General features: G+C 34.7%; 3 protein-coding genes across 23 annotated transcripts in view; 1 reads left to right on the forward strand and 2 right to left on the reverse strand.

Annotated features, from left to right (window-relative positions):
* Window positions 1–13,507: 13,507 nt before the first annotated feature.
* LOC145296471 (lysosomal proton-coupled steroid conjugate and bile acid symporter SLC46A3-like) lies at window positions 13,508–52,949 on the reverse strand. 4 transcript variants are annotated; one of them, XM_080142536.1, is made up of 6 exons: window positions 51,886–52,946; window positions 45,170–46,310; window positions 42,236–42,319; window positions 27,792–27,948; window positions 21,981–22,083; window positions 13,514–14,315 (listed from the first exon to the last, which is right to left on the reverse strand). In XM_080142536.1, the coding sequence occupies exons 1-5, from the start codon at window positions 51,937–51,939 to the stop codon at window positions 22,050–22,052; spliced, it is 1,470 nt and encodes a 489-aa protein (XP_079998662.1). In that variant the 5' UTR covers window positions 51,940–52,946; the 3' UTR covers window positions 13,514–14,315; window positions 21,981–22,049. The 4 variants fall into 4 exon arrangements, with proteins under 4 accessions (XP_079998664.1, XP_079998662.1, XP_079998661.1 ...); XM_080142535.1 differs by lacking the exon at window positions 13,514–14,315 and adding an exon at window positions 18,420–18,569 and having other exon boundaries at window positions 51,886–52,945; XM_080142538.1 differs by lacking the exon at window positions 27,792–27,948 and having other exon boundaries at window positions 13,508–14,315; window positions 51,886–52,949.
* On the forward strand, window positions 44,165–98,918 carry LOC145296435 (lysosomal proton-coupled steroid conjugate and bile acid symporter SLC46A3-like). 3 transcript variants are annotated; one of them, XM_080142532.1, is made up of 6 exons: window positions 44,165–44,223; window positions 47,325–47,410; window positions 74,679–75,825; window positions 84,239–84,322; window positions 87,020–87,176; window positions 96,689–98,918. In XM_080142532.1, the coding sequence occupies exons 3-6, from the start codon at window positions 74,826–74,828 to the stop codon at window positions 96,732–96,734; spliced, it is 1,287 nt and encodes a 428-aa protein (XP_079998658.1). In that variant the 5' UTR covers window positions 44,165–44,223; window positions 47,325–47,410; window positions 74,679–74,825; the 3' UTR covers window positions 96,735–98,918. The 3 variants fall into 3 exon arrangements, with proteins under 3 accessions (XP_079998658.1, XP_079998659.1, XP_079998657.1); XM_080142533.1 differs by lacking the exons at window positions 44,165–44,223; window positions 47,325–47,410 and adding an exon at window positions 55,211–55,302; XM_080142531.1 differs by lacking the exons at window positions 44,165–44,223; window positions 47,325–47,410 and adding an exon at window positions 62,893–63,268.
* A 21,104-nt stretch (window positions 98,919–120,022) lies between these two features.
* Window positions 120,023–144,179, reverse strand: part of LOC145296533 (proton-coupled folate transporter-like) — a 134,576-nt gene continuing 110,419 nt past the window's right edge. For 12 of the 16 annotated variants that reach the window (XM_080142551.1, XM_080142544.1, XM_080142547.1 and 9 more), the window contains 6 exons: window positions 138,382–138,498; window positions 131,233–132,388; window positions 127,976–128,059; window positions 126,062–126,218; window positions 124,536–124,627; window positions 120,023–120,185 (listed from right to left, as the gene is read on the reverse strand). In XM_080142551.1, the coding sequence (XP_079998677.1) occupies window positions 124,564–124,627; window positions 126,062–126,218; window positions 127,976–128,059; window positions 131,233–132,388; window positions 138,382–138,399 (1,479 nt within the window). In that variant the 5' untranslated portion in view covers window positions 138,400–138,498 and the 3' untranslated portion in view covers window positions 120,023–120,185; window positions 124,536–124,563. Of the gene's footprint in view, window positions 120,186–124,535; window positions 124,628–126,061; window positions 126,219–127,975; window positions 128,060–131,232; window positions 132,389–138,381; window positions 138,499–138,832; window positions 138,878–144,179 lie in introns of all 16 variants that reach the window. The other 4 variants (XM_080142568.1, XM_080142543.1, XM_080142557.1 and 1 more) reach the window with 2 other exon arrangements.

Here is a 144,179-nt window from a genome sequence, read left to right on the forward strand (position 1 = left end):
AAAAGATTTGATATCTTAAAGTGTAGTATCTGTTCTGATGCTTCACTTAAGTTAATTGGTCCTTGGTCAATATAGGAGAAACCCTTCATATATTTATTTGGACACTGCCAGAGTGCCACCTTTTGGCGGGAGCTGGTTTTCCCCTACATTAAAAACGACCTTGTGTCTAATTTGCTTTCATGGAGAAGCAAATAAATACCTTAGCTGGCTCCTGGCCAGGTTTAAAAGCAGCATTTAATAAAGCGAGAAGCTTATCTGGTCGCTGACCAAGTTCAAAAGCAACGTTCATTTCTGCGCATACATGGCGATTTCTATGATTTTTAAGTTAATGACCAACTCATTGAATTCACTATCCTCTTTGACCTAATGGTTAGCGAGGAAGACTAATTACCCTACGTTTTTGAGTTTGATCCCACCTCTCTCTCAATTTAAAGAAACATTTTTTTTATTTCATCCTTGTGCCAATATCCTCCACCAGGGCAAAAATTAATTACAAACTCATTGAATTCATTATCGTCTTTGGCCTAATGGTTAGTGTGTAAAACTAATTACCCACCTCTCTCTCTATCTTTTTTTTTATTTTAATCACATGGAAGCCATTCTTAACATCGCTTTATCCTTGTGCCAATATCCTCCACCCGGGCAATGCCAGGTATATATATATATATATATATATATATATATATATATATATATATATGCTGAATCTCATGTTCAGTGGTGCATGAATGTGTGTTGATAGATAATGATAACCCAACACGTGTGTTAATTACAATTGTCATAGCGTATATTTTATTGATAATGCACATGCATGTTTGTACTTATAAAAAAATAGATTGACATTTCTGGAATCCAGAACGAAAAGAGTCGGTAATATTGTAGCATCCTCCTTTCTCTGAAAAAAAGATCATAATACTAGGTCTGTAAACAAAACAAACATCTATGATATAAATCTCATCTGTCTGTTTAAATGTATGTATGTATGTATGTATGTATGTATGTATCTCTGCCTAAAACTTTTGACAGAGGTTATGGATTTTTACGAGATTGGTATCATTTTGAAGCTCGATATCTCAGACGACAAATATAAAAAAATTGGCCAAAAAATTAATTACTTCACCCTCAACTGGGCAGTTTGCTACAAGGAGGAGTCGATTTTTTGCGAGACATTTTTGCAAGTCATCATATGGATCACATGGATTGACTTTGCCTAATTTTAACGTTCCGAACTTTCAGTCATGTCATGGAGTAGGGGTAAGACGTCAGATTTTCTTTCACTTTCTTTTCCGCTTTCACGTCACGGGTTCGAGCCTGCCTGCCTACTACCACTTTTTTTTTTTTTTTGCTCAACACACACTTCCAAACACCCCGGGTAATACCGGGCACCCAGACTAGTAACAATTAAACGGAAAAGCTAGTTCAGAGTAGACTGCCTGAATAGTTACAGTGAAGCAGGGGATTATTCTTTCCCATGAGATGCTGAGAGGTTATGATTATGTGTTCATCATCATAAGTTTATCTTTGATGGCAGTCACACCATCCTACCACTATGGGTATGCTTTTGAGGGTCATTTGGCATGTTTGGGACCGCATGCATAGTTGGATCTACAGAGGTCACACATTTCTGCGAAGCCATTTTTGGGAGGTCTTGCGACATTTGTGGGGTACGCGTCATTGGAGTACTCCTTATATGTTGTTGATTTCTTGCAGTACATACCCGTTGACATTTTTCAGGTGACCATCTGCCTGGAATACTACAGTCACTGAGTCCTAGCTTTCTGACACGTCATCAGGATGCTCTCAAACAGACTACCTCAAAGAGTTCTGCTTTAAAAAAGCCAAATTCGTGAAAGTTGGACTTAAAAAAAGTCAAGTGGTTCTAATATGAGGGATCGATTTACCAGAACGTTGTATTAGATTTTTGTTTTGCATTTTTTTTTTATAATCCTGTAGATTAATGTCCATTCGATAAAAATCCACTGCAAAAATTTTTTTTCAAAAAAGACGAAATGAAAAGATATAAAGGCGAGAGGTGTTGTACACGTTCACCTTCATAATTTTTTGAATTTACGCCAATTTCGACTTGACATGTAAGCACGTAATAATGTGTTCACCTGAAATGTGTTGGTTTAGAACAACACACAAGCACCTACAACATTTATATCATTGTAGATTAACACTCTCCTCTAAATCGCCTGAGACAATCTGAAAGGGTACAAAAAGTAGCCCAGAACGGATCCATTGGCATTCCTTGATAGAGGTAACTCATGCGTGGTAATTTAAGCCAATAACTCCTTTCGAAGGAGGTGGAAATGCCTGAGAGGATGGACTACTGACCTAACCGAAGCATACCTAACCCAGACAAAAAAATAGTCCTTATTTTCTTACCTCCCCATGAGCACAGAGTTAGACCCAAGGTCGGTTTTTAATATGGGGTAAAACTTAGTTGACCAAAAAAAATAGCACTTTGGATTGGTATAAAAAATATTTTGCTTCAATCTAGAAGGATTTCTCCTTAACAGAACAAATACTACATCTCGACAGCAGCCCCAAAACTGAAGAATCTTTTGATCTGCTCTTGGGTTTTTTTTGACTGTATTAAAACTTCAGTAGAAGGAAAGGCTTATTATATTTGACCTTTATGTGCATTGTCAGAAATAAGGTCACAGTCTTGTGTGATGCCAAAGTTCAATTCAAACTAAATCGTGAAACATGTAATTTTATATAAGTAAAATTTAAATAAAACTTATTTATTGTTTTATTTTTCATTTTCTTACCTTTTTTTTTGTTTTTGCTGTAAATCAGGCATTCTACCAGATGCTAAACATTTATCCACTATTTCAGAGACTCTAACCGAGAGATCTCTTTTTAGGATTCTAATTATCCCTTTAACCGTAATTGCTTGGACCTCTCTTGCACTTGGTTCGCCAAGTAGGTTTACATTTTTTTTTTTCATGAACCCGGTTGCTTCTATGATTACTGGAATAGTGAAGACCCCCTAATATTCCAGTTTCTTTTCGTGCTGTATACAACACCTTGACATCTGCTTCCCTCCTTGGATTACTTTCCGTGCTTTACTGTATAAAATGTTGAGTTCTGCTTAATAAAGCTTATTTTAGCCAAATTCATTGACAAACATTAACAAAGTGGGTGCTTATTCGGATTGACACTTGTGGCAGCATTTAAAATTAAAGAAAATATAGAAATGTTTATATTATATATACACACACACACATACACACATATATATATATATATATATATATATATATATATATACGAGTCATGGGACGAATATGAAAAGTTCCAAAAATCATGTAATTTGATCAAGTATTTTTTTTATTCAAGAAAATCAAATTGAACTCTGTTTCGATAAGGGTAAAAAAAATGAAATCAGACAACCATAATGGATGTGGAAACTGTCAAAATAATCACTGATTACTTCCCCTTATTATTTCCTCTAGAGAAATATGGCCTCGTCTGTCACTTATTGGTAAAAACACGGTAAATTTGTTTTTCAGAAAAAAAAAAAAAAAAAAGACTGGATCACTTTTTGTGATTTTTGGAATATAAATTTTCTTTTCAATAAGTAGGTGCAATATAAAAGTTTTTCTTTATTTTTGTTTATCGTTATAAGTGCCAATCTGAATAAGCATCGTAAAGTGCAGCAAGTTGAAAGATATGCACGTCTGAATGTTTGTCTAAGGCTTCTTTAAACCTGCATATGGTAGTCGTTGCAAACAACCTTCTCTCATAGGTTGTTCCACAGATTAGAAACACGGATGGAGATTGCTGCTTTTCTATGAGAGAGAGAGAAAAAAAATCATCTACAGCACATTTGCAGAATTTTTATCACCTGAATTCACATATTTTTTTTTTATGTCTTTTTATTCTGTTCAACTGTTACATTTAGCAGAAGACAGTTATCTCTTAGTGATGTAGCTGTTTTAAACACAACATTTATTTTCCCCATTGAAGAACTACGCCTGTGAAGTGGTTAAGCCCAACAGGAACCAATCAGCTTTCACAGCATATTGATTTCATCTGTCCCCTGAAGGACTACTTCAGTCTCTTTAGGAATCACGCACAGTAGGCAGAGTGTTCCTTGGCAACAAAGTCGTTGACCTCTCTTTCTTGCTTCTGTTCGCTAGACCTCCAAGCACCATCTATCTTCGTTTGATGATAAAGTACTTATAGACTTTTGACTTTATACTTTTTTGCATCATTCCTTTATTCATTTTATCTACACTTTTACCAACCTACACCCAATGGTGTAAGTTACTTTAAATAAATACCTTTCACTGTTGTTCATAAAAGGTTTTGTTTTTCTTTCAATTGACTACCGTTTTTGTTGTTAGAAAAATAATATTGTTCTTAGAAAAATAATATTATAGGAGTTCGTTTTATCGCTATTTCCGTGGCAAGTGCTCGTCTGAGCTCCAATCACTGATCCCCTACGCCAATCTTTCATGAAAAACACCCGTCTAGCTGAAACCACTTTGAATAATTTTCCACATTTTTTATCTGTGCCTAAATAAAAATGTAGATTCCATGAACAAAGCTTCTTTCTTAGAAGTGCACGCCTGTGGAACTTCCTTCCGTTTTCCACCTGACTACAATTTGGAAGTCCAACATAAACAAATTCCTGATAAACCGCCCCCTTAAGTAAGACACTTTATCAAATATCCAATACTAAGGATTACTACGATATTATCCCATTGATTACTGTACGCGCAATAACCCTTATCCCCAAGTGGCTTCCGGGCCTTGATAAATGGTGACTACCATGTAAAAAAAAAAAAAAATTAAAAATTAAAAAAAAACAAGAGTTGGTCTTAATAGTGTATTCTAAGATTAACTCTTAATCATCTTTTGTTGGGTCCCGTGGCCACGATCTTTGTAAATTGCCCATTTTACTATAAGCTTGATTGATGCAATGACCAACCCCACCGCCTCTGGAAACTTTGAAAATAATATATTCGCCCCTCCCCCACCGAATCAAAATTGTGTTTTGATAGTCTAAAAACTTAGCATCTAATCGATATCAGGCAATTATAAAAGAAAGAAAAAAATGTTACAAAAAAGGAGGCTGACATTGCTCTAAGTCTGCTTAAACCAGTTTGTAACCAGTTTTGTTGAAGTTGAAGTGATAAGCTGCTTGTAGAAATCAATACAGAATAGAGTCCAGATGTTATGTGGTGGAAGATATATAAACGAGTATTTATAACAGTTCACTTGTATATATATATAAACGTTCACATCTTTATATGTCTATTAAATCAATATAACGTGTATCATCTAGCGTGATCATCTAGTGTTCTCGTGTCAATATATTCACAGATACAGTTCAACGGACATATAAATTTACAACAAAAAGGGACTGATCACAGTTCTCTGGGGATTTACAACAGCCAATAGGCAAACATACCTGGTCCATCTTTGGTTTTTATTTGCTGGAAAGCTATAAAGAAGATTTATCTCAAAGAACCAACAAGTTTCGGGTTTGTCTTTTCAGCAACTTTAATTCGGATGTTTCCCCATTGGAAAACTGCATGCTGGTTCTACGTCCTTACATTTGATAGGCGTTGGACCCCTCGCTCCCCTGAGTGCTCCAGTCTATTACGACTGGTCGGCTAGACTCTCTCTCTGTCTTCTTCAAGCTTGAATCACTAACTGACTAAAACCCTAGGTATACAGGAACATCTTCCTTCTAATGATGTCATCAACATGTATCACTCATGACCATCGGCTGATGTCCGTCACGTGTACTTGTTTATCTAGCTAACATTCCTGTTTGCGTTAGTTATGAAAATTAACATTTCTTTTCATTTCTAACATGAATATTTATATCCTAAAAAACACCTTTCGCTTTGATACATTCTTTCTAACATTCTATTTTATAACATCAATAACGATCATAATAACAATCGTTCAGCTTATTTGACGTCGCTCAGATCAACTATGGAACACAGAAAGAGTAAGCCACACAAGATAATAAGACAATTTGGTTTGTCCGGCTTGCATATACTATAGAAAAAGAAATGAGTTTCTGAGTTCCATCACATTATGCCAATTTTTAAAAACAAAATTACTTAATTGCCACGTCGAAAATAGTAATATATCCAAAAATTACGAAAATTAATCGAGTAGAGCAACTGCTATTGTGTTTTTAGTAAAAAACAAAAAAGTCTGCCACCAGGAATATTGCATGCCATGAACAAGTAATTTAAAATATTTGTTCCAAGTTATGTCCTCTGTAAGTGACCTTTTCACCATGTACTTTATAACGTCTAAATTACTTTTACCTATAAATAACTTTCTACTTGATGAATTTTCATAATTTTTGGATATATTAATATTTTGGAAATGACAATTAAGTATGTAATATTATTTTGCTTAAAACGACCTATTTAAAAAAAAGCGAACTGTTAACTCTGTCTTGACAAGTACCGAAGATGGTCTACAGGGACAGGAGAGGGCGTCATCGTCTCTCTTTGTGGTTCCCTGGAAGTTTTCTCGCTGCCATGTCAATACCTAAAGGACCCAAATGGAGTCCTTAAAAGGTCCAGTCGAAATTACTGTGAGTTTGATTGGTCATAGTGCGACCAAACAACCCCATCAAGGCTGATCTTTGTTACTCAACTCTCAAAATCTCTATAAAATATTAGTCATTCTCAAAACTGGTTTAAGCAAGCTTAGAGTACCCTCCCTTCTCCGGATTAGCTACTTTTCTAGAGAGGAGAATGGGGGGGGGGGGAGGAAGCGATTTCATTTAAACTCCTAAAATAATTGATGGCATTTCTAAATATGGTGGACCTTTAAAAAAAATATTTTTCCTCAGTTTGTAAAGTTATTCTTAATATTTATTTGTACATATGTCTGCTTCTGTCTATGACCGTATTATGGGTGCGTTATGACTGCAGCTGCTGCTGTTATTAATATTTGAGCGGACCTGTACGAGAGTGCCTCCGCACTCCCCCCCCCTCGCCCCCATCCTAAAAATTGTTTTGTTGTCACCTTTTTAACTTTTTTCTGACGATTATCATAGATTACAGACTTGACTATAATAGCAGCAGAAAAAATTGAGAGAAGGGTACAAAGCTGTAGCACTCCTTCTGAAGCCAAGCCTAGGTCTGCCAGTAGCCACCTAATTGCACCAGGGGATCACCAGACTCTTCAGTACTTTGGTGCTGACTTTCAAGCTGACTTCAAAGATGTGAGTTCGCATGATGTGGCCTTTACTTGAAACCACACCAAAGATCATAACCGTGGCTGGAAACTTTGTTTTCATCACCCTGGGCATGTCCTTGCTATTCCTGGCTATCCAGCGATTCATTTTGAGGGTGCTGGCAATGTTCCTGTTGTCATAACTTAGACCTGTACAGAGGATGAGTTGTGCAGTGGCGCATCTCTGATCTCACCTGTTGAACATTGTATCACTTTTAGACATGACAGAAGGCTCCTATCGCTCTTGGGATTTGTACACAACTGGCTAACTGGTATATAGTCTTCAACAAAATAAAAAGAAAACCGGTTTTCATCAAACGGAAATGGAATCATGTCTTTTCTAGGACGATAATTTTATTGTTCGACTCATATTTTGTTGTTGTTGTTGCTTACCAGAATCTATTTGGCTTGTTTGCATGTATATTCTTAAGACTGTCTACTTTTAATACCTTGTGTCATCTCAGTTTGAATGGAGTTGTCTACCCTTTTGCTAACAATTTGAACACATAGTGGCGCTTTTATCATACCATTTTGATTTAGTCACACTACAAAGAAACAACATCGAATATTTTTATAAACCACATGGTTAGAACATTCTTTCAATTGGAAGATGCGTTTGTCTATTAGTAAACAAATATAAAAAACACAAACAGGTCAAATAAATTCTAATAATAGCAATGATTATAACACTGTGATAAGGGGGTGCATTTTAGGACATGCATATACAAAATCAAGTAGATAAATGAATGCATAGGTTTATAAAAAAAAGATTAGAATGGCCTGCCTGTGGAACTCTGTTCCACTGGTCTGCTTTCCAGCTGATTACAATATTGTCATCTTTAAATCCAATGTAATAAAGTTCTTATTGAACCATCTTCGTAAATAATCTAATTATTCCAAATCTCCACCACAAACGATTACTGCGCTACTGTCCCAATGACCACCATAGACACATTAACCCTTATCCTCAAGTAGCCGCAGGGACTTGATATGTGGTGATCCTTTGTAAAAAAAATATGATCTCAATTATTATTACTGCTGCTGCTGTTGTTCATTCATTTCATATGAATTAAATGATTATTGTTGGCATTCGTTTCCCTAACATTTTTCTAATTACAATTCTTCCTAGAAAGACATTGGGTACTTACGTGAAGGTTGCCAACATCCCTACGTGAAAGTGTTTCTGTAAAACGAACTGGCTTCAAACTTGGCACACCCAGGTTTTGTGGTACGAATTGGTGAACATTTATTAAACTGAACAGGTATTGTTAAGGCAGATTTCAAACCTTAGATTTATTAACGAATTGATTTTGTTTTTGATAACAGAATAAGAGATTTTTTAAACAAATCAGATTTAAAACACGTTGCCAAAGGACTGCTTCTTTGCAGATTACAACTTGATAGTCTTCAAAGCATATCTCAACAGATTCCTATCGAGAACAGTCAGCACGGGTATTCAACCTTCCTGACAATAATTCCATCTCATTAACCTTATCCTCGAGTGGCATCTGGCCTCGATATATGATGACCTCTCTTTAGTAAAATTTCTTCTTTTTTTTTCTAAATTAAGAATCATACAATGTTTTAATATGGAATTAGATGAATTCAGAAATAATAATAAAAAGAAAAGAATTAAAAGAACAATTTGGGGAAGTATCGGATGAAATATTTAATAGAATTCGATTTGTATGTTGCTATTTTGTTGATAGTATAAATGGTCTGTGCACTGATTTTTGTAGGGTTGAAATTGTTAAGATGGTTTGAACGGGAAATGATCAAAGAGACATAAACACATTAAATAATAGATAATTGGCTTTTTATGTTTTTAAATGGGCGATGGTGCCGTTCTGTGATGGTGCCGTTCTGTTCTCATATATTTGGGACCTTACGCCAGCAAGTAGCGATTAAGTTAGCTAGTATGAAATTAGATAAGAGTTACATTAGTACATGTCAGGATAACCTAGTTTCCAACAGGATTGTATCCAAAGAGAGACAACATGAGGAAACGGGGCTCATCAGATCAACCTCTCTAAAGAAAGCATAGTTGAACGAGCACAATATAAGATGCCGTCATGTTTTTGAGAGAGAGAAACAAAGATACAAACGAAACATGGCCAGACGATGTAGAAACTGAATCTAAGTTGAATGCTACTGATGCATCTGTCCGTTGCATCGCCCATTTCTTAAGAATAAGTTAATAAACTAAAAAGTAAATAATAATTAAGATACAGCAGTCTCTCTCTCTCTCTCTCTCTCTCTCTCTCTCTCTCTCTCTCTCTCTCTCTCCATAAGTAATTTCTCTTCAATAAAACCTTGAAGAACTCAACAAAGTCTCCTTGTGTTTTTCATGCATGAGTAGTTTATTTCTCCAGTTCACCAGTCAGTCTCTCCATTGGAAATCAAGTGAACAGATAGGTGAATGATGTAGTAATAATATAAAATGAATGTTACCGATGTCTGTCGGTCTAAATGTCACTTATTTTGTTAGAAAGTAAGTTTTAAAAATAAAGCATTGGTCATTAGTCTCTCTCATTTTTTTATGTTCATTCTGTGCAATAAACCTTGAAAATAAACTCATCAAACGTCTTCCTTATGTCTTTCAAGAAACAAATTGTTCAGTCAGTCTCTCCGTTGGAAGTCAAGTGAAAAGATATGTAAATGATGTGGAAATAATCTAAACTAAATGTTACCGATGTCTGTCCGTCTGCACGTAAACCCATTGTGTTTTATTGAAAGTAGTTAAAAAGTAAATAATCAGAAGATGACTTTAGTCTTTCCCTCTCCATAAGTAATTTCTCTCAGATTAGATCTTGAATGACTCAGCAAAGTCTCACAGTGTCAGTTTATTTCACTAAAACCCAAGATCAGGGATGACCAACCTGTGGCACATGCACCATAACTGGCGCATTGGATGCTTACAAATGGCGCATTAGATGCTTTTAATGATGTCAAGAAACTAAGTAATTTCTACTCATTTATTCAGTGATTTATATTTATTTGTGCGTCTTTTGTATCAACCTTATGCTTCTTTTAAACCCCTTTTTTAACTACTGTAAAGCCAGATTGATATGCAGTTTTGAATCAGATCAATTTAGCTTTACAATAGTTAAAATATGCATGATTTTTGCTTGCAAGATTATTTGTTTATATGCTTGTTATATAACAAAGGCATATAATATAACCCATCCAAGTAATGTGTCCCCCTCTCCATCAGAAGTAATGACTATCCCCTCTTGTATTAAAAGATCTGATCATCCTCTCTCATCTCTAATATATGTGTTAAGAAGAAACACTCCAGAACTGTATAAATGTCTTCTCTCCCTCATCACCATCGTATATATGTACTCCGTCTCTCTCCAATATGACCCCGGCTATACAACAAGCATATATTTTTCAAATAAATATACATTATTATAACTTCAAAATATGTCCATATTACGACACATTTTGAAAGACAGAAAGGAAGTGGATGTTTGTGTGACACATCAAAATTGATTGTAAAAACTATGTCGCATGGAAAAATTGGTTACACCTACCCTAGACGATCACAGTCACTCATGAAATGCTACAATGATGAAAGAAGCGACGATGCAGAGAATAAAAGTTGCCACATCTGGGAAGGAGCTGCTCGGAGCACCCTATCTTGCCTCAACAGAGTTCAAAACCGACTTCGTAAACAAGTAGGTGATAACCTTTTCTCTTCTCTACAACCTTTTTTCCCCCACAGAAGAGACGTTGCGAGCCTGTCTCTGCTCTATCGTTATTCTCATGACAAGTGTTCGACTGAGCTCCAAACTATGGTCCCCCTTGCCAATCTTTCATAAGAAACACTCGTCTAGCTAAAATCTCTATCAATAATCTCCCTCATTCTCTATTGGTGTCTAAATCTAAACATTAATTCCATGAACAAAACTTCTTTCCTAGAACTGCCCGTCTGTGAGTGTTCCACTACTCTACTTTCTAGCTGACTACAATATTGTCATCTTCAAGTCCAATGTAAACAAATTCTTATTGAAGTGTCCTCATAAATAATCTAATTACACCAAATTTACATAACAAACAATCACAATACTGCTGTCCTAATGACTACCATATACACATTAACCCTTATCTTTGAGTGGCCTCCGGACTTTGATATGTGATGACCCCTTTGTAAAAAAAACACAAAAAAAAAACGTAAATACCCATGCACGTATGTTTAAAAAAAGACTTCATTTGGTTTTTTGATCGCTCATTGGTGAGAACCAATGAGCGATCAAGAAACCAAATAACATGCAATCTCTGATTGATGAAAATGTAATACTGTGTCTTAGTCTTAGAAAAGTTTTTTGTGGTAAAACTCCACACTCCGTATTCCACCCTCTTCAAAATGGTAACTCTTTGAACTAGATTATGCAGAAATTCAATTGTGCTTGAACTGAGAATTCCTGAAATCTTCTGAGAAGCAGCGGACAATTCATGAATTGAGGTAAAGAGGTATGACAAATAATTCATCGCCTCCGTTTTTTTTTTTTTTTTTTTTTTTTTTTTTTGCATGGAGTTCACCACTTATCAAGGCCCAAGGGCCACTCGGGGATAAGGGTTATTGTGTGTACAGTCTCAAAAGACAATGAATACCCACTGTAAGGGTTGCTGCACATGTAAGTGTGAAGCAAGGGTTGCACAATCTTCAACCACACCTCTCCTGCTTGATTCCAGTGGCGAGGAGAAATCCAGTATGACTGAAAACAATGCCGAGATATGCAGAGTGCACATACAGCACCTGATATTCCAATATGGTTACTCATTTTATTACCAACCAGGTTCAACGTTGCTTAACTTTAGGAATTGGTGTGTCAAACGTGATAATGCCATGCATGACAAATAAATAGTTCAATAAATAACTATAATGTTTCATGAAAATTGCAAAAATCCTGAAAATTCTTATATTATTTCTCTACATATAAAGTTACACATGTGTATCTATATTATATTTCTCTTAGTCTCTCTGTATGTCCATTCCAATTTTTCTCGGAAACTACTGGGGCAATCTGGCTGAAATTTTGTAAGGGCCTTTGTTGTGCAAGGTGCAGTGAATTTTGTATTATAGTATCTGTTCGATGCAAACGCAGCAATTAATAGGCATTATAGGGATTAGTATTTAATGCTAAAAAGCCTACAATATTTACATGTATTTCTATGTGTAGAATTTACTCCTAAATTAATAAACTGATCTTTATGAATTTTGGAATATATATTCTAAGTAATACGGTGAGTAGTGTGAGCAAATTATTTTTTTGTAAATGTTGCCATTTAGGAGGTGTGTTCCTCAAATCTCCTCACCCAAAGTTCAAATAAACACATAAACTTAATAGAGGAAACTTCAAATTTTATGTAATAAAGTTTTAATTGTATTGCTGCGTGTGAGTATGAGCATCAGCAATATGTATATATCGGGCAAACTCCTAAACTAATGAACATCATTATGAATTATTGTATACATATTCTAGGAAACATGGTGAATAATGTAGCCACATTTTTTGTTAGCTTTACCATTTAGGGACTGTGCTGCCAAAAGTGCGCTCCTGGATATGACCTTAAACTATATCCAATGGTGAGATTGTGGGCTTTGGGGAGTGTGGAGCCACCCTTTAATTGCGATTGTTCCAAGGTCAACTTTGACCCGGACTGGTAGTACCCGTTAGGGTCCCAACTATGGGTTAAATAGAAACCGACTTGAAAAAAAAACTATATTCTATTAAAAAAAAATTTCTTCAAAATCATATGATTCGGCATTAAATAACCTGAAAAGGGTTGATATGTCATAAAACAAAAATAACCAACCAGTCAAAAGTGCTCATCTTCAAATAATTTGATTGTCTTTATAAAAAAAAAAAAACTCACTTAAGAGATTTTTTGCACAGTTTTATCTCAATTTTATTCCTAAATTTTATGGGACTGCATGTAAGATATGGTAAAGTCAAGTTTTTGTTCGTCTGCAATAGATTTGTCTTGTTATTGTTTTTTTTTTTATCTTTATTTTATCTTGTTTAGTGTACTTTTATATTTTTTTTTGAAGGTCAGTAGTTTTGAATTTTCAGAATTTTATATGCCGATCATGTTAACTTGATTAGTAAATCGCTTTACAAAGGTTGTCAGAGATAAGGCAGTCATATCAAAGGGAGACAATCCAGAAATGTACTAAAAATGAAACATAAAAACTTTCTTATGTTGTTTACTAAACTAACATTTTAGAAATTAAGTTAATTATGCAAATGTATCTATCTACCTATCTACAGGGTGGAACGATAAAATTGTCGCCCCAAAGAAAACACTACTACAGGTTTATTTTAAAACGTTTATTGAAAAAATAGATTCAGTTAACTTGATTATGTAGTAGAGCTGACATCTATTCAATGTAGATGCCTTCAGCCTCAATCACTGTCTCAATACAGTTCAAAATTGGGAATATGCCTTTTCCACAAATGCTGAAGAGAGCTCAAATATGGCAGCAATCAGGCTGGCTTTGGTGTTGTGGGAGGTCATGTTAGTGATGTTCGCGAGGTATGACCAAACGAAGTAGTCCAGTGGGTTCAGGTCGGAAGAGGAGAGGGGGGGGCAGTGAGAGAAGGATACAAAGTCGGAGCACTCCTTCTGAAGCCAAGCCTGGGTCTTTTTGTACTAGTGGGCTGGCACCGAGTCCTACTGCCACACTCAGGGTTAACCAGTGGCCACCTGATTGCACCAGGGGATCACCACACTCTTCAGCACATCCAGGTACACTTTGGTGCTGACTTTCAAGCCGACTTCTAAGATGTGAAGTGGTATGACGTTGTCCTCATTTGAAACTATACCAAAGACCATAACCATAGCCAGAAACTTTGTTTTCATCACCCTGGGCACATCTCTGTTATTCATGGCAATAGAACGATGCATTTTGAGGGTGCTGGCAATGGTCCTGTTGTCATAACTTGGATCGGTAGGAGAGCATGAGTTGTACAGTGGCGCATCTCCAATCTCGGTCGTTGAACATTGTGTCACTTTCATACATGATAGAAGGCTTCTATCGGTCTTGGGATTTGTACACAACTGGCCAACTGGTAGCTGGTCTGCAACAAAAAAAAAACACCCGTTTTCATCAAACGGAAATGGAATCATGTTGTCTTTTTAGGGGGACAATTTTATCATTTCACCCTGTATCTATCTATGTCTCTCTTTCCTTCTATCTCTTACTCTCTCTCTCTCTCTCTCTCTCTTATATATATATATATATATATATATATATATATATATATATATATATATATATATATATATATATACAGATGTTATTTGTTTTTGTTTTAGCGATACGTTTTGAATGAATTCAATTATTTACGAAAGTGCATTTTTACCTAAATGCGAGTTGGGAATAATTTTCCCTTTAACCAACATGTGGAGCGGCATACATATTGTTTTTTTAAAATATAATTATTCACTGACACGTGTTTCGTCGTCTATGACTCATCAGAGTGGCTGAATCTAGCGTGATTCGAAATCAGGACCCTGCAGTAATTAGCCTAAACCCTTTATCCGCGTGTCCATCCCGCTTGACTGTCTGGATATATCGCGATTTATTTAGATGTTATTTGTTTTTGTTTTTGCGATACATTTTGAATGAATTCAATTATTTACGAAAGTGCTTTTTTACCTAAATGCGAGTTGGAAATAATTTTCCCTTTAATCAACTTGGTACCCCCACATGGGGAGCGGCATACATATTGTTTTTTTAAAATATAATTATCCACTGACATGTGTTTCGTCATCTATGACTCATCAGAGTGGCTGAATCTAGCAAGATTTGAAATCAGGACACTGTGGTAATGAGCCTAAACTATTTATCCGCATGTCAGAGATTAAAAGGGAAGCAGACAAGGATGAATTCATATGTGACAAAAGAAAAAAAGATCGCCATAAAGGGACGATGTTCCGGAAGTATTTTCGCTTTGCGATGAGGTTTTATTATATGGCGAAAGAGTGGTGATTCCCAAATGTCTCCAAAAACGAATCCTCCGGGATTTTCACACAGGACATCCTGGGAAAAATCGTATGAAGAGTTTGATGAGGAGCTATGTCTACTGGCCTATTATGAACAGGATCGTTTTTGGCATCCAAAAATAGGCAAAACATTTTCCTATTTCAATACCTAATCCGCTACCCCAAAAAGTTTTGATTTTTCCAATTCCCATTCTGATTAATTGTCCCACCACTAATATATATATATATATATATATATATATATATATATATATATATCTCAGAACGAAACTGCTAAAGTTCTCATTATGATGATTTCTTCCTAATAATAATAATAGTTCTTTTTTTTTGTATTTTTCATACAGTCTCACTATGGCATTTCATTTCATGATATATTGTGTATTTTATTCTTTTATATATATGTATATATCTGTATGTATGAATTTGTATTCTTGTTTGTTTGTTCAAAATTTGATTAATACATAAGAAAGGTCCATTACTTTCCTATTTCATTTATTTCTATATATAGTATGATTCTTGCAAAATATACGATAAAGAAGTAACCTCATTTGCATATTATATTAAGGAAAATTGATTTTACTAAATAGCTGTATGTTAGTTACTGTTTACAGCAAAATGATTGTTTTTAATGTTCTATTTAAGATTGTCATTTAAAGTTAGTTTATATTGATAATATATTTAATTTAATTTATTTTGAATTATTATTATTGCAGACATAGATTTTTTTTAGAAACCAGTTTAGAGTTATTTCCCCTGACTATTATATAAGTTTTAAATGTCAATTTGTATGTTTGTGTGCGTGTTGGTATATCCGCTAAAAACTTTCATCAGCTGCATTGGACCGGGTTGAAACCGGCACCATCTGAAAGAGTGATTCTTCGGGTCTATAATATCTGAGAATTAAAAAAAAGATTAATTCTGTGGTGGTCAACTGGACCATTTCTTGCAAGTGGGGTCACTTTTCACGACGGCATATTTTGCAAGTCACGTACGCATTTATTTTTTCAGGATCATGACGTCATAAGTTGTCGTAGTATGGTTGGCAAAAGCGTTTGCCACTTACCTTTTTCCCTTCTTTCCCTTTTTCGTGTTTCAGGTTCGAGCCTGCCTACACTACTAATTTTTTCTTTTTTTTTTTTTGCGCTCGTACGAGCACTCACTGCTATTTTTATTGAAACAAAAGTTGTTTTGATTCATTTTTTTTGTGGGCGGGGTCCAGGTTGTCACCTACTTCTTCCGTTCTTTTCAAGGTGAGGGGCGGTTGCTCAATATCCTTAGTATAGCAGCTCTGTCCAACCCAAATTTTATGTCTATCCAGGTAACGTCGGGTATCCATGCTAGTATATATTCATATTGAAGGATATTACATGGCATCATGAAAAAGTTCCTTATATGAGAAATTATGCCCAATGTCATATTTTCTTAATATGCAACAAAGTAAAGAGTAAGTTCAAACGTGTTTGTTAAATGTAATCAGAAGGTGAAGGCAACTTTGAAATGTTAAAATTCAGCTTCAATTATTTTTTTTTTAAAGGTATTAATTATTAGAGGATCTTTTGGAAAAGAAAATTTTAATTTTTACACGTTTCTGACGTTTTGAGATGAGGATTGATTGCTCAATTCCTCAAGCCAGGACTATACTCTAATCAATCATGTCTCTGGCAGCATAGATGTAGCACTCTCCCTTGACACTAGCACCCAAATACATGTATTTGGTGACTTTAATGTTCACTACAGTAATTGGCTTGGCTTCTCTAACTACACAAACACAGGTGGCAGAATTACTTATAACTTTCTACATCTGATTTTCTATATCCGATTTCTTGACACAGACAGTAATGTTCCCGACCCGTCTCCCAGATCGTCTAGACCAGCAAGCTTCACTCTGGACCTATTATTAACGACAGTTCCTGAGGATTGTGTAACAAATGCCCATTGCCCATTCGGAAATGCTGATCACGCTGTGGTAATGATAGACATCACCCTAAACTCTTGATCTCAAGTTGAAGAGCCACTGCGCAAAACAAGGTACTACAATAAGGCTATCTGGGTTGCCATCAGGAATCACATCAGAGATGCTCCATGAGGAAATATCTTTTCTCTTCCTGCAGAACAGTGCGCAAATGAGACTACTGAATGGTTCAAAGTGGCAATTGAAGCACATGTTCCCACATAGAAATTCTATAGCAGACTCTACTCTCCCCAATGATTTACTTATACTTGCGCAGCTGCCATTGCTTAAAGGTAGCATGCATACTGCAGATTTATTCGACATAAGTCCAGTACAAAAGTTCCGCTGGTCTGCTTTCCAGCTGACTACAATATTGTCATCTTCAAGTCCAACATAAACAAATTCTTAGTGAACTGTCCTCTTAAATAATCTAATCATACCAAATTTCAACTTCTAACAATTACTATGATATTGTCCCAATGACTACCGTACACACATTAACTGTTATCCTTGAGTGGCCTCCGGGCCTTGATATGTGGTAAAACAAAAAAAATTAGTGAAATTAGATCTTAAAACATCTTGGCTAATGCATGTAGAATTTAATTTGAATTCTTTTAGGTATGTATGGCTTATCATTTCAGTAGGACCAAATTGGTCTAAAATAATGGTTTTTCCACATTTTTTCTCCGGCATGTTGGTTTAGTTACTTCTTCCCTTGACTTGATGCTTTTCGAAATTGCAGATATATAGCAATCAAAAACTACTCTTAATTTAAAATTTCTGCTTTAGTTATCAAAGTAACAACATTCGTTTGTCCGATTTTTTGATTATTTTAAAGCAAAATTTTAGATAAAAATAAAATTACTTGTTTATTATCGAAATACATCGATTTAAAATTATATATATAGCTAATATATAATTAAAAGTCAGTCGGATTCTCAAAGTGTAAATATCGTTGTATCTGACAAATTTATAGTTGATTTTACCTAGTCAGTGAATTACAGCAAATTTCACTTTGTGCCTTTTACATAAAAATGGGGACATTCCAATCGATTTTATAGATTACATATTCTATCCCATTCACTATTTTTAGTAGATATTTCAATTTGAACTATAAAATAGATAATATGGCCTCTTTGTAAAAAAGCACTCTATCAGTATATCATCTGACATATATAGATTCACTTTTTTTCTATTTTTATCTTAAGTTCATCCAAGCCAGTGATCACCGAAAATCTAACGAATCGTTTATTGAAATTAATAAGATAAAACACTGTTCATACAATCAAATAATGGGAGAATCTCGTCTTGTTGAAAAAATATAACAGTGATCCAGAAAACTTGATATAAAAATGCCTGTTCCATCGCAGAAATCCTGGGGAAAAAACGAGAAAAAACTTTAGGAAAAAAATTATATATATCTAATATATATATAAAAAAAGTCAGTCGAATTTTATTAATTAGACCTTGTATCTGATAAATCAATATTTGATTCTACTTAGGCAGTGAATTATGAAATTTTACAGTCTATTTTCTTTACATCGGTCAAAATCTTACGGATAATATTATTTCTCCTGTATACGATTTTTGTATTTTTCTTTTAAATAAAAACAACACACGTGCTGAGACAACTTTTAAAAAATTGCACAACCATGGAAGGGTTTACAAAGAAAAAATTCTGGATATACTGTTTAAATTATATAGAAAACTTTTTGTTTCAATTCAATAACACGTATTGAGACAACTTCAAAATGAAATTCTTGATGTAAAATTCATGGCGATATATATGATATTAAAGTTTTTATTTTTTTTGTTTTGCGGTTTGGTAAAATGAATCAATGCTTTCAACCTTAACACATGATTTTACTACAAAAAAATACCTTTGGTTCATTTTACAAAAAGATACAATTAAATACAAAATTATAGAAATATGTTTTATTAAGACGATATATAGGATATTAGACTTGTTAATGTTTACCAAAACAGAAACAGAAAAAAACTCAAAATCTATTTGAAGTTAATTTTTTAAATTGACGTGAACACTACGATACTTCAGTTAAAAGTCAGATATGAACAGGTAAAATTATAGAGGAATAAATGGCGAATCAAATGAGGTATAAGTTGTTTAAACAGTTACATTCAATTTTACTTAAATTTGCGGATTTGTAAAAAATGACAAGTGCGGACTTTCTTTTTGGTGCCACTATATATATATATATATATATATATATATATATATATATGCACTCCCAATTTGTTTTGACATAAGCAGTAATGTGTCGCTACACAGTCATGAGCATGTTTTAATCTTCTAGTATTTAGTAACTAGAGACTTCTTCAGGCACAACGACGCTTATATTCAAAAGTGAAATAAGCGTTGTTGCCTGAAGAGGTCCCTAGTTACTAAATGCTAGAAGACTGAAACATACTCATGATTGTGTAGCAATCTGCTTATGTAAAAAAAATTGAAAGTGTAACTTGCTCTACTTTGGTATTGAGCACTCTTGTATTAACCTCGTTATATTCCAGTGAACAACCTCAAATTATATATATATATATATATATATATATATATATATATATAATTTGAGGTTGATATTTTCCAGAGGTAAGGTAACCAGTGAAATGTAACGAGGGTAATACAAGAGTGCTCAATACCGAAGTAGAGCAAGTTACACTTTCAATTTTTTTTTTACATAAGCAGTAATGTGTTGCTATATATATATATATATATATATATATATATATATATATATATAGTCTTTGAAGTTTCTTTAACATTTGAAACTACACAAAAAATTACTTTTTATCATTCGTAAAAAAAAACAAAAAAAAAACACTTAGTCAGTAAGTCATTTAATCACCTGCAATCACTGCATCAACTCTCTCGAATTTACTATAATACCAATTTTTTTTATTTTTCAAGGGATCACCAATTGTTTACCATGAAACACTGTTTCGGGGATTTAAAAACAAAACAGTATATTACTTCATGGCTCCCCAGCAGTGTTGATCAAACACCACCACCCTTAATCTTAGGAAGAAGACATGTTACAAAATTTTTTTTATCCAATTTCCTATTCTTAATTGCAATTACTAACCTTTTCATAGTATAAAAATGAATTTCTTACCTGTGCGATTCATCAATTTCCACATTTAAAATGGATTATATTTATTTGCTGTCCACTCAGCAAAATGTGGCACAAGGCCGGAAAGTGGTAACCCAGCAGGCTCCCCTAAAGGAGGGGCACTCCTGCAATTTTAAAAATTGCCTGAGTAACCCCGTCGGCATTCCCCGGTCGGGGCGCCTCAGGCAGCAAGCAATAAACTTGCCCCACCGGAAAGCCCGGTGGCAAGGCCTGGGAGGGTGGACCTCCTAGGTATTACCCAGGCGGTGTACCTCAGTCCAACAGGTGCTGGGCCGGTCTCCGGCCCCTCACCTGTTGGGCTGAGTGTCAAGTGACGGATCCTTGACTGGTACTATCCATTTAAAATGGATTATATTTATTTGCTGTCCACTCAGCAAAATGTGGCACAAGGCCGGAAAGTGGTAACCTAGCAGGCTCCCCTAAAGGAGGGGCACTCCTGCAATTTTAAAAATTGCCTGAGTAACCCCGTCGGCATTCCCCGGTAGGGGCGCCTCAGGCAACAAGCAATAAACTTGCCACACCGGAAAGCCCGGTGGCAAGGCCTGGGAGGGTGGACCTCCTAGGTATTACCCAGGCGGTGTACCTCAGTCCAACAGGTGCTGGGCCGGTCTCCGGCCCCTCACCTGTTGGGCTGATTGTCAAGTGACGGATCCTTGACTGGTACTATCCATTTGAAATGGATTATATTTATTTGCTGTCCACTCAGCAAAATGTGGCACAAGGCCGGAAAGTGGTAACCTAGCAGGCTCCCCTAAAGGAGGGGCACTCCTGCAATTTTAAAAATTGCCTGAGTAACCCCGTCGGCATTCCCCGGTCGGGGCGCCTCAGGCAACAAGCAATAAACTTGCCCCACCGGAAAGCCCGGTGGCAAGGCCTGGGAGGGTGGACCTCCTAGGTATTACCCAAGCGGTGTACCTCAGTCCAACAGGTGCTGGGCCGGTTCCCGGCCCCTCACCTGTTGAGCTGAGTGTCAAGTGACGGATCCTTGACTGGTACTATCCATTTGAAATGGATTATATTTATTTGCTGTCCACTCAGCAAAATGTGGCACAAGGCCGGAAAGTGGTAACCCAGCAGGCTCCCCTAAAGGAGGGGCACTCCTGCAATTTTAAAAATTGCCTGAGTAACCCCGTCGGCATTCCCCGGTCGGGGCGCCTCAGGCAACAAGCAATAAACTTGCCCCACCGGAAAGCCCGGTGGCAAGGCCTGGGAGGGTGGACCTCCTAGGTATTACCCAGGCGGTGTACCTCAGTCCAACAGGTGCTGGGCCGGTCTCCGGCCCCTCACCTGTTGAGCTGAGTGTCAAGTGACGGATCCTTGACTGGTACTATCCATTTGAAATGGATACATTTAATTTTTCAGTCTTGTATTTATAAGCTTTGGATTAATCCATTTAACTACTTATCACCCCCACTATAATTAGTAGTTTTTATATTTACATTCTTATTTATTTAAAATTAGATATATATATATATATGACTTTTTAAAAGATATATATATATATGACTTTTTAAAAGATATTTTGTATTCCTGTACATTAGCAAATTAATAAAATAAAAAAAAATATAAGATCACATATATTTTTACATTAATTATATATATGAGAGGGAAGGAATATGTAAAAACAAAAAAAATACCTGTTCTTTAATTTTCTTTGTGAGGAGGTCAAAGTTCATTCACCTGCTCAGTAATATATACTCATGTTGTCACATCATCTTCTTTGATATCGCCTTATAAATACTGCAAAAGAAATGTTTTTACTTTTTGAATTACTTTTTAAATAAATTTTGATTATTTTTTATTAAATAATCGAACAAAAATAATGTTTACTTTAAAAGGTACAGAAGTTCAAATTAAACAAAGGAGACAGATTCTAGAGAGAAGTATTTCTTTTTGTTGCATAAGTGTTTTTATAGCAGTGCCTCATATTTCATGAAGTAAACTGTAAGTATGTTAGACACTAGGTGTTGTTCATACTAGTCAATGATACGTCTTCCACAATCAGCCAGTGAGTGGATCTTATTTCTGCTGGCCTCGGGTATATATATATATATATATATATATATATATATATATATATATATATATATATATATATATATATATATATATGAAACACTAGTGTCTGTAGGTATTTAATTATTATAGTAAATAATTATGTCAGCCCTTTAAGAAACTCATTTCTTATCGTTGGGCACTTCCAGTTGAATTAAGTCGGTCAATTAGCTCTTATGCATAGATCATCATATAATGATTAGATCACTCTGACTGACGTAAAAAACATTTAAAAAAAAAATAAAATGTTTAATTTCAACATTATTTCACGTGGTTAACGGTAGCTGTATGGATACGGTCTTTGCTAATCAAGCCAGAGATGGCTTGTGTTGCCGGGTTCGAATCTGCACTGAAGATTCACAAAAGGATAAAACGCGGGTGTCTGTAGATATTTAATTATTGTAGTACCTTGCCAGACTTTACCTTTAATCTTCTCATAATATTTATGATTATTCAGCTGACTCTCTATCTATTTCATTCATACTTATCTTCGAGTGGCTTTTGGCCTTTGTAAGTAGTGACTATTTAGTATAAAACAGTATTTTTGGTTGCTTCCCTGGCGTTATAGCTAAGTTTGAACATGTAAAATATGTTCATGAATCAGACTACTTTGCACGTTCACCCATGTGGCTTCCGCATAACACATGTAGGCAATACATATCAGATACTACGGACTAAATTTAGTACCTTGCACAACTTGAACTGTTTCAGTTCACTGATATAACCACCACATGCAATATGTACAAATATTGCTAACTTTTGATTCACTGTTGTAAAATTTTTCCAGAGATTATCTCTTAACTGACATTGATCAGATATTATTAAATATCTAGTCTGTCATTTGACAGGAGATGTGCATTTGGATCAGACACACCCCTGGCCGGAAGAAAACAACATAACATGATTGATTATCCAAAATAAAATGATCTTTTAACTGATATTTATCAGATATTGTTAAATATCCAGTCTGGTTGTACTAAATAGATCATTTTGACAGGAGTGGTGCACACACACACACGCACACATGCACGCACGCACGCGCGCACACACACACACACACACACACACACACACACACACACACACACACACACACACACACACACACACACCTGGCAAGAAGTAAACAACATAACATGATTGATTCTCCAAAACAAAATAATAATTGGTTGAAGTTAGTCCACCTGGTTGGGAAAGACAAATATGGTGGATTGTTAAAAAATAACATAATTGCTGATTGGAAGCACTTGTAAAAAGTTAATAAAATTTCTTTGCATTTGTGACTATATTTACAATGAAGTCACACTATTAACATTTTTGGTCTCAAATTGTTAAATAATAAAAAAAAAAAAATTGATATCAGCGATTTGGACCAAACAAATTTTTGTGCATGCGTCTTCCTTCCTCGCTAACCCACACTCATTCACCACCACCAACAGTAAAGATATATCATCATATTTTCATATATCAGTGTGTTGTCATTCTTTGAAGCACAGCAGAAAGAACAATAATCTAAATGATATCTATCAAAATTGACATCAAATTATTTAATATATAAAATTATGTCAGCCGAATTTTACAAGTTGGAACTAAGTAGTATTTAAGCCTGGTTAGTACTCAGTGACCACTTGAAAATATTCATTCAACACCTATTTTCTGACACATTTTTTTCCAGAGCCTTGCCAACCAATCCGATTTCTGCAATTCATAAAGATCGCAGCCATAGAAGAATGCAAGAAAACATCTGTTTAGGCATTAAAAGTAGTTTAATATCGTTGTTTTTGTTAAATATTCATTCAATTTATATAATTTTTAATAAATATTATTGAATGACGAATCATTTTGAGTTAAAATTCGAGTTTCGTTGCTAGATAAAAGCGACATCAGTTCAAATTTGGTGGCCATTTTGTTTTGCTCCAGTTTCTTCCACATAACATTGACACTTTTCAAGCCTGTTTTTCTCAACTTTAGATGCATAATACTAACTGGATATTTAATGGACATGATTTCTCATTCAATAATATATAACAAAATCCACAGCATAAAACTACTTTTAATGCATACACAGATTTTTTCTTGCATTTTTTTCCATAGCCGTGACCTTTATAAATTACCCAGATTTTCACGTAATAATCCATCAACACAACTCTAACCCTAACATACCACTGATCCTTAATCCACTGAGTATCCACCTACCATGTTTTTAAACCATTTGCGAATGCTAGAAATTTTCAGCAGATTAAATTTTTCTCAGATGAGAGTGTAAACAAAGAAATTGATGATGCGCTACATGTAATGTCATCTGTTGGCAAGTCAGCAAAGTACGTTGATAGCAGTGGGATAATCAAGTTCCATCTCGTGATTTTGTCTGGATTAAGTGAATCAGTCCACATGTGTAAATCAGTATCAACGACAGCATTCTGTTACTGTTGTGAGTGACATAAGTTGAGTTTCTTAATATTCCTTTGTTGCCAGTGTTGTGGATAATTGTTGTGGGGTACAAATCACCCCTATTTGAGTACGAAGTGGAATCAACCAGTCCTATGAATATCACTAGTTTCAGAAATGAAATTCAATAGAGTTATATTTTTAAGTTAATGTTGTGGAGTACAAATCACACTTATTTCAAAACTAATTGGTTTCAGAGACTAAATGGAGACATTCATACCATGTTTAACCGCATACTACGAACACGTTCCTCTCATACCACTTTAGTGGCTCCTGTATTCTTTATGATAAATACATATTATATTTTATACACTTTACACTACTTGTGGTTTCTTTCATTTGTAACCCCTAGCATGGGTCTACGACAGTAACATAAACTCAAGTTCCTTAATATTACTCGTCGCCAGTGTTGCGGACTGGTAAGGGTCCGGCAAAAGGCACAACTCGGTATTTAATGGAAACTAGTTTGACAGTAGTGGGATAATCGTTTTATCTCGTGATTTTGCCCGGATTTATAAAAAAAGACGTTGGACCATCACTTGTCGGGAAATCAGTGTTACATCTGTACTAGGTACTTTAATCAATCACTCCACCCAAGTGTATAAATTGGTACCAGCAAAAGACCAGGGTCCTGTTACAGGGATGATTCAGGTGATCTGTTTCACTTATCATGATAGGACAGTAGGACAAACACCAGTCTTAGAAGCTCTTAGAAAGATGTTTTTTCTTGCTATGTTTTTTGCTTTTTTTTTTATAAAGGTCGAGGTATTAACAGAAAAGATTGAAATACTATAAAACTGACAAACTAAAATTATTCCTATTATTTGGATTATTCAAACTACTGTTCCTATCTTGAGTTTTATTTTCACAATGTTTCAGCCGATGTAACCACCAACATTCTTCATGTGTATCTTATCAATCTCGGGAATTTTTCTGTCGATCTCGAGAATCTATACGGAATTTTATAATGGAACCCTTTATTTAATCCATGGGAGTAATATGCTCTCGTTTTGTCAGACATGAATGGGTAGAAGACCTAAGTAATTTGTAATTGCATTCCGAGTATCGCTCGCAAAAGTTCAGAAACCTAAAATTATTCTAACAAAAAATCATGCATATAACCACATCAAGTGAATGCTGTACAATCCTACGCCATGGGACCAATTAATGTAACCAGACCATCGCCAGCCCTGAAACACAGGGCTAACCCTAAGTCTCCGTGGCTACACGTTTATCTTTGTCTTGTGATGGACCTTTTAAAATGTGATCAAAGACTCACTGGTCACCGGAAATCTCCACTCTCATACTCAGAGTGCACAAAACATGCACAATCCTAAGTCTGTGTGGCAATATCTATAACATGGTGGTCATTCAGTGACAGTCGTCGAGTTTGAAATCTTCCCTTACAGGTGCACTGATCACCAGACATGGGCCTTTCGCAGCTGCAGTACGGGCGTCACATTTCAGGGTAGATCTGATAATTAACTTTTTTTTCCCCTACATTTTCACCCCAAACAAGGCACATTTGCCACTTTGATGTAGGAGGCAACTACCAGGGACATAAGCATCAGGGGTACCATGTAGGGAGTTGGGTAGTAAGATGTCGATTCATGTTACACTTGAACTTCTGCATATCAGTACAGTATGGCAATCAGGGACCCGGAAGGGAATTCCAAAGTCTAGCGGTTCTGAGGAAGAAACTACTGGAGTAGAAGGCTCTCTTACATCTAGGGATCTCTACTGTGAAGGGGTGGGATTTAGCTGCTTGTTAGGTTTGTCGGGGGTATTTACATCGAGGGGGTACAAGTGCTTGCAGTTCGTCAGAGCATTCACCGTTAAAATACTTGTAAAACAGGCAGAGGGATGTAACATTTTGTTGATGGGACAGAGGCTGAAGCTTAGATGACAGTATGTATCAGATTGGCGACTCTCTTTTGAACCTTGTCTAGGAGCGAGAGACTAGTGGCAGATGCACCAGCCCAAACTGGATTATTCTCCACAATCAAAGATATCAATAATCAATAAAACTGATTAAAGATTACTGTCTTATAAACGAAAATAATTATTGCTTAAAATATTTCACATAAAATCGTGCAAAGAAAAGTTAAACTACTCGTGTACCACTGCACTTAATTCAACATAAACTGTTTAAAGATGCAGGATTTTACAACTTAAATTCTTTCAGATGGTTTCTTGGCTGAAGGAGGAATGAAATACTTTTCCACTTAGCCCTTTTGAGGATCTCCAGCCCTGGGCAAGAGCCTAAAAGCTGATTTGTATTCTTTGACGGCCTGCTAGCAAGTCATCCTTATCTGCTAAACAAAAGGTTTTTTGAAATTTGTAATTTCCCCCTCTTCTGTAGAAGAGATTACTATTCCTCCCTCTTTTTTTACCTCCTCTTTTTTCTGAATTACCTTTTCCCGTTTCTTTTTTCCTCCAAAATTCTTTTCTCTGTCTCCCTTAATCTATACCTCTCTTTAATTTTCTTTTCCCTCCTCTTTTCTTTTGTACTGAAGAAATCTATTTTTCCTCATTTTTCTTTCTTTCCCCTCTGAGCTCAATTTCTCTCTCTCTCTCTCTCTCTCTCTCTCTCTCTCTCTCTCTCTCTCTCTCTCTCTCTCTCTCTTTCGTCATCCAAGTTAATTAGTATCATCTGCAAGGTAGTCTCTTGCTTGACATAAAACATATGGCTTACCGCCGATATTTCGTGTATGTCAATCCAGACCCTGTCGCCCAAATGTCTTTTTTACTTTGTTGAGAAATTAATTTTCCTCTATGATATCTCAACAAAAACATATTCTATCTTTTCCCCCGAAATCTGGGACCTCTTAAATCTGGTGTCAAACATCCCACTTTCACGCCTGGCCCCCAGCCCATAAGCAAGGTGATTTGGTGCTGCCTGGTGCATGAAGATAGTGTTATACGTATATTGATTCCATACTTACATAAAAATAAATATGGCGACGAGTAACATTACTCCTATGAGAAGGAAGACAGTGCCACTCATTCTTGAAATGGTTGCTGAGTAAATCGTGTTGAAGACAATCTCAAAGACTAAGGTACTAATTGCCTCGACAAAGTAAAATCCAGCAAATAAAGAACCTGTTATAAAAAATAAAATAATAAATAAATAAAAAATGAATAAAATACACGCAAACAGATTATCTCAAATATTAACTGGATATGTGTAACAGCAAGAGTAATATATACTCGCGGTAATAGAGAAAGGTAGTTTGCTTGAAGCATTGCTGGTAAATGTATATGGAGGAGTATAAGAAGGGAATGCGGGGAACCAGTTGTTGTATTGGTGTAACATATGAACAAAAAGGGAAAAAATTGTCAGGATGAACTCTTCACCGACGAGAGGCAAAACTCATAAGAAAATGACAACACGTTTCCAAAAATCTACCACAAATTCAATTTTTTCTACGTTTTATGTAAATTTTGAAGCTCGTAGGAAATATATAATTATTGAGATAAACAATAAGCCAATAAAATTTCAATTCGATACTGATTCCGACGTAACTCTGATTTCACAGTCAACATGGGAGTTATTAGGAAAACCAACGCTTAAAAATACTAAGCATGTTACTTGCAGAGCATCTGGAAACAAAATACAACTAACTGGTGAGTTAACATGCAATGTCTCTTTTAAAGAAAAACATTTTTCAGGGGTATGCTATGTTTCTGATTCATCAATCCTGAATCTTCTTGATTTGGATTTCATCGAGGAACTTGACCTTTTCAATGTTCCACTTAATACAATTTTCAATTCTTTCAATGTTAATGCTGCAGCAGATGTTGAAACATATTTTAAGAACATTCTTAAAACAAAGTTCAGCAACATTTTTCAAGAAGGTCTTGGATGCTGTACGAAAGTCAAAGCAACTTTAAAACTAAAGTCTGATGCAAATCCAGTTTTTACACCAAAATGTCCTGTACCATACACAGCTTTAGTTACAGTGGAAAAAGAATTGGACCGCCTTCAACAAGCTGGAGTAATCCAACCTATAAATTACTCATCCTGGGCAAACACCTATTGTTATTGTGAAGAAGGCTAATGGCAAGGTACGCCTGTGTGCGGATTTTTCACATGATTAAACGATGCACTGGAGACACACCAGTATCCACTACCTGTACCAGATGATTTGTTCTCAAAACTAAACGGTGGAGCTTTTTTTGCAAGACTAGACCTTGCAGATGCATATTTACAAATGGAAGTTTAAGAAGATTAAAAAAATCTTCTCACTATCAACACCCACAAGGGATTATTTCGTTTCAATCGTCTTACGTTTGGGGTCAAGTCAGCCCCAGCTATATTCCAACAAACCATGGATGCAATGCTCACAGGATTTCCAGGAGTTTCTGCCTACATTGATGAGATCATCGTTACAGGCACATCTCAAGAGGAACCTCTGCATCACTTGACTTCTGTGCTGAATCACATTTAACAATATGGATTCCATTTAAGATCTGACAAATGCAAATTTTTTTCTAAACTTCTGTGAAAAACCTTGGATTTTTATTTGACAAAAATGGTCGAAAACCAGATCCAGATAACATTCAAGCCATAAAACACATGCCATCCCCAAGGGATGTTTCAACACTATGATCCTTTTTGGGCCTTGTAAGCCATTATGGTTCCTTTTTACCTGAATTGCACAAATTACGCGGACCTCTTAATCATCTTTTACAAAAAAATACTAAATGGAAGTAGTCAAGTACATGCAAAGAATTATGTGAAAAAATAAAATCACTTCTTCACTCAGACCTATTGATTACACACTATAATCCATCATTAGACATTACTGTTGTGACGGATGCTTCAGACTATGGAGCTGGAGCAGTAATATCACATATTTTTCCTGATGGAAGTGAAAAAGCCATTGCACATGCATCAAAATCATTGACACCCACTGAACGAAAATATAGCCAAATTGAGAAAGAGGCTCTAGTGATTATCTGTGCTGTAAAAAGATTTCACAAAATGCTATACGGCCGTCATTTTAATCTCATCATAGACCACATCCCTCTAACAAGTATTTTTGGTTCAAAGAAATGAATTCCTGTTTATACAGCAAACTGCTTACGAAGATGGGCAACTATGCTGTTGGATTATGATTTCTCCAGAAAATACCAACCAAGCAGTAAAATTGGCCAGGCAGATGCGTTATTCAGACTCATCTCTTCTCATCAAAAAGCTGTAGAAGACAGTGTCATCGCTGCTATATCTGTAGAACCTGAAGTTGTCTCTGGACTTGTTTTCACAGTGCGGGCACTACCGGTCACATCGGAGATGATCCAGGAGGCTACAGCCACAGACCCACTACTACAAAATCTTCTGCACTTCCACTCTACCAACTGACCTAATAAGTGCACTGATCAGCAACTTCAACCGTTTTTTCAGCGAAGATCTTCTTTGTCTGAGACTAATGGAATCCTTCTTTTTGCTGAACGTGTTGTTGTTCCATCTAATCTTCAAAATAGAGTCCTCAGACAATTTCACCAGGGACATCAAGGAATAATCGAATGAAAGCCTTGACCCGTGGTTATGTATATTGGCCAAGTATGGACAAATAATTAGAGGAACTTGTCAGGAGTTGCTCCAAATGTCAACTAGTTGCAAAGTCCCCCCCAAAAACTACATTATATTCATGGCCAACTCCAGAAATTCCTTGGTCACGAGTACACATCGATTTTGCAGGACGAATAAATGGACAAAATTATCTCGTGTTAATTGATTCTTACAGCAAATGGCCAGAAGTCTTTCAGATTAGCCACATTTCATCAAAAGAAACTGTAAGAAAACTACAGGGAACATTTAGCAGGTTGGGAGTGCCCAAAGTATTAGTTTCAGATAACGGTACTGCTTTTACTTCGGCAGAATTTGCGGACTTCTGTAAACAGAACAGCATTCAGCACCTGATATCTCCACCTTTCCATCCTCAAGCAAATGGACCTGCAGAACAGTTTGTGGACACATTCAAGAGCGCACTCTTGAAATTAAAAGGGCAAGGAACTACTCAAGAGATAATGAAAATATTTTTAAGTAGCTACAGAGCTACCCCAAATCCAAATTGCCAAAATGGAAAGTCTCCTGCTGAAGCACTTATGAATAGGAAAATACGTTTGCCAATTGATGCTATTCGCCCATCAACAACTAAATTTTACAGAAGAAACAAAATCATGGAAAACCAGTTTAATTGCCATCATGGAGCTAAACCCCGTAAATTCCTTCCAGGACAACCTGTATTCGTTAAGGACTACCGTAATGGTAGAAAAAACTGGACACAAGGTCGCATAATACGCCGTTCTGACAATGTTGTCTATGACGTAGATGTACAATCATCTATTTGAGTTAGTCATGCGAATCAGCTTCGTCAGTCATCCCTTCCAGAGCAACGTCCAAATGATGCAGCCATCCCTTTACATGTGTTACTGGACACATTTGAATTACTCCAAAGTGTTCCAGTTATAAATAATAAACAAAGCAAGTCTCACATCAAAGTCCCAACAAGAAGAACCCAGCGAATTTGTAAGCCAACGCCAACCTTACAAATAGATCCACATAAAAACTCTTACAAGCATCACATTTCAAAGGGGAGGTGTTATAAAGAGAAATAACCGAAAAGCAAAGAGTTATCTCCCCTGGATGGGAAGGGGGAGACTTTTCAAGATGGCTGACACAGCATTTCATATAATCTGTTGCTCTAACGTTTTACTATTTTTCTGTTTAAATGAATAAATAATTTGGTGCCAAAACGATGTCTTCTTGTAATTCCCAAGTTTTAGACGGACATGCAAATATACATACATACATACATACATACATACATATATGCATACATACATACATTTATATATTGGTTGCTCAAATTTTCGACCCAAACCGATTAAAAAGCTTACCCTCTCTCTGAATACCCTTTATGTAAAATTTCAAATGTTTAGACCAGAAATTGTCTGAGTAATTTGGTAGAGACCGCAGCGGTCAATTTAAAAAAAAAACTTTGACCCCTATTATGACCCTTTAACATTTATTGTTTTGGGCTCAAATCAAGTTATTAAGTTAGATCCATGTCCAAGGGACCTATATCTAAAATTTCAAGTGTTTAGACCCAAAATTGGCGGAGGAGTTTGGTAGAGTTCTGAAAGGTCAAATTTCAAAACGGATTACAAAGATTTCCCCAAATCTCAGTACCCTCTATATCAAATTTCGAGTTTGTAGACTGAAAATTGACAGATATATTGTGTAGGGAAATGTACACAGACACACAGACACTTTCACTTTTATAGATATACTAGCCTGGGTGCCCGGCGTTGCCCGAGTATTTGGGTGTGTGTGTTGAGCAAAAACAAAAAGAAGTGGTTGTAGGCAGGCAGGCAGGCAGGCTCGAACCCGTACTGCGAAAGAAGAAAAAAACATGAAAAAAAAACATGACGTCTTTGCTGTTTCGCCCATCGCCAAACCGGAAGTAATGTAGATAATTTAGGTGATGTAGATAAATCAAGGCTAGTCAATCGAAAAGAGAGGATGGCTTTCGAAAACATCGGCGAAAAAGCGCCCAGTTGAGGGTGAAGTGATTAATGTTTTTAGCCAATTTTTTCGTATTTGTCGTCCAAAAGGTCGGCTTCACAACGATACCGATCTCCTGAAAATCCGTCGCCTGTCGAAAGTTTTAGGCAGACAAACATACTCACATATATACATACAGTTAATTAAACAGGTGAGATTTATATTATAGATTATATTGGACGCAATATATAGTAATGATTTAAAAGGTTAAAAAACCAAGACTCGTGCGCCACCACCGAGAATCGAAACCAAAACCTTCAGCTTACGACTTATTTTTGCCTCTGCCTCCAATGACTGGGTCATGAAGACATACTTACTGCAAGGCTAAAAATGAAAACATGAACCAATAGCTACGCCGTTATGCATTCGCAATGCCGGCATTTGACCTTCACCTGGTAAATTTCATTTTTTTTTTTCACACTTTTGCACCGATGTTTCCGGGCTAAAACCCAAATATAAAGTTTCGCATGGACTCAAATACTTTATATATGAACTTTCATGTCTGTCTACCAAAAACTCTAGGAGGAGTTTGGTAGGTAAAATCTTTTAAACAAAAATACATACATATACATAAATACCTATGGAAACAATTTTGTGTTCACTATAAACTTTTTACGCAAATATTATGCAAGTATAAATCATGTAGAATATCTGCATGAATATAATTACACATAATAGTTAACTAAAGATGATCATCCCGTGAGAAAACTGAAGAAACTAATAGGGAATTAATTAAAATGAATGTTTAAAAGGATATGCAAATTAGCTAGATCTTTTGTTGATGAATGCAATTCCACGCCGCATATATAACAAAATTGTATTTTCTTTTTAAACAAATGGAGAAAGGGATTTTAATATGAATATCAATACACACGCTTGAAAAACGAATTTGTAGATAGATTTACGCAAGAAAAGCTGCCCGAGACCGTTAACTGAAAGAAAAGGATGGTTTTAATTATATAATTTTTATGTACTCATTAAACATTATTTAAATATATTGCTCTGTTTCAATTATAGGCCAATGTAAAACAGCTTTAGAAATTGATGAAAATTTTATCTTAAATAAGTCGCCATTTTGAATTTGCCCTTTCGATTTGGAGTCCACAAACAATTTTCAACGTATACGATCTGAATGAAATTATCACATCATCATCAACCCTATTGATTAATCCCAACGAATTGTTCGATTCTCTGCTTTTATGTACATTACTCAAGCTGTTATTCTGTTTGTATCGATAAATGTGTGAAAACATGGGATAGACCTTTCTCAGTCCAACAGACAACAAAAACGCTGGAAACAATCCTACCTATCCCCGATACCTTCACTTCCTTACACATTTATTATGCTATTAACTTTAATGTACTTTAATGCTATTTTAATAAACCTAAATAATAGGCCCATTAATAGAAATTTATATGCTTGTGTAGATTGGTGATCTTTTAAACCAACGCATTTCAGGTGAAAACATTGCGTACTTGCGTGTCATCTCGAAATTATAAATATAAATTCAAAACATACGAAAAATGATTCAGTAGATGTGCTAAATCTAGATTAAAAAAAATCATCCACAACTACGTTCTGTTGAAAAATTAGCGGACCTTCAAATTACGCCAATTTAAGTCAAGGGAGATAAGTTTGCCATACTGAATTGGTTGCACAACAGCTCGTTCTCATCAAGACACACAATAAAACTCAGTAATTTGATAAATTCTATTTTTAGCTGTAATTATTTTTCTACTCCTGGGACTGATATTTTTCTAGTATAATAACGGCCTGGTAAGGCCACAGGAGAGACAACCAAGCAAAAAACAAAAAAACAAACAAAAAAGAAAACCCATAAGCAAAATTCATCCCAAAGCAGTAAAACTAAAGCTGACCTGTCATGACACTATATATACAAATGTAGGCAAATTTGGGCATATTTTATTAGTTTGAAAATATAGGTTCTTTTTACCAATTGTCATAATATTTTAACCATAGAATAGTATTATAATCTTCAAAAAGCCCGCAAATTTGGAAATCTAATTACCTGAATTGTGTAGTGGGGTATGTGATATTTGCTCTTAAGGTCGCATATAGAGGGGATCATCCATCATCCAGAGCCTATTTTTGCATTTTTTTTTTTTTTTTACAGCCATAAAATATTTCGGTAAAGGTGCAGTATATTTCTACCCTCAAGAAATCCTTTAAAATTACCACTATTATAGGTTTTCAAGGGTGCTGAAAAAGAAAATAACCTTTAAAATAACAGAAGAATGTGGCCATAAACTCGGTGGTCATTTTACGTTAAATTAATATAGAAAAGTGATCCTCCACTTTTTGAAATATAATGTCTTCATATTTTGGAAATTACTCGTTTTCTAAAATTTTAAACGTTATTTTCGTTTTAAGCACCCTCGAAAACCTATAGAGTGGTAATTTAAAAAAAAAATTTGTTGGTGGAAAGATACTGCACTTTTACCAATGTTTCAATCATAGTCACTTGTTTTCTTAGTGTTGCATATGAATTACAAAATATCTGATATTTCCCCAAAACCTCTAGGCTTGATGGAGGGGAGAATAAAACTTGCTGCTATGGTTTCAAATGATATGAAATAACAGCAAGGGGAGACTTGATTCCAAATATTTCTCATATGTTATATCTCCCCTCTTTGGTTTTCATACATAAAGTAAATTTCGATTTTTTGATACTGTAGATATTCATAATTGTACCCTATTCTAAAAAAGGAGAGATATAACATATGATAAATATTTGGAATCAAATCTCCTCTTACTGTTATTTCAGATCATTTGAAACCATAGCAGCAAGTTTTAGTCCCCTATCCATGGTCAGAGGTTTTGGGAGACAGAAAGACAAACAGACAACTAAGTTAAAACAAAAAAATTAAATTAAACAAATAAATCAAATTCCAAATAAAATCAAATAAATTAACAATAATAAAAATACTCCTGATGACGATCAGTGATCGAAAATGCCCGAGGAAAAACACGGCAGCGTACATTTATAAAGAATGAACCCTACCTTTTCCCCTCTCCAAAATAAAAATGACAAAAAAAAAAAGAAACGAAAAATACAAGAAATATGGATTACATATTTTGTCTTGTTAAGTATTTTTTAATGTTTTGTAATTGGTTAAAATGTAATCGAGCTAAATATAGGACTCTAAAACCGGATATCATATAAAGAAAGCTACGACGTAATTGTTTTAAATCTAACAATATGTAAATAATGGTAATCCAAGTAATGAGAAATGTCATGTGTAACTTTAAATTGAATAAATAATTTATAACAATGCTCGGCGATTGAACGGTGATTTAAGGCTGCAGTTTTTGTTTTTTGCATGTTTTTGTACAATCCAGAATAATAGAATGTCATGGTTGCAACCAATGAGAATAGGCAGAATGTTATGAGGGAGAAATCACTATTTTCGAATGTAATGGTAGTTGTAAGTGTATGAGTGTGCAATCCCGTTATTAAGGGTGTTAGGGCAATATAGTTATAATGTTTATAGAAGTACCAGGTCCTGTCTGGGAGAGTGGGAGGATTTTTCTGTTAAAGGGGAAAATATGAGCAATTTCGTCTTTAGATATTGGCAATCATGGTGATATCGCTCATAGGAAATAAGATAAGATTTTATTATAACGAATAAATGTGTCTGTAACGGCGTTCAAAAGTTACATAAGATGGTGGGTAAAAGTTTAAACCAAATAAATTTGTATGTGGCATTTGTTATTGCAAACCTATCGTAATTTGGCCCAAAAAAGAATTTCTGCAAATTATTATATAGAATAAAGATAGATTAGCATTATTAGTAAATAATTTTTCTTTATTCCACATGGTAAAAAAAAATAGAAAATTTAACCAACTTGGCCAGTGAATCTCATTATTGGCGTATAGATGCCACTGAATCAATTTTTATCCCTAGTCTAATTTATTCAAAATTTCGGATACAAAAAGAAAAAACACAACTTGTCGTTTTGTTTTTTGTTGAGAAAGGATTTGCTTCCCTTCGTATATAAAAGAAACAAGACGATGTGTTTGTTATAAAATGAATGCATTTATTTATTTATTTTTTTTCATTCAAATTACTTACAAATGAACAAATTGACTTCGGTTCTTTATTGTAGATTCTGAAGCAAAATCGTTTGGAGTGAAAGCGGGCATCCCGTAGGGTTGAAATTTGTGCATCCCTGAGGTAGGATGATATGCCTCAGGTTAGTTCAGGTCGTGTAGATGGGATCTGATGTTGGAAACTGATAGTCGAAAGTTGACATGTGCTAGATCTAGTGGCTAGACGTCAGTTGGAACTGAAACAAGTAGTTGAACGTTGACGAGTATTGGAGTATCTTGACGTCAGTGAGTACTAAAACAGGTAGCTGGATGTCAGTGAGCTCAAACAGGTAACTGAACGTCGATGGGTATTGAAGCTGGAGGCTAAATGTCGACGAGCACTGAAGCCAGAGGCCGTACGTCGAGCGCCGCTGGTGTTGATGACTAAAAGCATTGAAGGCTGCAGGAATGAGCTGGAGCCACTGAAGTTGAAATAGAACCTTCTTCGCTCGTTCCAGTGCACTGAGTAACCGTCTGTCTTGTAAAAACGCCTCCACTCCTCCAAGCGACCTGCTTTATATTACATTCACCCATGTGAATCTCATGAGATCACACAAGACTGTTTCTGTTAAATATCGCAGATGCCATCTTGGTTTTTCTTTTTCCTGTCCAACGTGCATGACAGGCAGATACGTGGGCATTTACAGGTAGGCCATTTGTATGTTCCTTTCTATCCCCCCCCCCGATCTCATGATCACAGAGATGGCAGGGAGGTGGCGCTCTCTTCCGTCGGGTTCTTCTTCGGAGGGGGACTGTGCAGGCTTCTTGTTCATTTACACTCTCATCTGCAGTCAATATAGGATTCGCTGCTTGATGAGGATGAGGATGGTGCAAACCAGAGCGATGACCCCCCTGGCCTCAGACGTAGAGTTGCTCCTGTCGTCCAGTAGTGATTGCAAATGTCTTGCCGGCCTCAGGTCCCTAACATGACGGGACACACCTTGACTAACTGCTGACTCACCACATCGGTCACTCAGTCCTGTGTATATCTGTCAGTGCACCAACTTCCTAGCGGCTTCACCCAGACAGGATCCCCTGGTGCGTACAACCACCGTCCTTCCTTGTTGGCGACTTCTCTGTTGGGGTAGATTCCCTTTTCTCGAACTGAGTATTGGTAGATTGTGTTTGCAGGCACTGTTCCTGGAGAGACGCCATCCTTCGGTGTGATGTTGTACCAATATACGGCTTCTGAGACGTTGCACCGCTTCCTGGCTGCAATTCTTTTGATGCTGTGATGGCTCCTCTCAGCAATACCATTGCCAGATGGCACATAAGCACATCGCAGTCGCAGCCACACTCCCCACTCCTTCAGGAACTTCCTGACCTGCTGGCTGCAGAAGGCTCGATCATTGTCTTTCAGCACCTCTTCGAGTACACCTCTTTTAAAGAACACAGATGACAGCTGGCAAATAATGTAGGAGGAATCCTGGTGCCCGAGTGGTCTCCAGACCGCAAAGCACATAGGTCCACAATCGATGAGGGTGAGGAAGTGATTGCCACCATAATGTGTGATATCCATGCCCACTCTCTGCCATGTGCCACTCACTCTCAATTGCCCTTTTCTCCACTGTATTGGAGCCAGGTCGATTGATTGACATGCCTCGCAACTTTATACTGCTCTCTTGACATCTGCCTTCCTTACTTCTGGGTCAACCATCTTGGCAAAATATAGTGTCCTCTTAGTCCCTGGGTGTCCGCATTGCCGATGAATCTCACTGATATGATCCGCACCCGTATTATACACGATGGCTGCACACGGCTGTTGCAGAATCTCATAACCTTCCCAGGTATCAGCCAGCAGCCACCGTTGTGGTACTCATATCAATGCATCTGCCCTGTTGCTTGCAGACCTAATCAACATTACGTCTACAGTCAGGTTATACTCTTTAATTGTATCAATCAGGGTGGCAAGCCGACTTCGTATCAACATCTCACTCGCTGCCCGTGTGGTTAGTCGTGCTCTTCCAGTCAATGCATCGGTTATCCACCGATGAGTGCATGCAGAGTCTGTGATAATATGGAGTATCCTGGCTAGCCACTGAAGCGCTAGGGTAACTCCTTTCAATGTGGCATCAAGTTCGGCCAGGTTTATCTGCCTAGAATCATTCTCTAGACGAAGCCAACAGGCATCTTCAATAATACCATGATCAACAGCAAAGGCAACTCCAAGGGCTAGTGAACTAGCGTTCACCCAGACCATGAACTCGTTTCCGTTAATGCACCAGTTCCTTTGCACAGGGTCATCGCAAATTACCCTGGCCACATTTTCTGTCAGCATGCTCAGGAGTGTGGTATCATGCACTTTATCGTCCCATCCTAATGATACGAATGTGGCACGATGTTTTATGGCCTCCACTGCTACCCTGACCCAACCACACACAGGGAAGTGGCCCACCAGCTTTCCACAAATAGAAAAAAACGCTCTGCGAGTGATGTTGGATGGGACTTCCAGAACGTCACTACCTCTCCTCCAGTAGAACTCTCCTTGCTACCGCTCTTGCGCAAGCCAAGTACTTTTGACCCATCTCACAGGCGCTCTGCTTCCTTGCATATCAGCCCGAAGTTCTTAAAGTGCTCTTCGACCGACTGGGCAGACATGAGGCTCTTATTTACAAAGATATCGTCGATGTAAGAAGATATTGCCTAGTGCACAGCCTCATCCTGTTGCCGGATCGTGTGCATAATTGCCGACGGAACCCAAGTCTGGTCAGACAATAGCGAGTTCCTTTAACTTCCACAGTTTGAAATGGCCACAGTGTTTTTTCAATGTGTATCTGCAAGTAGGTCCTGTGCAAGTCCAGAATTGCCACATCCGACCCTTGCTGCTGCCACTCCCTTAATTTGAGCGCACAAACACCCCCCCCCCTCCCGTGTACAGGTCGACATGTTCATTAAGCTCACGGTAGTCAATGACAGGTCGGACCTTCTGTTTGCTATCTTGTAAGATGGCCATCAGGGGAATCAGTCCTCTGGGGGGGGGGTGAGTTCATCCTCCGGGTATGGAAGCAGCCAGCCATTGTTGATCCAAGTCCGCAGTTCTTCTTTATACTGCCCCCTGAGCCTCATTGGAGGAGGGTACTCTGATAGTCGGTTCTGTAAGGATATTAGTGGTTGATCGCCAGACCACTTCCAAGATGCCATCCATGTATTGGTTTCCCTGTCATACTTCGCATTAAAGTCAGACTCGTCCAGGATAATCACAGCACAAACACGTTTCTCATGTCAGTGGAACTCTATCTTGTCGTTGCAGTCCACAGTGATTCCACCCAGCTGTGTAATCAAATCCATCCCTAGAATTAGGTCATACCCAAGCAGCTCCCATCCACCACCAGGGCTTGCATGGCTACTGCAGGCCTGTCACCGATGCTTGTGCTTATGACGCTTATCATGCAAGAGGCCAGCAACTCCCCACCCATGGTTAGCACCAAGTGTCGCAACATGCCTTGCACACCAGGGTCTGGGTGCACTCAGTGTCTTTAAGGGTGAGACATTCACATCTGTTAATGCGCACTCTCACTGTGGGCAGCGCCTTGTTCATTGACGATCTGGGGAGAAGACTGGCGCTGTAGCTTCCTCCCCTTACCTGTTTCCCAGACACGCACGGGCTAGGTGTCCTTGGTTTTTACACTTGTAGCACTGAGGCCTGCTAAGCCTTTGAGTCAGTGAGTGCAATGAGAGACAATCACGGGCTAAATGGTTGGCCTACCACATTTGTAACAGCTTGTAACTGTGCCCGGGTCCTGAGATCCACCCTGTGATGGCTGCATGGCTGCTACGTAGTCTACAGTCTCTGAGCTCTTTTTTAGTATCACCTTTGCCCGTGCTAATACTTCCGAGATGTCCATCTCATCTACTTGGAATGAGGCTCGGAGCAGATCTTCCACACTAGCGGGCAATCCTGCAATAAATGCATACACCATGCCTTTGTCTGACATTCCTCCGAACAGGACCGCAAGCTTCTTCAGTTCTGCTAGATAACCATTAACCGTCTCCCCGGAATGTAACTTGCGTGCCATAAATGCCTTCCATGCAGCAACTGGATCTGAAATCTGCCTTCTTTTCGTCCATTAGCTGCTGGTATACAGCATATGCGCCCCCAGCGAGGCGCATTGCGACCATGCATTCCAGACACTTCACACCGCTGAGCTAGCATATCAATTCTGCCTTTTCCACCCATGCCTGTACTGACTGCTGCTAAGCGCCGCTGCTATCAAACAGTGGAATCAGCTTAGGATCAAATCCTGACATCATGCCGAAAATAGCTTGTTGAAATGGAACGTCCTTCACTCGTTCCACTGCAGTGAGTAACCGTCTATCTTGTAAAAACGCCCCCACTCCTCCAAGCGACCTGCCTTATATTACATTCACCCACGTGAATAACGCAAGATCACATAAGACTGTTTCTGTTAAATATCGCAGACACCATCTCGGTTTTTCTTTTTCCTATCCAACGAGCATGACAGGCAGGCATGTGGGCACTTCATAGGTAGAACATTTGTATGTTCGTTTCTATTTTCCCCACAGGAAGTTGCAGGAATGAGCTGGAGGCTACTGGAATGAGCTGGGGCCATTGGACACTGCTGACTGTAAAAGGGAGTCTCATAGAGCAGGCAGCAGTAGAGAGTGAGTTTGATAGTTAGCCCTGGGCTGTTTGAACTATTGCTGCTGAGTCCCTCGGCTGGCCTCAACAATTTGACAAAGTGCGTCAAAGTCGGGACTTGGGAGTCTCCTTGTTCCTAAGTCGTACTGCTGATTTGCTGTGAAGTCACTGGCTTCATGGACAGATGTTCTCGTTACAGAAATTGGATCGTTAAACAAAAAAAAAAAAAAAAAACAAAAAAAAAACAAGAAATAAAAAACAGGTCGAATTTCTTACAGGCAAAATATTCTGATGGGTTTATTGCCTGTGCAAGTATTAACCTTGTTTCAAAATAACAATGTAACTTTTGTGTTTTTTCTAAGTTGTTGAAAAATGTTGTTACTATTTTTAGCATGCATGATCGTGATGTGTTGGTCACATGACTGTCTCTGCCGATAGATGTAGTCGTGATTGATTACCAAAATGAGACGATAACTTGAAACCGTAATACTGGCTTTCTGTCAATCCTTAAACTAGTTGGCTTCTACAAAAGCGATGCCAAAGTGCCTGATGTTTCTTTTTGTAAATGGCAAGTCGCTATACGAGCTGCAACTTGTGTCCACACTTTTACGCCCTCGTAACTAATCGAACATATAGCAATGTCAGCAGAAGACTGCAAACAATCAAATTACGCTAGTCTTATAAACAGATTTGTGCTCTAACCAATCGCTGTAGAGATGAGCGAAACAATAGGTCTTGCCATGTGCTACTTCGTTGGCAGGTTTGTTTTCTTAATTATGTGTCATACAGTTTTTCAAGTACTTCCTCATCGCTGCTATTCATGAAAACGCCTTGAGTCTGCTGTCTATCGATCTAGTATTCCAGCAGGACATCTAATGAGACTTCCTGATGTTTGCATATTGATTTTGAACAGGAGGTTTTATTAAATCACTCTTATTTGTTGATATTTAAATCATTATTATATATTCCACCCGGGCAACGCCGGAACACAGGTCCTGCTAGTATTAAATAAAAAAAAATTTTGTTCAGCATCTAACATGAATAAAAAACGTTATATAGATTAATGCAAAATATAACTGAATAAAATTCCGGTTTCGTACTTACCTATTTCTTCTGGTTCCACTAACTTTGACATTGCTGAACGAATGTTAGGAAGAGCAACGTAAGCAAACAACCCGGCGCAGGCAGCTGAAAGAAATTCAACATATATCAAAGGGATTCGGATTTAACAATATTTATTTTCCTAATTTATTTATTTACTAACGTGATTTATCAGGACAACATTGGTACCGTCGGTTTCAAATCAGGAGGCGATCTTTTGTAACACATATATAAATAGAAATTACGTTCTTATTTTTGAATTTTTTAAATACTCGAGGCCTCTGCTGGGATTTTCTCCTACTGCTTGTATCGTTGACAAGATAGTTCTTACGCGGTTTAACTTTTAAATTCAGATGAACATAGCTCAAAGAAAAATTTATTGATCGAAATAAGCATCATCAGAATCAGTAGACTTATGCCAACGCAAAACAAGTGTTTTATACCAGTAACGTAAAAATCTTGCATTCTGGTGGCGATGAAGTTGCTGAAGGCGTTTTTGATATCACTTAGGTTTTTGAAGCATTTCTCATGCAGAAAGTTGTCGAGATTCTTGAAAAAGTGGTAGTCAGTAGGTGAAAGGCCTGGGGGAGTATGGTGGATGGGGTTGAGTTTCATAGCCCAATTCGTTCAACTTCTGCAGGGTCGGTTTAGGTTTGGAGGAGAATTGGGCCGATTCTGTTGACTAATTTTTGGTATTGTTAAAGTTTATTTCATCCATTTGTTGATAATACTTTTCTGCCGTAATGGTTTCGCTTGCATTCAAAAACTGTAATGGATGAAACCGATCGCAGACCACCAAACAATCAGTATAGTCTTCTTTTTGTGCAACTCTGGCGTCTGGAAGTGTCGTGGAGCTTCGCTGGCGTCTAACCACTAGGCTGAGTGGCGCTGGCTATCATAAAAAAAAAACAACACTTTTCATCGCAAGTCACAAACTAGTTGAGAAACTGGTTGTTTTAGTTACGTAAAAGAAAGGAAGGTGACATTTCTTAACAGCAATTATTTGGTTGTCGTTCAATTTGTGAGGCACACATTTATCAAGTCTTTTTTTGTCTTCCCAATCTCTCTCAAGTGGTTGAAAATCGTCGTATACATTATGTCTAATTCAGACGCAAGTTCTCGAACAATTGTGTGTGAATTAGCTTCGACTAAGGCTCTTAATTGATTGTTGTCAACATACGCTCATCATCTTCAAGACTTTCGTCGCCACCATAAAATTTCATAAACCAGCATAAAATTTCATAAACCAGCATAGTACTGTGCGTTCAGTAGTAATTCCTGGAACAAACATCTTGTTGATATCGCGAGCTGTTTCGACAGCTTTTCGGCGGCTTTTCGGCCTAGCTTTAATTGCAATAAGAAAATTGTACGAATTTGCTTTTTTCCATCCTGTAGTCAACGTTCTGAAAAGAAGACATAATTGTTTTAAAACGATTATAATTTAAACGATTAAAGAGAGAGAGAGAGAGAGAGAGAGAGAGAGAGAGAGACAGCACAGCAGAAAACGTTCTTTAAAATGATATATAAAGTAAAGGTATTATAACGAAAACTTATTTAAAAATACATCATTTGAAATTAAAGAACTTTCTTGTCAACTTAATATATATATATATATATATATATATATATATATATATATATATATATATATATATATATAATCAAATAAGAGGCGTGTTACATTTAACACTTTAAAGCCAAATAACAACGCGAATTTTTTTTTTTAACCTTTAAAAAATAAACGAATGTTTATTTTTAAAGAGAGAGATATATTTCGGAGATATACACTCCTTTTTCAATCTATATATATATATATATATATATATATATATATATATATATATATATATATATATATATATATATATATTCCTCTTATTCTTCGTCATGATGTTTAATAGAAACATTTTAAGTTAAGTCCACTTGATGTTAGCTGTGGTTTTTCTGTAGCCGGATAATTACGCATGGTCGCGCGTGATTTGAAAGTCTGGGTAAGTTTATCCATTAATGGCGTTGAGTGAAATTTGAAAATCAAATAAGAGACGTGTTAAAAAAAAAATCGCGTTGTTATTTGGCTTTAAAGTGTTAAATGTGGGCTTAACTTAAAATTCTTCCATTAAACATCATGACGAAGAATAAGAGGAAAAAATATATATATACAGATTGAAAAAGGAGTGTATATCTCCGAAATATATCTCTCTCTTTATAAAATAAACATTCGTTTATTTTATAAAGGTTAAATTTTTTTTTTAAATTTGCGTTGTTATTTGGCTGTAACACGTCTCTTATTTGATTTTCAAATTTCACTCAACGCCTTTAAAACCTACTTTTTTTCTATTTTAACTTTTAAACCTACCCAGACTATATATATATATATATATATATATATATATATATATATATATATATATATATATATATATATATATATATATATACGGTATCTTTCTCTCATACTATTTCTTACACGATGCAGTTGTATTTCTCACTCATCTCTCTCACGCACATATGCAATACAGTTCTCTTTATCTACTATTTCTCTCTTACTCACTAGTTCCAGCTATCTCTGTAGTTATCTTTCTTTCTTAGATTACAGTTCTGTCTGTCCCTCACTCCGCACCCATCTCTCTCAGACACACACACACACACACACACACACACACACACACACACACACACACACACACACACACACACACAAAACACATACACACACAGATCTCTATATACGTCCGTTCTCTCACCTAGTAAAATTCTATCTATCTATCTATCTATCTATCTATCTGTTTGTCTGTCTATCTATCTGTGTTTCTTACATTGCAGTTCTCCCCATCTCTCTCTCTCTCTGTCTGTTTGTTTGTCTGTCTGTCTGTCTGTCTGTCTGTCTCTCTCTCTCCCCCCTCTCTCTTTCTCTAAAATAAGAATGCTAATACTCACATATGTAGATGACGATATCATCTTTGGCAAAAGCCAAGATGACAATAGCAAGGAAACTTGAGAAATTTCCTAGAATAGCGATATCTATATCCGAAAGGTAACACTGCAGGAATTTAACCAAAACTAATGCAAGCAGCCATCTCGAATAAATCTGCGCAGCCAAGAAATTTCCAATGTGGTCAGAAGTCCAACAGAAAGGTGAATTGAGTACATACAATACTTGGACATCAGAAGTGGCCGTCAGAGCTGGCGCGGTAAAAAATCCACCCAAGAGCGCCAGCAAAAGTCTTGACCTACGCTTGTCTGGCGTGTCCCAAATGTATTGCTCCAAAGACGTCTTCAGAATATTACAACTGATCGATTTTGTGTCTTCGTTGTTACCGGCTAGGTCATAACTTTCCTCGAGAAAGAATATCAGATATGTTAAGCCTACGATGAGCAGAGCCAAGACTGTACAAATAGGGACCAGAAAGTTTGTGTTCGTTACCAAAAACCCTGCTGCAATTGTAGCCGTTCCTGATGTCATCCCAAGCACGCCTTCCAATACCATCATCCGAAAGGCACGATGGTTGCCCGGTAGGGTAACATCGGCGATATAAGTATTAAAAGCCATCATGGCCGCTTCCATTGTACCACTGATACCATCGATCGCAACCCCTATAAACAGTATCTGGATCGGAAGGTCAAAGCTTATAATGCTTGCGATCGTAATTGCGTAAACCAGGCGGCAAGAAAACGTCATATAGAGGGCTACCTTTCGTCCAAGTCGATTGATAAAGGAGCCGAGCAGTAGAAGCGTCGGACAGCAGAGAAGGACTTGGACGATCGTCAGATACATCAGAAATTGCGATGTAGCGCTTTGGGTAGCTTGCTGTATTTTGAAAGCCGGGGACGATTTATTTGTGCTGCACAGTTGCGACAGTTCATCAGCTTGCGATGTATTTGTCTTTTGGTTGCCGAATTCCTCCGCGATCCGCAGGTAGACATATTGCTGTAGAACTGGTTCTAGAATGGCGGCTGAGGCGATGTAAATCACTGGCAGTGGTTCAACAAACTTAAACTTCCATTTTGAATGGTTTTGACCGAGTTGTGTCCGTTTTTCAATCAACGGTGACACCTCGTTGCTCTTGTGTTTCTCATCCTACAAAAGAAAAAAAAAAAAGAAAGAAAATGTGTAGCAGTCACGAATAAAGTTTTGTTTTCTCTCACAAATCAATGTCCCTTTCAAGCGATTCAGCCACACGCTGACTAATATGCTTGTAAGGCGCACTGATTCATCTGTCCCCTAAGGAACTTGTTTAACTTCTTTGGGAATCACGGTCAGCCAGTAGAGAGAACCCGGCAAGTATCGAAGAAAGATCCCCCCTCCCTCTCTCTCTCTCTCTCTCTCTCTCTCTCTCTCTCTCTCTCTCTCTCTCTCTCTCTCCTTGACGCTCCAGTATCGACGATCCGAGAATAACTGGTAGCCAATTTCCAACAGTCCAAGAAACTCTCAACTCTTCATGTTTCTTATTAAGGAACTGCCCAACTTTTTGCTATTTTCATTGTTGTTTGTAAAAGAGGTTTTGTTTTTCATTTCCACTACTTACTACTATTTATAAAGGTGCAATCTTGCTTCTGAAAATGATTTCGTTGAATTAGAAAACATTGAGGCTTCAGGGTGTTTTGGGGTAAGCTGATATATCTATTTCTGGAATAATGGACTTGCTCAGAGATTATAAACGTAGTTACATCGAACACTTCCTTTGGGTAGCGATTCGTGGCATTTATGCCCCAATCAAAACCATGACATGTACTTATTTAATATACATTTGGTTAATATACTTTTTATTAACTATACTATCATGTTTATTTTGATTATTACCGGCCTGCAAGGCTACAATACTGGCAACGAGAAATTCGAAACTTATGCGATATTATCGACGCCCCCTCCCAATTGTTAGATAGTAGGAGAGGAAAGGAAAAGGAAGTAGGTTTATCGGGTAACAAAAGAAATAGGAAATAGGGTTTATCAGTAGACAATGGATTGAAATTTGTCCCTTAACGCAGACAAAAGAGAGCTAAGGTGGGGTGATTATTTAGAGCAAAGGAATTAACAGGGAGTCGGTCAACAGGGCTAACAGGGAGTTAGCATGTGGATGCTTTTTTTTTTTAGGTACGGTTGCAATTAAAAAACAAGAACAAAAGGACCTGAGATATATTTAGGATTGAAAAGTTGTTTTATGACGATGGTTTGCAAAGGTTAGTATTTTACAGCATTTTTACGACAGTCCATTTGACGATTGTCTGGTTGACGACAGTTAAAGCTGAGAGTCTAGTGGGACAAGTGACAACAATTGTGACACAATTGTGGCTTGGACCAGATTGAGATAGCTTGAACAGGCTGAGATAAGCTGACGGCATCTGACGGATACGGCATCAACAGGAAAACTAAAATGTAGAAGTTAGCGTTTAGAGGTTAGTTTTTTAGATGGCGTCACACACGCACTCATTGCTCGACCAACATGTCGGAGTTTGTGTTTTCTTTTGTTTCCTTGTGTTTTATTTTATTTTTATACTTGCGGACCCAAGCTCTCCCCCTCAAGTCTGTAGACCACAGTTTGGCAGAGTAGGTTAGTAGAGACTGTTCCAGAGACGGACAGGCAGATAGACAGAGATTTACTCTAAATGCCATTCCAAATGCTATGAAATTATACACAATATAGAAAACAGGAACAAAAGATGTGCGCAAAAGTGTAATGACACTAATCATCAAAAAAAAAGAAAAGAAAAAAAAAGACAAACAATGAATTAATACAATTTCGTTTTTTAAGAGAATATGTAAATTAGTTATCTTTTTTTAAGTTGCTGGTATATTTACAACTATGTATATAAGGAAGTTGCATTTACTTTTAAAATAGAAAAGTGGGCTTTTAATAGCAATGTTAGTGCGAAATAGCTCAACTTATATATATATATATATATATATATATATATATATATATATATATAAGTGAGAATGTGTGTGAGGCCAATTCTCAACAAATATAGTCTACTGACGAAGGCCAGAGGAAGTTGGCTGAAACGTTGTGAACCAATAAAAAGATCGAAAAACAACAACTAATAAAGATGAGACTAATAGTCCGAAATAAAAATAAATTAATTAAATATAGTCTACGAAGTTTTTATCTACAAACTTGAAATTTAGTATAGGTATTCAGACACGTGGAAAACTTTTAAATCGATTTTCATCCGAAAAAGGCTGCTAAGGATCCAAATTAAAAAAATTGGGATGTGGGAGTCATCGGATGCTCATGCGTGAATGGTTCACATTACAGATTCTTATGTTAAGAATAACTAGAATTGAAAACACTCTAGAAAATCGTGTCAAGCTAGCCTAATGGTTATCGTACTTCATTCATTGTCTTTAGGTTTTGGTTCCGATCTTAGCTAGAGTATTTTATTTTTACTTCCAAGAAGTGAACTGTTTAGAAAAAACATAAGACTCGTATGCACGTTTGTTTCTGTTTTGTTTTTTTTTAACTTCATTTTTTTTTTTTTTTTTTTTTAGAAATTTAACGTTACGTTTAATACTACGTAATTTTTGTTTATAACAAATAAGAATTCTGCATTAATTAAAATATATCTATGCGTATTTTACGACCGGGCAACGCCGAGCGGCTGGCAGTATATATATATATATATATATATATATATATATATATATATATATATATATATATATATATATATATATATATATATACGTTTTATTTTTTATTACCGTATCTTTCTGTTAAGTTACATTATTGTTTCAGCTACTCGGCCGTTTTTTTTTTGCCGTCTGTAGCTTCCTCAGACTTTTACAGAAATGTTCGCTATTTTGGGATGAAAGGGGGTACGAGGAGGGCGGAAGAAAGAGAGGAAGGGAACAAGGGGGGAAGGTGGGAGGGGGCGCTTGGTATGTCAGTAATGTTTCAGTTTTGGGGTTTAAGGAGCTTGTGGGGGAGGGTCTGGGAAGTTCATTTCTGGTGTGGCTGAGGGCATAGGGATACATGGAGGGGAAGGGGAATATGTGGGGGTGGGGGGAAGGGGGTAACTTTTAAATTCGAGTCTTAATGTTAAAGTTTTTATGCGTCTCGTTGGTGAGATGATTTCTTGGTATGTCTTGACCTGTTGGGTGTTCTCTTACGTTTGGGGGCGGGGGGGGGGGCTATGATTAGGTTTATTTATTTTTAGTTTTTATTTTGTTGTTAATTGTTTGGAGAGAGTTAGCTAGCGGTCGCGGAGACTGGTACACACATGCGCACGTACACACATATATACTTAAAAGAAACGGTCACATGTACACATACATCCCCACCCTGACGTGCAAATATATGTGCATATGTGCGTCTGCATGCATAGACACCCGCGTTGCTCTCGCTTACGTCAAATTTTCTTTAAGGTGCTACTGTTGGGTCCCGATTTCGAATCTCGCTAGATACAGCCACTCTGATGAGTCGTAGACGATGAAACACGTGTCAGTGGATAATTACATTTTAAAAATAATATATATACCGCTCCCCATGTGGGGTACCAAATTGGTTAAAAGGGAAAATTATTCCCAACTCACATTTGGGTAAAAATGCACTTTCGTAAATGATTGAATTCATTCAAAACATATCGCTAAAACCAAAACAAAACAACATCTAAGTAAATCGCGATATATCCAGACAGTTGGCGAGATGGTCAGAGTGGATGTATCTAGCGAGATTCGAAATCGGGACCCAACGGTAATGAGCCTAAACCCTTACCCCTGGACCATCTCGCCAACTGTCTGGATATATCGCGATTTACTTAGATGTTGTTTTGTTTTGGTTTTAGCGATATGTTTTAAATGAATTCAATCCTTTACGAAAGTGCATTTTTACCCAAATGTGAGTTGGGAATAATTTTCAGCCAGTAATTTGGCTGTTAAGGGGTCAAAGTTCAAAGATTTGACTTTTGAGAACTCTACCAAACTCCTCCGACAATTTTGGGTCTAAACACTTGAAACTTTAGATATAGGTTCCTTGGACATGGATCTAACTTAATAACTTGATTTGAGCCCAAAACAATATATTATATATTATAGAGGTCAATGTTAAAAAATTGACCATTTTTTTTGCTCAACATACACCTACAAACACACACACACACACACACACACACATATATATATATATATATATATATATATATATATATATGTTTGTAGGTGTATGTTGAGCAAAAAAAAAAAAATGGTCAATTTTTTTAACATTGACCTCTATAATATATAATATATTGTTTTGGGCTCAAATCAAGTTATTAAGTTAGATCCATGTCCAAGGAACCTATATCTAAAGTTTCAAGTGTTTAGACCCCAAATTGTCGGAGGAGTTTGGTAGAGTTCTCAAAAGTCAAATCTTTGAACTTTGACCCCTTAACAGCCAAATTACTGGCCGAAAACGGATCACAAAGATTTTCCCAAATCTCAGTACCTGTATATCAAATTTCAAGTCTTTAGACTTAAAATTGACAGAGTTATTGCGTAGGGAAATGTATACAGACACACATACCCACAGATACACAGAAGACACGTTCACTTTATATATATATATATATATATATATATATATATATATATATACTGTGGAAGCAAAATCAAGACTTCAAACAGGGTGTTGATGGCAACAAATAGTGTATTTCATTTTACGAAAATGTCGCTAATACATAGCCTCATCAGGATCGAAAGTCCGGTTCGTGAATTTCCTTTTCTTTTTCTTCATTTTGGTAAATTCTCGTCTCTTCGCCATAACACCAAAATGAAGAAAAAGAAAAAGAAATTCACGGACCGGACTTTCGACTCTGATGAGGCTATGTATTAGCGAAATATAAGACTTACACAAAAAAAGCATATATATATATAAATGTTATCATAGCCAATAAAATTTACTTTTCAAACTACTTGTATCGTTTTTTCTGTTTTTAAGTATGTTTTAAATGCTTTTTATGACACTACAAAAATCCAATCCCTTTTAAAAGCTGTTGAATTTTCATAGACAATATGGCCGCCGACGACATCTTCTCTTTTGCACTTTTTCATCTTCTCTTCCGAATCTTTTTCTTAAAATATATTTAGAAAGCCATTCTTAACATAGGAGAGGGGTGGCTAACAGCTAATGTATCCAATAACTTTTATAAAAACATCCTTTTTCCAATAAATTATTTTTCAAGACGTTCTTTCTATAAATAAGTTGTATTGTTTTCTTAGTTTTTAGGATTTAGAAAGGGATTGTTGCTGTTCAATTACTTTTTAGCAGCAATTTACTTAACGCAAAGGTTATGCAAGCGAAATGTAGCATTTAAATGCAAAAGAATATTTTAAAAAATATCTTTCTCGATACTGCTTATTTTTTTTTTTAAATATCGAAAATTACGTAACACTGTAATAATAATAGGCAGTAAAAGGAAATAACAAATTAACTGAAAAAAAACTTGTAATGCAAAGCCAACCCTCTTTTTCTTTCAACACTCGAAGAAGGTCGCAGGTTGCAGCGACCGAAACGTTGTGCTAATAACACCCAAGATGAGAATAATAGTCCGATTAATCAGCATAACACAAGCAAAATTACTCCAGTTCAAAGAAAGTTCAAAATGCCGATATTCTTAAGAGAACGCTTTGCCAAAAAGTGACCCCCCCAAAAAAAACAAAAAATGTGTATAATGCTTACCATCGGGAATCGCGAGCCAATATGGCCATTTCTTCTTGAATTGTGAATTATCATTTTCTCTGTGTTTAAATTTATATTGGTCGTTGGATAAATGCTAGAAGCTGCAATCAGTTGACACACTTCAAAAAAGTGAAAAAGAACGGACCCACAAAAGGAGTTGGTTTAGTATTATTAATAATATCCAAATAAAGGAAGAATCAACCACGGAAGAGATTTCTCAGATTGCATTGTTGACCGTGAATTCACCAGAAGACTACAGCGAGGGTTTCACCATTTGCACATTTCAGATAATTTGTGACAATGACATTTTTGTGATGATTTCCAAATTTTGAAAAGGCCGAAAAGAATATAATAACAACAAAAGACAGAAATTAAAAAAAAAAATGAATTCTTTGTTCTAGTTTTTTTTTCTTCTTTTCTACTTTTGTCCTTTCTTGAATTCAAATTGAAAAGAATTATTCTTAATGAATTTTATTTAACACATTTATGATTTTTATACAGGATGACACAATCGCCATTTGTGACAAGACAAAATGGCGTTCATTGTCGTTAACCCTATCTTCGAACAATCGGCTTAATTAAAAATATGAAATGTCAACAAAGGAATAATTAAATGGGTTTAGAATTAAGTGATGGATGTTGGGGTGGTGCCGAATACAGAGAAACGCGCGTCAAACTTTATTATTGAAATGTAGTGGGACAAAAGTAGCGGCTTACAACCTGCATTGTCATCAAGTATAATTGAAAAAAAAAAAATGGCAGATATTTGGCACGACTGGAGATAAAATAAATAGAAGCAAATGCATTTCTTATTAAAGTGCGAATAAGACTTTGTGCATACTTGTTGCGTTTTGTCGGATTTTATTATTTCCCAAATGTACATTTTTATATTTCACAGCTCATATATTAAACATATTTCCCAAACATATATCTCATTAGAACGAAAAGTTAAGATCGAAACTACGGCTAACCCATTTATGTATAGTTGCCAATTTTGAAAGATAAGCAATGTAAAGTATAGAAATAAAAGGATATGTTCTTTTTACTCTACCTTTAATTATGAACATCAATTATATCTCTAACCATAACTTATATACGTTATTTTATTTAATAGTTTATGTATTAAACATATATTCCAAACATATCCATCGTTATTCGTATTATTTGGATTCATCGGACTACTGTTCTCATCTTGAGTGTGATTTTCACAACGTTTTGGTCGATATAACCTCCGACCTTCTTTAGATTTATCGGGAATGTTTCTGTCGAACTCGGGAATTTGAACGGAATTTCGCGATGTAAATAAAGGGTTTCGCTCGAAATTCCGTCCAAATTCCCGAGTTCGACAGAAACATTCCCGAGTTCGACTAGATACACCTAAAGAAGGTCGGAGGTTAAATGTTGTGAAAATTACACCCAAGATGAGAACAGTAGTCCGATGAATTCAAATAATACGAATAACTAATCCTCATCTAAAAAATTCAGAAACGTCATATCCATCATTAACACAAAACGTTAAAACTAAAAGTATCACTAACACATTGATTTTCAATTGACAATAATTATAAAAGGCAAATAACGTACATTATACAAAAAAATTAAATAATTAAATATATTTAGTTCTTACTCTACCTTTATATTGAACATAGATTCCTTGGGGGAGAGTAGCGAATAGGAAGGATTAGATTCTTCATGTTGTGGGAACTCCATGAGAGAAATCCGACAACGATGAATTCTTAATACTCTGGTCCAATCAGTGGTGCTCAGAACCATGTATCACTAGAATCGTCCGCACTTTCTAGAAGCAATCACGTCGCTTCATCAACTCATGTTGCTACTAATTCACTGTTGTCGCGAAATAAGAAGTAACAAGTGAAATAAACAGAATGAAAGAATGAAAAGGAGATAATCGAGGGGATTTTATTGAAAGCAGACGAGTGTCGTACATTGTTATTACATATGTGTATGTTATGTTTATGGGGACAAAAAATAAGACTGAAATTAAACAAAGAACGAGTGAATTTATTGGAAGCCTCGAAAAATCATGGATTAAAATAGAAAAATGCGAGCATAAAAAGTAATATGGTTAAGCTTAAGTGTAAATAAACTCATATTTCGCTGTGTGTTATTAGTTTTACTGTTCCCCAATTTTTTTTGTTTTTTGCTATCCAGAAAAATTTCAGCTTTATCAAAACGTATTTGTTGATGAAATTTCCACAGGCTCTGCTAGTTGATAAATAATCCTATAAACTTGGTGCAGTTTGTGTCCTCTCAATGTAAATACTCCTGATCAACTTAACAATCAGCAAAATCCCCCCCTTTTACTGTAGAGGTCCTTAAATGCTGGAAAATGTCTACTTTAATAGCTTCTTTCCTGAATTGCTAGACTTTGGAATTCCCTCCCTGCTCACTGTTTCTCTGAATATTGCAACTTACAGAAGTTTACATATAATAGGAACAAACGTTTCACTGCACTTGGATGTCCCTATAAATATAGTCTATAATCACTCAGCAGCTTCTTACCTTTCAGTGGCAACGTGTGTGGAATAAATCTAAGTAAAAGAAAAGAAGGGGAAAAATTAAAACTAAATAAATATATACATTTTAGAGAGGGAAGGGGTGGTTTTGTCTGAAATAATTTTCAATTTAAAATGATTCTATTTTTATTCGTTTAAAATAATAATTCTTTTTTTTTCTGTTGGTTGTGGTTGTTATTGACATATTTATAAATCTTATCTAAGTACTGGCGTCACTGACTATTGTTATATAAACAGCCTGGAAGGTCAGCATCGGTGAAGATTTGGTTTTATTATGTCATACAGTGACCTTTGGAATATTTCTTCCATTTTGGCTTTTGTTTTTATCTCCTAAATGTTGAACAGAATTTATTGTTGGTCTTAAATCGCTTTTCGTGTCCCGACACAAAATTCTAACTTATTTTTTAAAGCCAATAAAAAGCAAATTAAGTTCAATTCAATGTTTTACTAACAAGTGGCCATATTGTTTTTCATTTTTTTTTTTAAACAAACATAGTTTTTTATTGTCTTTTTATTGTTTTTTTTATTTTTGTATACAAAAAAAAACAAAAAAACTTTGATGTATAATTTATGTCGGTCAAGTTTTTTTCATTAGAATTTAATTTATAGAAAGTGATTTCTGGCGTTAAAATTCTCAACAAATCCTCATGTATTAAACCCCTGAAAGCTTTGAAAGCTATTTACATTCAATAATTTTATAAATAGAGATTAAAACTTGATAAAGTTAAAAATAGTTTTATAACAATGTTAGTCAAGTAATAAATGAATGACCAAACAATACCATAATAATTAAATATAACTTTCAAAATACTGTTTACAAAAATAATTTGGTTAAAAAAAATAGACGTAACAAAAACGGAAGACTCGCTGATAACACCGGGTATTTACAGCTTTTTTATTTTTATTTATTTATTTATTTATTTATTTTTTTTACAAAATAAATTTATATACTTTGTATTATTCGTATTATTTGGATTACTGTTCTCATCTTGAGTGTTATTTTCATAACGTTTCGGCTGATGTAACCTCTGAACTTATTCAAGTGAACTCAGAAATCTTTCTGTCGAACTCGAAAATCTGCATAGAATTCTAAATAAAACCCTTTATTTAATCCACGGGGGTAACATTATAGAATTGTATGAAAGGGCTCGTGATGTCTATAATATAAATGTCACCTGCCTATTTAAATGTATGTATGTATGTAACTATGTATGTATGTATGTATGTATGTATGTATGCATAAAACTTTCGACAATAGGCGACGGATTTTCACAAGATCGGTATTGTTTTGAAGATCGACCCTTCGGACGACAAACATCGAAAAGTTGGCTAAACACATTAAGTCCTTCACCCTCAACTGGCCACTTCTCTACAGGGAGGGGTCGCTTTTTTTCACCGATATTTTCGAAAGTCATTCCCTCTTTTCGATTGTCTAGCCTTAATTTAAATCTTCATCACTTCCGGTTTGGCGATGAACGTCACTTTTCCATTAAAAACGTCATGGCAAAGACGTCACTTTTTTTTCACGTTCTTTCCCCCCTTCGCGGTACGGGTCCGAGTCTGCCTGCCTACTAACACTTTTTTTTTACTCAACACCCCCTCCCAAACACCCAGGCAACGCCGGGCATCCAAACGAGTATATATATATATATATATATATATATATATATATATATATATATATATATATATATATATATATATATATACTTACCTTACACCTGTAATTGATGTATCACCCTTATTAGAAACAATATATATATATATATATATATATATATATATATATATATATATATATATATATATATATATTAGTACATATTTTTATATTGTCATTGTTTACTTTATTGATACTCTATATAAGCTCCAAGACAATTTGTTGAGCTTTGCATCATTCCAATAAGCCTCCACTTAAAAAATCGATCTTATCTTTTTCTTTATTTCACCTGCTGCTTATTAAGCGATTAAGCGAGGCTCGCTGTCTGTTTGTTTATGCTTGAGCACAGTAAAGCGATGGGCAAACGCACCGATCTATAGTCCTGTGGTTGAAGCTGCCGACTGGCAACGCGATGGTTGTAGGTTCGATCCCTCGCTAGGGAAAGATGCTAGTCTAGCCGAACTGATGACTTGCGATACAACGAAACAGTACTGTATGTGGATGACTATATATATATATATATATATATATATATATATATATATATAGAGAGAGAGAGAGAGAATATAAAGCTGAACGTACGAATAGGCTCCTATAAGGTTGACTATTATAGAAAACTGATCACATATAATGATAGAAGATATATCGAGACACAGGAATGGGCTTGTTTGATCTGGCATAATGATAATTCATTAAAATGGTGGTATCTGCGTACGCGCCTGGTCCACAAAGTATGGAAATAAAAAAATTTAAAATTAATAAAAAAACGTTTACAAGTGGTTTTGATATAGATGTATATAATAATACTTTAATAAGTATTTTTAACTTAAATAGGGATGGTATAATAAAATTGTGGGGGTCTGCGTTCGCGCCTCGCCTCCATAGAATAGAAATAGGCACAAACTTTAATAAAGACTTTTCATATCTATCTGCGTAAGTATACTTTGATAATTATGTTTCAGTTTGAAGAAATATGGTATAATAAAATTATGGGGTGTTCGTTCGCGCATGACCTCCATAGAATGGAAATATGTCACAAAGTTTAACAAGGTTTTTAAATATAGATCCACAGAATACTGTGATAAGTGTTTCAGTGTGAACAGGTATAGTATTATAAATTATGGGGTTTATCTATTTTATTTTTACTTTCATCATATTTTGCTTTGGTTTTGAGACCCCCAAATTCGAAGCTATCTCTTTACAACCCGTCCTTTTCATAACCTATCATACTTTCATAAATCAGAGTCCATTTTCTGTAGGCTGTTTTTGAACCCAGTCAACGACGGGTACTTTTGCTAGTATATATATATATATATATATATATATATATATATATATATATATATATATATATATATATATATGCTAGTATATATATATATGCTAGTATATATATATATGCTAGTATATATATATATATATATATATATATATATATATATAAAATACACATCAAGTGCGCTTGAAAGCCAAATCACAACGTAATATTAGGAAAATAAACAAATATTTTACTTGTTTGAAATTTATAACAAATGTATTTCGGAGTAAAACTCCATCTTCAGGAAAGAAGCTATTAGAGTAGATATTTTCCAGCATTTAAGGACCTCTACAGTAAAGGGGGATTTTCTGATTGTTAAGTTGATCACGAGTATTTACATTGAGAGGACACAAACTGCACCAAGTTTATCGGATTATTTATCAACTAGCAGAGCCTGTGGAAATTTCATCGACAAATACGTTTTGATAAAGCTGATATTTTTCTGGATAGAAAAAAAAAAAAATGGGGAACAGTACAACTAATAACACACAGCAAAATATGAGTTTATTTACACTTCTATGAAAATAGTGTCCATTGTATCTTAAATATAGAACTAACCCATATGAAATAAATTAATAAGTACTAATAAATACTCAGAAAGTAATATTGTACTACATTTTTCAATACAAATAATAAAGTCCAATTGTAAGTGAGAATCTTTGATTTATTTCTTAAGTCTAGCAAATTTTGTCAGACAATGTTCTTCGTTTTTTTTTTACCCTGTTTCTCTCAGATATTTTTTTTTACTTAACGTTTTGCTGACTTTTTTCCTCAGTGCTGCACTAGGTGTATTAGAAAGTGGCCATTAAAAATGATGATCAGAACTTTAATAACTCAACTTATTATTTTTCGAAGCTTATAACTACTTGAAAAATGTAATTCAAACCCTAATTTTTTTCAGTTAAAGGAGCAAAGACCAAATTTTAAAAATATAACAGGTTTAATAACAAATTATGCAATATTTTTTTAAGCGGTTTTCTTTAAAAATATATAAAGAAAATCAACATATTTTTACTTGCTTATAAATATATGTATATATATATATAAATGCCAAAAAATCACTTACCTAAAAAAATACTATTAAATGGGTAGTTCCATTCTTCATTGTTAATAATTTATCCATATTTATATTTTAAATTCCACGTATTTTTTAAATAAAAGGATTTTTTAAAGTGAGGGTCCTATAAAATCGCATTTTCGTAACGTGTTTTGCACGAAGCTTTAAAGAGCTGCTGCTGCTAATATGAAATTTATGAAATATGGATTTGTCCAAGGAACATAAATAATGTCTCTTTTTATTGCGCGTGTTAACCAAAATTAGTATTTTTCATCCTCCGTAGTTAAAAGGAAACGCACATTCACTTATAAGTTTTTCCCCTAGAACAAAAAATCAGCTACATCGATTTTTTTTTATTCTTTTAATGAAATACATGAGGTTTTGATTGATATATTTTAATACTTCTTTATCGACTAATCTTTTTTTTAAATATCTAAAAAAAGAAAACATTCAATGAAATAGAAAAATTTGCCGTCAGCGTCTGGTATTTACTTGATGATGTAAGCATAACATGAGCTTTCATTAAAAAAAAATCAACGTGGTTTTAAAAAAAAGTTTTACACTTTGGACTTTACAGGTAAATTTGCAAAAAAATGTTCTTATTTTTGTTGTTTTTAATAAGAATATTTTCTTTATTGATCTGTTATCTTCAATTTGTGATATATAAAACTTTGGCACATAAATTAATTATTAAAATTTTAATAGACATTTCAAAATGGGGGGGGGTGAATTTGAAAAAAAAAACGTTTGTCTAAAATATTATGTTTGGTTTATTGGAAAGAGCATAAAAGTTCACATTGACCCTGAAAATATCGAAAAAAAATGAACCAATAGAAAAATTTTGATAGATTTTTAAAGTTTAAAAATTGAAAAATATTTAACTCGTAAAATTCAATTGATTTCATTGCATAAAAAATAGCTGCATGAAGGCGCGCAGGCATTTTGTAAACATTTTGTAAACACTGTTTTTCAAAAAATAAAAAATAATATGTCTATTATTTTTTAAACAACTTTAATAGTTTATTTTGGAAGTATATTCCATACAGAAAATAAACAACCCACTTTAAAAAGAGAAATTACGACTTTTTTTAATATTTTATTTGCAGTTTTCTGTTAGGGGTGTCAAAAATTCCTCCAAATTTCTGATAAATCTACTGCTGCACATCAAAGTTAATATGAGTTCCTTTCTCCCACCATTATAACAATGTTCCTATATTATTATAATAATATTCGAAAATGAGGTTATATCAAAGGGAGGTCACTCTTATATCCTTATCCAGGGTTGCCAGATTGGCCTTAACAATAAATGAAAAGGAAATACACTATGAAATAATGTAAAATAGACTTTTTGTTTATTTACGTTAAAAAGAAAGAAATTGCTATCCGCGTTCTCTCTCTCTCTCTCTCTCTCTCTCTCTCTCTCTCTCTCTCTCTCTCTCTCTCTCTCTCTCTCTCTCTCTCTCTCTCTCTCTCTCTCTCTCTCTCTCTCTGCCGAAAGACGTTCTTTTGGGCCTTTTTATATTTTTAAGAGGTTCCAGAAACTGGCAGAAATAAGCTTGTTAATCGAGCCTTGATTGGTCAAAAATTCATATTTTTGGTGAGGAGAGTGTTTTCTACTATGTCAGCTTTTTTTCAAGAGTTTTGCTTTTTGACCCCAAGGGGTTTGGTGTGGGTGAATGTGGTAATGCCCGCACAAATGAATTTTTAGAAACACCCGTGTGTGATTAAATTTTAATGTGTGTATGCATTAGAAAGATAAAATGAGAAACAGCACAGCTTTTTTAATGCCAAATTTCGCACATTTGTCCTATTTTTGTAGCCTTTAAAAGTTGTATTAGTTTTTTTGTTTTTTGAAAGCATAACATATGGACTAAGGAAGGAACATGCAACATGTTATATTGATTGGATTACTAAAGACCAAGCAACAAATTTAAAAAAATAAATATAAAATTATGCATTATGCATTGAATTCTGAACAGAATTCAATCCACGGGAGTAGAATGCTCTTGTTCTGTCATTCATAACTAGGTAGAAGTCCTAAGTAATTTGCAATTGTATTTTGAGTGTTGTCCATACTGAGGATTGAACTTTCAACTTCCAGAAGAGTATCACTTACAAATGGAGGTGCAGATTCTCGAGTTCGACAAAAACATTCCCGAATTTGACAAGATACTCTCGAAGAATGTTGAAGGTTTCAACAACCGAAACGTAAAATAACACTCAAGATGAGAACAACAGTCTAAAGAATCCAAATCAATAATTGTTATCATTCATTCTTTTTACCAGGCAATCTGCACAAACATATATTTAAACATATATCTATACTAGCTGATGTACTAACACTGTTATTTGGTCTTTTTGGCACAGAAAAGTTTCCCAAGCGAATTATACAAAAGTGTTCTAAAATCTTATCATTTCTAGAGAATGTCATGGTTAGGATTGTCCAGAATTGAACCTAATTAAAAAAAAAAAAATCAGAAAAATCTTTATGATGTACGTACTCGTCACGGAACCAAAATATCACATAAATTGGTCAAGTGGTAATTTTCATATAGAAAATCTTTTTTTTTTTTTCGATTTTTGTTGCAATTAATAGTAATTCGTAGGCATTACAAGGCTAAATTTGATCTCTTTTTCTGTTTCTATAGTTCAGATTGAGTTGTCTCCCTTTATTTATTAAATATGGCAGATCAAGACACACCATCCTCGCTTCCTCATAAAATTTGATTTATTTTTCAGTAAAGATAAACTACTTGATCAATTTACTTAATTTTTAGAATAGGACGTTTTCGTTCCGTGACGGTACATTCATGATAAAGACGTTTCTGCATTTTTCTTTTTTAATTAGGTTGAATTCTGGACAATGAACAAAAATTTAGTGAGCCCATAAGCTCCGTTAGTTATTACTCAGAAGCCCAGAATTAATTGCTTACTAAAAAGGCATTCTACTATCAATAGCAAGCGACACTTAGTGAATTGTTACAGATGAATCTATAAGCAAACATGAACTCGCCACCACAATGTATGCTCCATGCAGGCAGAAAATCCATGGCTATTTTTATTTTTAAAAATTGCAATTATACTTGAGGCACCCAGACCATAACCGTGGCTGGAAAATTCGTTGAGCGGTGTCCTCAGTCGTTAACTCGTCCGGATTTGCATTTTGAGGGTGCTAGCAATTGTCCTAGTGTCATAACTGTGATTGGTAGAGAGCATGAGTTATACAGCGGCACATTTCCGATCTCGCTCGCTGAACATTGTGTCACTTTCAGACATGACAGAAGACTCAAGAAGGTTCTGTAGACTGGATCAAAGTAGAATGCAATGGTTGCTCAATATCAAGGTTTGATGACTAACGCTTTTTTTAAGAGGATGAGTGGTCTTAGAAACGACAAGTGCAAGTTGAGAGAAGTATGGATGGTGAGCCACTTGACATCCATTGGTTCTGTTGAGAATGCAACATAATGAAGTGTGTACAGATCGCCACTGGATCATCTGTAAAAAAATTAAATATTCAGCAACAGATCCTGTGGACGTCTGCTACAAAGGAAAGTTGGAAATAAGTCGTACACCATCCACTATGGTTATGCGGCTACGTATCTGGAAAATGGAGATGTAATAGCATGGCATAATGATATGGGACAAGATGGAGAAAGTAGCAACCATAATTGAAGTCAGTGTCCCTAATGATGATGGTTTAAATAGAGCTGAGAGAAAGAGAGAGGGGGAGGAGACAGAGAGAGAAACTGAGAGAGAGAGAGACAAAAAAGAGAGAGATAAACAACAGAGAGAGAAAGAGAGAGGGAGAGAGAGAGAGCGAACTAAATACTAAGGTCTTGTGTACGACATGAAAAAGAATTGGAATCTTAGGAAGATTTCCATTTTTCCCGTTAAAGCAATCAGGCTCATAGAAAAGAATTTCAAAAACTACCTGGCGAATATACTCTGCGGACCAAGTATATGAGAGATACAAATATGTATGCTTAAAGGGGCGGTTAAAATCCTAAAGTATCTAGCAGTTGGAATATGAGATAGTGCATCAATGTCTAACATCGGACAAGACAAACAAAACAAAAGGATGAGAAAATTGAAAAAAAAAACAAAAAAACAAAACAAAAAAAACAAAAAAAAAAAACATGAGAACATGTCAGAGAGTGTGATAATCCTGGCTGCCTTGAAAAGCTAAATTCAGTTTGCTCACCATAATTTGAATGAATAATCTACTGAGAATCGTATCTATCTCAATGTTATTCCTAGTATTGTCAGATATTAACGCATATTTTGCAAAAAAATAAAAAATAAATAAAAATAATTTTCCTTTTAAAATTAATTAAAAAGTAAACAAAAATAACTGATATTAAAGGGAAAATTATGATTCCATTTTGAATTTAAAAAAAAAAACAAAAAAACTTGGTCTAAGTCCATACAATCAAAATTACTCAACATTTGGACCTAAACTAATTGACATGTGTGCGATATTGAAACATTTCTTATGCTATAATTGAACCGACCATTGTCTGCAGTTTTGATTAATGTCATTTGATTACAATTTTTTTACGACTGCTATCGTGTCTAATGTCCGCTGCTTTTATCAACAAACAATAAATAAAACAATGAAAGATAACATTTCCCCAGAAAAAAAATAGTGCACGACAAATTGTCAAATGGACATCTATAGAGGTTGATTGCTGTCCTGCTATATGTTAAACAAATCTCGTTAAACGCAGCAAGAAATGGAGGCTAAACCAAGCGACCAGTCTAGAAATTGGTCGAAAACGATCAGCGTTGGAAACGAGAAAACAAGTGAAAATGTAAGTCTCAGAATTTGAAGTATTTGGGATTTTGTTTTTTAGATGAAGTGTAAAGTGTAATAATTTATATTGTTTGGATTATTCAAACTCTCTCTCTCTCTCTCTCTCTCTCTCTCTCTCTCTCTCTCTATATATATATATATATATATATATATATATATATATATATATATATATATATATATATATATATATATATACTAGAAGGTCGCCCGGAATTGCCCGGTCGTAAAATTACGCTTAAATATGATATTTTGATTAATGCAGATTTCGTATTTGTTAGCATATTATATTGGACCCAATATATAGTAATGATTTAAAAAGTAAAAAAAAAAAAAAAAAAAATTAACTTGTGCGCCACTACGAAAACGTTTAGCTTACGGTTTACTTTTTCCTTTGATGTTAATGCTTGAGCTATGAAGACATGTTTGCTGCAAGGCTAAAAATTAAAACATAGACCAATAGCTATTACGTTACGCATGCATATTCGTAATGCAGTCGTTCGACCTTCGCCTGGCAAATTCAATTTTTTTAATTTGCACACTTTTGCGCGGATTTTCCCCGGTTAAAACCCAAATAGAAAGTTTCGCATAGGTTCGAATACCCTAAATATTAATTTTCATGTCTGTAGACTAAAAGAATTATAGAGGAGTTTAGTAGGCAAACTTATATATATATATATATATATATATATATATATATATATATATATATATATATATATATATATATATACGCATACATAAATATATATATAGAAATAAGTTTTTTACGCAAATATCACGCAATTATAAATCATGTAAAATACCTGGCTGAATATAATTACACGTGATGGTAAACTAAAGATGATCATCCCATAAAAAAAACGAAAAAACTAATAGGGAATTAAATTAAAATGAATGTTTAAAAGAATATGCAAATTAGGTAGATCTTTTGCTAGTGAATGCAATTCTACGACCCATATATAACAAAGTTGGATTTTCTGTTGCCATAAATAGAAAAAAGGTTCGCCTTTTTCTTCTTGGCCTTCGGGCCAAGATCTTTTTCTGTTATCAAAGTGTAGTATCTGTTCTGGCAGATAGTTGCAATCAAAGTAATATGTGGAGGAAACCCTACATATAAGACCATTGCTCTTGAGCAATCAGTTGTGAACAATGCAGGGGAAACCCTTCATACCAATTGTCATTATCTTTTTCCCTCTCGGGGAAGCAGGCCCCTCTCCCCTCACTCTCACTCTCCACATTAAAAAGCGGCCTTGTGCCTAATTTGCGTAGTACGGAAGCAAATAAATAACTAAATAGAAAAAAGAGTTTTTAATAAAAATATCAATACACACACACACACACACACACAAAAAAAAAAAAAAACTATAGGAGTACTAGCATGAATGCCCGGCGTTGCCCGGATGTTTGGAGGTGTGTGTTGAGCAAAAAAAAAGTGGTAGTAGGAAGGTAGGCTCGAACCCGTACCGCGAAGGAGGAAAAGAACGGGGAAAAAACTAACGTCTTTGCTGTTAAGACCACCGCCAAACCGGAAGTGACGTAGGTTTAAATTAAGGCTAGACAATCGAAAAGAGGGATGACTTTCGAAAATATCGGTGAAAAAAGCGACCCCTCCCTGTAGAAAAGTTCCCAGTTGAGGATGAAGATATTAATGTTTTTAGCCACTTTTTCGGTATTTTTCGTCTGAAGGGTCGAGCTTCAAAACGATACTGATCTTGTGAAAATTTGTCGCCTCTGTCGAATTTTTTAGGCATACATGCAAACATACACATACATACATACATTTATATATTGGTAGCTCGAATTTTCGAACCAAACCGATTAAAAAGCTTGCCCTTTCTCTGAATACGCTTTATGTAAAATTTTAAATGTTTAGACCAGAAATTGTCTGAGTAATTTGGTAAAGACAGCAGAGGTCAATTTTTTAAAAACTTTTACCCCTATTATGAGACCTTAAAATTTATTGTTTTGGGCTTAAATCAAGTTATTAAGTTAGATCCATGTCCAAGTAACCTATATCTAAAATTTCAAGTGTTTAGACTAAAAATTGGCGAGGGATTTGGTAGAGTTCTCAAAGGTCAAATCGTTGAACTTTGACCCATTAACAGCCAAATTTCTGGCCAAAAACCGATCACAAAGATTTTCCCAAATCTCAGTACCCTGTATATCAAATTTCGAGTCTGTAGACTTAAAATTGACAGAGTTATTGTGTAGGGAAATGTACACAGATACACACACAGATACACAGACAGACAGACATATTCACTTTTATAGATATACTAGCATTTCAGCTCGGCGTTGCCCGGGTGTTTGTAGGTGTATGTTGAGCAAAAATAAAAAGCGGTCAATTTTTTTTTGGAGATTTGTCCCCTATTATGACCCCTTAACATTTATTGTTTTGGAATCAAATCAAGTTATTAAGTTAGATCCATGTCTAAGAAACCTATATCTAAAATTTTAAGTGTTTAGACCAAAAATTGTCGGAGGAGTTTGGTAGAGTTCTCAAATGTCAAATCGTTTAACTTAGCAGCCAAATTTCTGGCCGAAAACGGATTACAAAGATTTTCCCAAGTCTCAGTACCCGGTATATCAAATTTCATGTCTGTAGACTTAAAATTGATAGAGTTATTGCATAGGGAAATGTACACAGACAGACACACAGACACACACAGACAGACATTTTCACTTTTATAGATAGATAGATAGATAGACACACACACGCACACACACACACACACACACACACATATATATATATGCATATATACATACATACATATATATATATATATATATATATATATATATATATATATATATATATATATATATATATAAAAGTGAACGTGTCTGTGTGTGTCTGTGTGTCTGTGTACATTTCCCTACGCAAAACTCCGTCAATTTTTAGTCTACAGACTCGAAATTTGATATACAGGGTACTGAGATTTGGGAAAACCGATGTGATCGGTTTTTGGCAGAAATTTGCCGATTAAAGGGTCAAAGTTCAACGATTTGCCCTTTGAGAACTCTACCAAACTCCTCCGACAATCTTGGGTCTACGCACTTGAAATTTTAGATATAGGTGCCTTGGACATAGATCTAAGTTAATAACTTGATTTGAGCCCTAAACAATAAATTTTAAGGGGCCATAATAGGGGTGAAAGTTTTAAAAAATTGACCTCTTCGGTCTCTTCCAAATTACTCAGACAATTTCTGGTCTAAATATTTTAAATTTTACATAAAGGGTATTAAGAGATAGGGCAAGCTTTTTCATCAGTTTGGGTCGAAAATTTTTAGTTACCAATATATAAATGTATGTATGTATGTCTGTTTGCATGTGTGCCTTAAACTTTCAATAGAGGCGACGGATTTTACCAAGATCATTATCGTTTTAAAGTTGGACCTTTCATACGACAAATATTGAAAAATTGGCTAAAAACATTAATATCTTCTTCTTCAACTAGGCCCTTTTCTACAGGGGGGACACTTTTTTCGCCGATATTTTTTAAAGTTATCCTCTCCTTTAGATTGTCTAGCCTTAATTTTAAAAAATGTCGCTTCCGGTTTGGCGGTGGTCGTAACAGCATAAACGTTAGGTTTACCCCGTTATTTTCCTCCTTTGCGGTACGGGTTGGAGCCTGCCTTCCTACTACCACTTTTTTTTTATTTTTGCTCAACATACACATCCAAACACCCGGCCAACGCCGGGCTGAAATGCTAGTATATATATATATATTTATATATATATATATTTATATATATATATATATATATATATATATATATATATAATTAAAGCTACATTAGAACTTTATTACATTATCATGTCAATAAGGATGAGGGTGATTACAATAAATGATGTTGGAAGGAACCTCATTCTTATTGACATGATAATGTAATAAATTTATTATATAACTTTAATTAATATCTCCCCATCTTTTCTTATAAATTGCTCGTCTTAATCGGGTAGAGCTTAATCTATCCAGACGGGTAAGTAGCCCTTTCTCCCCGAAAATAATTTTTTTTTTTTTTAAGTTAAGAACAGTCGATGAAAATTAACCTGCATTTCTATGCTAACACTTATCTACGGGGTTAGAAAACAACTGACAATTATGAAGTTTAACTCATTGTTCTGAGGGAGGTAACTATTTTACTAAGAGATTCGTTCATTTTTTTCATACGATAATTTGGGACGCTAAAACTGTATTCAATGTAACAAAGAAAAAATCGACGATGGTGATGTGAATCAGCAGCAAATAGTGTCAGAGAAAAAAAGTACCATATACTCAATCATCTTTTGCATAAGATAATAAATAAAATGTTGTTTTATTGTTTAGAATTTGGTTTTAGTATTATAAAAAATACTACTTCATGAAATATTTATTGATGTTTTTATATTTTTTAGTATTTGAATCTGTTTGTTGCGGACTTCGTGTCGCCTATTCTTCTGCATCACCAAAATTAATGTTTTTTTTTTCTGTTTTTTTTTTTAAATTTTAAAGTTTATATTTTTCTGTTATTATTGTTATAAAATTTTGTTACATTAAATAAAGTAGTTGGAAAAAAACATTTCTTTTACTTGGAAAAAGAAGTCTCATCTTTTACATATATATATATAATAAAATGACTGTAGAAATTCCCTTCTGGACCAAAGTATCGTAGGTTTGTAACAACAGGTGCCACATACAAATTCAGTCGTTAATTAAAATGCTACATTACATCCGACGATCAACACCATCACTATCACATCATCTACAGAGGAAGGAGTTTCTATTTTTCTCTCTAAATATTTAATTCTACCACCGCTACCAGTTTTCGCCAGGACCAATTCTACATTTTCCATTTTCCTACGATACTGTGATTACACCTAGCGTAACTGGTTATTAGAAACATAGATATAACATAACTTTTCCAATTTCCTATTCATAAATAATAAGCTCTTCTTTCTCAAATCTCGTTCATCTGATTGGTCTAGCTCTGAAAATTCTATTATTCCGATATGCATTTTTCCGTTTATGAACAACGTCTTACTAAATTTCATATATGGCGCCACTACATTTTCCCTGCGTGTGTTTGTTTCCGTGTATTTGATTACACATGCGTTTCAAATATTTAATAAAACCCACTTCCGTTGATAAATAATGAAAATGTTACTGACCTGCATTATTTTTTCTAAAAAAAAAAAAAACGTCCGAAAATAGGGGTCCTTTCTTTAGATAAGAAAACAAATTTACCAAACTCTTCGCTTACTTCCCTTGCTTGTTCTTGTGTAAGTGTGTTCGATTTAAAATGCGTCTCAAATAAAAAAAAAACAAACGCCTTTCGCTCAATTTCCGAATTTCATTTAAATAACAGGGAAGGATTTTTTCTTGGTATTTTTTTTTTTTTTTTACATTATTTTCACCTAGACAATTTTCTTGGAAATGACGGGTTTTAGGTTTTTGACTCTCAAATATAAACAAATAACCGCCTTCCACTCGATTTCCAAATTTCGCTACAATAACACAGAGGAACAAAAATGTTTGCAATCTTTCTCAAATATAAAAAAAAAACTCGATTTCTATATTTCGCAACATTAACATGGACGAAAAAATGCTTCCAACTTTTCTCATTAATTAATGAGAAAGGTTGGAAGCAATATTTTCTATCGACAAATACGTTTGAAAATAAGGATCTTTTCCATGGTATTTTTTTTTTTTTTTGCTACATTAGTTCCACCTACACAATTGTCTTTTATATTACGGCTTTTGTAAGTTTTTGCCTATGCTGAATAAGATTATCTCATTTAAATTTTACAGAGATAATATCTGTATTATGCATTGGTAATTCACTGGTCGCTGTCTACCTCTTCATGTTAAGAAAGGCTTTCAAATTAGACAGTCGCAACCTCCCCATGTTAAGAACGGCTTTTGGAATAAAAACCCTATCTGGAGGGGATTACTTGTCCCAAAATGAACTGTGATGTTCGTTGTCAGCATACTCACCTGCAAGTAGTATAAAAAATAAAAATAAAAATAAGGGGGGCAGTGTCAGTTGCAGAAAAGTGGATTTGTTTCCGCTAGGTGGCAGTGTCGGTCGCAGAAAAGAAGCTTTGTTTATTGCGCGTGCGTAAAAACAGGGCGGCCAGTTAATTACAGAGCATAATACAGGTCTTTATATCTCCAAAACTACTTGTCCTTCAGAAATTTAAATTAGATTATCTTATTCAGCATAGTCCTTTTATAATCGTCATTTAAAAATAAAATCGTGGAGGTGGACCTAATGTAAAAATTTACCCCTTTTTTATTTACCAAACTATTTCTTTCTTTTTTTTTAAGGTTTATCCTACAACATTTTTACATTCTTTTCTCGTCAAAATATTGTGTGTCCACAAGTATTGATAACATAAACATATTAACCATACATTTTGTCATTTTTTTTTGTTTTTTGTTGTTGTTTTTTGTTTGTTTGTTTGTTTGTTTGTTTTTCGATTTACACAAACTATATCACAGCAACGCGTAGGTGGGCACAGCTTGCATTAAATAAAGTTCCAGCGTATTAAATTCTTGCATTAAAAAAGGACGAATCGCTGAGTAAAACAGAGTTATCTCCCTTAGAACAATGAGTTATACTTACCATACACACGTACATAGTAATCCGGGTAAATTTACATCCACAAGGTAAAAAATCTAGCAAATCCTTACTGTGTTTATACAAAAGTGTTCAATGATAAATAGAGTTGTTCATTAAGTATTTTTATACAAATATTATTTGGATAAACATCTGCAGACATATTTCAGTCAAAGCTATAAATAGTCCCACCTCTTCGGACTACACTACAGCTGCAGGTAGTAAAATGAAGCTATTTCTAATTGAAACTAAATACAAATTACATAAAATCTTTTATATCTTTACATTAATTTATATATATATATATATATATATATATATATATATATATATATAGAGAGAGAGAGAGAGAGAGAGATAGATAGGTATATGGTAAGTTATGAAAATGTATATGGCAATTAAGCTACACAGAATATAAGCCTGACAAATTCTCACGAGAATGAAACACAGAATATTCTGAGTAGCTTAATTGTTATATATATTTTCATAACTGGCTACCTAGCTCTACCTATTTATTGAGCACGGTTGAAGTAATTACTAAAGATTTGCTCATAAAATTATATCTTCTTATATTTATTTACGTGATTAAATGAAGTAATCATATGTCTGTCTCCATATTTCAAACTCAATCTCTTCCGAAACTAAAAATCGTTAGGGACCTCAAATGATTGGATTTTTATAGATCGTGCTTTTATGAGTCTATAACCGGTTAAAATAGTTTTCAAGGGTTAGGGTTAGGATACAGTTTTGCTTTCAGTTTCGATACTTTCCCTTTTACTTTTGAAATTACGACTTTATATAATAACTAGAGCTATGACAACAGCATATTCTTTTCATTGTTTTGACTCTCGAGTGTGTATCCGTTGATATCTTATATGCTAATATATAGAGTGATATGGTTCTCGGTTGATTAACTGTGTCGGATATATACTCGAGAGTCAAAACAATGAAAAGAATATACTGTTGTCATAGTCATAATAACTATATACAAATTCTGGACAAATTAAAACATCATCTTTAAGCGTATTTCATGGCCGGGCAAAGCCGAGCGCCCCCCCCCCTCCCCGCTATATATATATATATATATATATATATATATATATATATATATATATATATATATATATATATATATATATCGTGAGGAACGATCTCTAACAAACTACTGCGTCAACTTTTGATCTACAGACTTTAAACTTGATATTTATTGAACTGGTGGAACGAATTCGATTTTTATTTTAGCTGGTAAAAATTGCTGCTAAAGAGTAAAAATTGAAAAACAGAACTTTGTATGTGTAAGTCGACTAAAGGTGTTATTTATATACATGCGCAAATATACATTTATACTTTTAACAACATCATTTTTTAAGATTTTTGTTCGTATGGAAAGTGTATCAGATAGAAGCGAATAATACTGGAGAGCTTTATCATTAAAACACCACCATGTTTGAATATATGGTTAAATGGCAGTTTTAGTCATTTAGAACTGTTTAAAGCTTCACCGTTCACTCATTTTTCGACCAAATTCAAACAATTATTACAGTTTATAGATCACCTTCTCAGCTATATTGTGAAAAATTTTCAATTTTCATTCAGTAAAACGAAAGTTATGAATTTTCTGGTGTTCAAAATCGTAAAAATATGACTGGTTTGCATAGCAACCACATCGCTTTAGCGACTACTGTTGCTACTAATTCATAGCTGTCACGAAAAGAGAAGTAACAAGTGAAACAGAGAGAATGAAAGAATGAAAGGGAAATAATTGGAGGGATTTTATTGAAAACAGACGAGTGCCGTATTTTGTTATTACATATGTGTTTATGGGGTAAAAAAAAGACTATAATTAAACAAAGAACAAGTAAATTTATTGGTAGCCTGGAAAAATCATGGATTACAATAGAATAATTCGAGCATGAAAGTACTATGGTTAAGCTTAAACATGGAAAAGTAAAGGGCTAGTTCTTAAAACTGGAAAAGAAAAGGACAAGATATTCTAGTAAAGAATATAATAAATTTATAACTTAAAATATTACAACATTAAGATTTTTTGAATTCAGTTTATAACATTATATAATCAATTCTTAATGCTGCAATACTTTAAGGTATAAATCTTGCTGTTAAGGGGTCAAAGTTCAACGATTTGACCTTTAAGAACTCTACCAAACTCCTCCACCAATTTTGGGAGTAAACACTTGAAATTTTAGATATAGGCTCCTTGGACATGGATCTAACTTAATAACTTGATTTAAGCCCAAAACAATAAATATTAAGGGGTCATAATAGGGATCAAAGTTTAAAAATATTGACCTCTGTGGTCTCTATCAAATTACTCAGACAATTTCTGGTCTAAACTTTTGAAATATTACATAAAGGGTAGGGCAAGCTTTTTAGTCGGTTTAAGTCGAAAATTTTTAGTTACCAATATATAAATATATGTATGTATGTTTGCATGTCTGTCTAAAACTTTCGACGGAGGCTACGGATTTTTACAAGATCAGTATCGTTTTGAAGTTTGACCTTTAAGATGACGAATATCGAACAATTGGCTAAAAAAACATTAATACCTTCTCCTTGAACTGGGCACTTTTCTACAGGAGGGGGGTCGATTTTTTCGCCGATATTTTTGAAAGTCATCCTGTCCTTTCGATTGTCTAGCCTTAATTTAAACATAAGTAACTTCCGGTTTGGCGGTGGTCGTAACAGCAAAGACGTCAGGAACTTTTTCCCCCCTCCCTTTCTTTTCATCCTTCGCTGTACGGGTTCGAGCCTGCCTTCCTACTACCACTTTTTTTTTTTTTTTTTTGCTCAACATATACATCCAAACACCCGAGCAACGCCGGTCTGAAATGCTAGTCTGTCTATATATCTATAAAAGTGAACGTGCCTGTCTGTATGTGTGTCTGTGTACATTTCCCTACGCAATAACTCTGTCAATTTTAAGTCTACAGACTGGAAATTTGATATACAGGGTACTGAGATTTACGAAACTCTATGTGATCGGTTTTCGGCCAGAAAATTGGCTGTTAAGAAGTCAAAGTTCAACGATTTAACCTTTGAGAACTCTATCAAACTTCTCCGACAATTTGGGGTCTAAACACTTGAAATTTTAGATATAGATTTCTTGGACATGGATCTAACTTAATAATTTGATTTGAGCCCAAAACAATAAATTTTAAGGGGTCATAATATCGGTCAAAGTTTAAAAAAATTGACCTCTACGGTTTCTACTAAATTACTCAGACAATGTATGGTCTAAACATTTGAAATTTTACACAAAGGGTATTCAGAGATAAGGCAAGCTTTTTAATCGGGTTGGGTCGAAAGTTTTTAGTTACCAATATATAAATGTATGTATGTATGTATGTTTGCATGCCTGCCTAAAACTTTTGACAGAGGCGACGGATTTTTACAAGATCAGTATCGTTTTGAAGTTCGACCTTTCAGACGACAAATACCGATGAATTGGCTAAAAACATTAATATCTTCACCTTCAACTGAACACTTCTCTACAGGGGGGGGGCGCTTTTTTCCCCGATATTTTCGAAATCATCCCCGCTTTTCGATTGTCTAGCCTTAGTTAAAACCTACGTCACTCTCGGTTTGGCGGTGGTCGTAACAGCAAAAACGTCACGTTTTTCCCCGTTCTTTTCATCCTTCACGGCACGGGTTCGAGCCTGCCTTCCTACTACCACTTTTTTTTTGGCTCAACATACATCTCTAAACACCCGGTCAACGCCGGGTTGAAATGCTAATATATATATATATATATATATATATATATATATATATATATATATATATATATATATATATATATTCTTAAGAATATTTTTTATTTAACAATCAGTTGTTATGGAAACGTGATATTGTAGGTTTACAAAATATTACTGGCAGTAGTATTTTATAAGTTATCCCATCTAATTGCTCGATATGCACGATAGAGCAAATAAATTAAATTGTAATTCAATGAATTTAAAAAAAACTCTCATTGAAATGAAATGAAGTGGTTGAGTTTCATATCAAAGAATTTGTATTATTCTAAGCAAGACAAATAATGCTTTAGAAAATTAATCTCCTTAATCTATAGGGTTTCGATATCTACCATCTCATCAGAGGAGAGAAAATATTAGCAAATACTTATAAAGGTATGCATCCTATTTGCTAAAGTCAGTGAGACATGGAAAGTCGGGTGCATACCTTTATAAGTATTTGCTAATATTTTCTCTCCTCTGATGAGATGGTAGACATCGAAACCCTATAGGTTAAGGAGATTAATTTTCTAAAGCATTCTTTGTCTTGCTTGGAATAATAAAAATTCTTTGATATGAAACTCAACCACTTCATTTAATTTCAATGAGAGTTTTTTTGAAATTCATTGAATTACAATTTAATATATATATATATATATATATATATATATATATAGTTTTTCTTTCTTTTCATTTCTTTGCAATCTTATTTTAAAGATAAATAAATTTGTAAAAGAAACACCAAAGTGTTAACAAGTCTCTTTTTATATAAAATGCACTTAGCTATGTGTGTGCACGTGTGTGTGTGTGTGTATGTGTGTGCGTGCACGTGTGTGTGTGTGTGTGCACGTGTGTGTGTATGTGTGTGCGTGTGTGCACGTGTGTGTGTGTGCACGTGTGTGTGTGCACGTGTGTGTGTGTGCACGTGTGTGTGTGTATGTGTGTGTGTGTGTGTTTGTGTGTGTGTGTGTGTGTGTGTGTGTGTGTGTGTGTGTGTGTGTGTGTGTGTGATCCTCTCATTGTTTCATTTTCATTTTTTTATTTTTCCAGGTTTACGACGATCAATCTGAGCAGACACCGCTAATAAACACAAGAAAAGGCTCACCATCCCCATCGCAGAAGAACTCTCTTTGCCGAGGGAAGAAATTGAAATTTGTCGAACCGATTGCCGCCATTTATCTGTCCGTGGTCGGCGTCATGTCCCAAGTCTCCGAGCAATACGTCTACCTCCGAATCTCCGAAACATTTGGCAACAACTACACGAACACATCGACGAACAGCGGGCTTTCTGAGCTGTGCAACGCCAACAGGAGCTCCACAATGTTCAAAATCCAACAAGAGACACAGAGTGCAACTTCCAGTTTCATGATGTACCTGAACGTCTTGCAGATCTTGCTGTCTGCTATTCCGACCATTATGGCCGGGAACCTTGTTGACCGATTCGGGCGAAGAATTGCACTTTACCTTTGTTTTTGTAGCCGTTTGTTTTACGTTGCCGTCATTGCGACTGTCATTGCATTCAAGCTGCCACTTAATGTCTTGTACGCAGGCGCAATCGTTGATGGCATGTCTGGTTCAACCTTGACGGCCATGATGGCTTTCTCCACTTATATCGCTGACATCACTATGACAAGTAACAATCGCGGCTTTCGAATGACTGTGCTCGAGTGCATCATGGGATTTTCAGCTGCGCTTTGTATATTCGGCGCCGGAATATTGATAGATTATACAAACTTTTTTATCCCTTCAATGATATGTCTGTTTTCAATTAAACTGGGTTTAATTTACATTAGAATTTTTCTGGCAGAAAGTTACGAACCTTCTACCAGAGTAGCAAAATGGCAGTGGAGTACTTTAAAAAGATCTTTTACTATTTTTTCCCAAGACACATCAGAGAAACGTCGATCAAGGCTTCTTTTGGGGCTGGTGGGGATATTCTTTACTGTGCCTTCTGTTTCGTCGTCTGGGGGCGTTTTTATGCTATACGTTCTTAACTTACCATTTTGCTGGACTTCTAAAACCATCGGAATCTTTATATCAGTTCAAATAGCCATTCGTTGTTTTTGTGCTGTGGTATTAGTCAAGCTTATGCAAGGCTATATATCTGATATTGGACTCGCCATCTTGGGGAACGTCTCAAACTTTATATATTACATCTTCATAGCACTTGCGAGGAATAACACATTTATGTATATTGGTACGTATACATTATCGAATTTATTCATTTTATTTTAATGTGTATACGATTTTCTTTTATTTTCTGTGTGGGGGTGGGGGTGAATCCTGTACCTATGAGTTTTTGGTTATTGGATTAAAAAAAAATTCTCTTAATTTGCTAAAACATAGAATTTTGGGACCGCGAGCCTACTTCATCTGCAGCACGCACACACACATACTCGAACACACACTCACACACACACACACACTCACACACGCTCACACACTCACACATACACACACACACACACACACATTAAAACAAAATTTTACGTGATTAATTTATAAATTTATACTTTTTACAAAACGATCACTTATCACACATTGCAATAATGAGTAACAACGTTGGCATATATATATATATATATATATATATATATATATATATATATATATACTAGCAAAAGTACCCGTCGTTGACTGGGTTCAAAAACAGCCTACAGAAAATGGACTCTGATTTATGAAAGTATGATAGGTTATGAAAAGGAAGAGATAGCTTCGAATTTGGGGGTATTAAAACCAAAGCCAAATATGATGAAAGTAAAAATAAAATAGATAAACCCCATAATTTATTATACCATATCTGTTAACACTGAAACACTTATCACAATATTCTGTGGATCTATATTAAAAAACATTGTTAAACTTTGTGACATGTTTCCATTCTATGGAGACCAGGCGCGAACGAACACCCCATAATTTTATTATACCATATTTCTTCAAACTGAAACATAATTATCAAAGTATACTTACGCAGATAGATATGAAATGTCTTTATTAAAGTGTGTACCTATTTCCATTCTATAGAGGTTAAGCGCGAACGCAGACCCCACAATTTTATTATACCATCCCTATTTAAGTTAAAACATACTTATCAAAGTATTATTATGCACGTCTATATCAGAAACACTTGTAAACGTTTTCTTTTTTTTTTTCTATACTTTGTGGACCAGGCGCGTACGCAGGCCCCACAATTTTAATGAATCATCATTATGCCAGACCAAACATACCCATTCCTGTGTCTCGATACATCTCCTATCATTATATGTGATCAGTTTTCTCTAATAGTCAACCATATAGGAGCCTATTCGTGACCAGACAAACACACAGAATATATATATATATAGAGAGAGAGAGAGAGAGAGAGAGAGAGAGAGAGAAAGGAAGAAAGAGAGAGAGAGATGACAAAAAGTCTATATTCCAAATTCCAAGATATTCATTTTACCGTTGATTTCTTTCAGCATGTTAAAATGCTCAATTTTTTATGGCACCTGTTTCATAGCACAGAAATAATCATATAATTATTATGTCAATCTTTTTTTTTTTTTTTTTTTTTTTTTTTTTAATATTTTCCGTCCTTAATCATCAGAGGAATAAGAGCTCATTAACTTTAAAAAGAAAAGAAAAAAGAGTTTAGGCATCATTATTTAAATCCGAAAAAATCCGAAGAGAAGTTGCATTATTTTATGATATTTAAGCCGACTTTCATTTTTCTTTATTTTGAGAAAACTCAAAAGAGAAATCAGACTAGTTTTTATCTAATGAGCAATTACGCTAGGTGACCCGCTGGCCATTTCCTCATGAGAACTCTACTAATGTAGCGAGTACAACAACGAAACAGTACTGTCTGTGGGTGACATATTTGACTCCTTACATTAGTAGAGTTGTCGTAAGGAAACGGCTAACGGGTCACTTAGCGCAAGGCATTGCTCATTGGGTAAAAACTAGTTCGAGCTCTCCAATTCACTGAAAAGATGTTCACGTAGTTGACACTGAGATTTCAATTACATTTCAGCATGTGCTGTATGATAACTAGGGCTATGACAATAGAATATTGTTTTCATTGTTTTGACTCTCGCGTGTGTATCCCACACAGTTAGACCGAGGCCGCTGAGATATAATATCTCGGCGGCCTCGGTTAGACACAGTTAATCAAGCGGAAACCACCACTCCATATAAAAGCATATAAGATATCCACGGATACACACTCGAGAGTCAAAACAATGAAAAGTATATGCTGTTGTTCTAGCACTAATGACAATGCAAGGATAGAGGCGTAGGCTGCCAGTTCGATGGTCAGCTTTCAATCCCGGGTTGAAGCGCTATTGAGATAAAAATAGAAACACGCGATTTGAATTCTTTTATATGCTTCATTTTCCAAATTACACGGTCATGCTTCTTTCTTTATGGGGAAATTTCTGTTTCCTCTGATGAGTATACGTAAATGAAACAGGTCTGTAAATGTACCGAAATTTGATTTATTGAAAGATCGATTGTTAGGATGAATAAAACCTTGGAGCATGGAATACAGCGAAATTGTTATGCATTTACATATGCTGTGTTGTTAGATTTAACAAGCATATATATATATATATATATATATATATATATATATATATATATATATATATATATATATATATATATATATATATCCACAGTCAAACAGCATCGCAACTTACACGAGTCATGAAAGCCAACAAACTGATAGTTTAAGACTCGAGTTTTATGTGTGTGTGTGTGTGTGTGTGTGTGTGTGTGTGTGTGTGTGTGTGTGTGTGTGTGTGTGTGTGTGTGTGTGTGTGTGTGTGCGCGCGCGCCGAGTCGTAGAGATTTCCAGGTTGATATCTGGAGGCACACATTAATTCACTGGGAGAGATGCATTCCCAGTCTTCGTTAAGACATGTATCTAGGAGAAATAAACTCTGATGTAAAAACTTGCGGTCTACTGTATACTCTGTCCCATGCCAATCGTCTGCACCGACAAAAGGTAGCAATAATACCAAAACGTGTGGATGGTTCCACACAAAGCCTTCACAACTATAAACAAATCATCTCTGTGGATTTCCGAGCGGCGGAAGCTTATACGTCGAAACCGACGGGAAAGTCCATGATATATATATATATATATATATATAATAGCTGTACCCTGCCACGCATTACTGTGGCTCAATTTGGTGTAATGGAAAATTCTAATAAAAAGAGAAAATGCATGTTTCTTATATTCTTAGCACAGCAATCCATTCCAAAAAGTAAAATAAAAAAGACGAAAATGAAAAAAAAATGGTACTCTTGCAGAATTGGATCCTGATCCTCGGAATTACCGTCAATCATGGTTTGGGCTCGACCAACAGTCAGTGGATAAAGCTGAACGTAGCAAAAATGTTGAAACGCTAAATGTTTTTTTTTTTTGTTTGTTTGTTTTCTGTATACAAAAATGTGAGTTAGTAATTGATATTTGAGTGATTGGAGGGGGAGGGTTACTATACACAGATTCGAAAAAGTTGTCCAAAAACAAATAAATGAAAGCAAAGGTAAGGTAAGTTATGTTTCTACCTAACTGGATAATTGTTTAGCGTTTTTATGTAATGTAAAATGTTTAATCGGCTCGAAAAACAGAAATGGTTGCAGACTCTGTTGAATACGTTAAGTTTGGGAAAGTAAGTTGAAAACTAAAAACTATAAAATACAGTGTCAAAACCCCACCGAATATATGTTATCATGACATAGGCTGACATAATCGGTGGGTTTGTGACAGTATTTTGTCTAGGTTTTTAGTTTTAACTCACTTTCTCAAACTTAACGTAATCAACAGTGTCCGCCACTATTTGTATCTTTCAAATATACCAATAAACACTGTTTTTCGAGCCGACTAAACATTACATTAAATGAAAAGGGTTTGTGTTACTAAACACAGATACAAAGAAGTTGTCAAAAAATAAATATATAACAAATAAATTTTATCAAAGGCAAGAAAAGTAAATGTTCTACCTAACTGGATAACATTGTAGTGTTTTTATGTAATGTATAATGTTTAATAGGTTCAAAAACATGCAGTGTTTATCGGTATATTTGAAAAATACAAATGGCGGCAGACTGTATCGAACACGTTAAGTTTGGGGAAATGAGTTTAAACTAAAAAACTATACAAAATACTGTTAGGAACTCACTCAATATATGTTACCATGACGTAGGCTGACATATAATCAGTGGTTTTAAACTTTTGCTCGATAAAGATGACGACTTTTAAGAGTCCCTTTTAGTAATTACCTGGTTTGAGGATATTTGTACAACTAAACGGTAAATCTGCCCCAAAAATCCGGTATTATTTTACTTTAAGGCCCGTCTCATGTTCGTATATAACGAAATATTTTATTGTAGATTTCGGTGTACTAAAAACGAATCTGCAAACCGTTTCCGTCGAAAAAAGAAAGTTTTCATCATATGAAGAAATTACTTTTTCGAAAAGTGGCTGATCACTTTTCAATGTAAATTTAACTTAGAATGAGCACCCACTTTCTGACCACCTGAGAGAGGGCATTTTTCTGTGTGCTTCTTGGCTAAAAAGTTTTTTGTTTGATTTCTTTTGCATGGTAATAACCCCTGGACTCTGGGACTATTTCCCATTTCACAGCCGTAGCCTTCGTTTATGCTACGCGCGAGCATAAACGAAAGCTGTTTAGCCAATAAACATGGGAAAAAATACCCCCTCTCTCAGGTGGCTAGAAAGTGGGTGCTTATTTTAAGTTAAATTTACATGGAAAAGTGATCGCCTACTTTTCGAAAAAGTAATCATATCATAAAAACTATTTTTTTTTTTTTTGCTACGGAAACGGTTTGCAGATTCGTTTTTAGCACACCGAAATCTTTAAAAAAATTTTTTTTTTGTTATATACGAACGTGAGACGCACGGCCCTTTATGGAAAATTTTCTCAAAAATCCGGGAGAAAATAGTTTTCAATAAAAACAGCAAATGAATTTGATAGAAAAAAATGGATGCTATTTAAAAAAAAATTTCTGTGTTTCTTGGCTAAAAAGTTTTTTGTTTGATTTCTTTTGCATTTTGCAATTTAAACAGGTAATTTTAAAGGATTTTCCAAGGGTAGAAAGAAAGTCCCCCCCCCAAAAAAAAATTGTGCCTACAAAGTGGGTGATCATTTTACGTTAAATTATTATGGAAAAGTGATCCTCCACTTTTTTAAACTAACATTTCTTCATATCTTGGAAACTACTCGTTTGCCTTAATTATAAACGTTATTTTCGTTTTCAGCGGCCCCAAAAACCTATCAAAGTGGTAATTTTAAAGGAATTTTCGAGGGTGGAGTAATTCTTCATATTTACCTTCTTTTTTTCCCGATAACATAAGAAATTAAGAATTAGACAAATTTATTTTAAGTAGGCTTTTAAAAATAAAAAAATTAAGATAAACAAATGGTGCTAGTGCACTTACCGATCCGCGCTATTTTTTAAATCGTATTTCCAAGTTTAATTAAAGTTTTATATGTTTTTTTAATCAATTATAAGGTTAAATTACAATATATATATATATATATATATATATATATATATATATATATATAAATATATATATATAATTTAAAAAATAGGGAATTTTTTTTTTTACCCATCTATTAATTAGATAGTTAAATGTTGTAATTCGAAAGTCGTCAACGTGTGGTGCACGTAAAAGGCTCATTTCTACCGGAAGTGAAATATGGCGGACAGTCTCGCAGTTACAAAAAATATTTTTATTTTATTTAATATATTTTTATAATTTGCGATCTTAACGATCTTAATTTATTTTAATAACATGCAAACATTCTTTGGCTTTACACATAAATTTTCTGAAAATTTCAATCAAATTGGTAATGTAGAAATATGGTTTTATGGACTTTGAACGAACCAAGAATTACATTTATATATATATATATATATATATATATATATATATATATATATATATATATATATATATATATATATATATATATATATATATATATAAAATAATTTTTGATTGCTACGGTTATGATCGGATTCGTAAAGAACTTTTATATACAGAATTAACTGAAGAGAAACATTCACCACATGTACACAAAAAGATAATGAGGTATAATAACTACATAAACAACGCTTTGTGTTTAATATCTTGTTCGGGAGTATCGAAATGATCATCCGGCAGAAATAGATGTCCGTGACCTAGCAAAAAGAAAAAAAAAATGAGTGATTGTGAGAAATAAAATAATTGTTGGTTGAATTCTAGATTGAGAGAAACAAACACGGTTGATTGTCAGAAATTAAATAATCATTTACTCAAACCACCTGCATATGTTAGCGACAGAAGGAAATACCCCGTCGACGCTATATAAATGCTGTTGAGATGTGGTTACATTGACAGCGAACCCCACGGTGGACGCTTGTAGGTGGAGGAGTAGGTGTCAGAAATGAAAAAGATCTACGCACGAAGTTTTGCATCGTTCGATCAAAATCTATGAGGATTTAAACTGATTTCAGCTGTAATAAATATGGATTTTTTTTGTTTTGAAATGTGCGTACCATTATAGTGATATGGCTGAGTATTTATTCCCAGAACATAATTCAAACATTTGAAAATTATTAGCAATATGTTTTGAACTTTGGAAATGTACACAACATATGAAAGCTCTGATTGATATAAACTATTGATTATTGAAGTTATTTATAATTGCAGCTTTGAAGCATATCCTGTACGCTTAATATGTGTTTTATATAATAATGTATGTATGTATGTATGTATGTATAGATAGATAGAAAGATTGATAGATTAATTTTTACCAGAGTAATTTTAAAATTGTTTTAGTTAAGTAATTTATTATTATTTTGAGGGAGGTGGTGTTTGATCAACATTGGTGGGGTGCCATGATTTTCTGTTTTGTTTTTAAATCTCCAAAACAGCTTTCATGGTAAACAACTGATGATTCATACAATAATATTAAGATCAACGCAAATTATTGGAATCAAATTAATATAGTGACTGCAAGAAATTAATTGTTTGTATCCATGAAACCATGGTCCACCTGTAGAAACTGCTTTGTTTAGGTTTTTAATAAATACTGTTTTAAGTACTTTATTTATTTCGCAAGTTTAGCGTTTTATAAAAGATATATTATTTTGAGGGAGGTGGTCTTTGATCAACACTGGTGGGGTGCCATGGTTTAATAAACAGTTTTGTTTTTAAATCTACAAAACAGTTTTTCATGGTAAATTACTGATGATTCATCCAATAATATTAAGATTAACGTACAACGTTATTAACGTGGAAGCAAACTGCTGTAATTATTTACTCAAACCGCCTGCCTATGTTAGCGACAGAAGGAAATACTTCGTCATCGCAATAATAAATGCCCTTTGGACGTGGTTACATTGACAGCGAATCCCATTTTTTTTATTAAGAGATCAAGGGGCTCCCTCCTGAAGCTAACACTTAATTCTGCTATGATTTAAATTTATATCCGAGGGCTCTTTTAAGAATATATGTCGTTCCCTTTATGGCTGCTATTTGTATTTCGTTACAGCTTTGTCTTTCAGGGATTGCTTCTAAGTATTTTCGAAGGTTCATTTTTATTAAACCAGTTGCTCCTATCACAACCGGTAAATATCTACGCACAAAGTTTTGATCAAAATCTATGAGGGTTTAAACTGATTTTAGCTGAAATAAATATGGAATTTTTTGTTTTGAAATGTGCGTACCATTATAGTGATATGACTGAGTATTTATTCCCAGAACATAATTCAAACATTTGAAAATTATTAGCAATATGTTTTGAACTTTGGAAATGTACACAACATATGAAAGCTCTGATTGATATAAACTATTGATTATTGAAGTTATTTATAACTGCCGCTTTGAAGCATATCCTGTACGCTTAATATGTGTTATAATAATAATAATAATAATAATAATAATAATAATAATAATAATAATAATAATAATAATAATAATAATAATAATATGTATGAACATATATAGAGTGAAACACAGATAGGTGAATCAATTTCCACCACAGTAACTCTTGAAGTGTTTTAGTTCAGTAATTAAAACGGTTTATAAAATATTTGGAGGGAGGTGGTGTTTGATCAACACTGTTGAGGTGTCATGGTTTAATAAACTGTTTTGTTTTTAAATCTCCAAAACAATTTTTCATGGTAAACAACTGTTGATTAATGCAATAATATTAAGATTAACGTAAATTATTGGAAGCAAACTAATGCAGTGACTGCAAGTGGTTAAATGTTTGTATCAGCGAAACCATGGCCCACTTATAGAAGTGTAATGTATAGGTTTTTAATAAATACTTTTTCAAGTACTTTATTGATTTCATAAGTTAACACTGAAAGATAGTTTAAACTAGTCTTAAGTGTACATTAAAAGATAGTAATCGTATAGATTCGGCTTCACATATAGAAATAATTGCATAGTTTCGGTCAAATATTTGTTAATAAGAGAAGCAGTAGTATTTGGTTTTTGCTTCAGACAGATAGATACAAAATCTCCATAGATTTAATCACTATCTATATATTTTTTTCATATATAAATTGTATATGTCTTTCAAAAATATTTGTTATTTTTGCAGCAACTGCATTGGGAATATTGGCATCGACTGTTCTTCCAAATGCTCGTTCAGCCATGTCGAAACTGGTCTCAAAAGAAGAACATGGTAAGTAATAGCATTTATTTCTGTGATTCCATTTTAAATTTACTCTTGTATAGGCAGATAAATTAAAAAATTTGATGCTTCCTAGCATAACAATAACCGACAGTTATCAGCTCCTATATCATTTTTTAAAGAAAAATGAGGGAGATAACCAAAACTTTTGTGAGGATGATTGGTCAGTATAATAACGAAGCAATTTTTTTCCGTTTATATACAATCAAATGTAGTATAAGATATTACTTGCCTTTGTTGATGCGTGTATGAACGGAGGATAAGTATATATCCTTGAAAATATAACGGAATGTTCTGACATAATTTTGAAGTTATTACCAAAATTTGTCTTTGGGCAGGGGTTTGTGGGACAAAATAAAATGGGAAAAAGAAAAACAATGCAACAACAAAGGAGAAATAACCATAAGCAAATAATAACTAGACTCAGAAAGTAATTAAATTTTTATTACTATAAAAAAAATAAAAACTGTTGCTTTTGCTTCCCAAAGCAAGATTAACAAAGTTAACCAAAGTGACAAAGAAATGCATAAAATTAATACATACAAAAGGGAAGTCCTTATAACAACAAAATGGAGGAAAACGGAAACTAAACTCGCTTTAATGCCTCAACACAAAGGAAAACAAAGAATATTGGTCTTACTTGAAGAAAAGGATATGCAATAAAAAAAAATATTAGTTTTATTTGAAGAAAAGGTTGAAAAATAAAAGGACATGCAATAAAAAAATCAATAAAAATTGTTTTTCATAAAACTGTCTTGGAATGTCTTCTTTTCAGTCTTCTCTTTTTGATATCTTTTTCTTCCAAATAAGTCGTTTCAGACTGAATTCTCTTTTTTATATAAACCTTCAAAAGGCTAAATGTTTTTGGGTTTTCCTGGCCAAAAACGTTGAATGAAAAGAACTATTATTTTTTTTTATCTTTTCCGTGAAAAAAAAATGTTGTTTTTTTTTTTCATTTAGGTTTGATTTTTTTTTTTATAGACTTTTTCGTCTTTATCAATAGACTTTTTTCTTTTCATGAAAATATTTTTTTTCTTTCCTTCAAAAAGAAAGTTTCAAATTAACTGCCGGGGACTTTCTTCTTCTAGGCCGAGCTGGTCGAAACTTTTAACGGCTGTATAACATTGCAGACGAAACCAGAAAAACACAACGTTTCGTCTAGGAGGAAATTCTGAATCTTGTTTTAATATTGGCGTCAGAAAGGGTTCAAACACAATTAACGCTCAGCCTATTTCAAACACAATTAACCATCAGCCTTTGACCGACTGCTACAGTACATGTAAAAACAGGAGATGACAATGTTGATGAGTGATGAGTAGGGCTATGACAACAGCATATTCTTTTCCTTGTTTAGATTCTCAGGTATATATCCATTGATATCTTCTATGTTTTATGTAGAGTGATGTGATCCTCGATTGATTAATTGTGTCTGTGTCTGATATATACCCGGGAGTAAAAATAATGAAAAGAATATGCTCTTGTCCTAGCCCTAATGATGAGTTGTGGCAGAAAATGATCGCCACGACCCACATTGGGCTAGAAAAGGTGGCCTCCCTCACCACCACCTGACACTGCTTAATAGGCAAGAAAATAAAATTTCCATCCAATCTTGAAATCAAATGGTTGTTGCCCAAGTGTATTTTGGCACAATTCGCTATAAATATAATCATAAGAAATTGTATTAAAGTAGTTTTTTGTGTGTATTAATTCTTTTACGAACTGTTATCCTCATTTTTATAGTTGTTGTTGTTTCACTCCGTTTCAACCAACTCATCCTCAGGTGAGCATTGTTTGAAGATAGTCGTTTAAATCATACCCAAAGCAGGCCAGAGCCATAGTTGATCAAAACGTGGTGAAACAACAACTATGGAAGGCAGTAATTACTGGGGATACAATTACAAGACTCAGCATTCCTATTCCGTCGTGGTTAACTACCTGAAGAAGGCCAGAAGATGAGTTGGCCTAAAAGTGGTGAAACAATAACTATGAAGATAAGGATAACAGTCTGCAAAAAGAATGGATGCACAAATTATGAAGACTCATTTCAAAGTATTTAAAAAATAAAGATAATGTATCGATTGTGTTTGTCTTATATATGTCCTAGCCTGGATGCCCAGCGTTGCCCCGTGTTTGGAAGTGTGTGTTGAGCAAAAAAAAAAAAAAAAAGTAGTGGTAAGAAGGCAAGCTCGAACCCGTACTACGAAAGAGGAAAACAACATAAAAAAAACGTGACGTCTTTGCTGTTGCGCCCATCGCCAAACTAGAAGTGGCGTATGTTCAAATTAAGGCTAGTCAATCGAAAAGATGGGATGACTTTCGAAAACATCGGCGAAAAATGCGGCCCTTCCCTCTAGAAAAGTGCCCAGTTGAGGGTGAAGGAATTAATGTTTTTAGCCAATTTATCGATATTTGTCGTCCGAAGGGTCGAGCTTCAAAATGATACCGATTTTGTGAAAATCCGTGGCCTCTGTCGAAGGTTGTAGGCAGACATACATACATACATACATACATACATTTAAACAGACAGGTGAGATTTATATTATAGATTATGCTCCCTTCATAGACATAACAGTTACCGATGGTTACTTCATAGACATAACAGTTACCCATGAACAGTTACTGAAGAAGCACCAAAACATGTTATGTTCAAAAAGTTTAACGCATTGATTTTAATTTTACTTTTTTCAGGTCCGCTTTTTGCTAGTGTCTCTTTCATAGAGATGGCTAGTACAACTAGCTTTGTACTTATTTTCAATACAGTCTACTCGGTGACACTTTCTATCATGCCCGGGATCGTTTTCTTTCTTCTGGCCGGAATGATGGCAATCGCTTTGATCTCTTTCATGTAAGTATTCATTTACTGCGTATTTGTAGAATATGTAATACAAAGTCTCGTTCTAACATTTCAAGTAACTTCATTGGTCATCTCCGTTAACGTGTTAATTAGTAATGAGACGATATCAATATTCTTCCTGATTCCGATATAATTACCGATTCTTTTCTAAATTCCAGATTCTGATACAATTACTGATTTCAATTCCGATTCTTTTAAATTTTTAAATATACTAGCCTGGGCGCCCGGCGTTGCCCGGGTGTTTGGAGGTGTGTTGAGCCAAAAGAGAAAAAGAAAAAGAAAGTGGTAGTAGGCAGGCAGGCTCGAACTCGTAACGCGAAGGCGGAAAAGAAAGTGAAAGAAAATCTGACGTCTTACCGCTACTCCATGACGCGACTGGATATTCGGAAGGTTAAAATTAGTCAAAGTCAATCCAACCAATACGATAACTTGCAAAAATGGCTCGCAAAAGAATCGACCCCTCCTTGTAGAAAACTGCCCACTTGAGGATGAAGGAATTGATATTTTTGGCCAATTTTTCGATATTTCTCGTCTGAGGCGTCGAGCTTCAAAATGATACCGATCTCGTGAAAATCCATCGCCTCTGTCGAATGATTTAAGCATACATACATACATACATACATACATGATGATTGCAACGTCTTGTCAGACGAGTGCCACTCCCTCAGACACTTAAAAGTCCATGAGCCCAAAAATGACTTTCATCGCCACAGGACCATTTTAATAGACAAATGTCTGAAGGAGTATCTATACACAGATGATGTTACAGAGTCTTAGCTTTGTACGACAGCTAAGTCTCTCTCTCAGTTCAAAATGTTGAGATCCAGCAACAAGCAAGAGCAAGATAGCCAGCAACAAATTAAACTGCAGACCAGCTTAATGCGGGTACTGGTCTCCCGCTTTATGGTTTTTTAAATCAGAGATTTGCTTCTCCTAGAAAGGTTGTCTTCACCACGGCTTATGGGAGCCCTCTCCATCCCAGCACACACATACATACAAACAAACACATGTTAAGAAATAGAGAGAGGGAGAGAGAAAGAGAGAGAGAGCGAGAGAGAGGGGGGAAGAGGTGAGTTATAGCGTAGACACGTTGGCCAGAAGTAAAATATCAGCTGATTTGATTGCGTGTGAGTCATGTGATCAGGTTAGCTGAATCGTTGAGATTTGATTTGGACACAGAAGACAACGGACGGCTTCCCGTTGTCTCCTCCTCTTCACGGGGGGGGGGGACGAACGCTGACATGTGTAGAAGAAGAACCCACACAGGCCGATTTCACTTCCACCTTCTGCAGGAGAATGTGAAATAAAAACTATAGAACTAATTACTTGTCTTGGAGTGATTGAATCTTCATCCAAAAACAGGTATCAAGTCTCCCTCCAGATCGAGAAATTTCCAGATGATCCAACATCGAAGAAGCAGAGGTAGGTTCTGAAAATACATGTCACTCACACACGATTCCCTTTATGATACAACATAAATATATAATATAACACGTCATCTCTTCTAATCCATTATTAGAGATGACACATCAAACACACAACCCTTTATTATAGAGCAACAATGTAACAAACACATGGTGCTAGTTGGCCGTTGACCCCGAAAAAGAGTTCATTCGCCCTTTGGAAGGTCTTGTTTTTAATCCTTCAGGGAGACTAGCCACCCTCCTCACCAAACAAGTCTGGTGAGGGAACCAGTTTAGTCGCCGGTGACTCGACCATGAGGCAGGTAGTACTGGGTTACATGGTACCAGTAGCATATGACATGACCTGGCATACATACATACATACATTTAAACAGGTGAGATTTATATTATAAATAACTGGGGTGGAGTTACCGAAAAAAAAACACGAAATATAATTTCTTAAACGTAGAAATACACTTATGGAGATGATCTGTAGATTTTAGTTTTACAGATATTTTAAAATCCAGAAATATTTTTATTATTATTTTATCATTAATACGCGTCATGGAAAAGTAAATTTTAATAGAAAACAAACAAATAAAAACAATAAAAAGAATTGTTTTTCGCATCGGAAAATAGACACAATTTTTTTCTGATTCCGATACCGCAAAAAGTTTCGATTTTTTCGATTTCCAATTTCGATTCCGATTAATCGTACCAAACACTAGTGTTAATTAAAAGAGGTATAGAAAAAAATGGATGCTAGTAATAGAATAAGTCCATGAGCATGGACGAATACACACGGTTAGAAACACCACGTGGTGTTAAATGAGTGTCTGTTATAAGGGAAGAGAAAAGTTCATTTAATAACTTTCAATAAAAAGTAATGTTTGTTATCGAGGAGGGAAATTTTGATTACAACTTTTTCTAACCTATGGATGATTCACTGTCATTAAATAATCGACTCAAAGTTCCTAATTATCTCAGGTTTTTTTTATTTATTTATTTTTTTTATTACAGTTTCACCCCAAACAAGGCACATTGCCACTTTGGTGTAGGGGGCTACTATCAGGGGCAACAACTACTGGGGTACTATGTAGGGATTTGGGCAGCAAGATGTCGGTTCACGTTACGCTTGAACTTCTGCACGTCAGTACTGTTGGGGAAGCAGGGACCTGGAATGGAATTCCAAAGTCTAGCGGTTCTGGGGAAGAAACTATTGGAGTAGAAAGATCTTTTACATCTAGGGATCTCTACACTGTGGGGTGGGATTTAGCGGCCTGTCAGGTTTGTCGAGTGTGCTCACGTCGTGGGGGCACAAGTGATTGCAGTTAATGAATCACCTTTATTCCATAAGGGCCCTCAAAATATGAAAAATCATTCTGTCTTCCCATCTATGTAAGCTTACATTTTAAAATATATGCAGGGTGTTTTTTTCTTTCTTTCTTTCTTTCTTTCTTTCTTTCTTTCTTTCTTTCTTAGAGAGAGCGAACTTTAAATTGACAACTGTGTTTTCTTTGATTGCAAATTTGGCAACTATTGATTATTTTGAGTTGGTTTGCCAATTCACCACGAAAAGACTGACAACCCGAGCAGCGTTTGCAAATTGAGCAAATTTATTTTGAAAATTACGGTCCATTTCTAGCAACAAACTATGTTTTTTTATGCTCATAATCGCCCATCAAAACGATTAATTAGAGAAACTGCGAATCGTTATCGCTCAGCGTTCACTGTTAACTATACATACCCATCCTGTAAGATGTTCAATGCGCACACAATAAGTAATTGCTGCTGTACAACGTAGTGTTGATGATGCTGTACAACGTAGTGTTGATGATGCTGTAAAACCTAGTGTTGATGATGCTGTAAAAATACCAATTTGTCACAATGCTCAACAATTAAACTTTTGCCTTCCAACTTTCTGGAAAATTTTGCGTAAAGATCTTGGTTTGCGCACTTACAAAATTTAACTTGTTATAGCGTTGTGAAGAGTATAAGATTTTTTTTGTTTTTGTTTTTTTTTTTTGCCTAGAAATCTTACTCTCTTTCCGACGCTGTATTTATTTATTTTTTTTTTTTTTTAATTTCCAACGACTTTTTCGTTCTGAAATAGAGCTAAGTCATACTTTTCACTACAAATACATTACCAACATTGTACTGGTATTTTATTTTCTTCAATTTATTGTACTGGTATTTTATTTTCTTCAATTTATTTATCCAGAAGAAGTCTAAAAGTCGTACAAGAAACGTTGATAAACAAATAACTTGATTTGTATTTGTTTCTTTATCATCTCTCTCTCTCTCTCTCTCCTTCCCTCACTCACTCACCGAATGAATATATATATATATATATATATATATATATATATATATATATATATATATATATATATATATATATATATATATATATAGTACTGTTTCGCAGCTCATCATTGCGGCTAGACAGGCAACTACCTCAAGCCAGGATTGAAACCCGACCGTCTGTACGGCAGTCAAGGCTCCTAACCATTACGCTATTGGCGGCTGCTGAACGAGTAGTGAATTTAACGATGTTTTGACATCGTCCGAAATACCTCCGCTCGATTTGTTTACACAAAGAACGTCGCTTATATGCTAATGGTAATTCGTGTATCACTTCTCAATATGCTCAACTCAAGGTGAGGAGCATTTATATATATATATATATATATATATATATATATATATATATATATATATATATATATATATATATATATATATATACAGGGTGTCCGTAAAGTTACTATACAGTCTTACAAGTTACTATACAGACACCCTGTAATATATTAACAGTACAATAAATTTGCGCTCTTCCAAAGTTAGCTTGTGTGGCATGCTTGATTAAATAAACCTGTAAAAAAATAAATATTAACTATTAATACAAATATAATACAATAAAACAATAAGACTGTATAGTAACTTTACGGACACCCTGTATATATATATATATATATATATATATATATATATATATATATATATATATATATATATATATATATATATATATATATAAGAACAAAGAATTAATGAAACATATTAAAACACTTTAATAAGAGTTAAAACATATATAATTTTCGAAAAGGAGATACAGATTAAGCGGATTGTCCCTGATCCGCGGAGTTTCGAAAAAAAATACTTTCCTTCTTATCAGAGGGTAGGAATTAGCAAAATGCAGAATCGGATTTTACTTGCAAAATATTTAATGAAACTACGAGTAAGCCATAGATCTTACTTGGTAAAAGTTAAAAACTAGTGAAGCAGAGAGAATGGGGAAAAAGAAAAATAATTTCACTTTTTTCATTTTTCTTAAACTTTTTCTTCTAGGGGGTGGGACATCCAACTAGATGTCTGACATTTACCCCTATTTTAGTGAGTCCAACCAAGAGATCTTTTCAAGATTCTAGCCGTCCCTTTCATTGCAATCGTTTGTATTTCACTTGCACTTGGTTCACCGGGTATGCTTGCTATGTACTTTTTAAAGTTCTTTTTCATAAGCCCAGTTGCTCCTATAATGACTGGTATAATTGAAACGCCTTTTAGTTTCCAATTTCGTTTCATATCATACATAAGTCCTTGATACTTTGTTATCTTTTCTCTCTCAGCTCTGTTAAGCCCTGTATCATTGGGTACACTGACCTCTATTACGGTCGCTTTTTTGTTTGCTCTGTCCCAAATCACTCAAGACCTCACGTGAATGGGTGGTCGAGTGAACAGTAAAATATCCAATAACGTGAATAATAAGTGAAGAGTAGAACATCCAATCCAATATATATATATATATATATATATATATATATATATATATATATATATATATATATATATACATGTTTCATTGGAACCTCAATTCAGAGAGATACCTCATCAAACCGAAAAAAGGGGCAATATTAAAGTCAAAGTCAAGATTCATTCATTTTCTATATAAAAATATATTCTCGGTGTAACTTAAGATAAAAATAAAATGTAATAAGTCCTCCGACATACCTCTCCATCGTACAGTATATTGACACTCTATAACTGACTATCATAACTTTCATACATTTCTATTAGATTTACCTCTGCGTTCCATGTTTAAAAAGAATGTGTCCTCTCTATAGTATCAGACCTGGCGGAATGGTTAATTGTAGGTATAGATCGCGTCATACCCTTCAAAACATTCCAGCAAAAACCAGACGTTGTTCTCTGCAGAATGTGTTGCTACCATTGTGCACAGAAATCACTATTTCCATTGCTTCAAACAGGATAGATGTACTGAGACTAAAGATGCCTTCAGGACTGCCAGCAACCACTGTAAAAGAGTAATAAAGAACGCGAGAGAGTTGTATGCTCAGGCCGTCAAGTCCAAAATAGCTGAGCAGCAGCTTGGTTCCCACCAGTTTTGGCAAATAACAAACAGGATTCTGAATAGAAGTGTGTGCTCTATTCCAATCATCATCAATGGACCTGAGGCAATCTCGTCAGCATCAGACAAAACCAAACTCGTTGCCAAAACTTTGCAGCTAATTCTACCTTATGCGATCGCCCCCCCCCATATTTCTTATGTCTGAAAACACGCTATGTAACATACAAATACAATTGATGTCTCCAAACTAATCAAAAACCTTGATTCCGGTAAAGCAACTGGCCCTGGCAGCATTCCTATTATAGTGTTTAAAAAGCTTCAAACACAACTACCTCCCATACTTACAAAGTTCTTTAAGTGTTGTCTGCAGGATAACTGCTTTCCAACAGCATAGAAAACTTCATCAGTATGTCCCGTATTTAAAAATTCAGGTGATCGTTCTTCTCCCTCTCAATACAGGCCAATCAGTCTCCTGTGCATCATGAGTAATTTGCTGGAATCTGTGTTAAATAGAGAAGTTGTTAGCCACCTCAGCAAAAATAACCTCCTCGGTGATATGCAATATGGTTTCCGTTCTGATAGATCTACCGCAAGTGTGCTAACAGTTATATCTCATAGGATTAGCGAATCTCTCAACATGGGCTGCCTTTCTAGGGTAATTACTCTTGACATGTCAAAGGCCTCTGATAGGGTATGGCATAAATGCCTCCTCCACAAAATCTCCAGCTACGGTATAGCTGGAAATGCCCTTTCAATTATTAAATCATTTCTCTCTGATAGCTCCATAAGAGTAGTGATTGATGGGCAGAAATCAGAAGCTCACAGTGTTAATGCTGAAGTCCCTCAGAGGTCCGTCTTTGGCCCAACTCTCTTCTTGATCTACATCAATGATCCCCCAAGTCACATCCTAGGATCATTCGTAGGCATTTATGCTGATGACATTACCATTTATGGCAACACTTCAAATGCAGTTAATGACCCAGTTCTTTCTGATTCTTTCTTCTCTGACATTGAAAACATCGTGGAATAAAGAGAGAGGTGGCTGGTTAATTTTAATGCATCTAAAACCAAGCTTCTATTTTTACACCAGGCTCCATGTTTTGACAAGCTTCTGGGTCTGATCTTTACTTCTGATCTGAGATGGAATACATACATCAAATCTGTTGCCAAGGCTGCTGGAAAAATGGTGGGATCGTTCTACTACTTCAGTAGATATCTCACTGCTGATGCAATTCTCTACCTGTATAAGAGCCAAGTACGTCCAAGGATGGAGCACTATTACCACATTTGAGCAGGAGCTGCTAGAGGCATCTTATACTGCCTTGACAGAGTTCAAAATAGACTTCATAACCTAATGGGGGATGCTCTGCTACCTCTTTCCTACAGAAGAGATGCTACAAGCCTGTCTCTGCTTTATCGTTATTTTCATAACAAGTGCTCGTCTGAGCTTCAATCTATGGTCCACCCTTGCTTGACTTTTACGAAAAACACTCGTTTAGTTGAAACCACTATCAATAATTTCCCCCGTTCTTTATCTGTTCTTAAACCTAAACGTAGATTCCATGAACAAAGTCTCTTTCTTAGAACTGCACACCTATTGAAGTCTCTTCTGTTTACCTGCCTTCAAACTGACTACAATATGGTCATCCTCAAGTCCAAGATAAACAAGTTCTTGATGAGCCGTTCCCCTGAAGTAATCCAATTTACCAAATTTGCACTTCTAACGATTACTATGATATTGTCCTTTTGATTAATGTACACTCTTTAACCCTTATCCTCGAGTGGCCTCCGGGCCTTGATAAGTGGTTACTCTTTTGTAAAAAAAAAAATCTTAAACCCTGGAAAAGGAAGGGTACAATTCGTGAGAACGAGTAGTTCGGGTTAGAGGGTGAATGAATGAATTTTGACTTTAATATTGCTCCTTCTGTCGGTCTGATGAGGTGGTCTCTCTGAATTGAGATTCCACTGAAGCATGTATGCACATATGTAACCAATAATGTTTGTATAATAAACAGACTATATAATCGCACTGTCCTTCATCGAGCATTCTTTAATAAACACAGGAGTTTCAGTGGATTTACATCTAGGAAATCAAACTATACAACCATTTTATATATATATAAAAGCATGAGTGCTCGGCGTTGCCCGGGTGTTTGGAGGTGTATGCTGAGCAAAAAAAAAAAAAAACGGTCACTTTTTTTAAATCTGACCCCTATCATAACCCCTTAACATTTATTGTTTTGGGCTCAAATCAAGTTATTTACTAAAATCCATGTCCAAGAAACCTATATCTAAAATTTCAAGTGTCTAAACCGAAAATTGTCGGAGGAGTTTGGTAGAGTTCTCAAAGGTCAAATCGTTGAACTTTGACCCCTTAACAGCGAAATTTTTGTCTGAAAACCAACCACATCGATTTTCCCAAATCTCAGTACCCTGTATATCGAATTTCGAGTCAGTAGACTTAAAATTGACAGAGTTATTGCGTAGGGAAATGTACACAGACTGACACGCAGACAGACACACAGACACGTTCACTTTTATAGATAACTAGCATGGGTGCCCGGCGTTGCCCGTGTATTTGGAGATATATGTGGAGCAAAAAAAAAAAGTGGTCAATTTTTTTAACTTGGACCCCTATTATGACCGCTTAAAATTTATTGTTTTGGGCTCAAATCAAGTTATTAACCAATGAACCTATATCTAAAATTCCAAAATTGTCGGAGGAGTTTGGTAGAGTTCTCAAATGTCAAATCGTTGAACTTTGACCCCTTAATCGCCAAATTTCTGGCCAAAAACCGATCACATCGATTTTCCCAAATCTCAGTACCTTGTATATCAAATTTCGAGTCTGTAGACTTAAAATTGGCAGATTTATTGCGTATGGAAATGTACACACACAGACACAGAGATACACAGATACACACGCAGACAGACAGACACTTTCACTTTTATAGATATAATTATATATATCTTGTATTGTCAGAGTTTTCCGTCTCTTGATATATATATATATATATATATATATATATATATATATATATATATATATATATATATATATAGATATATATATCAAGAGACGGAAAACTCTGACAATACAAACCTGTATGCAGTTGCTCATTGATTCTGTGGCATATTTTATAGAAATTAATGAGTGTGAATTGTTCTACACAAGCCATTGTCATCTTAGCAACTCATTGTGTGGGTAATCCATGAATTTGCTCACTTTAGTTTCTGAAAAAAAAAAATGTACTAGGAAACTACAAAAACTAAAAATAATTGTTTCAAATTAAGTTATACAACATTCACCATAACTATAATTCCGACAGCTGCATATCTAGAAAAAATAATGTTTCAACTGAGGATAAGTTATCAAGCCAATCTTCGTAGAGCGTAACTTGTCACTTATTTGGTTTGTAGGTGCAGGGGGGGAGGGGCCTTGTGTTACATATGCGGTACAGACATTGAAAACGGAGTATAGCAGGATGAATTTATGGCCCACATGCGTCGAACCCAACGAGAGAATCCATCATAATGATTTAGCAAATGTTCTAGTTTTTAAATACATTTTTATGCAAGCAAATGTGTCTGTTTGTTTTTTAAAAAAAATACATTGTCTTGATAACAACACTACAGATATTTGTCAGAAGGATTCGTCAGTGAATTTTTATCATCAAAATAATACTGCATGGAACCGTTAACATTTTTTTCGCTTTTTCTTTTATTTGCAGAGTTTATGAAATAATTGGAAGAAAACGACTGTCACACAGAAATTAAACAACTAAAGATAGAAAGTCTGCTCGATGGAAAAAGCCACTCAAGAAATCTTTTATTTTATTCTAATTTTTACTGACGTGTCACCACTTATCAAGGCCAAAAGCCAATCGAGGGTAAGGATTAATCGAAATAGATGGATAGTAAGTCGAACGAATGATGAATAATATTATGAAAGTGCTCCACAAAGGTTGGATGGTTTCTGACAAGCATTTGTTGACAACGGATCTGAAAAAGGACCATGCCGCAGTCTGCAGGGAAGCTGTCTCCTGATAATGTATACCAGAAGCGTGGAGATCTTGGAAACAAACTCTGTTCATAGACATTCTATCTAACGTTATGCATAGAGAGGAAGAAGAAAAAGTTCTTTTCAGTTGTGGTAGTAAGACTAGCTCTTGTCATGAGTGTCTTACAAGATCAAATGGGAAACTATAGACATACCAGTTATGGACTGGTGGGAACTGACGTCATCTTCTAATATAAATGTAAATATATAAGGTTGCAAGGAAAAAGAGCAGAGTTGATGAAGCTACCAGAGTAGAGAAAAAGAGTGGAAGGATTAGGATTAACTACTTTACAAAAAAGAAGCATGAGAGGTGGTTTTATTGGTAATTTCTAAATATGGTGGACATGTTACAAAGGCAAAAAAAAAAAAAAACTATATTTACCAATTGATTTTTTTTTTTTTTGCTAATAGAGTAAGAGATATTATGGTGCACACCAGATTAAACAATAGCATAGACCATTTTCAGATGAAATTGGATAAATTTAGAAATTACGGTAACAAAATTGAAATTAAGATGGCATTTTTGGAAACTAAAATGGAATTTGATGAAAATTCTGATATAATGCTAAAGATAAGGAATTAAAACAACATTTTTGGGAACTAATTGACCAAAGAGTTATATTTGAAAGGTTGCCAGGTCAGATTAAGAACATCAATCGTGTAGAAGATTCGAAAGCAGTGATGTGCAGAGAACTGTTCTAGTGCAGGTGCTGAAGTGAAAAAAACGGTAAAAATATAGTAATGAACACCATTTCGGTTGGGCACAAGCCTATAATAAATTCCAGGAGCAGGTGCTTAGATAACACTAGCACCACCACTTCTGTACGTCCCTGTTCTAAAGTATAATTTGATGAGAATTCTTGGATAGTGATAAAGATACGAAAATAAAACAACATTATTGGGAACTATTTGGATGAAATATTTAAAATATCAACCACCGGACGTTGAATTACATTATAATACGCCACACTTGCTTAAGATATCAATGAATGACTTAAAACCCTTGTCTGCAATTTTAATAATTTTTAAACTGTTTTTCATATGGTAGTTTTTTCTTTTATGGTCTTTTTGAATTTTCATTAACCTGGTTACATCTGCCTATTTCCTTTGACGGCCATTTTTTTTTGTCTACTATCCTGGACTGCAGTCATGCTTCAGTTGTTTCCTTTCCAGCTAAAATACTAAGGACGCTGAAACAAACTCATTGATAGATTTCTCGCTTCAAAAAAAGTGGAGAAAGAATAACACCGTCTCAATGCATTCTTCTGTGTGGAACGGATATTGTGTTTATTACAGGTGTAAGAAAACATTGTTGTGTTTGGTGAGAGAGGGGTGAATATAGCTTGTATTTCTTTTAATCAATTATCTCACGTTATTGACACGTCTGGATAATACCACTTCCATCTTGACTTTATAGCTTAACAACAACAACAAAAAAAAACTTTTCCTTTCTGTGTTCTTACTTCCTATCTCTCGTCTATGCACTTCCGCTATCACGCTTCAAAAAATCTCTGTCATTATTAACCTCTTGATTTGATCAAGCAAATTTGTGTTATTGAATGTTATGTAAAAAAAAAAATTGTGTTATTGAATGGCATGTAAAAAAAAATCATCCGATAAGCTACCTCATCCGCCTGATAATTTTACACTTTGTGCAAAAAATAAACGCATTTTTTTATTTACAGTATTTTCAGAAACATGCAAACCAAATGAAAAAAAAAATGGAGATAGAAAGAATAAAAGTTAATAAAAATAAATAAACATTGTTTTGCTACTAGATGTATACATTTGAGCAGAGCTTGGTTGAAAATCAAATAAGTATATAAGTATGTAAGATATGTGGTGGAGGTCAGAGTAAAAAAAAAAATATGTGGAAACAATAAAAGATATAAATAATCTTCTTCAATAAAACCTTGTTTATTTTTCAATTTATATATATATATATATATATATATATATATATATATATATATATATATATATACAAATAGATTTATGGAAAAGAACGTGCAAAAAACAAAACGTGCCGTCTTTGCCGTTGCGTCCATCTCCAAACCGGAAAGGGTGAAGGTTTAAATTAAGGCTAGTCAATCGAAAATAGGTGATGACTTTCGAAAATATCGGCGAAAAAAGTGACCTCTCCTTGTAAAAATGTGTCCAGTTGAAGAATTAATGTTTTTAGCCAATTTTTCGATATTTGCCGTCCGAAGGGTAGAGCTTCAAAACGATACCAATCTTTGTTTTTTTTTTACATAAGCATCACCACTTATCAAGGCCAAGACGCCACTCGAGGATAAGAGTTAAAGAGAGTACAGTAGAAATTTGACAATATAGTAATCGTTAGTAATGGAAATTCAGTAAATTTATTAACAAGTGGGACGGCTCATCAAGAACTTGTTTACGTTAGACTTGAAGACAACCATATTATAGTCAGCTGGAAAGCAGGAAAAAAGAAGACAATTTCACAGGCCTGCAGTTCTAAGAAAGAAGCTTTGTTCATGGAATCTACGTTTAGGTTTAGGCACAGATAACGAGTGGGGGGAATTATTGATAGTGTTTTCAGCTAGACAAGTGTTTTTTGTGAATGTTTGGCGAGGGGGTACCATAGATTGAAGCTCAGTCGAACACTTTCCATGAAAATAACGATAAAGCAGAGACAAACTTGCTACATCTCTTCTGTGAGATAGAGGTTGCAGGGAAGAGAAAACGATATATCCTACGAGACTACGAAATCTATTTTGAACTCTATCAAGGCAGGACAAGTCCTTTCTAGCAGCTCCTGCCCAGATGTGGCAACAGTATTCCATCCTTTATCTATATAAGAGCCAAGTACGTCCAAGGATGGAATACTGTTGCCATATCTGGGCAGGAGCTGCTAAAAACAGCCTATCCTGCCTTGACTGAGTACAAAATAGACTTTGTGGCTTAGTGGGGGATGCCCTTTTCTCTACCCTGCAACCTCTCTCCCACAGAAGAGACGTTGCGAGCCTATCCTTGTTTTATCGTTATTTCCATGGCATGTGCTCATCTGAACTCCAATCTCTGGTCCCCCCCTTGCCAATCTTTCATGAAAAACACCGTCTAGCTGAATCCACTGTGAAAAATTTCCCCCACTCTATATCTGTGCTTAAATCAAAACGCGGATTCCATGAACAAAGCTTCTTTCTTAGAACTGCACGCCTGTGGAACTCTGTTCCGTCTGCCTGCTTCCCACCAGACTACAACTTGGATGTCTTCAAGTCCAATGTTAACAAATTTCTAATGAACCGCCCCCTGAAGTAAACACTTCATCAAATCTCCACACTAACGTAATGTACTTGCAATAACCCTTATCCCTGAGTGGCTTCCGGGCCTTGATAAGTGGTGATCACTGTGTAAAAAAAAAAAAAAAATCCTTGGACGTACCTGGCTCTTATATAGATAGAGAATTGCATCAGCAGTAAGATATCTACTCGATCGATAGAAGGATCCCACCATTTTTCCAGCAGCCTTGGCAACAGATTTGATGTACCTGTTCCATTTAAGATCAGAAGTAAAGGTCAAGCCCAGAAGCTTGTCAAAATTTGAGGCCTCCTCAAGACAAGAGCCATTCATTTCAATTGATGCCAGATGTGGATCAGAACGTTGATGATGTAAAGAGAGAAGCTTGGTGTTAGATGCATTAAAAGTAACCAGCCACTCCTTTCCCCATTGTACCACGTGCTCAAGATCAGAGGATAGAGAATCGGAGAGAACTTGGTCGTTTATTGACTTAGATGTGCTACCATAAATGGTAGTGTCATCAGCATAAATGTCTACAAATGATGTAAGGATGTGATTTGGAAGATCATTAATGTAGATCAGGAAAAGAGTTGGGCCCAGTATGGACCCCTGAGGGACTCCAGCATTAATACTGTGAGCTTCTGATTTTTGCCCATCAACTATTATTCTTATGAACCTGTCAGAAAGAAATGATTTAATAATTGAGAAGACATTTCCAGCTATACCATAGCTGGAGATCTTGTGAAGTAAACCTTCATGCCATACCCTATCAAAGGCCTTACATATGTCAAGAGCAATTGCCCTAGAAAGGTTGCCTCCATCGAGAGATTCGCTAATACTATGAGATATAACTGTAAGCACATCTGCTGTAGATCTAGCAGAACGGAAACCATATTGTGTGTCACTAAGAAGGTTATTTTTGCTGAGATGGTTGATTACTTCTCTATTTAACACAAATTCCAGCAACTTACTTATGACGTACAGGAGACTTATTGGCCTGTACTGAAATGGGGATGAGCGATCACCTGAATTCTTAAATACAGGGCATACTGATGAGATTTTCCAGGGTGATGGGAAGCAATTCTCCTTAACACAACGTTTAAACAGTTTTGTAAGTATGGGTGCTAGTTCTGGTTGAAGTTTTTTGAGTACTATAATTGGAATACCGTCAGGGCCAGTTGCTTTACTGGAGTCAAGGTTTTTGATTAGCTTGGCAACATCACATACAGATATATGTATATCACATAGCATGTTTTCTGATACAGGAGGAAATATTGGGGGTTGGTGGCCTTGGTCGCAAAGGCTAGAATTAGCTGCAAAGTTCTTGGCAAAGAGTTTGGCTTTGTCTGATGCTGGTGAGATTACCTTAGGTCCATTGATGATAGTTGGGATAGAACACACACTTCTGTTCAGGATTCTGTTTGCTATTTGTCAAAACTGGTGGGAACCAAGCCGCTGCTCAGCTACTTTGGACTTGACAGACTAAGCATACCACTCTCTTGCGTTCTTTATTACTTTCTTACAATGGTTGCTGGTAGTCCTGAAAGCGGCTTTTTTTCTTCTGAAAACCCGTCGCCTCGATCAAAAGTTTTAGGCATACATACATACATACATACATTTAAACAGACAGGTGAGATCTATATTATAGACTAGCCTAGATGTTCGGAGTTGCCCGGGTGTTTGTAGGTGTGTGTTGAGCAAAAAAAAAGTTGTAGTAGGCAGGCAGGCATGAACCCGTACCGTGGAGGAAAAGAATGTGAAAAAACAGAAACTTGACGTCTTTGCTGTTGCGCCCATCGCCAAACTGGAAGTGGCTAAGGTTTAAATTAAAGCTAGACAGTTGAAAAGAGGGCATGATTTTCGAAAATATCTGCGAAAAAAGCGTCCCCTCCCTGTAGAAAAGTGCCCAGTTGAAGGGTGAAGAAATTAATGTTTTTAGCCAATTTTTTGATATTTATCGTCCAAAGGGTCGAGCTTTAAAACGATACTGATCTCGTGAAAATCCAGCGAAAGTTTTAGACCTACATACATACATACATACATACATACATACATACATACATACATACATTTAAACAGACAGGTGGGATTTATATAATAGACGAAAGATGAGGAATTAAAAGTAAATATAATTTTATTATATTATCGTATTAATAAGTAAAGAAGAGGATAATTTAAAAGGAAAAAATCTCTTTAGTTCATGGCATTTCGAAGCTAAACGCTTCTCATCAGAAGATGAGAAGACATAGAAAAATATATAAAATATAAATAAAGGCTGACTTTAGATTAGAAATGAAGAAAGTGTAAATTAAGAAATATTCAAGAATATAAAAATATAAGCCCTAGTGAGTGTGAAAACGATGCAGGATCACACCTCCTATTGATAAGATGACCACCAAAGTGGGCTTCCTACATCATTGGACACTAATGAAAGAAAGACTGTTGGACATTTGTGACTAAAACCTGGTGGACAGATACAAACTACAACTGTATTGTATCGATTTAATATCTTAAATTTGTAAAAGTAGGATTTGCATTAAAAAAGTTTTATTTTGGATTTACTTTTAACAGTTTATAATTCTCACTTCCTCTATTTTCTCCTCTAGTCCTCACATTTCGTTAACAATGTTTCTGACAATGTTTCTGACAAAGAGGAAATAATTGCTGCTTTCTGGGTCATAATCCGTCTATTTATCTAACTCTTATCGCTAACTATTTTTTTTTTTTTTTGCCTTGAAGTAATATTTTCTTTTAGCTCAAGTGGTTTCATGCCTTGTCTGGAGCGATTTCGATGAATGAAAAACAAATGTACAGGTATAGTATAGCAGGATCAATATAATGTGTATATTGTGTTGGGTGTATATAAAACATGTACGTAAAACACAGTATAGCAACTGTGTATTAAACCCAGAGTGTTTCTGGAAATGTGTGTACAATAAAGTCAAATCATTGTCAATGCGTGTGTGTGGATGTGACGTATAAGATATACACAAAAGCCGTTCAATAACAGATTACTAACCTCAGTTTCAAACTAGTTCCATTTATTCTCCGGCAGTTGGCACCAGGCTAAAAACGCTGTAAAAAAAAAAATACTTCCATCCGAAAGGAACACCATGACGTTGGTAATATTTTGTACCTTTATTTCCTGTATTCACGCTTCTCTCGGAGTTTTGCAACATCTCTAAATTTCTGCTAAATGCGCTCTTTGAAGCTCTCCCGAACTAATCTCTTCAATACCTCAAACTCATTTTTTTCCTGATCTGGAAAACTCTAGATATGTTGTTCTTGATTACGTCACTCCTTCCGTTATTGATAATATTATCTTGTTTTGTAAACATCATAGCTGGTTTTAAATTATTTGTAACATTTTATTTTGTTTAACCTACATTCCGAAATCTGTCTGGCCTTCGGGTCAAGATCAAAGTATAGTATCTGTTCTTCAAATGCTGAAATAACCTGTTGTTCTTGGCCTTCGGACCGGGATCAAAGTGTAGTATATGTCCGGCAGATACTGCAAGCAAAGACCATATGTGGGGGCAACCCCACATATAAGACCTTGGTCAATGTAGGGCAACCCTTCATACCAATTGTCACTATCCAGCTCTCCTACTCCCCGGGGAGTTGTTCCCCATTTCCCCTTCACTCCTCACATTAAAAATTGGCCTTGTGCCTAATTTGCTCGGTGGGGGAGCAAATAAATATCCTGTTCTTCAGATGCTGCACTTCAATTTCTTGTTCTCTGTCAGTGGAGGAGAAATCCTTCACGACTGAGACAATTTTTATTTTTGTTCCTTTTCTCCACATTAAAAAACGACCCTGGTATCTAACTCCGTCCTGTGAGGAGGCATTGTAAATAGGAACCTACATTCCGAAATCCATTTTTATATTGTAAAAACTTCTCAATATTGTAAATATCTAGACATCCGACAAGGACAAACTATTTGCCAAAAACTTTGCGGCAAATTCTACCCTGTGTGATGAAGGCCTCCTATAACAGAAACACGCTATACCACATACTAATATCTGTGCGTGAGGTTGCCAAGCTAATCAAGAACCTTGACTCCAGTAAAGCAACTGGTCCCGACGGTATTCCAATTATAGTGTTAAAAAAATTACAACCAGAACTTGCCCCCATACTTTCCAAACTGTTTAAGCGTTGCATTAAGGAGAAGTGCTTTCCAACACCCTGGAAAACCTCATCAGTATGGCCTGTATTTAAGAATTCAGGTGATAAGTCATCCCCCTCTCAGTACAGACCAATAAGTCTCCTGTGTGTCATGAGTAAGTTGCTGGAATCCACAATAAATAGAGAAGTAGTCAACCACCTCAGCAGAAATAACCTTCTTAGCGACACGAAATATGGTTTCCACTCTGCTAGATCTACAGCAGATGTGCTAACGGTTATATCTCATAGGATTAGCGAATCTCTTGACAAAGGCTTCATTTCTAGGGCAATTGCTCTCGACATATCAAAGGCCTTCGATAAGGTTTGGCATAAAGGCCTACTACACAAGATTTCCAGCTACGGTATAACTGGAAATGTTTTCTCTATCATTAAGTCATTTCTCTCAGATAGGCTCATAAGAGTAGTTGTTGATGGGCAGAAATCAGAGGCCCACAGTATTAATGCTGGAGTCCCTCAGGGGTCCATACTGGGCCCAACTCTCTTCCTGATCTACATCAATGATCTCCCAAAACACATACTAAAATCTTTCGTTGACATCTATGCTGATGACACGACCATCTATGGCAACACATCAAAGGTCGTAAATGATGATGTTCTCTCTGATTCTCTCTCCTCTGATCTTGAGCGCATGGTACAGTGGGGAAAGAGGTGGCTGGTTACCTTTAATGCATCTAAGACCAAGTTCCTATCTCTACATCATAAACGCTCTGATCCCCATCTGGCATCAATTGAAATGGATGGCTCTCGTCTAAGGGAGGCCCCGGGCTTTGATAAGCTCCTGGGTTTGACCTTTACACCTGATCTTAAATGGAACACATACATCAAGTCTGTGGCCAAGGTCGCTGGGAAAATGGTGGGATCCTTCTACCGCTCCAGAAGATATCTCACTGCTGATGCAATTCTCTATCTATATAAAAGCCAAGTACGTCCAAAGATGGAGTACTGCTGCCACATCTGGGCGGGGGCTGCTAAAAACAGTCTATCCTGCCTTGACAGAGTACAAAATAGACTCCGTGGCTTGGTAGGGGATGCCCTTTTCTCTACCCTGCAGCCTCTTTCCCACAGAAGAGATGTAGCGAGCCTGTCATTGTTCTATCGTTATTTCCATGGCAGGTGCTCGTCTGAGCTCCATTCTCTGGCCCCTCCTTCACCAATCTTTCTCAAAAAACACCCGACTAGCTGAAACCACCGTCAATAATTTTCCCCACTCCCTATCTGTGCCTAAATCAAAACGTGGATACCATGAACAAAGCTTCTTTCTTAGAACTGCACGCCTGTGGAACTCTGTTCCGCTTGCCTGTTTCCCTCCCGACTTCAACCTGGATGTCTTCAAGTCCAACACAAACAAATTCCTGATGAACCGCCCCCCCCTTATGTAATGACACCTTACCAATTCTCCAATACTATTGCTACACTATCCCTTTGATTACTGTACACACAATAATCCTTATCCCCGAGTGTCCATTGGGCCTTGATAAGTGGTAAACTCCATGTAAAAATATATATATATATATATATTTTATTGCGACATTTCTGCTTACTATATTCCATTCTGTTGTTGTAACCTCTTTTCGTAATGTAAACATTCAACCCTTGTAATTGTAGTATTCCTTTTTTTTTCTTTTCTTTTTTTTTTTTTTTGCTTACAAAATATTTTATATTTCAATTAAATTGTACATTAGTTCGATCGTACATCGACACCTACAGTTTCATGGAAGCACTGGAAATCTAGCCTGTAGGCCTAAAAGACTATCAAATATGACCGTCTTTATCTGCAGGGCCATAATATATCACAGAGATTGAACTCACGGACTTCATATTGTGTTGCTTTTGTGTTTAATACATGTGGCTCATCTATTTCTGTCTTCCCATCACTTCTTGCCCCATTCGCCCTTCATTGTCATCGTGTTCAGTAGTGATCGTGCAAAGGGAAAGCCGTAGACACATAAACACATTATTGATCGATCATATTTACTTGCCTTTCCACGAGATGAGAATGAGTTGGACACATATTCAGTTTTTAATGTGGAGAAAATTCAGCTCTCCAAAATTGGAGATCTGGATTACAACAGAAATAAAGATTGCCTCAATGTAGAAGGGTCCGTCTTTCATTGACTGAGGACAGAAAAAAACCCAGTGCAGCACCAGAGCAGATACTACACTCTGTGCTAGTATATTATGTGAAAATAAAAGGCAATGTGAAAAAACAAAGTGCGTTAGCAAAATAGAAAGCGAGAATATGCGTGGAGTAGAGAGACGGAGAGAGTCAGCTAGAGAGAGGGGGGAGAAAAAGAAAAGAAAAAGAAAAGAAAAAGAAAGAAAAATGCACACACACACGCACACACACACACACACACATATATATATATATATATATATATATATATATATATATATATATATATATATATATATATATATAAAGGGTGACCCCCAAAAAACGGGCCCCAACTCTAATTAGGACTTTGTTTCTTAGTGTTTTGTCCGAATGAAATGACACTTTGGTCATAACTAGTTTATTATATTCAAAACATCACATCTAAACACTAAGGTCTTTAGCCCTTTTTCTCCGTTCTATAGCATATGTTCTGGATGGCCTCCATTTAGCTTTTTTTTTTGGGGGGGGGGGTTACCCTATATATATATATATATATATATATATATATACACACTACACTTTTTCCCTTATATATATATATATATATATATATATATATATATATATATATATATATATATATATATATATATATATATATATATATATATATATAAGGGAAAAAGAAAGAATAAAATAAAACGGAAAAGAGACAGTGTTAAAAATAAGAATAGGGGGATAATATAGACGAGAGGGGGTGAGTAGACAAAGGGAGAGAGAGAGAGAGGGGGAGAAGGAGGACAGAGAAAGTAAAGGGGTTAAGAAGAGAAAGAGAGAGAACGAAAACGAGATGAAGAAAAGAGAATAGAGAGCAATAGAGAGAAAAATAGGAAAAAAAGAGGGGGCAAAACGGAGAAAGAGACTGACGAAAATAAAGAGAGAGAGAGAGAGAGAGAGAGAGAGAGAGAGAGAGAGAGAGAGAGAGAAAAGAGACGGAATAGGAGTGAGAACAAAAAGAACGAAGTGAGAAAGAAAATTCGAGAGAAAAAAAAGAGTGGGGGATGAAAAGAAAGAGAAATGAAGAAATAGAGTGAGAGATAGTGAGAGAGAGAGAGAGTAAGTGAGAGAGAGGATGCAACAGAGAGAGAGAGAGAGAAGGGGGATACATAAACAGAGCTAGTGAGTGACAAAGAAGAGAGAAAAGACATCAAAGAACATTTAAAAAAAAAAAACGGAAACTCGATACTGGAGTTTAAATGTAAAAACCGCAAATGTCAAATTGTTGCAGCACATGACTCTTACCTCTTGTTAATTGTATTCATACACAGAGCTTGCACAATCCCTCCTCCCTCCGGAGTCCTGCACTCAGGAAGGGAGATTTAAATAGTATGCTTTCTCATAGATATGCTTTCAACAGAGTTCATAAATAATGACAGTTGTTTTATGTTACTCTAGTCTATTTCTTAGCCTCATAAAGTAGCTGAAACCGTAGTCTTATCACGTACGAAATAAAAGTTGCAATCAAAAGAAAATATACTAGTTGTTTGTTATTGAAATGCACCGAGATTCTCATTAATCTTTGAATAAATGAGTCTGGTAAAACTGTAGCTCTGCGTCCTTTCCTAAAAATAAAAAAAAAATGAGATTCTACCGAAATCCAGAGGAAAATAGAACTGTCACGAATGTGTCAGAGGTAGGTAGGGGGGGGGGACAAAACGAAGAGTACCCCCCCTCATTCCCATCATCAGTGATATAATTGTTCATGGGGTTTTGAAGACTCTGAGGTCACGTTTCGCTTCCCCTTTTCTATCAAATTCATAGGAATTTCAAGGCGAAAGACTCCTTTCTAGGGTTAGTAGGAAATGGGCAGACCAAGCTGTGGGAATTGCTTATTAGGGACTTTTCCAGTATCATGTTGAAGAAGATGTCATTACTGTTATAGCCGTTAGGAAACGTAAACCTTGAGCGATTAAGGACCGAGTTAAGCCATATAGAAAAGGCGAATCGTAGCTGGACGAGTAAGGTAGACCCTAGGGTAATGACAATAGTGGGAATACATTTCGTTGTTCGACAGTATGTGTAGTGAAAAGATTAGGCAAAATATCCATCCAATGAGAGAATTGGAATTCATGCAATTTATTTTACTAATTTTCAGGTATTTTGATAAAGATGCGATACCTCGAAATATTAAGATTGCACCTAAAACTAAAATTGAGTAAAAATAGTTAGTGATAAAATAAAATGATTACCCACAGGTACCAAAACACCATATACTATCCGTTTTTGTTTTTTCCCCAATTTTCTTTTTTTCTTTTTAGTTTTCCCCGTGCCCTTGTAGTGCCATTCTTGGCTGCACGTGTAATGTATTTTGATGATAGTGTTGCGGTAAGCCTGCGTGTTCGACGACATTGGAGACTTTATTTAATCAAGAAAGAATATTTATACATTTTTTACAAACCATAGCTTTCATGAATGCATAAGACGTATGTGTGCATGCGCACATGCGTATTGTTGATATTTGCCGATCAGGTGTGATCTGAGATTAAGTATTTTATTTAAAGTTTTTACCGAGGTAATTTATGGTTGTAGAGTTTGTTTGTTCATGGTTTACACTGTTTACGCTTACCGCGTTAAAGCTGGGATGTATACGAAAGTTCATTACATTACAGCATTGGTTTGTGTGTGTAAGGCACACTTGGAGCACATGACACACGTGTCCTAGTCGCATGCTATTTGAGAAAAAAGGGAGGAAAAAGGAAAGGAAGAGGAGAGAGAGAGAGAGTAGGGGGAATTAGTGTCGCCAACTCTCTGCCAGAGACAAGGTCAAAAGGGCGATAATCGCCTATTTTTTCCCTTTTATGATTGTGTCTGTGTGTTTGTTTTTGGAAAGCATCAAGAACAGCGCTAACAGTTAATAAGTATGTAGTTGAATTGGCGAATGAAAAGATGACTAAAAATATGAATGGATAACCAGTTAACAAGTGCTAACTCAACAGCGAGATTTTGGGAATAAAATGAGAAAACACGAACTGACAAACAAAATATATTTATATATCAATAAATTTTATAGAAATGTAAAATTTACTTTGAAAGACCAAATTTTGTTGAGAAATTTTTGAAGTTCTTGAATAGAAAATAGACAAAGTTCGTTTCAGTGTTCTCTCGTGTGTGTGTGTGTGTGTGTGTGTGTGTGTGTGTGTGTGTGAGAGAGAGAGAGAGAGAGAGAGAGTTTACCTTTTGGGTGGGATGTGTTCACTTTGAGAGTTTGAGATGAGTAGCGAGTGTCCATGGATTGTTTTATAGGCTTGTAGAATTTCACACATAATTGCTAGGTCTGGATTTTGAAACGATTTTTATCGGTTGGAAAATATTTTCAGTTCACACGTTTCTGTGAAAATTTCTTGCTTTTTGAGGGTGAGGAAGAAAGCGAATCCCAATTAAGCAGAGAAAGAAAAGGGGTAGCAATTAAAGTCATTTGTTTTTAGTATTCATCCAAATCACATATCAATGTAAAAATCCTACGCTTTTATCCAAGAAAGAAGTGAAAATGAAAGAAAAAGAAAGAGTTGAACAAAGAAAGCAAAGGAATAGTTTATTATGTTCGTTCGTTTCGCACATCAATTTCTAATCCACTCCCTTCCTTGTCACGGTCATCTAAAATAAAAACGCTTAATCTCTATACAGTGTTTGCCCCTTAATAAGTTTGATGGCCATGAGATGCGTCTACATGCTATTGTGTGTATGAACATGAAGGACACGTTATTGAAGTATGTATGCAACAAATATTTTCTTCTGAAAATTTTACATAAGAGTATATTTTAGATTTTATGTAGACTCTCTAACCTTGCCTTTTATAGGGAGCACACAAACGTCACACACATACATACATACATACATATATACATACATACATACATACATACAAGCATTGGGTTATATATATATATATATATATATATATATATATATATAGTCATCCACATACAGTATGTTTTCGCTGTATCACAGTTCATCATTGTAGCTAGACAAGTGACTACCTCAGAGAGATTTGACGTTGCCTGGGACTGAAGGATGATCAATGAATGTTTCACACCCCCATATTTTTATTGCCATCGCTCATTTTTCAACCAAATCGATTGGTTGCCTGCTCTTGTTTGGGACCATTCACGATGCACCGGGAGGAAGCTTCACATACCTCCCGCAGTGACTTAGTCCATACTACATTGTAGTCTACATTGCACTGTAGAGAACCTGCTATTGTTTTTCTAAAATAATTTTTGTATATATTGACTTGAATTAAAGTTTAAAATGCAAAAGTCAAGTATCATGATTCAGTTGTGCTGTAAACAGAAACATTCATTTCAAACGTGCCTCTGTCATATCAAAGAACCTGCTGTTGATTTTATATGCCAGGCCTTCTGGCTTGTGTGAGAAGTTTTCTTCTCAAATGCACTTGTCATGTTGGGATGTGTAAGGTGTTAACTTTGGTCAAAATCATCTGTTCCTTCTTTCGTTTGATTATTTTGATTATTGAAGACATTCCATTGCAAAACCTATCTAAGAACACTGCCAGTTACCTTTGTGTGAAATTTTATAAAAATCGACCCAGCTGTTTTCGAGTTCATAACACACACACACACACACACACACACACACACACACACACACACACACACACACACACACATACACACACACACACAAAATTCCTTTTATCTATAACAGTAGAGATAAGTAAATGTTTTATGGTTGTTTTTAAATGTTTTATAAATGTAGTTAATGTGGATGATTGCAGAGGAAGTTATTAATAAACAGCAAAAACACTCTAAAAATTTGATAAGTTTTATTTATTACTTGTCTGTTGTTGCTTTTAATATTAACTAGCGGGAGTGCCCGGCGTTGCCCAGGTGTTTAGGTGGTGTAGTAAGGACCCCGAGGCGGTGGGGGTGGGGGGTTATGGTCAAGACAACAGTAGCGGGGGGGGGACCCGGGTTAGTGTAGTAAGGAATCCGGGGGTTGGGGTGTCAAAAAGTGGTTGTAGCGGGGGGGGGGGGCGGAATCAAAACAACAGTAGGCAGAGGTTTTTTTAAAAAGTGATAGTAGGCAGGCAGGCTCGAACCTGTAACATGATGGAGAAAAGAAAAGGTTAAAAAATGTGACGTCTTAGTCAATGTCTCTATCCCCCGACTGGAAGTTCGGAACGTTGAAATTAAGCATAGGCAATCCAACCGATACAATGACTTGCAAAAATGGCAACGCAAAACCGACCCCCTCCTTGTAGAAAACTGCCCAGTTGAGGATGAAGGAATTAATGTTTTTGGCCAATTTTTTTATATTTGTTGTCCGAAGGATTGAGCTTTATAAAACAATGTTGATCTTGTCAGGATCCGTCGCGTCTGTCAAAAATTTTTGGCACACATACATGCATACATACATTCACACAAACTGATAATTGAGATTTATATTATAGACTAGCGGGGGGGGGGTACCCGGCGTTGCCCGGGTGTTTGTAAGTGTGTGTGTTTTTGGGTAAATGAAAAGAAAAATCGTTGGTTGTTTTAAAACAAAACAAAGCCTTGACGCGCAGTTGGAAAATAGTAAAGTGCAAAAAAACAAAAAAAAAAACACGTGCGACCTGGCAGGTGCCCGTTTGTGACGAGTTAATGACGTGAACTTTGAGAGCGAGACAATGTGTTATTTACCGCGAATCTGTTGGCTTCTTTTCTGCATACAAAAAAGCTTTATGCACATGCGGCGATCGTAAGCAATAGTCATTCAGCAGTTAACATTTTCTGCGGGGAAAGTTTTTAATGAGGTCAATAACCCAGTTTGTTTGTTTTTACCTAACTTTGGGGGAAAACCAGCTCCCCGTTTATTAGGAGGGAGTGTCTCGTCTCGAAATGAAAGCAACCATCTGATATGACGAAGCCGACATTGACCAAGCGTTAAATCGCTTTCTAGAGATCACTAGTGATTCGAATCGAGTTTCGCTTTTATTATACAAAAAAGGCGAATCTACACACGCTGGTCAGAAAATGTTGAATATTTAATGTTTCAAAGTCGGGCAAATTAAATAGAGAGGCGACCCCCTTGTTAAGTCGTAGATATTATCATTTAGATGTGATATAAAAAGTTTTAAAAATGAGCGACGGTCTCGGTCTCGAGAATCCGCCAGAAAAAAAGCCTTTTGAAGACATGCACAAAAAGCGAACATACATACATACACACATTTTCGCTTTTATATATATAGATGAATCACTACTTACTACAGCCAAAAGCCATTCTAGGATAAGTGTTAACGAGATTGTCGTCTGGTTGACAAGCAACATTATAAGGAAAGTAGAAAATGGATTCGGGGTTTACTCTTCGGCAACCTTATAGTCTTGCTCCCCCTTATTTTGTCCTTTAGTCTATGAGTGATTTGTCTGACGAAGGGGGAAGAATTGCTGTTTTCTTGGTCGAAATCTATCCATCTAACACTTGTTGTTAGCTAGTTCTTAAACTTTGAAACAATATAATTTTTTTTTAGCTTCTTACATCAAGTGACTTCATGCCTTGTCTGGAGCAATTTCCATAAAACAAAACAGGATTGAAAAAGACGGGCAGAATGAGCAAAATTTGGTTATTTAAGAACATGCCTCAACAAGTATTTGTTGGTATTAGACTTGAAGATAGACATATTCTAATCTGCTAGGCAACAGTCCCGAAGTAAAGTGTTTTGCAGATTGGAAGTTCTTGGAAAGAAACACAGTTCAGGGAAATATTGGCAAAATAGAGTTTTGCAAAGTCATTCCTTTAGTATTAGTTAATAATGAAAATATTCATGGATTCTCAATAAAGATTCCGGAAGATATTTGTTTGTTTAGCCGTTTCCGTGAATAAAAATGTGTGTGCACATAAGCAAAAGAATAGACACATTTGAGACCAAGTACTCGTCCTCTCGGTCACAATTGCCGACCCCAACATTGTGTGTCGTGGATTTCTTCTCTTTCATCTTTTCTTATTGTGTCATCATCTATCACAGTGACTGCAGCCAAGGGGTGTGCGATGGTTCGCGAGTATAAAACAACTCAAAAAGAAAACATAGAAAACACATTCTGTGGATGTCAGTTGGGCTCTAAGTGCATGGGTGAAATCATCACGGAAAACAACCCTCTGAACACTGTTCCACATCTACATGGGTCGTCGTGGCCTCTTTGTTGTCAGTTAACGTCAGCTCATCTCGATCTGCTCCAAGCCGTGGCCTGTGTTCTACTGTGACAACTGTCTACAACTGTCACAAACTCAAGACTGTCCCTACTGTCGTAAAACTCATTACAGCTTCTAAAACTAACTCTAAATAAAATATCATGATGTCCAGTTTTTGTCCATCACACTTTGATTAACAATCTTATAGTTCTTTTTGTGTGCCTTGGTGAACAACTTCCTATCTCTTTGTTCTGCTGATAAACTTATTTCCTCTTTTTTTGTTATTTTTTCTCATTTTTTTTATGTCCTTATACTTGGCGGAGAGGACGCCGATAGTATCACACATGCCATTATGTGTATGTGTGAATGACATATTATTGAAGTATGCTTGCAACTGTTGGTTGACTATGTGTGTTTGTGTGTGTAGTCATGGGAATATTCAGCTCAGTTAAAGAGTAGTTGTTTGTTCCTGGGACAAGAAGTCTGCCACTGTGTGAGGAATGCGACTTTAAATCCTTCCAACGCTGCATTCTTTCCATGTGACCATATCGGTCCTAGCAACATAGCTAAAATGAAGGCACTAATGATATTTTGGCCTTCTAATAATATGTTATCAATTAATTTTGCTCATCATCTATCGTCTTTTTGGCTAATTATTACTAAATATTGCTTAATTGGATTAAAGTAATAAAGAAAAGATTATATTTGAAATATAAATGGAGAATCGTGAAAAAATCGGTAAGAATCAAATTCGAAAAATTGACCATCCAAATTTTTATTAAAAACCAATGGGATTATAGAAACAAATTTTGGCTTTTTCTCTATCACCCTATCCCCCATTAACTCTCATCAGATATTGACCTGACAAGGATAAGCATTCGGAAAATGATAATTAAAAACAGCTGTGCTTGACTATTAGATGTTGAATGTAAGATTAAAGTTTTCAACATTGTCATGTATGGGTTTAGCTTAAGGTGAAGTAAAGAATAAATTAATGTTTTCCCAAAGTCGAATTAAGTGTTTGAAGTTGTGATATCTAATTGTCACTACAAAAAAAAAAAAAATAAAATAAAATAAAACTAAACAAAACAAGGGAATAGAAGTAAAGAAGGGAAAATAAGTTTGACACAAGAAATTGTAGCCAGCAATAAAAAAAAAAAAAAAAAAAAAAAAGAAAAAAGCTGGTTGTCTGAATTTTATGGGCTTTCCGAGATTCAGGAAACTGCTCAATAACAGAATCATTGGTTGTCAAACGTTTTTAACTGCATTTGCTTACATAAATTTCTCAATTTGAATAGTCCAATTGAATGGAGCTGGCGAAGAGGAGGAGAGGATAAAGTAATTCTTTATATAGGAATGAAAAAGAATCATGCCAACACCGCGTAATGGCGGAAGATGTAAACAAGAGTTACTGAGAGGAATAGAGGAAGAGCTACCCTCTATCTTCACCAAATGAGTGACTTGTGTAAAAGCTCCAAAATGGAAAGCTAAAATGTCAAAAGAGTTGATCAATGAGATCGAATGAGAGGAGCCCTCACAAGTCAAACATTGGTTAAATTACAGAAAACGTTAGAGATTCGGGTGGGGAAACCGGTAAAAAGACGAGAGAATTAACTAAACCCAATATCAATTCAATACAATACCAGTTTGAAATTGATTTCCATATAAGCCAGAAACCTTTGAATTATTAGTAAATCATTGTTCAGTGTCATTGGAACTCATACCACTCAGAAAGAGGCCATGAAAATATGTTCCTATACGTAACTTGCTACATTAAAAAACTGACTCTCTGATAAAGTATCAGTTCCTAGGTGTAATTTTCAGTCTCAAAATTATTGTCTAATTTTTCATGTAATGCAATTTGTATACAAACGGATTTATTATTGCATTAAAACTGTGTTGACACTTTCGTTTTGAGATTGTGTTGGTGCCAGATAACAGACTTCTTGCAAATGTCTGTTCATCACCTTGCAGCTAATGCAGGTTGCAGGGATGTAAGTCACATAAATCGCTAAACAGGTGATAATACAAGCCATGCTGACCCAAATGATAACTGAAAAGATCACAGACAAATATGTTGGTAATATTAGAAAGTAAAGTCCAAAGAAAGAATGTCCAACCGTTATGCTCTCCTTCTCGCAATTCTCGGCATCAAATCCCAGTGTACATCTATCAGAACTTACTTCTGCCAAAGCCACACACCCTCACTCTCTGACACACAGGCTTTTTTATTTGAAAAACCACTGCATCTCATTTGCATATTCCCCCCAACTCTCGTTACCTCACGTGGCCATCAGTCCATAAATAGCAAGAGCGGCCATTTTTTTTCTTTATCCCTTCCCTGAAACAGGTGGCACGTTGTACGAGGTCAGGTTTGTACTGCTTTTTAATCACATGCCTCCTTGATCTTTAAGATCAATAATTCGTCTCATTGTCAGCCATCCACACCAGGCGTCACCATGCCGACCCAAATGATAACTGAAGGGATCACAGACAAAGGGGAAAAATTTGAAACTGAAATCTGTGAAGACACAACATACCTTACTTCAAAGACTGGTTAAGATAAAATAATGCTTTTTTTAATGTAGTTTTCCTAGAGAACATCCTAAATTAAAGTGCAAAAATTAATAAATAATGTAAGAAGGAATATGATTGGTTGTAAATTACAAAACTAGATTCTAATACTGTCACCTTCTAAAAGCTGGTTTGTAAGTCGTCTGCACATGTTGAATGGGAGGACCTCTCAGAAGTCAGCCATTGATTGAATTACAGAGACTGTTAAAAATGAGAGTTAGATGGGAAACTGGTAAAAAGACTAGATAATTAATTAAACCTAATGTCGCTTTAGCCTCACGTTATTTCGAGGCCAATTCCCACATAGACTTTCGTATCTTGATAGAAAAGTTTTCAGTGCCACTGGAATAATATTTTAGCATGGAATAATTTTTATATAATAATCTATTGTGTGTGTGTTTTTTTGTGTCTAGTCTTTGTTCAAAGATACCAAAAACTGAAAAATGAGTAGATTAACAAATCAATTACAAAAAATAAAAAAGAAGAAAATCCAAACCGTTTTTTTTTTGTTTTTTTTATATCATAAAAATTTATTTCTTAAAAAAGTAAGAAAACCTTTTTTATATAAAAAGAGTACAATTTTACAAAAAGTACTTACAAAAATTATCAACAAACCGGTACACACTTTTCATGAGATTGAGTTAAGCAACCATCATGGCGGCTTAAACAATAACTTTCCATTAAAAAAAACATTTTTTTAAGATTAAAATGATATTTACATTAACTTTTGTTGATTTTTAAAAATTTATTTACTCTTTAATTTTAAATTAAAATATTTTTTCTAGTTTTTTAAGCTAAAAATAAATCTCCAAATTGTTAAACCAATTTAACAGACATAAAATTGTCCATTTGTAGCGGACTTACAATTCAGAAAGAGAATTTTTAAATCACAAAAAAAAAAATTATAAAAAGAAAAGAAAAAGAAAAACGCTTCAGAATGCTCTTATAGGAGCGAAAGCTAGTATATCTTCAGAGGTAAATAAATATATATGTGTGTGTGTGTGTGTGTGTGTGTGTGTGTGTGTGTGTGTGTGTGTGTGTGTGTGTGTGTGTGTGTGTGTGTGCGTGCGTGTGTGTGTGTGTGTGTGTGTGTGTGTGTGTGTGTGTGTGTGTGTGTGTGTGTGAGTGAGAAAAAGACAGAAAGGAAAAACAATGAAACACGGGAAGAAAAACTCAAATAAGGTTGTTTGGATCAAAAAAACGTTTTCAGAAAAAGTAAAAACTTTTTTGAACAAAACCTGTCATTCCCTCATTTAAATTTTTTCTCCCTGAATTCAATTGTTTTTTCTTTTGACTTTTTTTATACATTCTGTCTTCATGACATTTTATTTTATGATTTATAAAAAAATATTATTAAATTCATAATATATTGTAAAAAAAGATCAAATTAAAACAACCCAAAAGTGAATTCAGTTCTCTATCAAATCATTGTCGTCATCATCATCATAATCATCATCATATTCGAGATTTAATGATCATTTTACATGCTAGCATGTGTTGGACGGCTTTAATAAATTGACTTTCAAGCTAATCTGTCTGTCAGATCTTTATTTATCCCTCCTTTTCTAAAGTCTATTTTCATCACTTCCTGGTATATTTTCTTTTGCGTCCTCTCTGTCAACTGTTCTACATCATTAATCAAAGAACTCTCATCCATTCTTTCAATGAAGTAACCTGTTCTGCACTCAATTTCTTATACTGCCAAAATGTGCATGGCAAAATAGACACTTACTGTGTAACATTGTGCAAAACTGGGTTACAAGCAGAAAAATAAATGAAAAACTAGAAACTGACAAATATGGAAGACAAATCAAATCAAAACCATTTTTGCTTGATTAATATTTCACTTTTTTTATTCAAAAGAACTTTATCTAAGTGGAATATCAAAATTAAAAGTTGGAATTTAAAAAAAAAAATATAGTAAGGAATTTCTCGTAGTTTACCTGAAGCATTGTCTGTAGTGTATAGATAGGTTTTTGAATTCAGAAGGTTGTAATAAGGCAAAAGTACAAGCATCGGGTAAACTTAAATGTTAAATGTTATACAGTGTAAAAATTTCACTGATATTTTGATATTATAACCTCCTTTTCAAAATATTTCTATTTCAAAGCAGCATGGATATTATCTGTCGTCTGAAAGTTTAAAGTCCAGATTTTGTTTTTAATTTGACAGTATTTGACAGCATACATATCAAAAATTATTAATCGATTAAAAATGTACGTTGCTTTGATGAAATTGTCTATCTAAATAATTTAATTTTCTTAAAAATGCTTTATAATTTTGAAAGTAACCCTTTTACCATATATCTAACAAGCTGGATTACTCAACGTCGCCTGGGATTTAATGAGAGACATTAAATCTTTTTTCACTATGTTCATAATACCAGATTACTTCCTTTGGTTCAAGTCCAGAATTCACCCTAATAAATAAACAAAGATGCAATATTTCTAAAATCATATAAATTTTTAAGCACTTTTACTTTTAACTAAGAAAATAAAATTTCATAAGTAAGCAAACAAAAATAGACTGCCTTGCATCGCCATCTTGAAAAAAAAACAGGGGCAAATAACTCCACAATAATTCAAATTTGTGAGATTAGCCTTGTGATGCTAGCGATTTCACATTAACAGTTTAAAATTGTTTAAAAATTATTTGCTTTATAAAGGAAAGCTATGTGAATTTTGGAATATAACATATTTCATTCCATAATGGGTATTATACATCATAAAGATTTTTCTGTATTTTTGTTTTGCTAATTTGGTTGAATTCTGAATAAGAACCCTTTTTCCCTTTTTTTATTTTATTACCTCCTACTTCGCCCCAGCTCTCATTCTAATAAAGCCAGTTTGAAAAACTCTCTGAATTATATATTATATATATTAGCAGGGCTATCTGGTGTTGCCCTGGATAAAAGTATTTCTATTAAAACTTCTATCTCTACTCTATCTTTGTTTCTTTTCCCTACCTCTTCCCACCCCTTTTTATTCTCCGCTCAACTCATTTCTCTCTCTGGATATGTAAACACACAAATAGACAACTCGTTTTTATAGATTCCTCAAAGAATGACTTGACATAAGGGAATTAACTCCTTGATTAAAAAAAAAAAAACAGAATTACTTCTCTTTAGTTAGTATATAATCTGTTTGCAAAATCGACCCAGCTGATGAAATCTGCGTTAGCTTAGAGGTCAAAGAATGAATAAGTTTTTCCAAATTTTAGATATTATTCATCCGGCAACACCGAACAAAAAAATGTCTACTTTGCAGGTATTTGTTTTGTCGTTTTTGAGTTTTAACCAGACATACAAACATACACAAAGACAACTATCCTTTATATATGGTGTAAATTTCATTAAAAATATGTATTTGAAGTTTTACAGGGACTCTGGACCCATACTCCCCTTAGACAGGGGACATAGAGATTCAGCACATTGAGGGACATATAGAGATTGTGAACAACTTCCATCGTCTTCCTTAGAGAATTTTATACATATGATTTAAAATTCATATAAACAGAATATAACTTACATTATAAAGGAGACTCTGTCCCCACAGATCTATAAGAGGAGGCACTTAGAGATTCGGGGCCATTTTCATTATCTTGCACACAAAACTTTACATATAAATGCATATTTGGTTTTAATGTAGATTCTTTAACTCTTTTTTTGTAGGGAATATATGCGCACACAGTTTTATATAATAAAAGATATACTGTATAAGCTAACAGACACAAAGTCAATTTGTATCAGTGTTTCCTTTGATTTTTTTTATTTCTTTTTTTTTAATTTCATGAAAACAACGGACACATCTTGAAAGTCGGTTTCTAGAAGGAAAAGATCCATTCCGAATAATGAAGAAATTTCTGTAAATAAAGAAAATATGAATCCATTAGGTGAAAAAAAAAAACCCCAAATACAAGGATGAGTCAAAAGTTTTGTAATATTTTAGTGATTAGACAATTCCAATATTTTTCCTGATTACCGATTTTACAATTACTGATTCTCTTCTAAATTTCTGATTATGGTATAATTACCCATTCCGACTCTCATTCTTTTTAAAGTTATAAATATTTAGTTATAGAGTTGTTTATTTTTATTAATTTTGGGATTATGATAAAATCCAGTGTAATGTGTGTATATATATACATAAATTTTTTTTTTTGAGGCGGGTACATTACACGATTAGATCTTTCAAACTATTTATTCTTTAATCTTGCAAAAGTATAAGTACACTTGTGTGTGTGGGGGGGATAATCTTTTTCTCATAATTGATTGAAAATAATGATTTAATAAATTCATTGTGAAATGCTCATCGATATTTTTCACTTGTGCCATTTTTTTTCTATTTATCCACTTGTGCCATTTTTACTTGTGCCATTTCTCTCTAAATTCATTGTTATGGTGTATATATTTTGGTTTTACTGTTAGTTTAAAAAACAATAAATATTTATCATTTCATCATTAATACTAACTTTGCAAAATTTTAAACAACAAAAAGAAAATTGAAAGAATCGTTTTTAGAATCGGAAATGAGGATCAAATTTTTCTGATTCTGATACCAATTTCGATGCCGTCCAAAATTCTGATTGCTCTATAATATTTGTATATTTACTTGCCCCCAAATGAGGGTAAAATTAGATGTAAGATCAGTTTTTCATATGGGTGGTATCAGGATCCCCAAGAAAGAACACTTTGAAATGGGACAAAAATAAAACTCGAAAAGGATTTCATGGAAACAGAACAGTTATTAAACCTTGATCTTAGATCGAAGGTCAGATAAACAAAGGCCAGATTTGTTTATCTGCATCAGTGATGGTTGGGGAATGAAGGGTAAAATAACAGACAATGATTATTTGCATTGGTGATTATTTTTGCAAGTTTGGAGTGTTTTTTAAATAGTAATGAGTCACTACTTACCAAGGCCAAAAGCCACTCAAGGATAAGTGTCAATGGGATGGTGAATGATACTATGAGAGGACTGAACATGATAAATCAAATTGACAAAATGTGATTACTTAAGAGGGTGGTTTGACAGGTATTTGTTGACATTAAACGTTTGCCTGTTGTTAACAAAGCAGTACTTATTCAATGGTGACTAGCTTAATTTTTGTCTGTCAATCAAGCAATTATACCCTTATTTTCTCCCAGTTACTAAGTTTGAAAGTATAAGGTTTATTCCCAAGAATTCCCAAATTACCAAATCCGACACCTAGAATTTCAAAATATCCGACTTTGATTCTGACTCCTTATTTTAAAGTCTTCTAATATTCAGATAGTCTGTTAAGTCTTCAAAGATTAACAAATGTGACTCCGATTCCTAGAATTCTCACAAGTCTAATTCTGACTCCTTACAAAATCTCTGACTCTGCAACCCTAAAGGAAAATATCCATAAGGACCCGTGGCAGCACAGTGGTTAGAGTACTTGGAAAAATCAATTGTAAAAATGATATTATTCAGAAGTTTGAAGGTTCAATTCTCAGTGTGAATGACTGAAAATACAATTGTGAATTACTTAGGACCTCTATCCAGTCATGGCTGACAGAACGAGAGCATGTTATCTCTGTGAAGTAAATAAAGAATTACGTTCGAAATTCCATCCAAATTCCTGGGTTTGACAGAAACATTCCCAAGTTCGACAAGATACATCTGAAGAAGGTCAGAGGTTACATCAACTGAAATGTTGTGAAAATGACACTCAAGGTGAGAACAGTAGTCCGATGAATCCAAATAATATGAATAACCAATCCTCATCTAAAAACTTCAGAAACGAAATATCTTTGTATTTTGGTTTTAGATGTTGTGCAGAAATCCAAGTGCTTCACTATATGACTAACATACTGCAATGACTTTATAAGTTGATGGCGATAGTTAGTTTATCCTGGCTTAGTTATTGCCCAATTAAAAGTTCTCAACATATAATGCCATGACAAAAGGTTAATAGATGACATTTTAAATACTTTCTAGACATTTATGTGTCAGGATTAATATCCGACTGTTAAGAATGCCTAATTGTTCTATTTTTGAGTTAGTGAAATAAATTGAGGAGGTCAAAGCTTTATTTCACTAATTCACAAGACCAGTAAAGTTACCACTTATGTTGGCAGAAATATGGGTGCATATATATATGTGTGTGTGTATGTGTATGTGTGTGTGTGTGTGTGTGTGTGACATTAAAAGCATTTATATATATATATGACATTACATTAAAGGCATTTAAAAAGAATAAATGCTTAATTTCAACTGTATCTCTCGTGGTTATCGGTAGGAATGGTTTGGGTCCTTGCTAATGAAGCCAGACACGACTTCTGTTGCCAGGGTTCGAATCTCTCGGCTGATGTTAATCGTGACACCTTGCACTGATGATTCCTGAAAGACTGAAACACTAGTGTCTGTAGGTATTTAATTATTATAGCAAATAATTATATATATATATATATATATACTAGCAAAAGTACTCGTCGTTGACTGGGTTCAAAAAACAGCCTACAGAAAATGGACTCTGATTTATGAAAGTATGACAGGTTATGAAAAGAAAGGGTTGTAAAGAGATAGCTTCGAATTTGGGGGTATCAAAACAAAAGCAAAATATGATGAAAGTAAAAATAAAATAGATAAACCCCATAATTTATTATACCATACCTGTTCACACTGAAACACTTATCACAATATTCTGTGGATCTATATTCAAAAACTTTGTTAAAACTTTGTGGCATATTTCCATTCTATGGAGGTCAGGTGCGAACGAACACCCATAATTTTATTATTCCATATTTCTACAAACTGAAACATAATTATCAAAGTATACTAACGCAGATAGATATGAAAAGTCTTTATTAAAGTTTGTGTCTATTTCCATTCTATGGAAGCCAGACGCGAACGCAGAACCCACATTTTTATTATACCATCCCTATTTAAGTTAAAACATACTTATCAAAGTATTATTATGTACATCTATATCAAAAACCCTTGTAAACGTTTTTTTTTTAATTGTTAAATTTTTTATTTCCAAACTTTGTGGACCAGGCGCGGACGCAGACCCCACAATTTTAATGAACCACCGTTCTGCCAGATCAAACATACCCATTCCTGTGTCTCGGCACATCTTCTATCATTATATGTAATCAGTTTTTTTAAAATAGTAAACCATATAGGAGCCTATTCGTGACCACACACTCACACATTCAGCTTTATATTATATATATATATATATATATATATATATATATATATATATATATATATATATATATATATATATATACGTTTTATTTTTTATTACCGTATTTTTCTGTTTAGTTACATTATTGTTTCAGCTACACAACCGTTTTTTGGCCGTCAGGTAGCTTCCTCAGACTTTTACAGAAATGTTCGTTTATGGTGGAATGAAAGAGTGAATGATGTCAGGGGAGGGGTGCAGGAAAAGCGGGAAAGGAAGAAGGGAACAAGGGGGAAAGGTGAGAGGGGTGCTTGGTAATGTTTTAGTTTTGAAGTTTACTGACATTAGGTGGTTGTGGGGGGGGGGTCTGGGAAGTTCATCTCTGGTGTGGCTGAGGGCATAGGGATACATAGGACTCGAAATTTAAAGCAACACCCCCTCCTCCTACCCCCACATATCTCCCTCCCCCTCCATGTATCCCTATGCCCTCAGTCAGGTTTTTATTAATTACCATTTCTACTATCTATATATATATATATATATATATATATATATATATATATATATATATATATATATATATATATATATATATATACTAGAATTATACCTGTTCTGGGATAAGTAAAATTAATCCTCCCAAACAGAACGGATTTGCACCACTTTTATGTCCTCTTATGAAAATTAAAATCAACATATGTTACAAAACCTTAAATCTAGAATCCTTATTCAAATTTTGATTCATTGTATGATTTTGATTCTAGAAGATGTATAGAAGATTAAAATAGGAGTTAGCTTCCCTTACATCAATACGGTTTTTCCATTCCATACATGGTGTCCAAAAATTAACAATGAATTTGGAAATAAAATTAGCATCAAAATAGATGGTTAATTTTGGGACACCGTGTATTAATGAAATTATGCAATCATCTTATGAGTTAAAAAAAAAAGTGGACTAAAATGACATTAATGATTCCCTGGCAACGCCACTTAGTTACATCTAGTTTAAAATATTTCCATAAAAATGATTTTAAAAAGTGAAAACAAAATACTTACACAATTTTTTTTTGTTGTTATCTACAAATCAATCTATATTTTGGATTGAATTTAATTCTTTCCTTACTTTTCTTGATACTATTTCAAAAATACTGAAATAAAAAAAATATACATTATAACAACCGAGTTGATAAATAATAAGTAAGTTATTTATATATTTAATGAATTCAAAGGTAATTAATTTTTATATTTCATAAATTAAAAGGTAAATTATTTTTATACTTCATAAATTCAAAGGTGAATAATTTTTATACTTCATAAATTCAAAGGTAAATAATTGTTATACTTCATAAATTCCAAGGTAAATAATTTTTATATTTCATAAATTCAAAGGTAGATTATTATTATATTTCATAAATTAAAAGGTACATAATTTTTATACTTCATAAATTCAAAGTTAAATAATTTTTATACTTCATAAATTCAAAGGTAAACAAATTTTATATCTCATAAAGTCAAAGGTAAATAATTTTAATATCTCATAAAGTCAAAGGTAAATAATTTTTATATTTCATAAATTCAAAAGTAGATAATGTTTATATTTCATAAATTAAAAGGTACATAATTTTTATACTTCATAAATTCAAAGGTAAATAATTTTTATACTTCATAAATTCATAGGTAAATAATATTTAAATTTTATAAATTCAAAGGAAAATGACTTTTATATTTCATAAATTCCAAGGTAAATAATTTTTATATTTCATAAATTCAAATGCAAATAAGTTTTGTACTTCGTAAATTTCAAGATAAATAATTTTTATACTTCATAAATTCAAAGGTGAATAATTTTTATATTTAATAAATTCAAAGATGAATAATTTTTATACTTCATAAATTCAAAGGTGAATAATTTTTATACTTAATAAATTCAAAGGTGAATAATTTTTATACTTAATAAATTCAAAGGTAAATAATTTTTATACTTCATAAATTCAAAGGTAAATAATTTTTATACTTCATAAATTCAAAGGTGAATAATTTTTATACTTAAAATCAAAGGTAAATAATTTTTATATCTCATAAAGTCAAAGGAAAATAATTTTTATATCTCATAAATTTAAAGGTAAATAATTTTTAGATTTCATAAATTAAATGGTACATAATTTTGATACTTCATAAATTCAAAGGTATATAATTTTTATACTTCATAAATTCAAAGGTGAATAATTTTTATACTTCATGATGAAAACACCTCATCTCAAAAATACAGATAATTACTATAATTTTTATACTTCATAAATTAAAAGGTACATAATTTTTACACCTCATAAATTCAAAAGTAAATAATTTTTATATCTCATAAAGTCAAAGGTAAATAATTTTTATATCTCATAAAGTCAAAGTTGAATAATTTTTATATTTCATAAATTCAAAAGTAAATAATTTTTATATTTCATAAATTCAAAAGTAAATAATTTTTATATTTCATAAATCGAAAAGTAAATAATTTTTATATTTCATAAATTCAAAGGAAAATAACTTTTATACTTCATAAATTCAAAGGTAAATAATTTGCTACTTACATAAATAAAACAATTGTAAATAAGAGCATTCCGGCCATTAGTAAGAATACAATTCCTGGCATGAAGGAAAGAGTTGAAGAATATAACATGTTGAAAACAATCTCAAAAACCATGACACTCAGGGCTTCGATGAAGGAAATTCCTGCAAATAAGGAACCTGTGGGTGAAAAAAAAATGTAACACCGATGAGAAATTAGTTGGTTTAGGCAAGACATTAACAACCTTTTTTTTTATAAAGCTAAATTATAAAGGTGGTCTGCGCTATATAAGGCATAATAATATTTCATGGAGAGAAATTATATGATTGATATCATTGGAGCACAGGTTGAAGCAGGGCTAACATAATTGCAAGAATCAACAGTAGATGGAATAAGTTCAAGGAATTTCTGCCATTACTAATCAGCAGAGTCCTACTACTGTTAATGAAGAAAATAGTCTATCAGGAAAGTGTATATAGTGTTGTGATATATGGCAATGAAATCTGACGAGTAAGGGTTGAGGAAACGTGTTGTATGGAGAGAAATGATATGAGAATGATATGATAGATGTATAATGTGAGTCTTAAAGACAGTCTTAGTTCTGATGAGCTCAGAGGAAGACTAAATCTAAACAGTAGGAAATCTGTGCAGAACATGAGGCTTTGAAAAATTTATTCATCTTAGAAAACCCCTACCTCTACTATTATATAAAAAGAAACTTTATCTATGCGTCTGTGAGTTTGTTTCCTATGGACTCAAAAATGGCTGGGTTGATTTTTAAGAAATTTCACACGATAATACTTTATGTGCCTCTTCTTAGATAGGTATTGTGTCAGAATGTCTTCAATAATCGATAATTGTAATAATTGGATGAAAGAAAGAACAGGCGATTTGGACCAAAATTAGCACCTTACACAGCCTAACATCACAAGTGCATTTCAGAAGTTTTATTACCACACAAACTGAAAGGCCAGCATAAAAAATCAACAGTAGGTTCTTTTATATGACAGGAGTGAATTTGAAATGAATGTTTCTGTTTTAAGCAAAATTTCACAATGATACTTGACACTTTCATTTGAACTTAAATTTAAGCCATTATCATCACACAAGGCATATATGCCAGGCATATAATATCAATAGTAGGTTCTTTGATATGACGGGGGCACATTCGAAATGAATGTTTCTGTTTAGAGCACAACTGAAGTACAATACTTGACTTTTGCATTTTTAACTTTAATTCAAGCCATTATACAAAAAATGAATTTTATAAAATCAACAGTAGGTTCTCTACAGTGCAATGTAGACTACAATGTATTGTGGACTAAGTCACTGCGAGAGGCATGTGAAGCTTCCTTTCGGTATACCACAGTGAATTCCTGACTACTAGAGCAGGCAATCAAGTGATTTGATTGAAAAACAGATGATTTCATTAATATTGTTGACATTAAAAGTATTGGAAGTGTGGAACATTCGTTGATCCTTATTCAATCCCAGGCAACGTGGGGTCTCCCTGTTAGTATATATATAAAAGACAGATTATATATATATATATATATATATATTTTATTTAATCACATAAATTAATATAAGAAGAAATAATCTTATGCATAAATGTTCAATATTTACTTCAACAGTGCTCAATACATAAGTAGAGTTAGGTAGTAAGTTATGAAAATATATATCAATTAAGTTAAACGGACTATTCCGTGTTTCATCCTCATGAGAATTCGTCAGGCATAAGCCTCAATTATGCCTGATGAATTCTCACAAGAATGAAACGCAGAATATTATATGTAGCTTAATCGGCATATATATTTTCATAACTTACACTATATATATATATATATATATATATATATATATATATATATATATATATAAAATAACTACTTTTCCATTGGCTCAAAACTGATCTAGTAAGTTTTATTATGCTTACCTTGTTCATCTTGTCTAACTAATTTTGACATTGTTGAACGGATGTAAGGAAGTCCAATGTATGCAAAGGCACCAACAGAAGCAGCTGAAAATGCAAAGAATCTATATATAAAAAAGAGGTAGTTTGTCTGTTTGTTCTTTTATGAAATAACCTGCACTAAATAGCATTTAAAGTAGATGCAACTTTTAACAAGAAATCTTATAGTGTACATAAGAGTTTCCAAATATATATATATATATATATATATATATATATATATATATATATATATATATATATATATATATATATATATATATAAATTAATCCTCAAGATAGCATGAAACTTTACATTCAATTTTTTTTTAGAAAAAGTGGTTCTTGGGTTTATTTTCAGCAACCTTGTAACTTTTACTTTTCTTTATTTTGTCCCTTAGTCCTCCATATTTCATAAGCGATGTTTCTAACAAAGGGGAATAATTCTTGTTTTGTATGTGGACATATGTTCATTATCATTGGTTAGTTTTTGACCTCAAAGTAGTGTATTATTTTATGTTTTTTTTTTTGTATGCCTTGTTTGGAGCAATTTCCATATAAATAAAAATAAAATATTCTTAATGTATCAAGGGTGGTCTTTAGTGATGCACTGTCCTCAGTGCCAATATTGGCTCAGATACCAACTCCAACTTGATTCTGGATGCGTCATACTGCTTCCCTGAAAATATTAGCTTTGCATGCCAAAGAAATATTTTTGAGGTAGAGCTTCAATTATTTTGATGGAGACATACCTGTCAGTGTAAACCAATGAAAATAGTTTTTACTCACATTCCTGCTTCTATATAATGCTTTCTGTCAATTTTTCCTGTTTTGACTAAGTTATCTACCTGTAATATAATGTGAAAAGGTTTTCCGCCATATGTTGCAATTAAGATCTTTGAGGCTATCACATTTCTGTATGGGATTTCTTAGCTGATCTATTAGAACACAAAATATCTTGTGAGCTTTTTTCTTCTCTTCCAAAAGATTGGTGATTGTGGAATCATTTTCATCAAACCAATCCCTATGTTTGGTTTTCTTAAAGACAAGAATTTCAGCTCCTTTGCTATATACTTGTGACTTGAATCGTTCTCAAGTTCTGTCAAATGAGATATTAATAAATGATATTAATAAATGATATGTTGTCACATGTTTCCTTATTTTGCAACTTGGAGACATTAATGCGTTTAGGCACTTTTACTCCATTGACTCTGGACTTTTTCCTTATACACAACTTATGATTAGCACGAACAAGTTTGTGATCAGCATCACAGTCTGCACCCTGCATAACTCTTACAGTACACATATCCTGAAGATCACACTTGCGCATGATGGCATAATCAAGAATATGACCATGTTTTGATCTAGGGTGTATCGAAGTTACCTTGTGAATGGGTTTTTGTTGATAGAAGGTGTTACATGTTGCAAGATTATGTTCAGTGCACAACTGCAAAAGAAGAATCCCATTATCATTTGCCTTACCAAAGCCAGGTGTTGTATCACTTCCAACCCATGCATTAAATTCTCCAAGCAAAACCTTATCTGCTTTTAGTATCCTTTTGATACAATTCCCTAGATCTTGATAAAACCCTATTTTGACATCCTGCCTACTATCCAAAGTACTGAGATAACTGACTCGTAATGATCACCAGGTAAAGGTACCCTCAGTAACATAATTTGATCACTAATTTCACAAAGTTGTTCTAACTGAGATGTGATCTTTGCCCAACTTCTTCCCTTTTTACTTTCTTGGGTTTGCCTTTCTGAAAAATGTATACCCTGCACCTTTTTCAGTAAGTGGATCTTCATCACTAAAACGGGTTTCAGATAGAGTAGCAATATCCACGTTGTATCAAGCCAATTCTATGACAACAATAGCTGTTCTTCGCTCTGGATTAACTGACTCTTTCGTCTCTTACGTTCCAGGTAGCAATATTTAATTTAGTCTTCTTTTTAGAATAAATCACATTGTTTTTTCTTTTGTTTACCCTGCAGAAATGAAAAACCATCAGCAGCAGCCAGCTGTAAATAGGAACAGACGATTTTTAGGTCACCTTTTTCAGACCTCTCCCATGATCTGGGTGAGCAGCACTGTTCCTTAAAAGGGCTGCTCAGTCACAAAAAGCCCCACTGAAACCAATTCATGTCCCTCCAAACTAACAGTGGTTCTTGGGTTTATTTTCAGCAACCTTGTTAAGATAAGCTTTAAGCTGCCTGTGTGCAGATTTGTGGCTACATATTTACAACTTGTAAGGTCTGTACACGTCATGTCGCTTCTATCACCACAGGATTTGTAAAGAAGAGATATCTGTATAAAATAATTAATGCTTGGACGACACATATATTGCTCTCTGAGCGTCCAGAGTCAGAATCCAATGACAAGCAAGTGCAAGGTAACTGCTTGAGTGTCCTTCTCACAAAAGTATTGACTTGTCGAAAGATACTTTCAGACACAGAGATCAGGCCACTACTAGCTGCCAGATGCTGGACAGACGCGTCGTGGATTTGGAATAAAAATGTAATGTAACCTATTTCATGCTGAGGTAATATATAATACTCTGACTGGGTGACATTCCTTTGGTTGCTAATCAAACAATTTTTCATAAATGATGCTAATATTAATCATCTTGGAAAGGAAGACAAGTTAACTCGATCTTATTCTTGCCAGTGAAAATTTATCGAAGAGACATGCATCGTCTACACCATATCATCAAATGACAACTAACATGTTAACATGTAGACTTTAAACAACTGCAGTGAATTTGTGGCAAATAGATGTAAGCATATGGAAAATTTCCCTGATTTCTCGTCCCGTTGAATTAACATTATTATGTTTTACTTTAAATCAGTGTCAAAGAAAATTATTGCTTCATCTTTCAGTTTTCATGTTGAGGAATTGTACAATAAATTTCGATGATGTGTGAACTGAAAATAAAGCATTCTTCATCAGTCATATTCTTGTTCCTCATTTGTGGATTCTTGTTACCATTATATATATATATATAATATAATGTAATGTAATAATAATTGTAATAATTTTAATAATTGTAATAAACAATCAACTGAGAAACTTGATATTTCGGACTTGGAGAATTATTATATTACACTTTCTCTATTTATATATATGTGTATATATATATATATATATATATATATATATATATATATACAGAGATAGATAGATAGATAAATAGATAGATAGAGAGAGAGAGAGAGAGAGAGATTTGAATAAGTATACTTACATACATAAATAGTTGAATCATGGCGTGCAAAGGCAAGCACTATATGAGATAAACAGTTTGAAAAATTTCCAATAATGATAAGCAACGAATCTGAAAAGTAACGTTGTAGCAGTTTGACTGCAGTTAGAGAAATGCCCCAACGGACAACAATTTGGACAGCACTGAATGTTCCAATGTGATCCGGACTCCAGCAGAATGGTAGATTTAGGATGTAGAGTGCAATCACATCTGAGGATCCGATAATGGGTGGTGCTGTAAATGCTAACCCCAGCAGTGCTAGGATCAATTTCGATCTCCGCTTCTCAGGAGTATCTGTAATATAATGTGAAAAGGTTTTCCGCCATATGTTGCAATTAAGATCTTTGAGGCTATCACATTTCTGTACGGGATTATAGCTCTCGGCTAATATAAATATTGTATATAATAATCCCAGGATGATTAGTCCTAGTGCTAGTAAGACAGGAATCAGAAATGTTGTATGCTTAATAAGAAATCCTGTTCCAAAGGCACTTAATCCAGCCGTTAATCCTATCACACCTTCAAGCAGAGTCAGTCTGAAACTGCGTTGTTTTCCTGGTTCGGTTACATCAGAAATATATGTGTTGAAAGCCATCATGCTTGCTGGTACTGACCCTGAAAGGCCATCAAGTCCCGTCCCCAGAAAAAGGACAAAAAGAGGAAGCTTTAATCCTATAACGAGGGCGATAGTTACTGCATAGATAATCCGACCACTGACTATCAGGTATAGAGCAATTTTACGACCCATTATGTCCACAATGTTTCCGAGGATTAAAATAGGCAAGCAACTGAGTAAAACTTGGACTATTGTAATGTACATGAAAAACCTGGAAGATATGTGCTGCGTCTCTTGCTGGATTTTGAACGTCTTGGAACTTTCATTGCTGTTGCAAAGGCTTGATAGTTTGTCATCAGACATGTTTGTGCTGTTGTTACCGAGCTCTTCGGAGATCCGTAAGTAGACATATTGTTGCAGGACTGGTTCGAGGATAACAGCTGTTGCGATGTAGAATACTGGCAGGGGCTCTACTAGTTTGATTTTTCTCCATCTGCAACATTTAAAGATCTTCGCCTGTGGTTCATCTTCCACATTATTGATGAGTTGTGTATTTTCCGTTTCCTTGTGTTTGTTTGAACCCTAAAAAAAAAATACAGAAAAAAAGAAAAGAAAGGTTTTTTTTTATCTTTGATTATGAGATTCAAAATAAATGTTTAAAAATTGATTTCTAAACTATAATTTAGAGATGGCTGTGTTGAAGTGGATATCGACGCAGACTGGTAACTTGGCATATTGTTGGATTATATACGGCAGGGGTACCCAACATTGGGTACTCACAATCTCTGGGGGCACAACAGTGGGGTAGCAACTATTTTTGCTACCCGGGTCGGTCGTAAGATTTGTCCCCCCCCCCTCCCTACTATGCTGGCTGTGGATAATTCGTTAACATTCAAAATTCCAGAAAGTCCTCAAAATATTTATTTTCATGGAATTAGAATCATGGATCTAAAATCTGTTTAACAACAGTATTAAACACAGAAACATATTACGACCTTAAAAACTCATTTTGACATAAAATTTCGCATTTTCTTGTTAGCTTTTTATTATTTTTTTTTTTCTTTATTCTATTTTCATCCCCTCAATATGCTGCCTGGGGCGGACTTCCCCTTCTACCGTCCTTTGCTATGCCACCGAGTGCAAGATAATATTCCAGGGATGCAAGAAAAGTTTTGATAAAAAATATAGTATTGGCTAAATGTTATTCTTTTGCGGGTTTTTTTTTTTTTTTTGTGTTGTTTGTTCGTTTGTTTTCTTTTGCAATGTATTCACTTCTTATTTTCATTTTATGATTAAGAATTGTTATTAAGTGGCCATTAAATACATGGCTGAATAGATTTAAATCAACCAACTGCGAGTTCAGAAATTTATTGATTACTAGTCTACCCGTTGGCCCTTAAAGGGTGAGATGAAAAATATTAAAAATAAAAAGTGATTTTGTGATTATATTGTCTTGAGAAAATACTTTTTTTAAGTGATGAGTGAAAAAATAAAACTCAGAAAGCTTCCAGAGCACTACTGCAAGCACTAATTAAAATTAAGGAAACCCTACTAAAAACACTACTACAACAAAGTTTCTACCCCCCTCTTTGAAGAGAAAATATTTTTTATTTAAGGCCTGAAAAAAAAATCGTCAGAATCCACAGGAGCACTACTAAAAGCAGTAAATATGGTTATATATATGATTATATATATATATATATGAATCAGTTTTTTTTAAACTCAACGGGGTTAAATTACATTTATTTGTAAGGATAACATATTAAAACAAAAAAATATTGTTGACCTTGTGTATGCTTTGAATAGTAGCAGTGGCTTTTAAGATAGGGCAGCCATGAAATAGGTAAGCAGACAAATTTTTTGAAACCAGAAGTCAGAAACCAGATGGACGGTTTAAACGCCCAAGCAAGCTGATCTAAGTTTTATAATTATATAGATTCATTCTTGAACATAATATAAATTTTAGGAGATATAAGGTTTGAGGGAAATTTCTTGAAGATTGCAGGTTGGGAACAACTGAGAGACTACTGTTCTCATCTTGAGTGTTATTTGGGTAGTGGCTAAAAGTCCTAAGTAATTCATAATTGTATTTTGAGTGTTGTCCGCACTGAGGATTGAATCTTCAAACTCCAGAAGAGTGTAATTTTACAGCTAAATTTTACCAAGTACTTTATCCACTATGTCACGGGTCCTGGTATGTATAAATATAAATAACACATAAGATGAGAACAGTAGTCTGAAGAATACAAATAATACAAAAGTAAAGTTATATCCCCTCAAGTACATGGAAATCAAAAATTATGTGTGTATCACAATCCTTAGCTGCTCCTGATAATCAGTCTGTTATCTGCCTTGGAATATTCCCATATAAAACGTAGCGCCAAACTGGAATCTTTCTCTTTCCTTTGACTTACACCTCCATGCAATTAGTTCTCTTCATCTTCAATACTAATATTCTTGGATATAGTTTGGAGGTGTGCGTTGAGCAAAAAAAAAATGGTAGTAAGTAGGCAAGCTAGAACCCATACGATGAAGGGGGAAAAGAACGTGAAAAAAAAAAGTGACGTCTTTGCTGTTGCGTCAATCGTGAAACCGGAAGTGACGAAGATTTAAATCAAGGCTAGACAATCGAAAGGAGAGGATGACTTTTGAAAATATCGGTGGAAAAAGCGACCCCTCCCTGTAGAAAAGTGCCCAGTTGAAGGTGAAGGAATTAATGTTTTTAGTCAAATTTTTCGATATTTGTGGTCCGAAGGGTCGAGCTTCAAAACGATACCGATCTCATGAAATCCATTGCCTCTGTCAAAAGTTTTAGGCAGATATACATACATACATACATACACACATACATACATACATACATACATAAATTTAAACAGACAGGTGAGATTTATATTATAGAATAGCGAGCTGCCCGATATTGCCTGGGTGTTTTGGCGGTGTAAAAGAAAAAAAACAAATTTTGGTAGGAAAATGGGCTCGAACCTGGAGCCTTGATGCGAAGGTGGAAAAGAAAGGGAAAAAAAAGACTGGTATCTCACCCGCTCCACCACAAAGGGCGAGGAATGAAAAACGTTTTACTTTAACAGTTAAAAAATTAATGGTGCATAAATTTAATGAGGCCAAACCTCACACCATAGAGGGAATAAAATCCCACACTTAACATTTGCTGCGAGGCAGTTTTTTTTGTTTTTGTTTCCACAACTTAAGCTGTGCGGTTCCCCAAGACGTTGGGCGGGGGAATCAGCTCCCCATAAAAAGGGGAGTAGCAATTGTCTGATATAAGGGGTTCCTCATGCATTGATCAAACCTTATTGCTTTTGTGGACGTCCCTAGCACGATTGCCAGGGAGCTTGTTTATGCACTTTTTTATACTGAAAAGTCAAAGAAACACACGTAAACTAAGAAATATCTCGAAAATAGCGTGTAAAAGTCATTGAAATAAAAGGTAGACGCGACCTCCATTCGTAAATCATAGATATTATAATTTAGACGGTATATAAAAAGTTTTAAGAATGAGTGACCCCACTGAGCGCCTCCCTGAAAAAAGCCTTTGGCGGATGTACAGAAAAAATGCACACACACACACTAACACACATTTTGCCTTTTATATATATATATATATATATATATATATATATATATATACTACGTGTATATACCTGGTGTTGCCGGGTCAAAACAATATGTCAATTCATTTATTTTTTAATAGAGATTCTGTGGTATTTAATTGTTACATTTGCCTGATTGTTTGAGGGAGTTACCTGCCCTTTGTTTTTATATTTATGTCACCTCATTTTATTTGGAACATATTTTTTGGTTATTATTATTAATTATATTTATTAAGTATTTTAATATTTTATTCAAATATTTATTAAATATTTTTTCATGCATAAAAGTTATCCATGGAGATGTGTTTCTAGGTATCACCCGTCTTCAGCATGACTAAACTTTTGACAAGGATCGAACTCATAACAGCTCAATTGGCAGCATGATGTTTTACTACCAGGCCATGATATCTCGTCAAATTTTATGCACGATTTTTATCGCTGCTGCCTTACTGGGAACAGATACTCATTTATGTCCATCCAAAAAAAGTTAATTTTATTTACTTTATAAGTGTACAATTGTTTCAGTCTATACTGATATTTTCATGTGTAGTTTTCTTGTATATGTTTTTATTTTTATTCCAATATGGCAACTCATTAGCACTAAGAATATACATAAAGACAAACAATAAAATGTCCCATCAATCCAGGGATATTTTTTTTCAAACAGTCCATACATTTATAATCATTTTTTTTAACTGTAAAAAAAAAAATATATCCCTAGGTTCATGTGACTTTTTTTTTGTTGCTTGGTTTTAGCACTAATAAGCTGCACGTACTGGAATAAAAATAAAAACATATACAGGAAACTACATATAAAAATATCAGTATGGGCCGAAAAAATTGTATGCTAATATAGTAAATAAAGTTAACCTTTTTTGGCATAAAAATCAATGTCTGTTCCCACTGAAGTGGTATGCTATTAAAAGTATTTATAGCTTTATTATTGCACTATCGAGCTGTTTAAATGAATTTTGTGTTATTAATCTTTATATTTTAATACAAAATTAAAATTTTTTATTATATATATATATATATATATATATATATATATGCATATATATTTAATAATTATTATAGCAAATAATCATGTCAGCCCTTTAAGAAACTTGTTTCTTATCGTTGAGCGCTTTCAATTGAAATAAAAGTTGGTCAATTTAGCTCATATGCGCAGATCATCATATAATGATATGATTAGATCACTCTGACAGACATTAAAAACATTTAAAAAGAATAAATGTTTAAATTTCAATAGTATTTTTTGTGGTTAACGGTAGCCAAATGATTAGGTCCTTGCTAATGAAGCCAGATATGGCTTCTGTTACCGGGTTTGAATCTATCGACTGGTGTTAATCATGCCACCCTGCACTAATTTCCCGAAAGGATGAAATGCCAGTGTCTTTAGGTATTTGATAATTATTATAGTAAATAATTATATATACATATATATATATATATATATATATATATATATATGTATTAGTGATGGAACGATTCCAATATTTTTCCCCGATTCTGATACAATTCTCGATTCCGTATTAAATTCCTGATTCCGTACTAAATTCCCAATTCTGATTCCAATTTTTTATAAATCTCTAAATATTTAATTATATAGCTGTATTTTTCTCCAATTACCATAGAAACACACATGTTAAATGTGCAGATATTTTCCTAAATGTAAAAATATACTTGTGGTGGAACACCTATCGATTTTAGCTTCACTGGTGGTTTAAAATCAATAAATATTTATTATTTTACCATTATTACCAGTAACAGAAGATTTAAACAAAATCAAATAAAAAAGGCAATTAAAAGAATCGTTTCGGCATTGGAAAATCGGTACAAATTTTTCTGATACCGATTTTTGATACTGTCAAATATTCCAATTTTTCCTATTCTCGATTCCGAGTCCCAACACAAACATATACACATTATAGTTTTTGAATGAATTTTAACAATTTTCATACCTACCGACACTAGTGTTCCATGCTTATGCAATCATTAATGTAGAAAGTGATAATTATAGCTTGTCGGGAGATCTGAACCCACTCCACAAAATTACCTTGGCTTAGCAGGCTTAGGTCATATCATTCAGACCAATATTAACTACCACATAATGGAAGTAAATAAAATAAATATAAATGCCATTTTCGATGGGCATTTATAGTTGGCAGCCAAACAGAGTATTCAACAACAGGAAGCTGGAATGATGCGTTTCCTGAAGTTCATATTTGATGATATTCTAATCTATCATTTATCATTAATGATTCCCATATTGTATTAAATTCTGTACAAAGTCATTGTCATTAAAACATGATAAAATGGATGATGATGGCTTCTGATTAAAATTGATAACAAATAATGGAATTAAGAGACAGTGACAAAAATATAAATTATTTTTGACATAAAAAAGTAAAGTGATGAAGGGCTTCTTTTTTATTATCTACTATACTAAAGGTGTAGGGAAGAGCAATACTCTACTTGCCATAAAGGATGAAAAAAAAAAAAAAAGAAAAGGATACTTCTGCATTTATCAACCCGCAGTTTCCACAAAGTGTCTTGGGTGTACTTGACTGCTGACGGGAATAACCAGAAGCGGCTTATCGTGAAACGTTAAACTTCTAGAAAAAAAATTATAATGATAAACAAGAAAAACATAGAAATACAATAAATAAGATTACAGACATGTAGCTAATCCAACCTTACCATAAACCCTAATCCTAAACCCTGGGTGATTAAAATTAATTGTTTATTTCTTCCAATTTATAAAAAAAAGTAGCCTTCATAGATTCATATTTAGCTAAACACAGACAGCCCGTTTGTTAAAAATTGAGGAACACTTGGCTGACCTTTTCCAATTATTTTTGTCAACTGCTGAGCGAGGGCCGAGCCTGAGCAAACTTAGTGGAAATCACGTGTCAGTAAATGCAACAGCACCAAGAAAAGAATAAAAAGACAGATACTCACTCTGAAGTGGGTACTCATTTTGAAATGGTTTTATTTACTCTTGTCTACTTTCTTCTTACTTCATTATTTAAATCCTTACTGATCAGGATTTCTGCCCTTAAATATTGTTTTAGAAATCTGAAAGATAAAAAGAAAAAGGAAAATTAAATGAAGTGCAGCCTGAAAATTGAGGTTCTTATGCAGATGAGACGATTTTATTTTTTTAAATGTGTTTTAATAAAAATATTTTGTACTTTTGTCTCAGGCAACGTCGGGTAGTTTTGCTAATGTGTGTGTGTGTGTGTGTGTGTGTGTGTGTGTGTGTGTGTGTGTGTGTGTGTGTGTGTGTGTAAAAAATATGCTTCTTCAATTGTATTTCACTCTTTATGAAGCTCGGTGCATGTGAACTACAGAGAATATACAAATAAATGACAAAAACTCTATATTAAAAATTCCACGTTGTTCATCTTACCATTTAATTTTTCAGCATGTTAAAATGTTCAATTCTTGACAGCACCTGTTTGGTAGTGCAGAAACAATCATATAATTATTATGTAAATTTTTGAATATTTTCCATCCTGACTCATCAGAAGAATAATACTTATTAACTTTAAAAGAAAATAAAAAGAATATCAGCATGATTACATAAATCCTAAAAAATTGGAAGAGTAGTTGCATTGTGTCTTATGATATACAGTGCCATCTTTGATTATATATGCGTGTATATGGAAAATTATATGGTTGGTATCTAGGGGCTCATTTAATCCACTGAGAGAGAGACGCACCTTCAGTCTTTGTTAAGACAGAAGGAAAACTCTGATGTAAAAGCTTAGGTCTACTGTCTGTTCTGTCTTACAGCCTTTACAAGTAGAAGGTTGTTCCACTATTGTCATGTTGTAATGTCAACGTTTATATCAAACATAATAACTTAGTCGAGCGTGGTCTACTTAGATAGAAGACTGTTCCACTAATGTCAGGTTGTAATGTTAACGTTTATCAAGCATAATAATTTAGTCTAGCATGGCCTACATAAGTAGAAGACCGTTCCACTATTGTTACTTTGTAATATGAACATTGGTGATCAAGCATAACAACTTAGTCAAGCATAGTCTACATAAATAGAAGGTTGTTCAACTAGTGTCACATTGTAATGTTAATGTTTATCAAGCATAATAACTTAGTCTAGCACGGCCTACATAAGTTGAAGGTCGTTCCACTATTATTACTTTGTAATATGAACGTTTTTTTTTTACATTGCCATAACCACTTATCAAGGCTCAGAGACCACTCGAGGATAAGGGTTAAGAGTGTACAGTAGGCAATTGGAAAATATAGTAATCTATAAATATAAAAGCGAAAATGTTTGTGTGTGTGTGTGTGTGTGTGTGTGTGTGTGTGTGTGTGTGTGTGCATTTTCGTGTATGTCCAAGAAAGGCTTCTTTCCGAGAACCAATTGGTTGCCTCACAACTTCTTAAAACTTTTTATATCGCATCTAAATGATAATCTCTACGACTTAACAATGGTGGTCGCCTCTCTATTTAATCTGCTCGACTTTGAAACGTTAAATATTCAACATTTTCAGATCGGCACGTGTTGCTTTCGTTTTTCGGTATAAAAAAAGCAAAACTCGATTCGAATCACCGGCCCACGGCCAGTGGTCTCTAGAAAGTGATGTAATGTTTCATCAATGTCGGCTTTGTAATATCAGACGGTTGCTTTCATTTCGAAACGAGACACTCTCCCTAATAAACAAGGAGCTGGTTTTCCACAAAGTTAGGTAAAAACAAACAAACCGGGTTATTGATCTCATTAAAAACTGTCCCGTAGAAAATGTTAACTGCTGAATAGCTATTGCTTATGATCGCCGCATTTGCATTAAGCTTTTTTGTATAAAAAAAAGAAGCCAACAGACTTGCGGTAAATAAAACACTGTCCCGCACCCAAAGTTCACATCATTAACTCGTCATCAAACGGGCACCTGCCAGGTCGCACTTTTTTTTCACACTTTACTATTTTCCAACTGCGCGTCAAGGCTTAGTTTTTTTTAAAAACAACCAACGATTTTTCTTTTCATTTAACCAAAAACACACACACCTACAAACACCCGGGCAACGCCGGGTACCCCCCGCTAGTCGTTAGTAAAGGAAATTCGGTAAATTTGTTAACAAGTGGAATGGCTCATCAAGAAATTGTTTACATGGGACTTGAAGATAACCATATTGTAGTCAGCTGGAAAGCAGGAAAATGGAAGACAATTCCACATTTGTGCAGTTTTAAGAAAGAAGCTTTCTTCATGGAATCTACGTTTAGGTTTAGGCACAGATAAAGAGTGGGGGGAATTATTGATACTGTTTTCAGCTAGACAAGTGTTTCTTGTGAAAGTTTGGCAAGGAGGTACAATAGATTGAAGCTCAGTCGAGCACTTGCCATGAAAATAACGATAAAGCAGAGACAAACTTGCAACATTTCTTCTGTGAGATAGAGGTTGCAGAGAAGAGAAAAGGACATCTCCTATGAGGCTACGAAGTCTATTTTGAACTCTATCAAGGCAGGACAAGTTGTTTCTAGCAGCTCCTGCCCAGATGTGGCAACAGTATTCCATCCTTGGACATACCTGGCTCTTATATAGATAGAGAATTGCATCAGCAGTGAGATATCTACTGGATCAATAGAAGGATCCAACCATCTTTCCAGCAGCCTTGGCAACAGATTTGATGTATGTGTTCCATTTAAGATCAGGAGTAAAGGTCAAGTCCAGAAACTTGTCAAAACTTGAGGCCTCCCCAAGACAAGAGCCATTCATTTCAACATTTTTGATCAAGCATAATAACTTATTTTAGCATGGTCTACATAAGTTGATGGCCGTTCCACTATTGTCCCTTTGTAATATGAACGTTTTTGATCAACCATAATAACTTAGTCTAGCGTGGCCTACATAAGTAGAAGGCCATTCCACTCATGTCATGTGGCAATGTTTACGTTGTTGATCAATTAGCCATTGAAGCTGTGGTAATGATGACTGGTTACTTACCGGGCTAAGCGATTAAAAATAGTTCATCTCAAAGTTTTATAAAGAAGCAGAAATTTATTTACGAACGAAAAAATGGAATTCTATCCTAAGGAAATGAAACAAAACTTCTTTTTTGTATTTATCATTTATTATTTTTTTTATTAATGACTGCAATACTTGGTTTCAATTATTTCAGATGTCAACATAAAAATATAAAAAATAAAACCTAAATAAAAAATAATAAAGCCAAAAAACGCTCCAAAAAAACACAAAAAGAAAACACTTCAAAAACAAATGAAGGGTTTTCATTTCATTTCGGTGTAACCCAAAAAACAAGTAAAAATAAAAAATAAAAAATGTATATGAATTCAATAATAAAAATAACTGATAAAAATGGAGAAAAAAATATGCCCTATTATATGTATTTATCACAAGGAATAACCCTGTTCAAATGTTAAAACTTGAAGAAAAGAATACAATCTAATGGTTGGGTGCAAACCTGTAATCTGTAGGATACAATGTGGGCACATCTACCATTTGAAATAATATCTTGTTTTTTTCAATTTAAAGCAACTAACATGACACGTTACTGAAATGAGATCAATCTGTTACAATGTTTTTCTCTCTCTCTGCCAATACGATGATTTAATCTGTCTTTTTGTCTGTCTGTCTGTCTCTCTCAATTGTTAACAAAGGCAGTAAACAAACTCAGTCCGTGTATTTAAAAAAAAGGAAAAGGTTTATAATATAATGGAAAGTATAAAATGAAAATAAACCCAGAAAAAAAGAAAACAAAACCAACTGTTGGATTATGATAGTTGGCTAGAATATAAATATATGTATGCATTCTCTATCTCTCTCTCTCTCTCTCTCTCTCTCTCTCTCTCTCTCTGTGTTTTTTTTTATCTCTGTCGATACAATGATTTAATCTCTTCCTCTGCTGATACGATGATTTAATCTGTCTGTCGGTCTGTCTGTCTGCCTGCCTGCCTCTCTCTCAATTGTTAACAAAAGCAGTAAATAAACTCAGTCCCTATATTTTTTTTAAAAAAGGAGAAAAAAGTTTATAATATAATGGAAAGTATAAAAATGTAAATAAACCCAGAAAAAACTGTTGGATTACAATAGTTGGCTAGAATGTAAATATATGTTTGTATTGACTCTATCTTTATCTTTCTCTCTCTCTCTGTTTCTCTATCTCTGCCGATACAATTTAATCTCTCTCTGTTTCCCTCTCTCTGCCGATATAATGATTTAATCTCTCTCTCTCTCTCTCTCTCTCTCTCTCTCTCTCTCTCTCTCTCTCTCTCTCTCTCTCTCAATTGTTAACAAAAGCAGTAAATAAACTAAATCTGTGTATTTTTAAAAGAAAGAAAAAAAGTTAATTAAATAACGGAAAGTATATAAATGAAAATAAACCCAGAAAAAAAGAAAACAAAGCCAACTGTTGGATTACGATAGTTAGCTAGAATGTCAATATATGTATGTATTGGTAATGGAGGAAAGGAAGTTGGCATAGTATTCATTAACTAAAGGGAATATTTTCATTCCAATAATCTCTGAATAGGGGAATGGCTCATGTCAGCTATTCAGAATATGAGGAGCAAGTTTGGGGAGACGTTAGTATTTTTAATATTAGAAGAACAAAACGTAAATGCTATGTCAAATAGCGAATTGATCAATTACATAGGTAGGGATCAAAATTTAAGTCCCCTGTGAATATAAATATGCAGTGTAAGCAGGTGACAATGGGAGTACTTGACGGATAGTGTGAAAAATGGGCACTACTTCCTATGTAGGTTATGACGATGATGATGTTGCTCCTAGGAATAAATATATTGTTTTAATAATATGAATTAATGTGTCTATAATGTCGTTCTATAGTTAAATAAGGTAATAGCTAATAGTGTAAACATAATAAATTTGTATGTGCCATCTGCTATTGTAAACCTATGGTATTTTGGTCCAGAGGGGAAAAATTGTGACTCTTTTATTATATATAGGGATGAACACTAGTGAAGCATAATTTTTTCCATGATTTTTGGCAAAAGGTGTACACTGATTACTGATAACTTTTTCAAACAACCTTATTTCATGGAAAATGTTTACAAATAAAATCTAACATAAAAATTATCTTGTAAGATTTTAATAGTTGAACCTAAATAACATTTAAGCTTACAAATCAAACTATGATTAGTGATAGCTTATTTTTATTGTTTTTCAATTTTTAAAAAATCATCTTCACCCTAAACACGGCAAATTACCACTAAGTAGGGAGTTGAGCAGCGAGACTCCTGTTGATTTTATACTGAAATTTTTGCATGTTAGTACAGTTGGAGAAACAAGATATAGAGAGGGATAAATATATTATTTTTATTGGAATCCTTTGAGATGAGTAATTTGTGTATTTATTTATTTTTATTTTTGCAAACTGTTATCCTCATCTTTATAGTTGTTGTTTCACCACATTTCGGTCAACTCATCCTCTGGCCTTCGTCAGCTGATTAACTGTGACAGGATACGAATGCTGAATCTTGTAACTGTATCCCCAGTAATTACTGCCTTCCATAGTTGACACACCGGTTCGCACCAGATCACCAAAGTTAAGCAACATTGAGCCTGGCCAGTACCTGATGGGTGACTATTTGGGTAGACTAGGCATTGTATGTACCTTCTGGGAAGGTTGGGCGTGGAGCCAGCACCCTCACCCCCAAAAAAGAATTCTTCGCTACAAAAGTATATACAAAGTTGTGTATGGCCTATGCCCCCACCCCAGGGGCTCAAGGCTATGGATATGGATGGATAGTT

Source organism: Euprymna scolopes, chromosome 2, assembly GCF_053919585.1.
Source record: "Euprymna scolopes isolate OS-2025 chromosome 2, ASM5391958v1, whole genome shotgun sequence".
Taxonomy (NCBI): domain Eukaryota; kingdom Metazoa; phylum Mollusca; class Cephalopoda; order Sepiida; family Sepiolidae; genus Euprymna; species Euprymna scolopes.

What these genes read in the sequence shown, in the direction of transcription:
- LOC145296471 (XM_080142536.1), bottom strand. Translation starts at nt 51,939, where the DNA reads ATGATAATTCACAATTCAAGAAGAAATGGCCATATTGGCTCGCGATTC. An exon ending in TTGGCTCGCGATTCCCGATG is followed by an intron (nt 46,311 to 51,885) that starts GTAAGCATTATA and finishes TTTCTTTTGTAG; the next exon opens with GATGAGAAACACAAGAGCAA. An exon ending in AGTGGAACCAGAAGAAATAG is followed by an intron (nt 27,949 to 42,235) that starts GTAAGTACGAAA and finishes TTTTTATAACAG; the next exon opens with GTTCTTTATTTGCTGGATTT.
- LOC145296435 (XM_080142531.1), top strand. Translation starts at nt 63,191, where the DNA reads ATGGAGGCTAAACCAAGCGACCAGTCTAGAAATTGGTCGAAAACGATC. An exon ending in TAACACATTTATGTATATTG is followed by an intron (nt 75,826 to 84,238) that starts GTACGTATACAT and finishes TTATTTTTGCAG; the next exon opens with CAACTGCATTGGGAATATTG. An exon ending in ATCGCTTTGATCTCTTTCAT is followed by an intron (nt 87,177 to 96,688) that starts GTAAGTATTCAT and finishes TTTTATTTGCAG; the next exon opens with AGTTTATGAAATAATTGGAA.